This window comes from Nicotiana tomentosiformis, chromosome 2 (genome assembly GCF_000390325.3).
Source record: "Nicotiana tomentosiformis chromosome 2, ASM39032v3, whole genome shotgun sequence".
Lineage (NCBI taxonomy): Eukaryota > Viridiplantae > Streptophyta > Magnoliopsida > Solanales > Solanaceae > Nicotiana > Nicotiana tomentosiformis.
The window spans coordinates 100,831,968-100,976,146 of record NC_090813.1 but is presented as its reverse complement, the minus strand read 5'-3'; the positions used below and the strand labels follow the sequence as shown (position 1 = coordinate 100,976,146).

Genomic DNA, 144,179 nt, shown 5'->3' with positions numbered 1-144,179 from the left:
TGCATTCTCGCGGATGCCATTCGGGTTATGCAATGCATTTATAACTTTTCAGTGGTGTATGATGTCCATCTTCACTGATATGGTGGAGGAATTTCTCGAGGTTTTCATGGATGATTTCTCTGTCGTGGGGAATTCTTTTGAAGAGTGCTTGGATAACTTGGATAAGGTATTGGCACGTTGTAAAGAAACTAACTTGGTACTGAATTGGGAGAAATGTCACTTTATGGTCAAGAAGGGCATTGTCCTCGGTCACATGATTTCCAAGAATGGTATTGAGGTTGATAAAGAAAAAATTGAAGTGATATCCAAACTCCCTCCGCCTACTTCCGTAAAGGGAGTGAGAAGCTTTCTAGGTCATGCGAGGTTTTACCGCTGATTCATCAAGGATTTTTCTAATGTGGTAAACCCCTTGTGCAAACTCTTGGAGAAAGATGCCAAGTCCCTTTTCAATGAAGATTGTATGAAGGCATTTGAACTACTCAAGTATAAGTTGACTACCACTCCTATTATCACCGCGCCAAATTGGAGATTACCATTTGAGCTCATGTGTGATGCAAGCGATGTGGCGGTTGGTGCGGTATTGGGGCAACGAATTAATAAGATCTTTCATCCGGTCTACTATGCTAGCAAGACCATGAACAAGGCCCAAGTCAACTATATGGTGACCGAGAAAGAACTCCTAGCCATTGTCTTTGCTTTGGAGAAGTTTCGCCCGTACCTAATGGGTACAAAGGTGATTGTTCACACCGATCATGCGGCACTTCATTATTTGATGAGCAAGAAAGACTCTAAGGCAAGGTTTATGTGGTGGGTTCTTCTATTGCAAGAGTTTGATCTAGAGATTCAAGACTGAAATGGTAGTGAGAATCAAGTGGCATACCACTTGTCCCGATTGGAGGAGGAGGGGAGGCCACATGATGGCCTTGAGATCAATGATTCATTTCCTAACGAACAACTCCTTTCCATTTCTATGATTGGGATGCCATGGTTTGCCGATGTGGCCAACTATCTTGTGAGTAGCATTATTCTGAATGAGTTCTCCTCAAACCAAAGGAAGAAGCTCAGACGGGATTGCCTGAACTACTATTGGGATGAGCCATATCTCTTCAAAATTTGTACCGATGGTATTATCCGAAAATGTGTACCAGAAGAAGAACAATTGGGTATTCTTGAAGCTTGCCACTATTCGTCATATGGTGGTCACCATGGTGGAGCGAGAACTGCTACAAAGGTGCTAAGTTGTGGATTCTATTGGCCTACCCTGTACAAGGACAGTAGCTATCTCGTTAAGCATTGCAATGAATGTCAAAGGGCCGGTGGGATCTCCAAGAAAAATGAGATGCCTCTCACCACCATCCTGGAGATTGATATTTTTGATGTTTGGGGCATTGATTTTATGGATCCATTTGTAAGCTCATGTGGGAATACCTATATATTGGTAGCTGTGGATACGTGTCCAAATGGGTTGAAGTCGTGGGTTTGCCCAACAATGAAGCTCGGAGTGTGTTAGCTTTCTTGAAGAAGAATATATTCACAAGGTTTGGTACTCCAAGGGCCATCATTAGTGATGGGGGATCACATTTTTGCAACAAAGCTTTTGATACTTTACTCTCCAAGTATGGTGTCACTCACAAAGTGTCGACCTCCTATCATCCTCAAGCAAGTGGACAGGTTGAAGTCTTCAACCGGAAGATCAAGAGTATTCTATCAAAGACTGTGAATGCCAACCGGACAAATTCGTCGAAAATACTTGACGATGCTCTTTAGGCTTATAGAACAGCTTACAAAACACTAATTGGTATGTCTCTGTATTGGTTAGTGTTCGGGAAAGCTTGTCACCTCCTGGTAGAACTTGAGCATAAGGCTATGTGGGCATCGAAGAAGCTTAACCTTGAGTGGGATGTAGCTGCAAATCTTAGGGTGGAGCAATTGAATAAACTTGATGAGTTTCGGTTCCATGCATACTCCAGTTCGTCCTTGTATAAGGACAAGATGAAGTACCTTCATGACAAGTATATCCGGAATAAAGAATTCAAAGAAGGTGAACTTGTTCTTTTATTCAACTCTCGGTTACGGATGTTTCCGGGAAAGTTTAAATCAAAGTGGAGCGGTCCTTTTGAAGTGGTACATGTGACTCCTTTTGGTGCTCTTGATTTGAAAATAAGAATGGTGAGATCTTTAGAGTCAATGGGAACCAGGTGAAGCACTACCTTGGTAAGGTTGATGATGGCCACGTTGTGGCATTGCTCTATTTCAAATGAATGATGGTAAAATGCGTCGTGCCGCGATGTTAAATCAGGCGCTTCTTGGGAGGCAACCCATGTGTTTTTCTTTCTTTTGATTTTCTTGTTAGATTAGGCATTGTTTTGGACTAACTGGTTGTGAAGTGTATGCAGGAATTGGGTGTGTAGTGCAGAAAATTGACAAGACAAAAATTGGCCAAGTGGTGAAATTGTGCGGACCGCGCCAGCATTATGCGGACCGCACAAGCCCTTTGCGGCCGCACAATTCCGTGTGTGGTCGCACAACAGAAAGATGGAAAATTCCAACTCTCTGAAGTTTGGCCTGACAAAATCCCTTAAGGATTCGCGGCCGCGATCAAAATTTTGCGGACCTCACAGATTGTGTGGCCGCAGCCATTTTTATGCGGACCGCATCACTGAATCAGCTACTAGTTAGAAAAGGTAAAGAGTGCGGACCGCACCAAAATTGTGCAGCCGCACTCAGGTAAGTCGGTGGGCCAACATGGTCAGAGTATAAATAAGACTTTTTGAGACTATTCACACTTTACACACTCTGACCTCTCTAGCTAGATTAAAGCACAGTGCACTCTTTCTTGTTTTCAATCTCATCCAATATTCATCAAGTGTTGATTTCCTACTACATTTCATTAATGGTATGTTGATTTCAATGAATTAATTTCATCTTTTTTTTTCTTTTCTCTTTTTTTTTAGTTTTCTTTTTATCTAGGGTTAGATTCATGCCAAAAATGTCAAATTGATGCTTAATTCTTGCTTAGAAGCATGTGGGTAGTGTTTGAATGCATAATGGGGGTCGGGGTTAGTAGCTTTTATTGTTTAATTTCTACAAATCATGCCTAATTAGCGAAAACCCTAGTATTAATCGTACTTCAGTGCCACTCTAATTTGAATTTCGCGGTCGCACACATTTTGAGCGGTCCGCGCTAGGGTATGCAGCCGCATATAAAATTGTGCGGTCCGCGATACCCTAGGTTGAAGGCACTTGTCATTGCTAAGTTTGTGTGGACGCACTCAATTTTGTGCAGTCCGCGGTTGGTTTTTGCGGCGGCACTCAATTTTCTGCGGTCCGCACAATTAAACTTCAGAGACCCAACAAATCGATTATGCGGCTGCACTCAATCTTGTACGGTCCGCGATGGGTTTTCGAGGCCGCACTCAAAAGTATGCGGTCCGCACTGAGGTAACTTCAGAGAACCAGTAGTCTGAACCTGGGATCTCCGAAACCGCACTCAATTTTTTGTGGTCCGTGATGGGTATTATGCAGCCGCACTCATTTTTGTGCGGTCCGTGATGGGCAGTCTGCGGCCACACTCACTTTTGTGCGGTCTGTGCTGCCCTGTTCTGAGAAGCAGTGTCTTTATTTTCAAATGTAATTCAATAACACATGTTGAACCCCAATTCTAACTAACTTTCACTACTTGTGTGTTGCAGACAATGATGCGTTCTCGTGGTCGAGGTGATACTTCCGAAGGGAGGGCAGAATCCTCCTGAGGCCGGGGTAGAGGAAAACCTAACATGCCACTATCAGTCCAGAAAGTCTTGGGCAAAAAGACTACTCTCAGTAGACCACCTCTGGACTCCTCAAACACCAGTGAATACCTCCCATCCCAGGAAACTTCTGAGGGGGATTCTATACAACCACAACCGGGGGCACAATCACAACAATTCCCCGATATACTTCATTTAGTCAATGAACCTACCTCCTCCTCTAGTTCTTGTGATGGCTCAGAGGGAGGTAGTCAGGCATCTGAACCATCTTCCTCACCTGCTACAACACCTGCCACAACAGCTACCTAAATTAATTTAGATGATGATGATGAGGTTCCGGATGACGGGAGAGGGAGTGACACAATTGTGGGAGGACTGACTAGATCAAGGAAGCCAGAGGTGTGGGATGATAGATTTGTAAGTGAGAAGGCGTATGCAAAATTTCGGGAATGGTGGCCCCAAAGGTCGCTCACTCTTAAGCGACAATTCATAACCAAAGACCTAAGCTAGCACAATCTGAATGTCCTAAAGAAATTTATGGAGAGAAAGGGATGAAAATGGTTCACCGGCCGGTTGCAAGATGCCAATGAATACCTCGTCAAGGAATTTTATGCCAATGTTGCCCACATCAAAAAGGGTACAAAGGTGACGAAGGTCCGAAACTTGAAAATTCGGTTTGATGGCCATGCACTGAACATATATGTGGGGTTTGAGGAGGTCGAGGCAGTGAAATACCTGGAGAAGCTAGCCTTGGGTGATGCAGTTCGCCCATGGCTAGCTGAGATACTTTCTATTCCGGGGACAAAACCTGCATGGCTCATAAAAGGAGTTCAAATTGCCAGAGCTACCCTTAACTTTGAAGCAAAAGGGTGGCAAACATTCGTGTGCAGCCGTCTTGACCCGTGCCAGCATGAAAATGTCCTTCCACTCCCTGGGGCAGTATTGGTAGCTTCCATCATGGCAGTCTATCCTATTAATGTAGGAAACTTGATGTCCTACAACATCTCCAATGTAGTCCAGAAAGAAGAAAGATTGTTTCCCTACCCCAACTTCCTCACAGAGTATTTCCAAGACCAAGGGGTAGAGACGAGACATTTTGATGTGGAGGTGAAGGCTAAAAAGCTTTTCTCATGATACCACCTCCAGGGAGCGGACAACCCTAAATTTAAGGGTAAAGCCACTACCTCCACTAGCCAGTCTGAAGAGCCAGGGGTAGTGGCCACCGGGTCAGTTGCCGAGCCCTCCACAGCAACCACTACTTCTGCTGGAGCAGCTGCCATGCCTCCTCCTTCCTCCGGACCATTCCTCTCAATGCCACTGTCAGTGCACACATATTCTACCTACCCTCAGACTGCACTGCGGGTTTCACAAACACTATTCAGTCTCAACAAATGGATGCAGGCAACTATCACAAAGTTGACTGCCATATCTAGTGCAGTGGCAGCACAGTCTTCAGCCCCATCAGAGCTTCAGGTACCTCCATCAGTGGAGGACTCTTTGAAGAAGATTCTGGACAACTAGAAGAAGATTCTGGATGAAAATAAGAAGATCCGGGAGACTCTTGATACACATGGGGTCTTATCAAGGATTTGGGGAAGCAGGTGAAGAAGATGCGGAAGACTCAGGCATCTAAGGAGTCGGTGGAGAAGTTGAGCAAAGAGGTTGAGAAGATTGCTTCTGCTAGTGATATTTCACTGGATCTGCTCATGGAGGAGACAGTCCCAGCAGCACATGCAGCAGTGCCCGAGGCATCAGAGGCAGCAGCCAGCCAGTCTAAGGAGCCGGCTGCCACTTCACACACAGCTGAGGAGCTGATTCAGATGCTCAGCAACCCCGTAATCCCCCAGTCAGAGGATGTAGAGATCCAGTTAGAGGATACGGATGGTGTTGATGAGCCTATGCATGTTGAGGACCCCGTCCATATTGAGGACCCGATGCAGACAGAGACCACATAGGGATTTTTCTCTACTCTCTACCCCTTTTCCCTGTTATTAATTTTTATGAGCATTGAGGACAATGCTATTTTTTATTTGGGGGTGGTCCATTTTGATTTGATGACATTTGGTATGTAATAACCATTATACTATTTTTCTTTATCTTTATTTATCTTTATTTTCACTTTTGGTATGTATATATTCTTACCATTCGATGTATATATTCATTTACATTATGTATATATTCGCTTTACTTCATTTTGTACATATTCAGTCTACTTTCTGTAGTTTACTTCATAACCTCTTTCGTTGTTTTTCCTTAGTAGCATAGCTTCTTATTTACTTTAATAGCTTCTTTTTAAGTTGTTAGCTTCTCTTTACATTTTGTGTGAACAATAAGCCTTTGGTTTTCTTAATGCCACGGTTCTTTCCAAAGTTGGATGTTGTGTGAACCGGGTGGCTCTTCCCAACAATGGATGGCATGACAACCTTCTTAAGGGATTAAGTCCGTTTTCTTTATGTTTTTGTATATATAGTAGTAATGAATACAAGTGTCTCAAGCAAGCTTCACTTGGTACTAACACATTTACTTTCGACCTTATGGTTAGAAACAAGTTGATTGGCAAAGAATAGCTCTAGTTGTGACCTTTAGACTCTTGTGTTGACTAAAACAATCATCGAGTGGTTTCTTTGAGCCATTTGTGATCTTCAATCTTAGCTAGGGTTATTGTGGGCCCTCGACTCTGTTCTCTTTAACAATCCTGCAGCTTGAGAGGTGAGGTATTGAATTGCAAGTCCAAGTTCTGTGCCACTAAGTCTAGAACTTGCCATGAATGTTTGTCTAGGCGAAATTCTAAGTGTAGCTCGACTTGAGAAATGAGGCTCTTCTTGATCCAATTTGAAACTTGAAAGCTTCCGTAGCCTACCAATGTGATATCCCTAGTCAACCCCTTTGAGCCGAAGCCCTTTTTCATTCAATAGCCATGTTACAACCCTTTATCCGTTTTATAATGATCTTCTCTTGGCACCCGATCTTTCCTTAGCATTCTTGATACAATTGGCAAAAGCAAAAGTTTGGGGGAGAGACGAGGAATGTGAAAGTGATAAAAGGTACAAAGAACAAAAAAAAAGAAATGAAGAAAAGGGAAGGCAAAGAAAAGGAAGAAAGGCCAAAAAGAAATATATCAAAAAGAAAGTGAATAAAGTAGAAAGTTGAAGTAATTCAAAGAAAGCAATGATGAAAGGCATGAAGTGATTAGAAAATGAGAAAAATGATTGTCATGAGCAAGAAAGAGTTACATTACGTCTCTCTAGTTCCTCTAAGGAAGAAGAAAATGACTCAAAGAGTCAAGAAAGTATGAGCCAAAAAGAGAAAATGGAGTGCTTAAGGAAAGATAAAACCATCATATGCCGATAAGTCCTACCTTGATCCAAAAGCCTTCGTTACATTCACGCAAAAACCCTATATGATTTCAAGTTGAGTGAGCTTACATTAGTGGTGATTTACATAAGGGGCAAGCTTATGGTACTTAGAGCCGGACTTGTGACATTCTTTTAAGAGAGACGAGTGCACTTCTTCACAATCCTTGTTTTGAGTGTTACATTCTAAAGTGAGATTTGCTCATGGAGAGTAGATGAGGAGGAGTTTGGGTTCCACAATGACCCAAGTGATAGAGCAAGCTTCCTTGGTGAATTAAGTCAACTCTTGATGCTCTAGTGTCATATTAGAACTGTGGTACTCAAAAGGTCAAAACATGGTGTTGTTGATAATTCATTTGTGTTGAGGGTAATTGTTAGTCCCAATTGATGCATGATTGATTCACCTTAGGCCAGCTGAAATATCCTTTTTTTCTAGTAGAGGTGGGAATTACCTTATTTGCTTGAGGACAAGCAAAAGCTTAAGTTTGGGGGAGTTAATAAGTAGGGATTCTAACCTATTATTTGCTCTCTTTTACTTGTGTTTTAGGCCAAAAATGCTTGAAGGTATTCCCGGAAACTAATGAAATATGCTTGCTTGCAAGAATTGTTCAAAATGAGCCAAAGGAATCAAAATCAACTCACAAAGGAGTCAAAAGTTGAACAAAAACCAAGGCTGGGCAAAGAGGTCTGAAGTGTGGACCGCACAAATATTGTGCGACCGCGAAAGCCATGATGCGGCCGCGATCATAATTATACGGTCCGCAAAACTAAGATTTAGAGAGCTCACAACTTGAGCAAAAGGGAGAAGTGCGGACCACACCAGAATTGTGCGGCCGCGATCGAAATTATGCGGTCTGCAAGATGAAGAATCAAATAGTTGATTTCAAGCCAAACTCAAGCAAGTGCGGACCGCATCACTTTTATGTGGCCGCATAATCTGGAGCGCGTCCGCACTTAGAATTATGCGGTCAGCGAAAGTTTTGCTCAACCCAGATCCAAAAGAGAATAACGCGGATCGCATCAGAATTATGCGGCCACGAAAGTAAGAGTGCGGCCGCACTCAGAATTACGCGGTCGCACAACCTCTGTAGGGTCATTTTTGTTAGATATTTTCAGGTTAGTATAAATAGAACTTTTTGTCATTTTTAGGGGATGTTATGTTTTGTATGAGTACCTGAGACGACTAACTTTTCTATTTTCGAAAATTTTGCACTAGATTCACTTCTTAACATTAGATTTTTATTCCATAAATTAATATTATGGATTTTATCTTCATTTCATCTTTAATTTCTGTTATTTTCATGAGTAGCTAAACCCATATCTAGGGTTGTGACCCAACTCTAGTGTGGGTATTTAATAGAAATTTGATTTTAGGGCTTGAATATGAATGGGTTAGTGATATTTAGCCTAGTTCTTGCTAGAACTCAAGAATTAATGGATGCAAACATTAATTCATGCCTTTATGACTTAGTCTCTACTTGAGAAAGAGGGACTAAGTCTAGGAAAACTAGGTTAACAAGGAATTAGGGGGAACTCAAGAAATTGATAACTCAAATTAAAGGGTTAAACCTAGAGATAGTAATACCCAACTTGAGCTAATATCACTTGATTTGCATGAATACTCATTTTGACTTGAGAAAGCTAAATTGGGCAAAATCACTAAAACTACCGAGAGGTATAGAGTGAGTACCCCGGGTGTGATAGCTATATTACAATCCCAACTAATCAAGCTTGTCCTAGAATTTGCTACCCATTAGATATCCACCTAGGTAGAAGTCACTACCCTAGTCTCTTTAAACATTTAAAAAACAACAAGAAAAAATATTGTCCTTAGTTTCAATTATTGCAATCTATAGAGTTAAGTTAGAAGTAGAAATCAAACCCAAACTTGTGGAAGTGTAATTAGATTCAAAACCCCCATCTAGCTTAGATATAAACCTAATTCCCAATATTAACTCCTTGTGGATTCGATCCCGACCTAGTTGGGTTAAAACTGCATCGACCATCCTCGCTACTCATTAGTAGTGTAGGCTTAGACACGATCACGCGCTACAAGTAATAATATCAGCATGACTGCACAATAGAAACCTCGTGCCATAACAAAAATAATGTTATAATAATCTCATAGTAGAAACATCGTACCATTTTCAAATGAATTCTCTCAATACGTCCAAATGTGCCATAATCATAGCAATTAGAATGCCATTTCACCTTTAAAAATGCATATGCTCATAAATAATCAATAAGGTGCACAAAGACATAATAATAAAGGTGTGAATATGTGCATAAGATGTGAAGCATGACTACGGCTAAATCAAGTATAATAACATTTTTGCAAATAGCCCATCTTAGCCAATTAAGAGATAATAATCCTAAACATGGTTACTAGCATGGAAGGATAAGCTAACATAGTCATACAATTGATTAAACCATACATCATGGAAGGCACACGATCAAACTAGGCCAACTAAAAGCCTAAAGTCTAGTCTTGTCATGAATCATACGTAGCACCCATGCATATAAGTTGCTTCCCACAAATTTCAATTAAGCAAACAATGTCATGTCCTAAGAATTATTGCCTCAAACCAATATTAGGCAAGAAACTCACTTTAACAAGTCAAATCAACCCTCCAAAATCACCTTTCCTTTAGAAATTACCTCACACCGGCTCAAATCTAGCCAAATAATACTTAATAATTTCAAATAACATTATAAGAATCAATTCCAAACAATAAATCTTCAATCTTTAATTAATTTTTAAAAAGTCAACAAAAGTCAACCCGCGCCCACATGGTCAAAACCCGAGTTTAGGGGCAGATCCCTTCTACGTATAACCCTAAAAATCTAAATAAGTACTTAGTTTTCAAATTCAAGTCCAAATCGTTGCTCAAAATTCAATTTACATTCTCTTAAGTTTTAATCAAAAACCTCAAATTTCGCTTCAAAAATTGTATATTTTAGGTGTAGAAATCAATGGGGAATCAAGATATATGACTAAATCCAAGTAAAAATTACTACCTTCAAGATTCTAGTGAAATCCCTATTAGAAATCACCTCCTCCCGTTCTCCAAAATTTAATGTGGTAAAAAATAAGCTAAGTCCCAAAATTAGAACTTAAAATACCCCCTGCTAGCAATACCTTTTGCGAATGTGGACCAACCCCGGCGTTCGCGAAGCACAATGCTACCGCCGAGAAAATTTCCTTTGTGAATACGACAGAGCTCACCACTGTTACACCCCATATTTTCGTACGTAAAAGTACTCCATAAGTAAATTGATGAAAGCTCAGAAATTAGATATTACATCCCGTATTTTCGTACGTTAAAGTTTCGTCGTAAGTTAATCGACATAAACTCGAGAATGATATTATTTTGAGACTATAAATATTATGCTAGTTTAACAAGTGATGAGTAAATTCGTGAGGGTTAAAGTGTAAACGAATCAAAGAAAGTGAGTTTCGTCGAAGGTTGTCGATTTGGGATAAAATACGGTCTGAGCCATAATACCCGGGTTTTATGGACTAGTACCATACAAGGTACCACATGGCCATGATAGTAAGGTGTATAAAGTGTATTAAAAGTGAGTATCATTTTATGTAATTTGAGATAATTTTTAATTATGTGAATAATTCGTTAATTATTGGACTAGAGGGGGATTAATGAAGTGATTAAGGAATTAAATGGATGACTTTTTGATAAGTCTTATGACCAATTACGTGGAAGCCCCCTCCATCCCCATGTATGACTCTTAACTCATCAAAATACGTGGCAAGACTAGAATGTGAGAATTGGACAAGTCTTATAAAGTGAGTCATATATCACTTTGGAAAAAGAGAACCACTATATGTCTTAAAGACATAAGAATCACATCTCCATTTTTAATTGACGTGAGATTTCAAAAATCTTAAGGAATTCAAAATATGATGTCCCATAATGTCTCCAACACTTCAAAACCCGAGATTTCAGAGCACCTTAATTAACGTGAGATTTTGCAATATTAAAGGAGTACGGTGTAATCTTTCTCAAGAACATCATACGGATTTTTTCCTACTTCGATCTACCGTTAGGTGTTGTCAAAATTGATGTGTGTTAGAAGCATTGTCAAGGGAATCGACTCAGGTATGTTAAAAGTTATTCCTTCTTTCTTTTGGCATGATCTATACGACACGAACGAAACGAGCAAATGCACAATTTCTATAAATGACTATATTCATAGAAATATTAGGGGTGTCAATATTCTTGATTCCCCATGTGAATTATTATTATATCTTCTGTTCATGGGTCTTAGAAAAATACGCATTTGAAAAAATATATCCGACATGCATATTATTTTTATGACATTCTGAGAAAATCTTATTAACGTATTTCTTATGCATTTCATGCATTTATACATGTACATTGACCCATGACCAGATGGCGTTATATATGCATATATTATATGTATATGTGATATGGGAAAAGGTTATGGCGTTATATACGCACCACCACCTGATCAGCTGGTATACGTTGATGATTTTCCCACAAGTCCCGATAGACAGGTCGAGAGTCCTCCAAGTAGGCTATCAGCTCAACGGAAGATGTTGGTGCGCTCTATTTGATTCGAAGTTGCTTGTTTGGTCAGTATGATTTAGACGTGTATTGTTTGGTATGGCGAGACTCTGTCCCGACCTTTATGACAAATATGTATTCTTAGAGACTTGTAGACAGATGTCATGTACGTAAAAGATTGTATGGCCTTGTCGGCCTATGTTCAGTGTACAAGTGATTATTTTGGTCTTATAGGCCCGTATGTCTTATGCATAAGTTGATATTTCATGTTGTATTCTATTTATCTCACGGCAGCCTCTCCGGCTCAGTTATCTATGATAAAATGATACGAAAGATACGTTATGTTGGTACTCGGCTGAGTAAGGTACCGGGTGCCCGTCGCGGCCCATCGGTTTGGGTCGTGACAAAAGTGGTATCAGAGCAGTTCTATCATAGGGAGTCTACAAGCCGTGTCTAGTAGAGTCTTGTTTATGGGTGTGTTGTGCATCACACTTATAAGCAGGAGGCTACAGAGCATTTAGGACTGTCACTCTTTCTTCTTACTCTAGATCGTGTGGTAGAGCTCAGTTATAAGAACTCAATTTCCTAAACTCTATCTTATTCAGAATACGACGATGCCTACATCTAGAAAGATGGTTGGTAAGAGATTGAATGTGGCTATGGAAGAGTTGAGTCAGAGGAACTCAATTTTTGCATCATGCTTATGATGGATAAATATGAGGTATTCCGCAGATCATGTGTGTACTAAGATGTGTAAACTTCTTGATAAGGATCCCTAAGGCAAGAATGTCTATCCACTCTTATGGTAAAAAGGAATAAGAAAATCGAAAGGTAGATACAAGTTTCGGCAAGTAAAAGAAGCAAGATGGAAAAGGGTACGAGTTACCGAGCTAATAAAGATTATCGCAGAGGAATATAAGCCTTTTGAGTAGTATAAGAGAAGGCGGGATATCAGGATCTAGCTGGGGTTAGGATAACCCAAAATGGTGGATGGATTGTTAGCGTTAGTTGACATTTCCGAAGGATATTGTGTATGTCCTAATAGATCTCCTTGTGAGACACCCATATGGTGCACTCTAAAATAGTACAGCTAGATATGAGTACTACAAAGATAGGCACTGGAATACTGGAAGGAATAAATATTACCTTAGTGTAGCTCCCTTCCCTAGTAAAGAAAGAATGTTAGGCAACTCGAAGAGCCAACAAATGAAGCAAGGGGAGCTAAAAGCAAAAGAATGTCTTGTTAAAGTTTTCAGAATAAAGTGATAGATAGAAATATTAGCAGGGAAATAAGAAGAGAGATAATAAAGCATTATGAGTAAGATGTGATGCATGTATGACAACGGTAGGAAAAAAAATGACAGTATTAAAGAGTCTATAGTCAAGTGAAGGAAAAGACGAGAGGTGATAGGCCTTGAGACAACAAAAGAGTATAGGCCATAAAGTCATACCCTCATTTCGAGAAATAAGTTCGTGACTCCAACGTGATTACCAAAAGGAAAAGTTAGACCCCAGAGTAATAAGAAATCAGCATGGACTGATGAACAAGATAAGCTAAACATGAATTAGGGACCGAGTGATTTGATAATAGTCGCCATTATGAGAATTTCAGATTTGCGTTCCGGCGATAATAGAATGGACGACAGAAGAATAATCTTTGAAGGTCATTTAGGAAGACGCTTCCCTAAAGTAAGCAGGGTGAGCAAAGTTAAGCGTATAGGACTGTATGTGCCAGTTACACTAAGTGTCACCCTCGCGAGTAAGGATCATCGATGATGTGAAAAGATGCCAAAGATGAGAAGGAAAAAACATCTATACGTAGATCATCGTAGCACTAAATCTTAGCGCTCCCTTAAAGGGAAGGGGGAATATGGAGTGAGGTGGAATTAAGTCAGAATTAAGTGGTTCTAGTAACTATGCAATGGTAAAGGAAGAATGTGAAAAACAAATATGAAAGAAATGAGATTGCACTTATCCAAATCCTACAGATATGCTACGATTTCGGAATATTATGCAAACACGACGTCAAGGAGATGAAGTAAGGGTTCCTGCTAGAGATAAAAATGATAAATGAGTAGCCAGTGCGAGACGTAAGTTAAGATAAAGAAAATAACCCAAGAAAGATTATAGGGAATATTGATATGAGAGTGGGCCAACGAGTGGTTAGTAGATGATTCACAAAGAGCCTAGTCATGGCTAGACAAGAGGTTACAGGCAAATCAACAGATCGTGCAAGATAAATATAGTGAACCCCTAACATAGTGAATCCAGTCTCGCAGATGATGATATCGTGAACCTTGAGATATATTCAGATAGGAGTTGGGGTAGTTCATTGTCACGCCCCAAACTAGGGGAGGCACGACTGGCACTCGATACTGTATTTGATCGAGTTAGCCACTAAACATACTAGCTAACTAGACTGGGGGCCCAACAGATCGGGCAGCACAACATCTGAAATACTAAGCCTGGACCGTAAGGTTATGACATGAATAACAATAAGCCATATAAACATAGGTAGACAAGCCAAAATAATAAAATACTAGCTGGCCGACGAGGCCGCGACTGAAGACATACATGCCTACATACCTATATATATATATGCCAAGCCTATGGGTTGGAGACTGAAAGCAGCAAAAAAGAAACCCAGAATATTGTGTCCATAATAGCCTCTAAGAGTGTCATAAGCACTGTCGGGATAAGGCCCCAACTATACCCAAACTGTACAACAAAAGTAACCATCCTATGAAAGCTCGAGGAAGAGGTGGAGCTTACCAACTCACAGCTGAACCCCGAAATCCTAGCGGAGGGGTCGATCAGAGTCCCTACCTGGACCTGCACGCACGAAACAAAAATGCAGTATCCCCAGGCAACGGGACATCAGTACGAATAAAAATGTACTGGTATGTAAGGCAGAAAGTAGAATCATACATAGCTGATGTAAAAAGGTAATAAAGATACCACCTGACACTGAAACTCTGATAGCCTCCATGGCCGACATCCGACCTCATAGTAATAAAATATGCATGGTATGCTCGTGTAATCGTATGTCATGAATACATATATATTGATGTAAATGTCGTGAATACATATATATTGATGCAAATGCATGACATACCCAACCAAATGCTAGCAATGGCGGTCTCTCCCGGTAGCTAACCGGTATCATATTGCCAACATGTGGCCATCTGTATAATATATATATAGTCTTTCGGGCAAATAGGCCCCTTACCTCCGATTATAGCTCGAAGTCCATGCATAATATGTCATGTATGATATGAACTTTGAATGCACATAATAGGCCATAACAAGAACTTAGCCAACCTTGGCTCATTGGTACTCTTATTCTCATAATCTCATAATCACCTTCGTATCGCATACAAATGTCTCGTGGAACCTCATATCTTTTTTAATAAGTTTGAAAACTTAACTCGACTTTTAGAAAGATAACTTAGCTCTGAATATGTTCATAAAAAGCTTAAGGTGCTTCACTTAGTCCTTATACCTGATTTCTTGATAATTAGTAAAAGAAAGTATTTCAAAAAAAATCAAATGTTTTAGTAGTTTAAACATAAAAATTATATTTGAGAATTTTGAAATCGACGTGTCACTTTAGAGATTTTAAAATACACTTTAAAAAGGAAGAAGGACTGATCGCAAATACTAAATGCCTTTATTTTTAAGTCACACAACCCAAAGACGAATAAGAATTCATATATATGGACATATATTTAAGAAAGCCGACAAAATGACATATATAGATGTCGAATACCCTTTTTAACCGAACGAGTGGAATATCAACCTAATAGCATCATGAAAATACTTCAGCTACGATACCAATGCCTTTCACAGAAGGTCTTTCTAGCAACAGAATAGTAAAATATCACATTTGGCGTCTTAGGAATTTCCCAAAATTCGTGCTAAAAGGAAGGACGAAGCTTAGCCTTAACATACCTCTCCAACGAACGTCTGAATGCCTGTAGTTCCTTCACAAAAGTTGTTCCTTACATCCTAAGCTTCGAAACCACTATATATATGCAGCTTATACGTACCTATAAACAGTTCATAAATGAGTTTAAATTGGCAGATTTGTCATATGACCCTAACTTGACGAAACGCCCGTAGAACTTTGTAAAAACGATCATAAAAGAGTCCCAAGATGATTACCTTGGCAAACCAAGTATAAATCTTGAAGAACTAGCAAGAAAAACAATTTCCTATCTTCCAAAAATAGCTCCAAACACAGCTAATAGAAGGGGAAAACGATTGCAAAGCGTAGAGATTGCGCTTCTAGGCACGGGGGCAAACTTTAACGATAGAAATCGTTAAAAATGCACCTTAATCACTCAAGAACACCATGAAACCCTCTCTTAAGATTTCTCACTGTTTTGGGACGAATATGAAATGTTTTGGGGTCTTAAAAGTCGGATTTTCCGACTTATACCACTTGTTTGACCCGACCCGGTTCGCGACCCGATTTCAGCCCGGATAGTCTGCGGTAAAACAGTCATAACCTTTTACTGCAATGTCAGTTTGATGTGAGATTTCTTTGGTTGCAAACTAGACTCGTAGACCTTCGATTTGGTAGGTTGTGGGTCCCATAACTCTTTATATATTGGGAGAAATGATCTGATACATTTGACCCAAAGTTTAGAAAATTTATTAGAGAAATTTACGATAACTTTTACCGACCTTTATTTCGCAACTTGCTTGACTCCAAAACTTAACATGTGACCAGTGTGATATTATAATACCTCATAACACATTATTCTTAGCATATTATACACTCTTAGTCTTATCCCACAGGTGCAAGTTAACTTAAACCTTCCGAACGCGCGGGGTGCTACCCGAGCCATTTCTTTAACCATGAACCTTTGTTTAAGGGATTCCTTTGACTTAAAGCTTTAGTTTAGTTCCTTGATATTACCACACATTTTCAGTCTTATTCTCCCAATGTGCTATACCCAATCATATATACCTAATATAACCACGCCACGTTACGTATATTACGTAAGAGAAGAGAGAAACACCTGGGGTCTCACATTCATGAGCAACCCTACAAGTACAAGGATGTGGAAATAAGTAACTACGGATAATTATAGGCAAGGAAGAACATCAAAAATTCCGTCAATTATACGATGTGATAAGCTCGCAGCTTTACAAGAGTCAGAAGGTCTTCCCTAAGAACTACAATGAAAGACTAGCTGAGGAAATAAGGAAGAAGACTTCAAACTAAGCACAGTGACCTAAAGAGGAAATGGTCATGTAAAAAAAAGTCTCCCTACAACATTGTATGCACTCCATAAGAAAGTGGCACCTACCGTGGCTAATGAACGGGAAGTAAAAGCAACAGTAGGATTCGAGATCATATGAGTTGCACGAAAAGAATTATTCGATCAATGATCCAGAGTTAGTTACATTATGAACGCACTTAAGATTTTAGAGTATTATCCATGCAGCATATATGTTGACAATCATACAGCCGTAGAAGATTCTAGTATAAGTTAAGAGAAAGAATTGAGCCCGGGTCATAGACAAAGGATTGAATTGTTAGAAGATTGTATCATGGACATTCCATAGCGTCCATGAAAGGCTAAAGTAATTGCTAATACCAGAAGCCGCAGATCGGAAGATAACTTAAGCCTACATAAAGGCTGATCAAAAGGAAAAGGAAACTAAAGAGTTACATCAACAAAGTAAATCAGGAGTCTGATCATTGGACCCAGAAAATTGTAGAAATAGTGATTGAGAACATTGCAGAATCACTCTTAATATCATAAGTACAAGAGTACAACAACCATATTCTATAACGGCTCTACGAGAAAGCCAGTTAGAAGAGTACCAGCCTCATAAGAAGTTAGTATGAAGCTCTCACCGGATTAAGTATGCACCAGAGGTGCAAGTATTATAATAGAACTTCAAATTATGGATGTAAATGATACCTATGTGTAAAGGAGGTCATGAAAGAGATAGAAGATGTGATGCGAGACTTTAAGGTAAAGTAAGGTAAAGGTAGACAGCGTACAAGATACTTAAACCTAGAAGGTTGTGGATAGTCCATACTTCGAATAGAAGGCCAAAAGCACTGGGATTCAGTATCCAGGAATGATAGTGGCATCGTCAGCGGCATATCTTCCAACCTATGGTTTCTAAGTATCGAGAGGTCTAATTAAGAGAGTAAAGAAGAGTTAGAGACGATGTGATATCTCGCTTGATGTTCCAGGATGACATAAGGAAATCTATGGTGCAAGCAAGTTGAAGGAAGGTTACGAGTAGTCTAAATAGATACGTATAGGTCGCAAGCTAAAGTATAGTAAAGCGACAAGGATTTATGACACGAATAAGGATAAGAAAGGGCGAGTGAGAAGGTGATGAGAATGTATAAGTCCTCAGGATTAAGCCCATGAAAACAAGAGAGTTGATGATTTCTCTAAGTTATAGGAAGCTCAGTAGAGCCTGAATGAACTCAAAGAAGTCTAAGACTAATGGCATTTAGAAGAGATGGAATGCCACCTTGATAGTACAATGAGGGTGTAATTGTGATAGATAAAGGATGACGATTAGGCCTTCGATTGAGTAATGATTTGAAGAGGATTTCATGAATTGTACGTGATTAAAATACCCACGTAAGTGAATCATATTGGGATGCTATAAAATACGGTTATTGAAGTACAGTATCGCCGCTAAGTGGATCAGGAAAATCACTTCAAATATTCCTCGATGCAGCGTAAGCCTTAGTGGCAAGGTATTACGTAAGAAGTTTCAAGTTATCAGTGGTATATTGTAAATCAATATTGAGTTAAATCGACAATGGATGGACAAAAGTCACAAAGTATGAGATGAGATTAGGTCGTCATTCTTAAGATGAACAGTAATGAGAAAGCATTAAAGGACCTAGATTTATACATATGGGATAAGCAATGAAAGTAACCTGAAGTTTGGTAGCACACCTCAGTAACGATAAATTAAAGTAAGAGTTATGGTATAGTATGACCTACCTAGATGTAGTAAAGTCATACGAATGGATAATCGGGTCTATAAAATAAGATATAGCAATATTCGTAAGTTTAACAAAGTATCTGTAACGACCCGAATTATCGTTTCAAGAATTTAAGTCTCGTTTGGAGTCATAAGACCCTGAAAACCTTCATATTACGTGTATTAACTTGCGTGCGTGGTTGAATTCAGTTACCGGATGATTCGGAGTGATTTGGGATGCTTGGTCCCTAAAACGGAAGCTTAAATCTTAGGATTCTGACCGTAGTCGGACTTGTGTGAAGACGACTCAGGAATGGAGTTCCGTCGGTTTCGTTAGCTCCGTTGGGTGATTTTTAGACTTAGGAGTGTGTCCGAACTGTGAATCTGAGGTATGTAGCTGATTTAGGCTTGAAATGGCGAAAGTCAAATTTTTGGAGATTTGGACCGGAAGTGGACTTTTTGATATCGGGGTCGGAATCCGATTCCGAAAGTTGGAGTAGGTCCGTAATGTCAATTATGACTTGTGTGCAAAATTTGAGGACAATCGGACGTGATTTGATAGGTTTCGGCATCAATTGTAGAAATTGAAGTTTCAAAGTTCATTAAATTTGAATTGGGGTGCGATTCATGATTTCGATGTTGTTTGATGTGATTTGAGGTCTCGAACAAGTTTGTCTTATGTTATGCGACTAGTTGGTATGATTGGACGGGGTCCCGGGGGCCTCGGGTGTGTTTCGGATGGGCTACGGGCCATTTTCTTCTATTTTTGAACTGTTGAATCTGTCATCTGGTTTCCTTCATCGCGATCACGTCATCTCCTTCGCGTTTGCAAAGTGTTATTGTGTAGGAGGAATTATTTGTTATATGCATTCGCGAGCCTCCATTCGCAATCGTGAAGGTCTGCCTTTCCCTTCTTCGCGTTCGCAGCTCCACATTCGCATTCGCATAGTAGAAACTGTGAGCTGGGGACTGGTGATCATTTCCTCTACGCGTTCGCATTCTTCTGTTCGCGAACGCGAACGTATGTCTTTCCCTCTTTCGCATTCGCCTACTTCTTTACGCGTTCGTGTAGCTCAGTTTGTGGGCACCAGATTTTCCTTCTTCGCGATCGCACAACTCTGTCAGCGATCGCGTAACACCTTTTGGGCAGTATCCACTTTCCTTCGATGCGATCGTGATGCTTTGACTCCTGGGCAGAATTAAAAGTCCCAAAACTGGGGTTTGAGCTCATAACACAAAATCAAATTGGGAGCTCGGTGGGAGGCAATTTTTGGATAGATTCTTGCGTAGGTGTTTGGGGTTAGTGATTCTTATCCATTTTTGATTAATTTTCATGATTATGCCTTTGAATCCATCATTTAATTCGGATTTGATGGAGGAAAATCAAGATTTTTGTTAAATTTTCCAAAAACAAAAATTTAAGATTTGGAGGTCGAGTTGTTATTGAAATTCGATAAAATTGGTATGGTTGAACTCGTATCGGAATGGGTGTTCGAATTTCATAAAAATTATGTCGGGTTCCGAGGGGCGGGTCCCGTGTTGACTTTTGTTGACTTTTTGGTATAAAATTTTAAGTCGACGTATTATTATCCGGAATTATTTTTGATAAATTTTAATGAAGTTATACAATTGATTTGGATAGATTTGAGCTGTCCAGAGGTCAATTAAAGCAAGAAGACTATTTTGGATTATCGCCCTAACTTCAAAAAGGTAAGTATCTTGATTAACCTCGAGTGGGGGAATTACCCCTTAGGCATCGAGTCTTATGTGCCATTTGTGAAATGTGAAAAGCCGTGTACGCGAGGTGACGAGTACGTACTGGGCTTATATGTGCAAATTTTTATTGGATTAATGCCTTAGGAATTATTGTGTAGTAAATTGGGTAATCGTGGATAAGTATTAAATCATCTGTTTGCCATACCTAAATCCTTGTTGTTGTTGAATCTGTTGTTATATGACAATTTGATGTGCTTGTTACTTGATTATTTATGTAATTCCGTAAATTTATTGGTTTGATAGTTATTGTAATTTAATTTCATTATGGATTTTTCCTCTGCAAATAATTAATTAAATGAGCTTAAGAAGAGGTGTATATATAATTATTGAAAATTTGAATTTAATGAAGACTTTGCTTTATGTTGAGTAATTTTTATCTCTATTGGTTGTTTTTGGGTATTGTACACATTGTGTGAAGCTTTTGGCTATTTGTTGTGAAATTAATTAATTTTGTTATATCCTTGAAATTTGTTGTGGCCATTGGGCAAACTATAATGTGAATTGATTTGGTTATGTTGCCGTGCAAATTGTTGTGTTGTGTGAATTATTATTTTGAGGAAATAAGGGTGGCATTTCACCATTGATATTATGTGGGTATAAGGGTGGCATTTCATTGTTGTTGTATTGTTGGAATATTATCTGGGCGGAGCGATAAGGGTGGCTATAGGAGCGATAAGGGTAGCAATAGGAGCGATAAGGGTGGCTATAGGAGCGATAAGGGTGGCAATAGGAGCGATAAGAGTGGCTATTGTCAGGGACGACATGTGATGATGTGGGGTTGTGGCGTTGATAATTTTCATGTGATGTGATTTTTTTGTGTTTATTTTTATACCTTGTGCAATTATTCTTGTTGTTGGTAAATTGATAACAATCTGATTTATATTGAAATTGAGAGCATGTGGCTATTGCCAGGCAGATTATAAAATGAAATATGGGCATGAGGTACCGTGAGTAAATAATGAGGATATTTGGCAAGTGAATTGTCCGTGCAGTTGTGATATAAAATATGGGCACGAGGTGCTGTGATGAAATGATAATGATATTTGGCACGTGTATTATCCGTGCAGTTGTGATATGAAATGAGGGCACGAGTGTCACGACCTATTTTCTCCTAAAGGTCGTGCGCCCAACACTACAGCTAGGCAAGCCAACTTAATAAATTAAGTATTCATTGACAAAATTTAAAATCAATAGAAATAATAAAACCCAAATTCTACCAATGTGTATGTCAAGACCTGTTGTCACAAGTGTATGAGCATCTAGTAGATTATACAAAACCTCAAATATTGTTTGAAATAAAAATAAACAGAATGAAAAATATAAAGAAAGACACTAGTTGCTGCAGAACGGATCAGAGAAACAGCTCACCACTATGCCCCTGGATAATGTAGGTGTAAGACGATAGGTCCCCCACTAGTACTTGCCTCAGTTCCTGCACAAAAAGTGTAGCAAGTGTAGTATGAGTATGTAAATAACGTGTACCCAGTAAGTATCAAGCCTAATCTCGAAGTGGTAGAGACGAGATGACCGACTTTGACACTCACTATGGGTCAATAATAACAATTGAAATACAACTAGGATATTTAAATCAGCATGATTTACAGAATTTAAACTAATTTATTTAATCAGCGGAAATAATCAAATTTCTTCAAATGCAACAATTCTCAATATATTAATTAAATTCCTTCAATTCAAATAATTTCCAATTTATCAATTAAATATCATTTACAGGAATAACAATTAATTCTTTAACAAGCAAGAATAATAATTCATTAAATTCCAAGGATTTTCCAATTTATCAATTAGCTTCGCAAGCCGAAATAAGCTATTAAAGCATCGTATAATTATTATTATTATTAAGTACGATTTCTGCCGAGGATGTACGGCCTGATCCAGAGTGTCGTGTACACTGTCGAGGGACGTGCGGCGCGATCCATAGATGCATCTATCCTGCCGAGGCGTTCGGCCCGCTCCACAAGAAAGGAAGATATTTTCTTATGTACCTCCGGAAGAAGAGTATATTTATTATAGGATAAATTCAGGAGGAAAAATAATTTCTTTTAACAATTAATTAATTTAAACAGAAAATCAAGCATATGAGATTTCCATCCTTTAATATATTTATCTAACAATTCACAATATATTCATATATATCAAATAATATTAATTAAACAAAGAATACAATTTACACAAGTAATTCATGTTTTGAGTCCTAAACTACCCGAACTTTAGCATTAATAGTAGCTACGCACGGACTCTCGTCACCTCGTACATACGTAGCCCCCACAATTAGCAATAATTATTTAATTTTAATCACCTATGAGGTAATTTCCCCCTCACAAGATTAGACAAGAGACTTACCTCGTCTTCCTCCAATTTAATCCACTAGAAGGCCTTTTCCACGATTATCCAACTCTGTCTGGCTCGAATCTAGCCAAAATAATTCGATACAATCACTAAAAATTATAGGAATCAATTCTATAAGAAAATACTACATTTTCAAAAAAAAAATCCGAAATTAATTAAAAATTCATCCGTGGGACCCACATATCGGAATTCGGCAAAAGTTACGAAATATGAACACTCACTCAACCACGAGTCTACCCATACCAAAATAACTAATTCCGATAACAATTCGACCCTCAAATCCTCAAATCTATCCAAGAGGGTTTTCAAATTTTTCCAACTCAATTCACCAATTAAATGATAAAAATAGTGATGGATTCGGGTAATTTAACCAATATTGAGTTAAGAACACTTACCTCGTTGTTTTCTCTAAAAATCTCCCAAAAATTGCCTAAATCCGAGCTCCAAATCGTTAAAAATGGAAAATGGGACGAAGTCCCTTTTTCAGAACTTAAACTCTCTGCCCAGTGATTTCTTCTACGCGATCGCGAACTTCCTCACGCGATCGCGTAGCACAAATTTTACTGCCCAAATATTAACCTTACGCGATCGCGGAAAGTCCCACGCGATCACGAAGTACAGTCTCCGCAAGCCTACGCGATCGCGAGCCTCCTCACGCGATCGCAAAGCATTAAGCACGTGGCCCAGCTCCTCCCCAGTTTCCCCTACGTGATCGCAAATAACTACACGAGATCGCGATGCACAAGCTAGCCTAACATACGCGATCGCAAACGTGCCCCACGCGATCGCATAGAACGAATTTCCAGTTGTCCAAAATAAGCCTACGCGATCGCAACCCTATTCACGCGATCGCGTAGAACAAATCCACCTCTGTCCATATTACTCTACGCGATCGCAGATCAACTTATGCGATCGCGTATAAGGATACCAGAAGAAAAATACCAACAGTTATCAGCAGTGTTTCAAAGGCCAAAAGTGATCCGTTAGTCATCCGAAACTCACCCGAGCCCCTCGGGACCTCAACCAATTATAACAAGTCCTAAAATATCATAAGAACTTAGTCGAAACCTCAAATCACATTAAACAACGCTAAAACCACGAATCATCCTCCAATTCAAGCTTAATGAAACTTAAAATTTTCAACTTCTTCATTCGGTACCAAAACCTATCAAATCAAGTCCGATTGACCTCAAATGTTGCACACAAGTCATAAATGACATAAAAGGAGCTATGAAAATTTTCAAAACTGGATTCTGACTCCGATATCAAAAAGTCAACTCCCCGGTCAAACTTCCAAACTTAAATTTCCTATTTTAGCCATTTCAAGCCTAATTTAAATACGGACTTCCAAATAAAATTCCGAACACGCTCCTAAGTCAAAAATCACCATACGGAGCTGTTGGAAACGTTAAAATTCTATTCCTGAGTCATTTTTTCAAAATGTTGACCGAAGTCAAACTTAGCATTTTAAGGCCAACTTAAAGAACCAAGTGTTCCGGTTTCAACCCAAACACTTCCAAATCCCGAACCAACCATCCCCGCAAGTCATAAATCATTAAAAGCACATACGAGAAGTTTTATTTTAGGGAAGGGGATTTTAAAGGTTAAAATGACCGGTTGGGTCATTTACAACGAGGTGCCGGAAAAATATGATGATTTAATTATGGGCACGAGGTGCCATGGAAATATGAAAAATGGGTTGAGACCCTTGTTTACAAAAAATATGAAAATGGGCTGAGACCCATGTTTTTATGATTTTGAAATGAGGTGTCACATTGTGACTCTTTAATCGAAAGAATTATATTCAAAATATTTATTTGAAAAAGAGTTTTATTCCTAAGAATTATATGTGAAAGATATTTAATTGAAGAACTTGATTTAACTGGGTGTAATTGTATTTATTAATTGTTGAGCGATATTAAATGGTGATTTTATTGTCTTACTGTGCATATCATTGGTTGTTTTATGTTGCCTTGATGTTATTTGTTTCCTATTATTTTGTATATTATATTGCACAGGTTATTAGACTAGTGAGTGTCTTGATTGTACCTCGTATCTACTCTATTGAGGTTAATCTAGATACTTACTGGGTATCGACCGTGGTGTACTCATACTACACTTCTGCACATTTTTGTGCAGAGCCAGGTATTGGAGATATCGGACTTGAGCAGAGCTAAAGCGGGATCGTAAGGATTCAAGGTAGAGCTGCTTGGTCATCGCAATATCTTGGAGTCTTTTCATTTCATTGTACTGTTAATTTTTAATCAAACAATATTATATATCTGGTCATCGTGATCATCCCATGTATTCAGTTAGAGTTTGTGACTCTTACCTAGTCGTAGAGACTAGGTGTCATCACGACGCTTGTGGGGGAATTTTGGGTCGTGACAAGTTGGTATCAGAGCTCTAGGTTCATAGGTTATACGAGTCACGAACGAGTCTAGTAGAGTCTTGCAGATCGGTATGGAGACGTTTGTACTTATCTTCGAGAGGCTACAGAACTGTTAGAAAATTTTCACTTCTTTCATTCCTGTCGTGCGGAATTTGTTGAATTTGGAATTTGAGCCTTTGTATCTCTATTCTCTCACAGATGGTGAGGACACATGCTATCGGGTTAGCTGAGAAGGCATCCACACATACTGCTAGGGCTGCAAGAGGTCGGGGCCGAGGTAGAGGTCGAGGAAGGGCACGTGCTGTGACTAGAGCACCTATCAGAACAACAGTTGAGGAGCCACCAGTAGCTCCAGTTGGGGGACAGGTACCAGAAACACTTGTTGTTACCCCTGGACTTCAGGGGACTTTAGCACAGTTCCTTTGTATATTTGGTACATTAACTCAGGCGGGATTGATATCTGTTGCACCAAATATTTTGCAGATTGGGGGAGTAGATCAGACTCCTACCACAACTACAGAGCAGCAGGTTCACGTTGGTCAGGTTCCGGGTGCAATACCGGTATAACATGTTATTCCGATTCGGCCAAAGGTCAGGCCAGAGGCATCAGAAGAAGAACAAAAGAGGCTTGAAAGGTTTAAGAGGTATAGTCCACCTACTTTCGTGGCACAGCTACAGAGGATGCCCAGTATTTCTAGAAAATTGTCACTGTATTCTCCGTACCATGGGTATTGTGGAGGTGAGAGGAGTTGCCTTTACTATATTTCAACTGTCAGGCGCAACATATCGGTGGTGGCAAATATATGAAGAAGGTAGACCACCCTATGCAACACCACCAACTTGGGCTCAATTTTCGGAAATATTCTTGAAGGAATTTGTTCCCCAGACTCTCCAAGATGTGTGGCGCACAGAGTTTGAACGGTTGCATCAGGGCACCATGACAGTGTCAGAATATGCTATCAGGTTCAGTGAGTTAGCCCGTCATGCACCTATCTTGGTTCCTACAATCAGAGAGCGTGTCCGCAGATTCATTGAGGGGCTCGATTATGATATTAAAATATGCATGGCTAGAGAGTTGCAAACGGATGCTCCATTTCAACAAGTAGTGGAGATTACAAGGAAGATTGAGGGTGTTTTAGGCGAGGAAAGGGAGTATAAGGAGGCCAAAAGGTCTCGAAGATCTGGAGTATTCAGTGGATTTTACTCTTCAGCTAGAACCCATTATAGCGGAGGCTCGAGCAGTCAGTCAGCTCAGTCCGCACATCAAATTACTCGGGGTGCTCCAGTTTATAGTGCACCACCGACACGAGATTCTTACAGTGGTTATTCCAGTTATCCGGCACAGACTCAGTACGAGCAGCCGTGACCTCAGAGGGGTCGTTATGAGTGTGGTGATACTAGTCATATCATGACAGATCGTCCCAGACTTGGGAGGGGTGGATTTCATCAGAACACTCCAGCTACAAGCTTTATTCCAATTGATACTCCACGTGCACAATCAGCTAGAGGTGGAGGACAGGCGGGTAGTGGGCGCCTAAGAGGTGGAGGCCCGACCCGTTGATATAATCTCTATGATTTGACTAAGGCCAATACACCAGATGGTGTCGTTACATATACGATCCTGATTTTGTTATAAAAGGATATTTTCCCTTAATTTGATTTGGTTCTGAATGTTGAGGTGAGTCCTCCTATTATGCTCCGCTTATGGGTAAGCTTCGTAATTTTGTGACCCACTTATATGTTATCCATGTTGGGAGAATTGAGGATGTGAGCCCGTGTCTGTCATTTTTTATTTTGTGCACCATTGAGGGCTATAAGTCCAAAAGTAAAATTTTTATTATTCATTACAGTGGGTTTAATGTGTTTCAGAATAATTGATTCTAATTTTTATGAATTATATGCCCTACTGTAATGAGGGTTCATTATGTGTTGTGAAAACTGCTTACGAAATTTATTGAAAAGAAGAAAGAAAGGAAATTGAAATTTCAGTTTGCACAATGTGTAAAATACTTGTGATTCGGAGTTGAGGACGAGATCCTCGCATTTTTATATGATGTGAAATATTTAAACCGGCTGCAAGCTGCGATGGAAGCTATATAAGGACGAGGTCCTTGTGGTAAAATATTTATGAGTTTAAAATTCTCCCTTGTGAAATTTAATTTGTACAATAATATTAATATGGAGTCAAGACTGTTAGGCTTATCTAATAATTCTTGTGTATTTTCTGTGCATATTCAGCCATTTTCGTGCTGTAAATATTGAGTTTTAACCTATGAGATGAGTGTCCAGGTGGCGTTAAATGTGACTCATTAATCTAAGTAGGTAATCATGAGGTCTTCATGCCTCACATTCTATTGTCAGTGTTGTGAAAATTCGAAATGAGGTGGTGGTTAATATGAGATTAATTGATGATGCTGGAATTAATTATGAACAACCTTTAAGATCAAATATGTGGTGATGAGCATACATATGATGTGATTCATGTCCTGATATCATTATGATAATGCAATGCTTGTAATGCTGAGATTGATGTTATTGATATATACCTTGTGGTATTTTGTTGGATTGTGGATGTGTTGTTAGGAGCTGTTTTGGTGTTACTCTGGCAGGTGGATAAGCCTGTTTACAGGAGAGACGCTACCAAAATTTTTGAAAAATTTGGGAGTTAGTAAAATTTGGAGGATTGAGATTTGCAAAAGAAGAGATAAATTATGTTATGTGTTTGAGGGCGAATGATCCTAAGCGGGTGGAGAATGTAACACCCCAGAAAAATTTTGAAGCACTTCAACACTACCAAGAAAGTTGATGTGTGCGTAGGCACGAGTTGCTATAGCCAGCTGAGACTAACACCGTGCGTGGTTGTGAAAATCAGGCCTTTGAAAATATTGGAGTTTAAGAAATTGATCTTAAAGTTTACAAATATGGATAAAAGAAATAATCTCAAATGAGATGGTGTTGTCGGGCTTATCTCCAATGCAGTAACGTAGGATCAACTGTGAGTATATGTGTAAAAGTAAAAATCATCAATTTGGTAACCTCAGAATAATTCTTAGTACGTTCGAGGACGAACGTTTGTTTAAGAGGTAGAGAATGTAACGACCCGACTTGTCGTTTCAAGAATTTAAGTCCCGTTCAGTAGCATAAGGCCCTGAGTAGCTTCGTATTACATGTATTGACTTGCATGCGTGGTTGAATTCAGTTACCAGATAATTCAAAGTGATTTGGGACACTTGGTCCCTAAAACGGAAGCTTAAGTCTTAGGATTTTAACCGTAGTCGGAACTGTGTGAAGACGACTCCGGAATGGAGTTCTGTCAGTTCCGTTAGCTCTGTTGGGTGATTTTTAGACTTAAGAGTGTGTCCGGACTGTGAATCTGAGGTCTGTAGCTGATTTAGGCTTAAAATGGCGAAAGTTGAATTTTTGGAGATTTGGACCGAAAGTGGACCTTTTGATATCGGGGTCGGAATCCGATTCCGAAAGTTGGAGTAGGTTCGTAATGTCAATTATGACTTGTGTGCAAAATTTGAGGACAATCAGACGTGATTTGATAGGTTTCGGCATAGATTGTAGAAGTTGAAGTTTCAAAGTTCATTAAGTTTGAATTGGGGTACGATTCATAATTTCGATGTTGTTTGATGTGATTTGAGGTCTCGAACAAGTTTGTGTTATATTATAAGACTAGTTGGTATGATTGGACGGGGTCCCGGGGGCCTCGGGTGTGTTTCGGATGGGCTACGGGCCATTTTCTTCTATTTTTTGAACTGCTGAATCTGTCATCTGGTTTCCTTCATCGCGATCGCGTCATCTCCTTCGCGTTCGCGAAGTCTTATTGTGTAGGAGGAATTATTTGTTCTATGCGTTAGCGATCCTCCATCCGCGATCGCGAAGCTCTACCTTTCCCTTCTTCGCATTCGCAGTTCCACATTCGCATTTGCGTAGTAGAAACTGTGAGCTGGGGATTGATGATCATTTCCTCTACGCGTTCGCATTCTTCTGTTCGCGAACGCGTACGTATGCCTTTCCCTCTTTCTCGTTCGCCTGCTTCTTTACGCGTCCGCGTAGCTCAGTTTGTGGGCACCAGATTTTCCTTCTTCGCGATCGCACAACTATGTCCGCGATCGCGTAACACCTTTTGGGTAGTAGCCACTTTCCTTCTATGCAATCGCATTCATTCTTCCGCGATCGCGATGCTTTGACTCCTGGGTAGAATTAAAAGTCCCAAAAAATGGGGGTTTGAGCTCATAACACAAAATCAAATTGGGAGCTCGGTGGAAGGCAATTTTTGGAGAGATTCTTGCGTGGGTGTTTGGGGTAAGTGATTCTTATCCAATTTTTTATTAATTTTCATGATTATGCCTTTGAATCCATCATTTAATTCAGATTTGATGGAGGAAAATCAAGATTTTTGTAAAATCTTCCAAAAACGAAAATTTAAGATTTGGAAGTCGAGTTGTTATTGGAATTCGATAAAATTGGTATGGTTGAACTCGTATCGGAATGGGTGTTCGGATTTCATGAAAATTATGTCGGGTTCCGAGGGGCGAGTCCCGTGTTGACTTTTGTTGACTTTTTGGAATAAATTTTTAAGTCGACGTATTATTATCAGATATTGTTTTCGATGAATTTTAATGAAGTTATGCAATTAATTTGGATAGATTTGAGCTGTCGGGGGTCAATTCAAGCAAGAAGGCTATTTTGGAATATCGGCCTAACTTCAAAAAGGTAAGTGTCTTGCTTAACCTCGAGTGGGGGAATTACCCCTTAGGCATCGAGTCTTATGTGCCATTTGTGAAATGTGAAAAGTTGTGTACGCGAGATGACGAGTACGTACTCGGGCTTATATGTGCAAATTTTTATTGGATTAAAGTCTTAGGCATTATTGTGTAGTAAATTGGGTAATCGTGGATAAATATTAAATCATCTGTTTGTCATGCCTAAATCCTTGTTGTTGTTGAATCTGTTGTTATATGACAATTTGATGTGATTGTTACTTGATTATTTATGCAATTCCATGAATTTGTTGGTTTGATAATCATTGTAATTTAATTTCATTATGGATTTTTCCTCTGCAAATAATTAATTAAATGAGCTTAAGAAGAGGTGTTTATATAATTATTGAAAATTTGAATTTAATAAAGATTTTGCTTTATGTTGAGTAATTTTTATCTCTATTGGTTATTTTTGGGTGTTGTGCACATTGTGTGGAGCTTTTGTTGTGAAATTAATTAATTTTGTTATATCCTTGAAATTTATTGTGGCCATTGGGCAAACTGTAATGTGAATTGATTTTGTTATGTTGCCGTGTAAATTGTTGTGTTGTGTGAATTATTATTTTGAGGAGATAAGGGTGGCATTTCACCGTTGATATTATGTGGGTATAAGGGTGGCATTTCATTATTGTTGTGTTGTTGGAATATTATCTGGGCGGAGCGATAAGGGTGGCAATAAGAGCGATAAAGGTGGCTATTGATATTGTCTGGGCGGAGCGATAAGGGTGGCTATAGGAGTGATAAGGGTGGCAATAGGAGCGATAAGGGTGGCTATTGTCAGGGACGATATGTGATGATGTGGGGTTGAGGCGTTGATGATTTTCATGTGATATTGTGATTTTCTTGTGTTTATTTTTATACCTTGTGCAATTATTCTTGTTGTTGGTAAATTGATAACAATCTGATTTATGTTGAAATTGAGAGCCTGTGGCTATTGCCAGGTGGATTATAAAATAAAATGTGGGCACGAGGTGCCGTGAGTAAATAATGAGGATATTTGGCACGTGAATTGTCCGTACAGTTGTGATATGAAATGTGGGCACGAGGTGCTGTGATGAAATGATAATGATATTTGGCACTCGAATTGTCCGTGCAACTGTGATATGAAATGAGGGCACGAGGTGTCGGGAAAATATGATGATTTAATTATGGGCACGAGGTGCCGTGAAAATATGAAAAATGGGTTGAGACCCGTGTTTACGAAAAATATGAAAACGGACTGAGACCCGTATTTTTATGATTTTGAAATGAAGTGTCACACGGTGACTCTTTAATCGAAAGAATTATATTCAAAATATTTATTTGAAAAGGAGTTTTATTCGTAAGAATTATATGTGAAAGATATTTAATTGAAGAACTTGATTTAACTGGGTGTAATTGTATTTATTAATTGTTGAGTGATATTAAATGGTGATTTTATTGTCTTACTGTACATATCATTGGTTGTTTTATGTTGCCTTTATGTTATTTGTTTTCTATTATTTTGTATATTATATTGCACAGGTTATTAGACTAGTGAGTGTCTTGATTGTACCTCGTCTCTACTCCATTGAGGTTAGTCTTGATACTTACTAGGTACCGACCGTGGTGTACTCATACTACACTTCTGGACATTTTTGTGCAGAGCTAGGTATTGGAGATATCGGACTTGAGCAGAGTTAAAGTGGGATCGTAAGGATTCAAGGTAGAGTTGCTTGGTCGTCGCAGTGCCTTGGAGTCTTTTCATTTCATTGTAGTGTTGATTTTTAATCAAACAGTATTGTATATTCGGTACTCTTGATCATTCCATGTATTCAGTTAGAGTTCGTGACTCAGTACAACCAGTCTTGGGAAGGTCGTATATTTATATTTGTTCCGCTATTAGTTTTGATTACTTATAAAAAAAATGGCTTCAAAATGTAATTAAAATCGGCTTACCTAGTCTTAGAGACTATGTGCCATCACGACGCCTGTGGTGGGATTTTGGGTCGTGACAGTATCGAGCAAAGAAATTCAAGTATAACTATAGATGCCCAGAGGGACATCTTGTCAAGCTCTATATATGTTTACAAATTGAGGCCTAGATATTGGCTAAACGCTGGAGGGAAAAAGAAGAGAAGAGTCTCATAGGTGCACTTACAGGGTCAGAGTCATACAGACTGCAGGGTAGAAGGTAGCAAGAGTTACGAGACTAGAAGAATTCCGACCATAGACCGTGGTGTGAGAAAGAGGCCTAAAGGGGTGAACGCCCTGACCTTTGGATTTATTCAAAGAACAGTTGCCTAAATGGCAAGAAAAGTATTAAAGTATTCGCAAGAGCTATGGATTATGAGAATGATAAGTGCATTAGTCAACATTCGAGGACGAATATTCCAAAGCGGGGAATGATGTTACACCCCATATTTTCGTACGTAAAAGTACGCCATAAGTAAATTGATGAAAGCTCGAAAATGAGATATTACATCCCGCATTTTCGTACGTTAAAGTTTCGTCGTAAGTTAATCGACATAAACTCGGGAATGAGATTATTTTGAGACTATAAATATTATGCTAGTTTAACAAGTGATGAGTAAATTCGTGAGGGTTAAAGGGTAAACGAATCAAAGAAAGTGAGTTTCGTCGAAGGTTGTCGATTTGGGATAAAATACGGTCTGAGCCATAATACCCGGGTTTTATGGACTAGTACCATACAAGGTACCACATGGCCATGATAGTAAGGTGTATAAAGTGTATTAAAAGTGAGTATCATTTTATGTAATTTGAGATAATTTTTAATTATGTGAATAATTCATTAATTATTGGACTAGAGGGGGATTAATGAAGTGATTAAGGAATTAAATGGATGACTTTTTGATAAGTCTTATGACCAATTACGTGGAAGCCCCCTCCATCCCCATGTATGACTCTTAACTCATCAAAATACTGGCAAGACTAGAATGTGAGAATTGGACAAGTCTTATAAAGTGAGTCATATATCACTTTGGAAAAAGAGAACCACTATATGTCTTAAAGACATAAGAATCACATCTCCATTTTTAATTGACGTGAGATTTCAAAAATCTTAAGGAATTCAAAATATGATGTCCCATAATGTCTCCAACACTTCAAAACCCGAGATTTCAGAGCACCTTAATTAACGTGAGATTTTGCAATATTAAGGGAGTACGGTGTAATCTTTCTCAAGAACATCATACGGATTTTCCCCTACTTCGATCCACCGTTACGTGTTGTCAAAATTGGCGTGTGTTAGAAGGATTGTCAAGAGAATCGGATCAGGTATGTTAAAGTTATTCCTTCTTTCTTTTGGCATGATCTATATGACACGAACGAAACGAACAAATGCACAATTTCCATAAATGACTATATTCATAGAAATATTAGGGGTGTCTATATTCTTGATTCCCCATGTGAATTATTATTATATCTTCTGTTCACGGGTCTTACAAAAATACGTATTTGAAAATATTTATCCGACAAGCATATTATTTTTATGACATTGTGAGAAAATCTTATTAACGTATTTCTTATGCATTTCATGCATTTATACATGTACATTGACTCATGACCAGATGTCGTTATATACGCGTATATTATATGTATATGGGATATGAGAAAAGGTTATGGCGTTATATACATACCACCGCCTGATCATCTGGTATGCGTTGATGATTTGCCCACAGTGGCCGAAATGATATGATGGGATGTCCTCAGAGGCTTGATGATGTTATGAACGCATATACCTATGCATGGTATGACATTTATACGCATATGCATGGCATTATAAAAAAATGAAATGATTCACATAGCACAAACGTACATATCGAGTCTTTTACTCCATATTTCTCTCATGTCTATTATTAACTGATTTTTATTCCTTACATACTCGGTACATTATTTGTACTGACATCCCTTTGCTGGGGGACATTGCATTTCATGCCCGCAGGTCCCGATAGATAGGTCGAGAGTCCTCCAAGTAGGCTATCAGTTTAGCGAAAGATGTTGGTGCGCTCCATTTGATTCGGAGTTACTTGTTTGGTCAGTATGATTTAGACGTGTATTGTTTGGTATGGCGGGACTCTGTCCCGACCTTTATGATAAATATGTATTCTTAGAGGCTTGTAGACATATGTCATGTACGTAAAAGATTGTATGGCTTTGTCGGCCTATGTACAGTGTACGAGTGATTATTTTGGTCTTATAGGCCCGTATGTCTTATGCATAAGTTAATATTTCATGTTGTATTCTACTTATCTCATGGCAGCCTCTCCGGCTCAGTTATCTATGATAAAATGATACGAAAGATACGTTATGTTAGTAATCGGTTGAGTAAGGTACCGGGTGCCCGTCGCAGCCCATCGGTTTGGGTCGTGAGAATCGCGAACTCGAAGGCCACTGATCAGCCTCCCTCCGCGAACACGAGACGCCTCTCACTAACGCAAAGGCCAAACCTCAGGACCAACTTTCTTTTTTCGCGAATATGGTCCAACTAGTGCGAACGCGATGCCCTACGACCTCTAGCCTTCGCGGACGCGACTCCCTCTTTGCGAACGCAAAGAGAAATAACTCATATCCCAAAACCTTCATCGCAAATTCGATGCACCCTCGCAAACGCGATGCACTCCTCGCGAACACGGTGGACACGAGGCACCAGAAAATCTGCTAACACCAAACATGCTCCGGGTTATCCAAAACTCACTCGAGTCCCCCGAAACTTCATCTAGTTATATAAAAAAGTCCATCAATACTACTCAGACCTATACAAAGCCTTCAAACACATACAAAATCATAACATCTAAGGATCAAAGGTCAAACCACACATTAAGCTCTCTTACGTTCATAAATTCCAGACTTCCAACCAAGCATCCGATTCATGCTTAAACACTTCAGATCACAACCAAACTTTGCATATAAGTTCCATTCAACAAAACGAGCTTATCCTTAGTCCCGAAATAACATTTAGGTCCCAATATCCTCAAAATCAAACATCGATCAAGCTTAATAACTCTCAAATTCTTTAAATTGATAACTTTTGGCAAATAGAGTCAAAATCTTAAACCAAATTCGAACATACGTCCAAGTCCAAAATCATTATATGAACCTATTGGGACCCTCGAATTACCAATCCAGTACCGTTTACACAAAAGTCAAACCTTGGTCAGCTCTTCAAACTTAATGCTTCCAAAATAAAACTAACTGTTCCAAAGTACTCCTGAACCCCATAAAAATCAAATCACCCATCCCCGCAAGTCATAAAATATTAAACAAACATAAGAGAAGTATCAAATAGTGGAACATGGTTCTAACACTCAAAACGATCGATTAGGTCATTAGAGGACTAGGGCAAAAGCTATTGGATTCCTAAAAATCCACATCTAATACTATAGATCCGCCCCTAATTCTTTAGGTAGCATTTGCTTCAATTAAAGTAGAGTTTTCGCAAAATAAATAATAAATAAATAAAAATAAAGAAAAAATTTGTTTGCAAAATTTTGTTCTCAACCAAACACCAAGTAAGAATTTAGTTTTTACACTTTTTAACAAGCGCTACCTTAGTCATTTCTAGCCTTCGCGGACACGACTCCCTCTTTGCGAACGCAAAGAGAAATAACTCATATCCCAAAACCTTCATCGCGAATTCGATGCACCCTCGCAAACGCGATGCACTCCTCGCGAACACGGTGGACACGAGGCACCAGAAAATCTGCCAACACTAAACATGCTCCGGGTTATCCAAAACTCACTCGAGTCCCCCGAAACTTCGTCTAGTTATATAAAAAAGTCCATCAATACTACTCAGACCTATACAAAGCCTTCAAACACATACAAAATCATAACATCTAAGGATCAAAGGTCAAACCACACATTAAGCTCTTACGTTCATAAATTCCAGACTTCCAACCAAGCATCCGATTCATGCTTAAACACTTCAGATCACAACCAAACTTTGCATATAAGTTCCATTCAACAAAACGAGCTTATCCTTAGTCCCGAAATAACATTCAGGTCCCAATATCCTCAAAATCAAACATCGATCAAGCTTAATAACTCTCAAATTCTTTAAATTGACAACTTTTGGCAAATAGAGTCAAAATCTTAAACCAAATCCGAACATACATCCAAGTCCAAAATCATTATATGAACCTATTGGGACCCTCGAATTACCAATCCAGTACCGTTTACACAAAAGTCAAACCTTGGTCAGCTCTTCAAACTTAATGCTTCCAAAATAAAACTAACTATTCCAAAGTACTCCTGAACCCCATAAAAATCAAATCACCCATCCCCGCAAATCATAAAATATTAAACAAACATAAGAGAAGTATCAAATAGTAGAACATGGTTCTAACACTCTAAACGATCGATCAGGTCATTAGAGGACTAGGGCAAAAGCTATTGGATTCCTAAAAATCCACATCTAATACTATAGATCCGCCCCTAATTCTTTAGGTAGCATTTGCTTCAATTAAAGTAGAGTTTTCGCAAAATAAATAATAAATAAATAAAAATAAAGAAAAAATTTGTTTGCAAAATTTTGTTCTCAACCAAACACCAAGTAAGAATTTAGTTTTTACACTTTTTAACAAGCGCTACCTTAGTCATTTCTAGCCTTCGCGGACACGACTCCCTCTTTGCGAACGCAAAGAGAAATAACTCATATCCCAAAACCTTCATCGCGAATTCGATGCACCCTCGCAAACGCGATGCACTCCTCGCAAACACGGTGGACACGAGGCACCAGAAAATCTGCCAACACTAAACATGCTCCGGGTTATCCAAAACTCACTCGAGTCCCCCGAAACTTCGTCTAGTTATATAAAAAAGTCCATCAATACTACTCAGACCTATACAAAGCCTTCAAACACATACAAAATCATAACATCTAAGGATCAAAGGTCAAACCACACATTAAGCTCTCTTACGTTCATAAATTCCAGACTTCCAACCAAGCATCCGATTCATGCTTAAACACTTCAGATCACAACCAAACTTTGCATATAAGTTCCATTCAACAAAACGAGCTTATCCTTAGTCCCGAAATAACATTCAGGTCCCAATATCCTCAAAATCAAACATCGATCAAGCTTAATAACTCTCAAATTCTTTAAATTGATAACTTTTGGCAAATAGAGTCAAAATCTTAAACCAAATCCGAACATACATCCAAGTCCAAAATCATTATATGAACCTATTGGGACCCTCGAATTACCAATCCAGTACCGTTTACACAAAAGTCAAACCTTGGTCAGCTCTTCAAACTTAATGCTTCCAAAATAAAACTAACTATTCCAAAGTACTCCTGAACCCCATAAAAATCAAATCACCCATCCCCGCAAATCATAAAATATTAAACAAACATAAGAGAAGTATCAAATAGTAGAACATGGTTCTAACACTCTAAACGATCGATCAGGTCATTAGAGGACTAGGGCAAAAGCTATTGGATTCCTAAAAATCCACATCTAATACTGTAGATCCGCCCCTAATTCTTTAGGTAGCATTTGCTTCCATTAAAGTAGAGTTTTCGCAAAATAAATAATAAATAAATAAAAATAAAGAAAAATTTTGTTGGCAAAATTTTGTTCTCAACCAAACACCAAGTAAGAATTTAGTTTTTACACTTTTTAACAAACGCTACCTTAGTCATTTCTAGCCTTCGCGGATGCGACTCCCTCTTTGCGAACGCAAAGAGAAATAACTCATATCCCAAAACCTTCATCGCGAATTCGATGCACCCTCGCAAATGCGATGCACTCCTCGTGAACACGGTGGACACGAGGCACCAGAAAATCTTCCAACACCAAACATGCTCCGGGTTATCCAAAACTCACTCGAGTCCCCCAAAACTTCATCTAGTTATATAAGAAAGTCCATCAATACTTCTCAGACCTATCAAAGCCTTCAAACACATACAAAATCATAACATCTAAGGATCAAAGGTCAAACCACATATTAAGCTCTCTTACGTTCATAAATTTCCAGACTTCCAACCAAGCATCCGATTCATGCTTAAACACTTCAGATCACAACCAAACTTTGCATATAAGTTCCATTCAACAAAATGAGCTTATCCTTAGTCCCGAAATAACATTCAGGGCCCAATATCCTCAAAATCAAACATCGATCAAGCTTAATAACTCTCAAATTCTTTAAATTGACAACTTTTGGCAAATAGAGTCAAAATCTTAAACCAAATCCGAACATAAGCCCAAGTCCAAAATCATCATATGAACCTATTGGGACCCTCGAATTACCAATCCAGTACCGTTTACACAAAAGTCAAACCTTAGTCAACTCTTCAAACTTAATGTTTCCAAAATAAAACTAAGTGTTCCAAAGTACTCCTGAACCCCATAAAAATTAAATCACCCATCCCCGCAAATCATAAAATATTAAACAAACATAAGAGAAGTATCAAATAGTGGAACATGGTTCTAACACTCAAAACGATCGATCAGGTCATTAGAGGACTGGGGCAAAGCTATTGGATTCCTAAAAATCCACATCTAATTCTGTAGATTCGCTCCTAATTCTTTAGGTAGCATTTGCTTCCATTAAAGTAGAGTTTTTGCATAATAAATAATAAATAAATAAAAATAAAGAAAAAAATTGTTTGCAAAATTTTGTTCTCAACCAAACACCAAGTAATAATTTAGTTTTTACACTTTTTAACAAACGCTACCTTAGTCATTTGTACTCTTGATTTTTCTTGATTGACTTGGACTTGTATTTATTGTCCTTGGTAAGTCACTTAAAAAATAAATTATGATATCATACACCAATAATATGAAGAATAACTTGCAATATTACAAAGAAAAAGTAAGGTATAATAATTATGAAAAAAAGTAAGATAAATGATAAAATAGAATTATTTAATAATAAAGAAGGGAAAGTTGAGAAGAAAAAATAAGGTAATAATGAGACGAGGGGCGTATCAAGCCTTTTGCCTATGGGTTCAACTGAACCCATAATTTAGGATATGAATATCAATTTATATATAAAAATCTGCTAAAATCTTAATTAACAAATATTATATTTGAACGCATAATTTTTTTTATGAGTTTAACGCTAAAAATATTAAAAATATTAACCCATTAAAAAATAAGGGCACAGCGCGATACTTGAAATGGGTTTTGGGCTTCCGAGACTTGTGACCCTGTTAGGTATCGTTCTGTCGCCGTTGGTTTTTGATGATTGAGTCATGTCCGTTGCTTTCTTAGAGTTGGAGACGAAGACAAATGGAGCTGCAAATGAAGGTCGCGCAAGCTGTTCACGTGCTAAATCACGATAGCCAATCGTGCAACCGTGTTGCTGCTAATCAATGGCTAGTACAGTTTCAGCAGACCGATGCTGCTTGGGAAGTCGCCACGTCCATCCTGACATCTAATTATCATCAACAATTTGTTTCTGACTTTGAAGTCGAATTTTTTGCCGCTCAGATTCTCAAGCGAAAGGTCAGAGGCCAATAGATTCTTCTACTCCCCCTTCACTTTCTATTTTGCATATGAACCCTTCTCCTCATTTATATGCATTAAGGTTGGTGTTTCCCAATTGGACAGCAAGCGGGGCGAAATCTTATCCGGACGGGGTAGGGAAACACTTCAAAAGGGGCACACCTTATTGTTTGTAAAGTTGTAATGGGGCGGATACCCAGTACACTCGATAGTATCTCCTTTTCTGTATCTTCATTGATGGTCATGTAATTCTTCTGATAGCAGAGAGGGAATGTAATGGTTGTGAAACAATTGCATTTTGATTTTGAGTATCTCGGTTAAGTTATCAAATTTTCCTTGTTCTTCTTCCTTTTATTTTTGGCAGGGAGATAATGCGATTGCGATTATCTCAAACTTGCAGATTGTTGATGTCTGTCGTAGTGTTGTTTGATGCATTTTAATTATTGTCTTTGAATTCTATGCTTAACATTTGGTGACAAACTTGGGTTTGTCTATCATTTTTCGTACATTGCAAGGTCACGATGTGTGATTATATCAGGTTTATTGAGATTATTGCAAGAATTACACTACTTAGGGTTCAGGGCAATGAAATCATTCTCTGACACTATTCAAGACCTGTGCATCATTGATCTTCCTCTTCAAGGAGCTCGTTACACATGGGGAAGACTCCATGTGATATGCAGTAGAAAAGAAGAAGCTTAGAAGGTTGTACGGTGGGCTTGCGGAGTTGTAACTAGCTGTTAAAATTAGTTAAACAGATGGGAGGTTATAAGTTTTGGGGTGCGACACCTTAGTCCCTCTTCCAGTTTATTTTATACCTTTATGTATTTACAATTGGACCCATGTAATTAGTCCTTGACATTTACTTTTAGTCCTATCGAGTTAGTTATCCGGTTTTGTCCTTTAGTGAAGAGTGGAGCATATAGGTCCTTGTATCTGCAGAGTTGGCATCATCAATTAAAATTATTTTCTTTGCCCTAATTTTGTTTTCTTACCTTAGCTTTCTATCCCTTTCTTTTACTGTTTTATCGGCTGCTGCAACAGTGGTATCAGAGCAAGTCCTCGGCTCTGTGGATTAATGGCGGAATTAAATGAAGTGATGAATATGCTACACAAAATCTCTGCAGAGATGACGCGTTTTACAGCTAGACAAGACGAGCTTGAAGCTGGCCATGAACAAGCATGCAGAAATCAAGAGGAAGCCTTGAGTGAAATCAGAGAGGTGCTAAACGAGGTCATCCATGGCGTAAAGAGACCTGAGAGAGACAAGGACCTCAACCAGAGTGGAGGGGAGCTATATTCGTCAAGTGATAAGCCACTCGACCTAGGTGAGGTAGCTACTCCTTCTGTTTGTGTTAACAATTCAGTCTCTATAGGAACAAGTAGTAACACTGTTCCATTGACTGCGAGCAACCAAATCCCTAACTCTCAGTTGCCTCCACCTATTATTCCTGCTAATCTTAACCTTCTCCTACTTCCTGTAAGCACCTTCTCTCAACCCCAAGCTCCTATAACACTGGGTCGAGCCTCCATAGCTCAGTTCAACCAGTTCCAAAACCAACCAATGCAGCAAAGCTTCTCCCTTCAACCCAGATTCAACCCAGATTTACCACCTTCCAGCACCAACCTTTTCTTACTCCTCATGGTGCCAATAGACCCTACTACTCTGCCCAGAACATGGCAGTGTCATATGGCTCTTATAATCATGGCATGTCTTATCCACCAACATATTACCCACAACCTACACACATTTCACCACCCCTGTATCACCAAACACCATATATCCAGACACCTCTTCATCCTACCCCTGCACATATACCTTATCAAAACAACCCCATAAACACAAACCAACCAAACACACAAAATGTAGCCTATCCTAACCTGCCTTTTACCAAGTACACCAAAGTTGAATTTCATAAGTTTGATGGTGAAGATTTGAGAACTTGGTTGTATAAGGTGGAGCAATTCTTTGCTGAGGAGGATGTCACCATTCAACAGAAAATGAAGCTGGTCTCTCTTCATTTTGAGGGTGATGCCCTTCAGTGACACTTAGGCTATATGAGGAGCAGGGGACAATTACCACTTCCTACTTGGGAGGAGTATATCTGGGCTTTGTGTGACACTTTTGGGGCTGAATATACTGTTCCAATGACTGAGATCATGAATATCAAACACACAGGGACAATGAAGGATTACCAAAGAACCTTTGTCAATGTCATGACTAGGTTCACTATATCAGTAGAACATGCTATTAGCATATTTTTAAACAACCTCAAGCCAGAACTTAGCCATGCAGTGAGAATTGGAAATCCTTGTACATTACCCCATGCTTTCTATTTAGCCCGGCTGCATGAATCCAGTTTTGCAGCTCAGAGTAAGGCCATAAAAATTGGCAACTCTGTCATTTGTGAATAGAGGAAACATGAGTCATGGTCATAACAATTGGCCTAGGAGCAACTTGAATACACTCAAGAAGCTAGTCACAACTAAATTTGATAACAATAGAAGAAGAAGGTTGAGTCCAGCAGAAATGGAAGAGAAGAGGGCTCAAGGATTGTGTTTCTTTTGTGATGAGAAGTTTGTGCATGGCCACAAGTGCCAGGCTAAGAGGCAATTGTTTTCCTTAGAAATGGAGGCAGGTGAGGTACCAGTAGAGGAGGTTGAAGAGATCCAAATGGAAGAAGAAGGAGAAGATATAGCCAAGGAATTCCCTGAGAACTGTGCCATTTCCCTACAAACTTTAAATGGAACCTTAGGTTATCAGACCTTGAGGTTGAGAGGGTTCACAAAGCAAAGACCATTGGAAATTTTCATTGATTGTGGCTCTACACACAACTTCATAAATGAAGAAACAACAAAAAAGGTTGGGGTGCCAAATAAGTAAAACTAAACCTCAGTTGGTACAAGTTGTTAATGGTAGGGAAGTGCCAACAAACAGTATCTGTAAGGGATTCCAGTGGTTAATGCAAGGGGCTGTATTTCAGGACGATTTTCTTGTATTCCCAATTGGCAAAAATGACATAGTGCTGGGAATACAGTGACTCTACCCCTTAGAAGATATCAAGTTCAATTTCAAGAAGCTCATGATTGAATTTGAGTATAAGTGGGAGCTGCTCACATTGCAAGGAATCCAGCCTAAATTTAAAACAATCCAAGCAAAATCAATGAACAAAATGGCCATTGAAGGATCCCAGTTCTTCATGGTCAAGGTAAGAGAGGCAGAATGCAAAGAGGTGGAAGTAACAGAACCTGAAGGAGTTGAAGAGCCCGTGGAGCTAAAGCAGGTTCTTGATGAGTATGCAAGGATATTTGGTGAGCCTACACAGTTACTCCCCTCAAGAGGGGTGTTTGATCACCATATTCCTTTGATGGAGGGCAGTCTACCAGTTAACTCAAGACCTTATAGATACTCACCGGTGCAGAAGGATGTCATTGAGACAATGGTTAGGGAAATGATGAACCAAGGCATCATACAATATAGTTCTAGTTCCTATGCCTCTCCAGTAGTGCTAGTGAGCAAGAATGATGGATCTTGGAGGCTGTGTGTTGACTACAGAGCTCTCAACAAGGTGACCATCAAGGACAAATTTCCCATACCCATCATTGAAGAACTCCTAGATGAACTGGGTGGATCACAGATTTACTCCAAGATAGACCTAAGGGCAGGGTACCATCAGATCAGAATGGCACCAGATGATGTTCATAAGACATCATTCAAAACTCATTCTGGGCACTATGAGTACCTGGTCATGCCCTTTGGGTTGACCAATGCACCCTCCAGCTTTCAGAGTTTGATGAACCACATTTTCCAAGAACATCTCAGGAAATTCATTCTAGTTTTCTTTGATGATATCCTAGTTTATAGCAGGAGCTTGGAAGAACATTTGCAGCACTTAAGAAGAGTCTTTGACTTACTACTCCAACACCAGTTATTGGCAAAGAGAAGTAAGTGTGTTTTTGCTGCAAAGAGGGTGGAATACTTAGGTCATTACATTTCATCTCAAGGGGTATCTAAAGATCCTAAGAAGGTTGAGGCTGTACAATCCTGGCCTAAGCCTCAATCTGTGACACAATTAAGAGGTTTTCTGGGGCTAGCAGGGTATTATAGGAGGTTCATAAAAGGCTATGGGGTGATCAGTAAACCTCTTACTAATATGCTTAAAAAAGATGGTTTCACATGGACTGAAGCCTTCAGCCAACTTAAAGTTCCCCTCACCACAACACCTATATTAGCCCTTCCTGACTTCTCCTTAGCTTTTGTGGTTGAGACTGATGCTTGTAATGTAGGCATTGGAGCTGTGTTGATGCAGAAAGGGCAGCCTATTGCCTTTCTCAGCAAGGGATTGTTGGCATTAGTGATGGCAACAGACCAGAGAGCCCTAAAATTCCTCTTAGAACAGAAACTACACACTGGAACTCAACTCAAATGGATCACTAAGCTGATGCAATATGACTTTGAAATTGAGTATAAGAAGGGAAAGGAAAACAAGGCAGCAGATGCCTTGTCTAGAATTCCATTGATCCAACTTGTTGCAATGACACTATCCACTGTGAGAACTGATTTGCTAGAAATGATTATGCAAAGCTGGGAGCTAGATGAAGAACTGAGGGCAGTCATTCAATCAATACAACAGGGAGAAACTGATACAAAAGGGTACACCTTTATCCATGGCCAACTCAGAAAGAAAGGGAAGTTAGTGGTAGGACATAATCTTCAACTTAGAAAAGATATCCTACAAATGTGGCATAGTTCAACAGTGGGAGGACATTCAGGGATATATAACACTTAGAGGAAAGTAGCTGCTCTTTTCTATTGGAAGAACATGAAGCAGGAAGTCCAAGAACTGGTCAAGGCATGTGATGTTTGCCAGAGGCACAAATATGACAATGCCCCTTACCCTGGGTTGCTGCAACCACTCAAAATACCAGTAGCAGCATGGAGCAGTATTAACATGGATTTCATAGATGGACTGCCTAAATCTAAAGGAAAAACAGTGATTTGGGTGGTGGTGGATCGACTCACCAAATATGCTCATTTCACTGCTGTCTCCCATCCTTATTCTGCCAATGATGTTGCAAAACTCTTTATGGAAAACATCTATAAGTTACATGGGGTACCTGAGGATATCATTAGTGATAGAGATCTAATCTTTACCAGTAAAGTTTGGCAGGAATTGTTCTCCCTAGTGGGAGTAACACTCAATACCTCTACTGCTTATCATCCTCACACATATGGGCAAACATAGATAGTGAACAGGTGCCTAGAGACCTACTTAAGGTGCTTTTGTTCAGACTCACAATCAGATTGGTCCCAATTCTTAGCATCTGCAGAATGGTGGTACAATACAACTTTCCATACCTCTATACAGAGCACACCATATGAAGCCCTCTATGGACAACCACCCCCATTACACTTACCGTACATGGCTGGAGATTCTCAGGTAGAAGAAGTGGACAGAAGCCTATTGACTAGAGAGTTCAAGACACAATTGTTGAAGTATCACCTCAAAAGAGCCCAACAAAGGATGGAAGAACAAGCCAACAAACATAGGTCTGACAGACAATTCAAGGAGGGAGGTTGGGTTTACCTCAAAATCCAACCGTACAGGCAACTTTCCATGTCGGGCAGGCATTTTACTAAGTTATCAGCAAGATACTATGGCCCTTACCACGTGTTACAGAAGATAGGACCAGTGGCATACAAGTTGTCCCTTCCTGCCCAGCTCTTGCTGCACCCAACCTTTCATGTTTCCCAGCTGAAGATCTGTCATGAATTGCCTCCTACTATAACACACCCTCCTGTCATCGAGTTGTCTAGCCCTTACTGCCCACAACCAGAGAAAATAATGGATAAAAGGATGATTCAAAAGGGAAACAAAGCAGTGGCGCAGGTGTTGGTTAAATGGAAGGAGTTACCATCAGAGTTGGCAACATGGGAGGACTATTCAGCTCTAAAGATACGTTTTCCATCTTTCCTTCCTTGAGGACAAGGAAGATTTCAACAGGAGGGAACTGATATGCAGTAGAAAAGAAGAAGCTCAGAAGGTTGTACGTTGGGCTTGCGGAGTTGTACCTAGCCGTTAAAATTAGTTAAACAGATGGGAGGTTATAAGTTTTGGGGTGCGACACCTTAGTCCCTCTTCTAGTTTATTTTATACCTTTATGTATTTACAATTGGACCCATGTAATTAGTCCTTGACATTTACTTTTAGTCCTACAGAGTTAGTTATCCGGTTTTGTCCTTTAGTAAAGATTGGAGCATATAGGTCCTTGTATCTGCAGAGTTGGCATCATCAATTAAAATTATTTTCTTTGCCCTAATTTTGTTTTCTTAGCTTAGCTTAGCTTTCTATCCCTTTCTTTTACTGTTTTATCGGCTGCTGCAACATCTGCAAGCTTCAAGAATAGACAGATTCCTAATATTCCCCGAGTGTAATGACAATTTCCAACCATCAAACCTTTTCAAAATGGGGTGGCAGAGCTACTACACAATTGGGGGCAATCTAGACTTCACTTTAATACAAAAACTGAGAAGTTTGAAAATGGGCATCACTGTTTAGAATAGAGAGACCTTTGGTAATTGGAAGCACAAAAGCATACGTTACTTGAGGATCTTGCATTACTGGAACAAGCAACTGAGAGTAGTTCTTTGACTGAAGCAGAAAAGGAGTAACCAATGCAATTGAAATTTGAATTACAACAAATGGCATTGAGGCAAAAATTCAGGTGCCTCTAGCTCAAAGAAGGAGACAAGACACTAAGTACTTTCAGAAAATGGCCAATTTTTACAGAAGAAACAACTGTATAGATAAATTAAACATAGGTGAAGAAATCAGTGAAGACAAAGATGCCACCAAGACAGAAGTATTGAGGTTCTATCAAGGTCTTTACAATGAGAATGAGGCCTGATGCTAACTTTGAAAATTTGGTTAGCATAACACTAACTGAGAAAGCATGGTTAGAGAGAGCATTTGAGGGGAAGAGGTGCTGGCAACAATCAAATCTTGTGCACTAGATAAAGCACTTTATCGAGTATGCCAACCTATTACTTATCCCTGTTGCAAGCACCGGTGAGCATCACAGAAAAACTGGAGCGACTCCAAAGGAACTTCCTTTGGGATGCGGCGGATGGAACTAGAAAGTTTCATCTAGTGAATTGGCAGACAGTCACTTTCCCAAAGAAGTGGGGTGGACTTGGAGTGAAAGATCTTAGGGTATTTAACAGAGCTTTAATGGGAAAGTGGCTGTGGAGATTCGGGGTAGAAGAGCATGCTCTATGGAGGGAGGTCATAGTAGAAAAGTATGATTCAACGGGAGGGGTTGGAGGACCAAGGCGATCACAACACCTTTCGGGTGTGGCATGTGGAGGAGTATCATGAAGAATTGGGAAGCATTCAGTGGCAAAATCACTTACAGGGTGGGGGATGGAAGGAGAATCAGCTTTTGGAATCATAGGTGGTGTGGAGAGGATCCTTTGAGGGTCTCCTTCCCCCACGTCTTCAGAGTTTCAAACCAGAAGGAACTGATGGTCCAACAGATTTGCAAGGAGCATGAAGGGGGTAGTATGGGACCTCTCATTCAGGAGGAACATGCAAGATTGGGAGATTGCGGAGCTTCAAGTTTTGTTGGCACTGCTATACGGGCAAGACATGCTCCAGCCATCCTGCGATTCTTGGAGATGGGGCTTGCATGGCGATGGTTTGTTCACCGTAAAGTCATTTTACCAGAGTATGTTGGTGAGAGAGGAGACCACTTTTCCATACTCCTCGATCTGGATTCCTAGGGCGCCCACGAAGGTGTGCTTTTTTGCATGGCTAGCGGCAAGAGCAGTGATTTTGACTGCTGAAAATCTCCGAAAGAGGGGAATTACACTTGTTAGTTGGTGCTACATGTGTAAAAGCTCAGGAGAAGAAGTTGATCACCTTATGTTGCATTGCCATGTGTCCTCAGCTTTGTGAAGGGCAATCCTGAATATCTTTGGTGTTCAATGGGTGATGCCAAGCACTGTAAAGGAAATGTTATATAGCTGGGGCGGTTTCCGTAGAAGAAGAAAGCAAAAGGCGTGGAAATTCGCTCCGTTAGCTCTCATGTGGGTAGTATGGGGGGAGAGAAATAGGAGAGCTTTTGAGGAGATTGAGGCTCCTTTTTCACATCTTAAGAATAGCCTTTTATCTTTGATCGCTTTTTGGTGCACTCACTTAGCCCCTACTTGTATAGAAGATTGAGCGTCTTTTGTAGAAAATCATGTTCTGATATAAATTCTCTACGTCTTTGGTATACTTTGTGTACACGAGAGTTCTCTCCCTTTTGATTAATACAATTTACCTTATCAAAAAAAAAATATCTGGGAAACTAGTTTGAGAAGAGCAAATTGCTTTTTTTGAAGAATAGACAGATTACCAACAGTTATAGCAAATGAGATACTAGATGGGAGATTAAAAAGTGGTCTTTCTGGCATCCTTTGCAAGCTGAATATAGAGAAAGCCTTTGATCAAATAAGTTGGTCCTATCTACTGTCATTACTGAGGGAATAGGGTTTGGTGATAGATGGGTCAGATAGATTAAATTCAGCCTCATTACTGTCACTATCATAGTGAACATAACTTCAGTTGGATTTTTTTCCCCACAGAAAGGAATCTGACGAGGAGATCCCCTTTCCCCCTTTTTTATCCTTGCCATGGAAGGTTTGAGCAAATGTTAGACAAGCAAAGCAGACAAAGTGCATTGAATGATTCAAGGTGGGCGGTAACACAGTAAACTCAATTAGTGTCTTATTTACTCTACGCAGATGAGTCTTTAATCTTCTGTGGGGTAGAAAAATTACAGATGTAATATCTGAATCTGACATTACTAATTTTTGAAGTCATCTCAGGAATGGACATTAATATGCAGAAGGGCATGATATATCCTGTGAATATAGTGCCTAACGGCTGAAATCATAGTCTGTAAAATTGGCTCTTTTCCATGCCTTCCGCTGGAAGCCAAGTGCAAAGCATCTAAAGTTTAGAATGGAGTTATTGAGAAGGTGGAGAAAAGATTGGCAACATGGAAAATACACTACCTCTCAATGAGTAGAAGACTGGCATTAATCAATAGTGTCGTGGATAGTTTACCTACATAAATCTTGTTACCCTCCCTTCCCTATGCCAAGCAAGGTCCAAAGGCAACTGGACAAAATTAGAAGATATTTTCTATAGAAAGGAAATAATGCAAACCACAAATTTCTCCTAGTGAAGTTGTTAAGGGTAATTCTTCCTAAGAAGCAAGGTGTGGACTGGGTGTTAGAGACTTGGCCAAACACAATAAGAGTTTGCTCATGAAGTGGTGGTGGAGATATGGCTAGGAAGGAACACGTTTATGGAAGAAAATAATGAATGCTAAATACATGAAGAAAGACCGTTGGTGTACCAAACAGAACAGATTCCCACACGGAGTTGGTCTCTGGAAGCATATCTACCGTTTGAAAGATGAATTTTTTCATGATGTGTCCTTCAGGGTTGGAAATGGCACCCTAGTTAAATTTTGGAAGGACAAGTGACTTCACATTCAGCCCCTAAAAGACTCTGATCCTTCCCTTTATCAGATAGTAGTTGATCTTACTCCCAGATAGCTCAATATAGATCAAGGAACATATGGGGATCTGCACTTCAGGAGAAACATGCAGAAACCAGTGTTATCAAAGGCGAAAAGCGCAAAAAAGCTCTAAGGCCCGTTGGGGCTTTAAGCGCAAAGGGAAAATAAAGCGTGGGCTTTAATGAAAAAAGGCGCAACCGGAGAAAAAAGTAAAAATATGTATATGTCGTCCAAGACCAATAATTATAAGCATGAATAACAAATATATGGACAAAAAAAGTTGAAGAAAAAATAACGATAAAGTGAAATATCAATTGTTCAGTGTCGCATTTCCAGGATTACACTCATGGGCAAGGAAAGTATGCCTTAGAGCCTTGATGAGACATTGAAGCGCCCGCAAAGCGAGGCGAAACGCTCAACATGTTTTGAGCCTCGCTTTAGGTCTTAAGCGCGCCTTTGACAACACTGGCAGAAACGCGAACTTGGTGAACTCTTTGATCTACTCAAAGTTCTGTAAAGCTTCCAAATGAGCACACAAACCTAAGACAACCTAAGGTGGGACAACCTCAGTGGTAGCTCATTTTTTTTGATAGGTAAAATAAATTATTTCTGAGAGGCCTTAGTGGTGGCTCTTATTCAGTGAGGGCAGGATACAACAAACTGTGTGCACTTAATGAAGTAATTGAGCTTTGGCCATGGAAGCTTATAGGGAAGACAAAACTCCCTATAAAGGTCTTGTGCTTCCCATAGACAACCCTCAAATGTGCTATTTTGACCCAAGACAACCTATGTAGAAGGAATTTTCAGGTGGTGAAGAGAGGCTAGCTGTGCCTGGATAGTTCAGAATCAATAGAACAAGTTATTCCTACATTGTAAAGTGGCTTCTGTTCTGCGGCACATGTTCCTTTCAGTTTTTGGCATTTATTTGGACAATCCCCCAAGAGATAAAGGAGCAGTTGAAAGTTGGAGCTATTGGAAAGTTGACAGAACCATCAACAAGATCTAACCGATGTCCCCAGCATGTATATTTTGGTGTTCTTGGACAGAAAAAAATCGTAGATACTTTGATGGCATTTCAACTCCCAGTAGTTCCCTGAAAACCAAATGTCTTAAGAATCTATTTAGTTGGAGTAATCTATCCCCTTTAAATGATGACATCCCATTTCTTTGCAGTAAGTATGGTCATTGGCTTCTATAGAACACGAAACAAAAATTTCATTGCAGTAAGTATGGTCAATTGGCTTCTACAAGCTCCGTATAGTGGTCATTGGGACAAAATAATTCACACCTGAATATGGTCTGACCATGGGCAATTAGATGTTGGGCATTCTGATAATTCTCTATCAGATAGACGTTCTACTTCTTGATACGGTGTGATGATGGAGGAAACCCGAACTCTTAGAAAAGTAAAAAAACAAAGTGTTAGCGCTTTGTAAAACGCAGGACATGGAGCTATGATCTTTGTAACCTGTGAGCTTATCTGGTTAAAACAAGTTCTCCTAGAGTTAATGTGCATTGAAGTTAAATAGATGAAGGTAATATGTGACAATCAAGCTTCCCTATACATAGCCAAGAATGCAGTTTTTCATTCTTTTTTTTGATAAAGTAATATGAATGCAGTTTTTCATGAAAGGATAAACATATGGAGGTGTATTGCTATATTATTAGGTAAACATTAAGTTCATACACATTGCCACAAACTTTACAAACTCAAATAAACTTTAGCAGATGTTCTTATTAAATCCCTTTGAAGACCTCGAGCTGAATACATTTATAACAAACTTGTGTGTGCTACAACTTTATGGGTAGCTTCGAGATTTGAACAAGATTTACATTAATTAGGGTCAATTCGATTTGATTAGGTATGGTTTGGTTTGGAAAGTAGATGAGATCTTGCCTAGAATCAGTAATTTAACAAAGTTGTATACACTCATAATTACTAGAAATTTCCAAGCTCGATAGAATAATCAAGATTTTACTCTTTTCAAGTTATTTTGGTTGCAATTTAAAGGAGCAATAATGAAAAATCACAAAATAATAAATTAAAAAATATAAAGTAAATTGGAGATGATTTTAAATGTATAAAAATGGATAAAAGGATTATTTTTAATTTGTTAAAAAATAAAGAAAACCTGAAAATGTAAATGACGAGATACGTAGGGTGGGGCGGGGTAACACTATGGTGGGGGAAGACTTAACACATGCTGCTTCTAACCCTAGTTTCTGTAACTTAGATTGTGTGATTATGAGTAGAACTGTATCGTTATTCTGCGGATCTCTGACTTGCTATAAGTGACATCAGTACATTAGCCATAAGCTGCTTACATTGTTTCTTCAGTGTTATTTAGCGTCTTGTTAATAAGTTTCATTGTGACGTTGGCTGGTAAAGAATAGCCTCTTAACTTGTCATATTTCAGAATGGCACCTGATCATACTTTCATTATGTTGGTACTGTGCTGGATTTAGGAAAGGAAGAGTCATGTATCTTATTTCTGCTTTTTGAGGTTGCTCATACCTTATTGCTTACAGATACAAAATGAAGGAAGCTACTTGCAAATGGGAGCAAAGGATGCTCTGCTAAATGCTCTTCTATTGGCTGCTAAGAAATTTAGTTTAGGCCCTCCGCAGGTGATTCAACTGTCTGCTTGCTCAAAATTTTATTGTTGTTAAAAATATTAATTATTTGCTTTGGCTAAAATGTTTATTTTGTTGGAAACAGCTGTTGACTCAAATTTGTCTTGCTCTCTCTGCGCTCATGCTTCACGCTGTAGAGCATGGCAAACCAATTGAGAAACTCTTTTGCAGTCTCCAAAGTTTGGAAAACCATGATGAAGGCACCATTGCTGTCTTGGAAATGCTGACAGTCCTTCCAGAAGTTGTGGAAGATCAGAATACTGATCACAGAACTAGTTCGGCTCAGCGACGCGAGTATGGTCGAGAGGTTTAGAACTCTCTTTAGAGCTGCACATTTTTTGGAAAAGTTGATCCTTTGGAATGCACTGGTGCACTTTTTCCAGCTTCTATTACTTACACGTATATTTTTCTGTAAGGAGCAGCTTCTCTCGCATACTTCCGTGGTTCTTGAGTTCCTTCATCGTCAGAGTGATAAGAGTTTTGACAGTAGCATTCAACTCCAGGGCAGGCACAGAAAAATTTTGCGTTGTTTGTTAAGTTGGGTAAGTTCATCTTGACTAAATACATTAACCCAGGTCTTTCGGTGGTCAATCAATAACTAGAAAAGAATAAGCAATGACTGTTTCAAACCCCCAAACAAAGTCGTTTTACGGAAAAGGTTAAGATATGACGACCTGATATACAACTATGACAACAACAACAAATCCAGTTAAAAATGCTAATAATATGATGATAAACACTGGCATGTGGCTCTATTAATCAATAATTGTCATTAACTCTTCAACGGCAACTAGATTCTGCAAATCTTACTTGTTCTTGAGTATTTAATTTATCTTCTCTCTCTCTCTCTCTCTTTTAAAATTTTAAAAGGATTTGATTCACATATATCTGATTAGAGGCATAAAAAAATCTACTTATTGATCCTCCTTCTCTATCTCTTTGCACTGACCTAGATTCAGGTGTAGTCTGTACTCTGTATAGTGGTGCGGAGAAACCCAATATTCTAATTTCCTTGCAAAAGGGAACTCTCGCAACTATGCAAAACCTGATTGTCAACCTAGGTTAATAGAAAACCTGGTGCAGGTAAATCCTGGCCTGAGCAAGGTCTTTCAGTTCATTGAACTACTGGATCACCAAGAGAGTTATCACATTCTGACCGACTCGCAGTATGGTTTGCCTTCTTTGGTTTGAGGGTCATGCTTAACCTTATGCCTGTTCTGAGTTATTTCGACCTCATAAGAACACTTATACTCCATCCGTTTCAATTTATGTGAACCCATTTGACTGGGTACGGAGTTTAAGAAAAGAGAGAAGACTTTTGAACTTGTGGTGTAAAATGAGGCACATATATTTTGTGTGGCTATAAATCATTGCGTAAAGGTAAATTATTTCCAAATAGGGAAAGTGGTCATTCTTTTTGGCACAGACCGAAAAGGAAATAAGTTCACATAAATTGAAACGGATGGAGTATTTGCTTTTGACAAAAATATTTTTTATACAATAATGGAGAAACTGCTTGGAGTTATAAAATTCTGTGGGGTGTCCCATATTAGCTTTTTGTATTGGAATGTCTCTGAGATTGAGGTCATTGTGCCCGACATCACCCAATGTGAACCAAACCAATTAAGGACCATCATCCCTAGTCGTGAAGCCACTCTACAATGCAAAAAGCGATGATCAACGTCTTTACCCGAGCCTTTACAATACACAATACATACACTAATCGACCCCTATTTATAACAATACATAATAAATACATTAATCAACCCCTATTTATAACATACAATACATATACTAATCATATTCCATGTGGGACTATACTTATTTACAATTATATTAACTTTCTAACACTCCCCCTCAAGCTGGTGCATACAAATCATATGTACCGAGCTTGTTACATATGTAACTAATACGAGGATCAGTGAGGGACTTGATGAAAATATCTGCAAGCTGATCATTCGACTTCACAAACGTTATAGCAATATCTCCTGAGAGTATCTTTTCTCTGATGAAGTGACAGTCAATTTGAATATGTTTAGTCCTCTCATGGAACATTGGATTTGATGCAAATATTAAGGGCAGCTTGATTATCACACACACGTTTCATATGGTCGATTTCACCAAATTTCAATTCTTTGAGCAACTGTTTGATCCAAACTAGCTCACAAGTTGCCATAACCATTGCTCGATATTCTGCTTCTGCACTAGACCGAGCAACCAAATTATGTTTCTTGCTTTTCCAAGACACCAAATTACCTCATACTAAAACACAATATCCAAACGTTGAACGTCTACGAAAGTTGATCCTGCCCAATCAACATCTATATAGCCCACGATCTGCTCATGACCTCGATCCTCGATTCTCGAACAATAGTCCTTTGCTTGGGGCTGATTTTATAACTGTATCCCACTAACTATCACAGAGAGAATCCATAAACTGTGAGGTAATTCAACTTACTAATGAGTCGCCTATATCTTGCAGGATCACTAAGAGGCTCCCCTTGTCCTGATAGAAGTTTAGCATTCGGATCCAGAGGAGTGTCAATGGGTCTACAACCTGTCATTCCTGTCTCCTCAAAAATGTCTAATGGATACTTCCGCAGTGAAATAACAATACCTGAGCTTGATTGAGTGACCTTAATACTTAGAAAATACTTCAATGTGCCTAGATCCTTATTCTGGAAGTGCTGAAAGAGATGTTGCTTCAAACTACTGATATTATCGTGATCATTCCCGGTAATAACTATATCGTCAACATAAACCTTCAAATAAATACACAAAGTTTGAGAAGAATGCCGATAAAACGCAGAATGATTAGCTATTTAGCTTTACTACGAGTCATTCCAAATTCCTGAACAATTGTGTTAAAACTTACCATACCATGCTCGAGCAAACTGTTTCAAACCAGAGTGACCAACACAACCAACCTACAAGGCCACTAGACTCCCTGATCAACAAACTAGGTGGTTGTTCCATATAAACTTCATTTTGAAGGTCACCGTGGAGAAAAATATTCTTAATGTCCAACTGATAGAGAGGCCAATGGCGAACAACAACCATGGATAGAAAAAGGCGGACAAATGCTACTTTAGCCACGGGAGATAAAGTATCACTGTAATTAAGCCTAAATATTTGAGTATAACCTTTGGCAATGAGGCGAGCTGTAAGGCGATCAATTTGATCATTTGGACCAACTTTGACTGCATACACCCACCGGCAACCAACAATAGATTTACCTAAAGGTAAAGAAACAAGCTCTCATTTACCATTAGCATGTAAAGAAGTCATCTCTTCGATCATAATCTGTCTCCATCCAGGATGAGATAACGCTTCACTTGTGGACTTAGGGATAAAAATAGAGCACCAAGATGACACAAAGGCATAATGGGGTGATGATAAACGATAATAACTCAAACCAATATAATAGGGATTGAGATTAAGAATGGATCTAATACCTTTCCGAAGTGTGATCGGTAGACTAGAAGGAGACAAGTCCACAGTAGGTGAAGGATCCGATACATGACGTGAATCATTAGGACTTGATGCTAGACGTTGAAGACGATGATAAGTCAGGACTAGATGATGGAACTGGAGCTATAGGTGATAGAACTGGAGCTATAGGTGGTGGAGCTGGAATTAGAGCTGTAAGTGATGGAACTAAAGCTGTAAGTGGTGGAGCTGGAGTTGTGGAGGAAGATGAATGGGAGATAGTGATTGAATCTCCAAAAGATGGAACTGGTAACACCTCAGAAATATCTAAATGATCACCTGGACTGCTGGATATGTGAAATATGGCTGGGTTTCAAAGAAGGTAACATCAGCAAACATAAGACACCGCTGGAGGTCAGGTGAATAGCATCGATATACCTTTTGCGTTCTCGAGTAACCCAGAAATACGCACTTAAGAGCACAAGGAGCCAACTTATCTTTTCCTGGAGTAAGGTTATGAACAAAACATGTACTCCAAAAAACACGGTGGAAAAGAGAACAAAGGTGGGTGGGGAAACAAGACAAATAATGGAATTTGATTCTGTATCGCTGGGGATGACATACGATTAATAAGATAATAAGATGTGAGAACTAATCCCCCCCCCCCCCCCCTAAAATTAAAAAAAAAAACCGCAACGGAACATGACATTATATGAGTAGGGTACGAGCAGTTTCAATGAGATGCCTATTCTTTCTTTCAACTATCCCATTTTGTTGAGATATATATGGACAAAATGTTTGATAAATGATCCGATGAGAGTTCATAAACCGTTGAAATAGGGAAGATAAATACTCTAGGGAAATGGGAGCGAGTATGCTTATCGAGCTGACTTGACTCGCACTCTAGAGTGAATAAGTGAGACAAACCAGGTACCATTTTTTGAAGTTTTGATAAATTGGGATGTCCCAACTGTTTATGTAATAAATCCATGACAAGCTGTTGAAGGGAGACAAGCTTTCCCGCCATGCCCCATGACCCCTTGGACGCACCCCATGGTATCCTAGCAAGCCTTCCAACGCCTAGCGCCATGGACGGGGCCCTGTGGTCTTGGTCGCGCTAAGTGACAAGTGCGCCTGTGCATATGTCGCCCCATAAATAGCTCTCGCCAGCGCCCAACTGCATGCCAACAACGCCTCTCGGCAGGCTGCGCCCTGGCGCGCGCCCGTTATCAGCGCAATCAACCCATGCCCTGTGGCCAAACTCGCGCGCCCAAACCCTGATGCTAAAGCTAATGTTGCAGCCCCTCCAAGTTCCGCAGTGGACTTGCTTTTACCTTGTAGGAATCTAGGTCCCTTTTGTTGTAAATATAGAGTAGTTTTACTTACTGTATTTTCATTATGATTCTCTAGCTTATTTATGTCTAGTCCTGCAACTTTGGTTAATTTTTTTAAGCATTATTAAGGGGATCTAGTAGTCAAACTTTCAAGCAAGTAAACAATTATCTGTATTGGTGTCTCTTCCCCTCGACACCGTGTTGCCTTTCTGTAATAGCTTTCATTAATGCAATCAAGCTTTCTTTCATTCTCATTCTTTTTTCTGTTCTCTCAATTGTTTTTGACATCGATTTTTCCGTACGACACTGACAGTCTCGTCTAGCATACGGAGGGGACCCAGGTTGGTGGAAAGTAACCACACTAACATCAGTTGCTTAGCCTTGCGTTGCCCTTACAAGAAATCTCAGGAATGCGCCGCGTAACAGATTGTATGAGTAGGGTACGAGCAGTTTCAATGAGATGCCTATTATTTCTTTCAGCTACCCCATTTTGTTGAGATGTGTATGGACAAAATGTTTGATAAATGATCCCATGAGAGTTCATAAACCGTTGAAATAGGGAAGACAAATACTCTAGGGAAATGGGAGCGAGCATGCTTACCGAGCTGACTTGACTCACATTTTAGAGTGAACAAGTAAGATAAACCAGGTGCTATTTTTTGAAGTTTTGATAAATTGGGATGTCCCAACCGTTTATGTAATAAATCTGGTGAATCAGTAGCTGTACAAGTTGTTGAGTCCATGTGATTCAGCAATGATAAGGTAATAAAGTCCATTTGATTTATGCCGGTACTAATAATCCGCCTCGTCATGCGTTCCTGTATAAAAACAAGGTTATCAAGAAATAAAACTGAGTATTTAAGTGATTTGGCTAAGCGACTAACGACTATGAGATTAAAAGGACTACCAGGAACATAAAGAACTGAATCCAAAGGTAAGGAAGTAAATGAACTTGCTTGACCTATTCCATTTGCCATGGTTTGAGACCCTTTGGCCATTGTGACGATTGGAAAGATTGAGAATACGAAATATTAATGAAAAAGGATTTGTTACTAGAAATGTGATCAGATGCACCCGAATCAATGAACCAAGAGTCAGATGAAGAAGATTGAGAGACACAAGTCACACCATTACCTGTTTGTACAACGGAAGCTATCTCAGAAGATGTATGCTTACCTGCTTTGTAATGAAGGAACTCAATATAATTCGGTAAAGAAACCATCCAACTATTCAAAGTATTAGTTCCCATTTTGTTACGATCAAATTCAAATTACTTCCGAGTATAGACAAGTACGATGTCCAGAGAGAATGTGGCCAGAAAGCACTTGCAAAAAACTGGAAGATGATTGAACTTGCTGGAATATGTTGCTGGAAAATTCTGATTTTCTTGAAATTCTCAGATCTAACCTGTGAGTCCTAGCTGAATCCCAAAGAATATGAAAAACTATTGTTCACACCGGAAAACACTGTTCAAGCAGCAAGCACTATTGACGTTTGGGAAAAATAAAAAAGCACTGTTCACTAGAAAACATTGTTCACTGTTACCGAGTGAGTAGGCTCGGACAGTGAAGAAAAAATAGTAGTCGCCGGAATCTGGAAATCTCCGCTAGAAAATAAAAAAGTGGTTGAAATTTGGTGTAATCTGGATGGGTAGGGTTGGTGAGGGTAGGCTCGAAATCACCTCCTGAATAAGCTCTCCTAATGAAGTTTTGCCAAAAAGTGACCGGAAAAAGCTTCACGTGCCGGCGCGTGAGTTGGAATCTCGCCGGAAAATATTCTGCCGCGTGAGGGCGCGTGAGAGGGGTTCTGCTGGATAAAATTTACAGTTTAGTCGCCGGAAGCCGATCTACCTCTTGGTAGTGTTGGTTTTTGCACTACTCTGACGGAAATGAACTTTCACGCGGACAGACCTGCGGTCACCGGAATTGACTGCAGAATTTTCCGGTTAACTGATTCATTCTTCCCGGAATCGCTGGTATTAATGCACAACGATGAATCTCTGGCTGCTCTGATAGCATGTGAGAAATAGCACGGAAAATATATATTATTCATGTTTATATACGAAGACGAGAGAGAGGAAGGGCCGGGATTTGGACCAAGTGATATGCATCAAGGACGACGATGGTAGAGTATTGATGGAAGATGCTCAGATTAAGAGGAGATGGCAGACTTACTTTCATGAACTTCTGAATGAAAAATGGGATCGAGATATTGTGCTAGGTGAACTGGAGCATTCCGAGAGTCACCGTGACTTTGGGGACGGCAGGCACATCGAGGTTGAGGAGGTCGTTGGAGTTATGCTTAAGATGAGTAGGGGCAGAGCGATCGGGCCAGACAAAATTCTGATTGAATTTTGGAAGTGTGTGGGCAGAGCAGGCTTGGAGTGGTTGACTGGGCTGTTTAATATTATTTTTAGGACGAAGAGGATGCCGGAAGAGTGGAGGTGGAGTACGGTGGTCCCGTTGTATAAAAACAAAGGTGATATCCAGAGCTTTAGCAATTATAGGGGTATCAAATTATTAAGTCATACCATGAAATTTTGGGAGAGGGTGGTTGAAGCGAGGGTGAGGAGGACAGTGTCTGTATCCGACAACCAGATGGGGTTCATGCCGGGTCGTTCTACTATGGAAGCTATACACCTTATTAGGAGGTTGGTGGAACGGTACAGGGAGAGGAAGAAGGATATGCACATGGTGTTTATTGATTTAGAGAAAGCGTACGACAAGGTTCCTAGAGAAGTTCTCTGGAGATGCTTAGAGGCAAAAGACGTGCCGGCTGCCTACATTGGGCAATTAAGGACATGTATGATGGGGTTAAGACTCGGGTTAGGACGGTAGGAGGCGACCCTGAGCAGTTTCCAGTTGTTATGGGGTTATACCAAGGTTCTGCGCTTAGCCCGTTCTTATTTACCCCGATGATGGACGCGTTAACACACCATATTCAAGGGGAGGTGCCATGATGTATGTTATTCGCTGATGACATAGTTCTGATTGATGAGTCGCGAACCAGTGTTAACGAGAGGTTGGAGGTCCGGAGACAGGCCCTTGAGTCTAAGGGTTTCAAGCTGAGCAGGACGAAGACGGAATACCTGGAGTGTAAGTTCAGCACTGAACCGAGGGAAGTGGGCGTGGAAGTGAGGCTTGAATCACAGGTCATACCAAGTAGTGGCAATTTCAAGTACCTTGGGTCGGTTATCCAGAGGGGAGATTGACGAGGATGTCACACACCGTATTGGGGTGGGGTGGATGAAGTGGAGGTTAGCATCTGGAGTCTTGTGTGATAAGAGAGTGCCACCGATGCTCAAAGGTAAGTTTTACAAAGCGGTGGTTAGACCGGCCATGATGTATGGGGTTGAGTGTTGGCCTGTTAATAACTCACATATCCAGAAGATGAAAGTAGCAGAAATGAGGATGTTGAGGTGGATGTGTGGTCACACTAGGATGGATAAGATTAGGAATGAAGATATTCGGGAGAATGTGTGCATGACTCCCATTGATGACAAGATGCGGGAAGCGAGACTCAGATGGTTCGGACACGTACAAAGGAGAAGCCCAGATGCTCCGGTAAGGAGGTGTGAGCGACTGGCTTTGGAGTACACGAGAAAAGGTAGAGGACGACCTAAGAAGTATTGGGGAGAAGTTATCAGGCAGGACATGGCGAGACTTCAGATTTCTGAGGACATGACTCTTGATAGGAAGTTGTGGAGGTCGAGTATTAGGGTTGTAGGTTAGGAGATAGTTGAGTCTCTCTTCGTACCTTTGTGAGGCTAGGCTGGTAGGGTTTTTGTCGATGTCAGCTAGTGGTAATGTTGTGTCTTACTACTCCTTCGTTTACGATAGTGCCTGGTCTATGTACTGTCTATTGCGTTTGCTTTGCATCTACTTTCTCATTTCCATGATGTTATTTTTTCTATGGTTTCTATTGGTGATACTGATATAGTCTCTTTTCGTCTTCTTGAGCCGAGGGTCTTTCGGAAACAGCCTCTCTACTCCCTCGGGGTAAGAGTAAGGTCTGCGTACACACAACCCTCCCCGGACCCCACTAGTGGGATTTCACTGGGTCGTTGTTGTTATTGTTGTTATGTTTATATACTATAATACAAGGAGTCTATTTATATCTATATTCTAAAAATACATACTACTCCTATTCTAATGTGGGACTAAGCATACTAATATATACATAAACTATCTAACAACATTTTGTCATTGAGTGGGAGTGGTACCAGAATTAGGTACAGAGGTATTTCCTGTATTCTCTTAAATGTCTCTAATGCCTACCTCTGTTTAATAGGTTCGAGCTGGTTGTTTCTCGGAGATTCCCCCTAGCTCTTTGGCTGGACATCCACTTCTGAGTTTTGTTTTCAACTCTTTACAGGTAATATGTATTGCTAAACCTAACATGCATTGGTAATGGTCTAATAGTTTCTTCAAGTTGCTTCAAGTTCAGAAGTTATTAATACCCATTTACCTACTTAAATGGCTAACAGGTTTCGTCTTCATTTGATCTAGCCATTGAAGTTCTCACTGAACTTGTGAGTCGACATGAGGTAAAAGATTCATCTTCTTCTATAGTAAATTATGTGAGATTCTCGACTGGTTTCTTTATTTATTTTAAGAAAACAGAGAAAAGGGATGGGAAAATACATATACTCTCCCCATGAATTGGACATTTGGAGCGTGAAGTAACATATCATGGGTGTTCCAACATTGGATGGACCAATTACGAAGATGAGTCCGGCTCTGACGATGTTAAAAAATATCCAACCCAAATCCTTAAAACTATATGTAAAGTGGCTTATAACTCAGACGTATTTAAGCTAACATCCTCACGTTGTGATTCAATTTCGAGGTTATAGGTGAACTCGGATGTCTCTGTAACTAATTGTTGCAGCAAATAAAAAGATTAAAGTTGCTAGTAGCTAGCTGGAGTCGAATTCCAGCAGCTTAGGTTAAACATTTGGCCCTTTGCGACTGGCGGTGCCCTGAGCGATTCGAAATGTGGGTGCCTCTTTAATATAATTATACTATTTCTTCTATATATCTACATACACATACACTGTCTAGACCGAGGTTTGTGGGTGGCGATGCACCGCTCCTCTCTATGTAGACCGCCCCTGATTGGTACTCTTATGTGTAAGGATGCAGGGAAGATGTGAATCATTTGCTGCTCCATTGCCCGATAGCGTACTGGTTGTGGTGTACCATATGAAACATATTTGGGGTGGAAAAAATAATACCAAAAAGTATTAGATATATGTTTGGAGGGTGTAAGTCCTGGAGAAAGAAATAATGGGAAGAGCGTGGGAGATAGCTCTGTTGGAAATCACGTGAACTATATGGAAGGAAAGAGAAGCGCATTTGAAGAGTTGAAAATATATGTGCATCATTGAATGCTATTAGTAGCGAATCATACTTATTAACCTTTTCTACTTTTGGTATGCATATTGTATGGGGGATTCTCCCTTTCAAACAATAAAATTACTTATTTCATCAAAAAGTAATTAATATGGGATCCATCTGGAAGATTTACACCAAACAAAATTGGCCCAAGTTAGTTCTCTTCTTTGGATTTTAAACGAACCTCTTGTACTTTTGCGTTTGCAGTGTATACCACAAGTTTTGTTATGCAAAGTTGGATTTCTTAGAGATATACTTCTTCTCCCAGCTCTTAGCAGTGGAGACGAGACTGTGATAAGTGGTCTTGCTTGTTTTCTGTCAGAAATTGGTCATGCTGTAAGTATTTTCAAACTTCCGAGCTGGAAAAGGGTCTTTTACTCTATTGATTCTTGCAGCCAAATAGACTAAATGAGTCCTACCTATGCTTCAAAAACTTAGCATCAAGGATCTGCGAAACTAATTAGCTATTTTTTCCTTGTATAATAGGCTCCGTCTTTGATTGCTGAAGCAAGTCCTGAAGCATTTGTATTGACTGATGCACTCTTGAGGTCAGATGCCATTTCTTATATTTGCTTTATGTGTTGCAAGCAACTCATTTACATAGGTTCAAAGTATGAAAGCATAAAATCCTGGTTCTATCATCGTTGGTTGACTCCATTGTAAGCATAGTTGACTGTAAATCTGAAGCTTTCTTTATACTGCCCCTATTGCTGGCTTCTTTCACCAAGAGAGGCGCTTGCATTAATGAATTCAATTGAGATATAAAGTAGAAGAATCTGTATGGTCCCAAGTGAAGTTAATGCTCCTTTATCTAGTTGACACTGTCTATCCTGATATGTTCTCCAGTTGTATTTTGTAAGGAATAGGCTGTTTGAGAATCAATCTTAGAGTAGATTATTGGGGATGCTGTCAACATTGTTTTTGCTATTATCTAGAAGTTGTGAAGCTTCTTTTCTATTTCACTGCCGTTAGCATTTTCTGTGTACTTTTCCCCATTTAAATACAGTTTTAATTTAATTTTGAGATCATGTGGCTTGAAGTTGAAGGTTTTGTGGATCTGAGTGAAAAATGGTGGAACTTCTATAAGGTGCAGGGATCTCTAGAACCCAAGTATTGGCCAGTAAACTGAGAATATTAAAGAATGATATAAAAAAATGTAACTCTGAGGTGTTTGGCAGAATTGAAGTCAAGAAACAGCTATTCTGTAAAAACTATATCAACTGGACAGAGTTACAGTAGAAACATGGTCAATGAGGGTTCATATAACCAACCTCAATCTTGTTTGAGATTGAGGCGTAGTTATTATTTGTTTGACAGAGTTACAGAAGAGAGAAATCTGAAAGAGGAGGAAATAGCTACAAGGAACACACTGGAAAAAGAATTGGAAGTGACTGGTAAAGTTGAAGAGACATCTTGGAGGGAAAAATCCAGACATTTTTTGATAAACTGCTGGTTAATGGAACATAAACTGAGGATCCAGATGCAATAAAAGGGGAAATCTTGAGTTATTACAAAAATATGTTCCATGAAGCAGAAAGTTGGAGCCCAGATTGGATGGACCAAGATTTGAGAAAAATTTCAGAGCCAGACAGGGAATGGCTGCTGAGATCCTTTCCAGAGGAAGAAGTTCTCATGACCTTAAGAAACAGGGCAGGAGATAAAGCTCCTGAAATCTGATGGAAACTTTTGAATATTTACACTTGGAAGAGAATTTTGAAAAGAGTCTAAATGCAACCTTCTGCCACTTGTGGGACTATACTGGGTTTGTTGTTGTTGTTGTTGTTGTAGTCTAAATGCAACCTTCATTGTATTATCTCCAAAAAAGAAAGAGGCTACATAGCATTGGGATTTTAGACAATATGCCTTTTAGGCAGTGTCTAAAAAGATCATAGCTAAAGTCCTCATTGAGAGGCTAAAAAGTGTAATGGGCAGATTGATCTCAGGCACACAGATGCATTTATCCATGGCAGAGGATGCAATTAGTTGACAATGAGTGTTTAGACTCAAGAATGAGGTAAGGAGAAGCTGGAATAGTTTGTAAATTAGACTTGGAAAAGGCCTAAGACCACGTAAACAGGTCTTTTCTGTTGAAATTGTTGGTACACATGGGATTTTGTATGGGTAAATTAAATGAAAGATTGCATTGCCTCTGTGATGTTCTCTATCCCCATTAATGGCAGACCAGTGGGCTACTTCCCATCAAAAAGAGGCATAAGGCAAGGGGATCTCATCTCTCGTTACGGTAAGTATTGGGAGCTTTGAGCAAGATGTTAAAAATCACAGGCAGAAAAGGCTGGATCAAAGAGTTTAGAGTGGGAAATGGGGGTAATAATCAGCTGGAGCTTTCACATTTGCTGTACGCAAATGATACCTTGATACTATTGGTGCTTCCCGTAAATCTGTCCAAGAGCTGCCTGTTTCCAGTGAACATAGTGAATAACATTCAATCCCTGGCTGCAATACTAGTATGTAAATGTAACATTTTCCTGCTACTTACCTTGGTTTACCACCGGGGCCTCAACATAGACAAGGAGTAATCTTGAAAGGATACCGACATATTAGACGGGATTCCGACATATTGCTTGTCTCTACATGTATTACCCTAAAAAATTGCAAATCGGCTTGACAAGCTAAGGAGGGATTTCCTATGGTCAGGGAATTCAGAGAGCCATAAATTTGATCTAGTGAAGTGGTCCACAGTCACCACTCCTAAACAATGTGGTGAAATAGGGCAAGGGACTTGAAACTAAATCACAAAGCTTTTAAATGGTTGTGGAGGTTTAGCAGTGATCAAGATGTTTTATGAAAAAAGTTTTCGCTACAAAATATGGAACGGTAAACTGTTGGTGTACCAAACAAGTGATATGTTCCTATGGGTTTGCACTACGGAAACAAAGAAGAAACTTATGGGGAGAATTTAAATTATTGACAGTGATATCAGCTGGTGATGTGAGGAAGAAATAAATGTGGGAGGAATAGGATCCTTGGCTGGAGGAATCCCCATAATGATTTCCTTCCCAGATTTGCACAGCTTAGTTCCGAAACTACAAGCCATAGTGGCAGATAGACTTGGAGATGGATGGAATTTAGTGCTCAGAAGAAATTGTTTCGACTGGGAAATAGAAAGGCTGGCTCAATCGTTTTTGCAACTTGACAGCTTCCATTTATTAGCACAAGAGCAGGACATTTATTTTGGAAAGCTGATAGCAAATGAAAGTTTACGGTGAAGTCTTGCTAAAATTTTATGCAAACCAGCAGGATTACAGGTGGCCATGGAGGTTGACTTGGAAGATGAAAGCCTCCCTAAGAGCAGCCTGTTTTGGCTGGTTAGCAATGTCAGAAGCATGTTTAACTCAAGACATACAAGAAAAAGGGTGCATTATCTGTACTAGGCGCTACATGTGCACAACGAGATTGAATCTAGTCATCTACTAATCATATTCTCCTTCGTTGTACATACACATTGTAGGCATGGTGCCTTAAATCTATTAATATTTTGGGATTCAGTGAGTGATGCCTCAATTTATTAAAGAAGCTGTGTTGGCATGGAAGGCCATAATGTCAGGAAGCACCTCCGGCAGATCTGGAACACAATTCCTATTTTCATTTTTTGGATAATTTGGACAGAAAGAAGCAGGAGATGCTTTGAAGACAAATACACAACATATGATTGTCTTAGGTCTAGTTTTCACATATAATACCTGATGTAATATGAAGCTACAAGATGATGTTGATGTTTTTGTAAATTTCTTAGAATCCCTTCAATCATGGGGGATAGGGAAGTTCTATTTTGATGTACATAATTTTTGGGACCTTCATGGCCCATCTAATAAAACATCAATAAAACATTAATAAAGCATCTTTTACTTATTTAAAAAAAATGCAGTTCTAATACATCTCAGTATCTGACATGTCCTGTATGATGGCAGTTGTGTTTCATTTCCAAGTGAAGATTGGGAGATTGCAGACTCGACTTTGCAGTTCTGGTGCTTTTACCTTTTCCTGATAAAGTTACTTTTGTACAAACTGGGACCTGTTACTTAGCTATTGACAGGGTCCAGAGCAGATTGCTGAAATGAAATGTGTAGTTCAAACGGTTCCCCTATCCAAGAACACTCTCGCTTTGCAGGTGCAGTCTTGCCAGCTTCATCCTGGGCCTGGATGTAGATAGTGGAGAAAATGTTAAGAGCGTCAAGGTCTTATTTTTTCCTGTTTTCTCGGTGTTGTTGGATGCCCTTCTGTTGCGTTCTCAGGTTAGCTTCTATTTGCATGCATTTGTAGTGCATATTGTTTCTTTATTCTGCTTATGTTTATTTCCATCCCACAAATTGCTCTATTGACCTCTCTTTTCATTAACTAGCATGTGGATTTGTTGGATTTTACAATAATGTTATATGGCAACTTCTATTCTTCACGGGGAGTGTATCTGTGATAATTGAAAGAATATTGTGCTTATAGACTTATCACTCAACAAGGTTTCCTAAGGTATCACATATGGGGATATTTTCCAAATTATTCCTTTTCCCTGGTTTCATCTTTCATTTAGGTGCTACTTTCGTTGTGATCATCTGGAAATTGGAGGGAAAATATGCCCCTTGGCTGAGGTATCACGGTTGTTTGCAAGTCGTGTCATTTCTCACTCTTACTCTTAAGCTTTACATCTAAGACTACTAACCTATGTTGGGTGATGGAATAACCTGATAGCCCTTGCATGTACTTTTATCTCCCCTTTTAACCTTTTTTTTCTTGAGCAGTATACCAAAAAGAAGAGAACCTACACCGAATATGATTCTCAACCAAGGAAACCAAATCCTCTATAAAAATAGTTTACCTCAAAGATACACCACAAGGAAACTAGAGAGAACTATTTTGTAACTTTACAAAGTTTTGGTCAATTCTTTCAAAAGCTCTCCTATTTCTCTCTTTCCACATAAACCACATAATAGCTAAAGGAGCACCATTCCAAGCCCTTAGACTTCTCTTTCTCCTCATGAAGGTCCAACTATGCAATGCCTCCTTTTGTGCCTGGCATCACCCATTGCAAACCTAACCAATTAAGAACTGCTGTCCACAATCTTGTAGCCACTTTACAATGTAGAAGGAGATGATCAACATCTTCGCCCGAGCCTTTACACATGAAGCACCAACTAACATGGGTGATCCTCCTCTTCCTTAGATTTTCTGTTATCAAAATTACTCCCTGCGTTGCCAACCACACAAAGAAGGAGATGATCGACATCTTCGCCCGAGCCTTTACACATGAAGCACCAACTAACCTAGGTGATCCTCCTCTTTCTTAGATTTTCTGCTGTCAAAATTACTCCCTTCGTTGCCAACCACACAAAGAAGCAAACCTAGGTGCTCTGGGAACCAAATAGAATGGAATGGAAATGCAGATTCCCCTCTCCCTAATAACCTCTTGTATAAGAATTGATATTGAACAAGCTGTCCCTCTATCATGCAATTTCCATCAAACGTAGACAGCTTGCAGTATGTTCTTCCTGTACAAAAGCTCAACCAAGTTATGATATTCCCCATCTCCTAGTCCTGTAGTTCCTCCTAAATCTCAAATCCCAGTGAACTTCCACCTCATGAACCATATAAATTTGTTGGACTATCAGCTCTTTTTGGCCCGAAACTCTATATATGTTGGGAAAATCTACCCTCAAGTCATCCTCTCCACACCACTTGTGCTCTCAAAACTAACCTTGCTTCCATCCCCCACCGCAAATTTCCAGTAAAATCTTCCCACCCCTTCATAATACCCCTCCATAATCTTCACACAAATGGACTCTGATGTTCCTAGTCCGCCATCCCCCTTCATAGTACCATATTTTTCAGCAACCACCCCCATCCAAAGGGCATTCTTCTCCATCCTAGATCTTCAAATCCACTTCCCTAACAGAGATCTATTGAAAAACTAAAGATCTTTCACTCCAAGTCCCCTTTTTTGAAGATGTGACAACTTTCCAATTCACTAAATGGAATTTTTATACCCTCTATTGTATCCTACAAAAAGTTACGCCGAAGTCTTTCCAATCTTTCCGTCACATTACTAGGAGCATGCAGAAGTGATATGAAATATGTAGGGATGCTAGACAAAGTGCTTTTTATTAAAACTTCCTTCCTTCTTTCGACAAGTACCTCTTTTGCGATCTTGCTAACTGTTTCTCTACTCTTTCAATCACTTGATTCCACACTGCAATATTCTTTTTCTAAAGCTGCCAACGGTAGACCCAAATAGGTTGTGAGAAATATCACGGCAAAAATATATTATTGATGTGTTTAACAATAATACAAGGACCCCTGTTTATAACAAAATACAATACATACACTAATTGACTGAACTTACCAAACCAGGTTCGAGGAGACTGCTTTAGACCATAAAGTAACCGGCGCAAGCGACATTCAAGGCCACTAGACTCCCTATGAGCAACAAAACCAGGTGATATAAACTTCATCCTTAAGGTCACTGTGAAAAAAAAAACATTCTTAATGTCCAACTGATAGAGAGGCCAATGGCGAATAGAAGCTATGGATAGAAAAAGGCGAACTAATGCTATTTTAGCCATGGGAGAGAAAGTATCACTGTAATCGAGCCCAAATATCTGAGTATATCCTTTGGCAACAAGACGAGCCTTAAGTCGATCAACCTGGCCATCCGGACCAACTTTGACTGCATAAACCCAATGACAACCAACAATAGATTTACTTGAAGGAAGAGGAACAAGCTCCCAAGTACCACTCGTATGTAAAACAGCTGTCTTGTCAATCATAGCCTATCGCCATCCTGGATGAGACATTGCTTCACTTGTAGACTTAGGGATAAAAATAAAGGACAAAGAAGATACAAAAACATAATGGGTGATGACGGACAATGACAAGTTAAACTGACATAATAGGGATTAGGATTAATTGTGGTCTGTATACTTTTTCAAAGTGCAATCTGTGGACTAGGAAGAGAAAAGTCCGTAGTAGGAGCAGGGTCAGGTGTAGGGCGTGAATCAACTGGGCGTGGCCGACAGTGATAAGTCAAGAGTGGCTAGGAATCTAGAAGGAGCAATACTAAACTCCTCAACGGTTGGTATCGGTAAGAATTCTGTGGCTGAGGGTGTAGGAGGAGCTATAGTAAACTCCTCAAAAGTCGGTATAGGTAAGACCTCAGATATATCAAGGTGGTCAGAAGAGGTAAAGTAAGCTCTAGACTCAGAAAATGTGACATTAGCTGACATAAGGTACCTACGGAGATCAGGTGAGTAACAACAATATCCTTTAGGACAAAGGCGGAGCTAAGATTTCAACCTTATGGGTTCTGCATTTTAGAGCAATGGCTTCAAGCGCTAATGACTGGGTTCTAAATTTAATATTTGTATATATTTAATAGATTTTTTTAACACAAATATCCTGTTTGAGCAAAAGCTACTGGGTTCGGCCGAACCCGTAGCGTGGCTTCTGCCTCCGCCCCTGCTTTCTGAACACGAGAATAACCAAGGAAGACACACTTTAGAGCACGGGGAGCTAACTTATCTTTCCCATGGGCTAAGTTGGGCTAAGTTATGAATGAAATATGTGCTCCCAAAAATACGAGGAGGAAGAGAGTATAAGGGTGACTGGGGAAATAATACAATGCGGAATCTGATTCTGGATGGAAGATGAAAGCATCCGATTAATCAAATAACAAGCTGTGAGAACTGAATTGCCCAAAAATACAACGGAATATGAGATTCAATGAGAAGTGTGCAAGCAGTCTCAATGAGTTACCTATTCTTTCTCTCTGCAACCCCATTATTTTAAGGGGCATATAAGGACAAAATGTCTGATGAATAATTCTTTGAGAAGTCATAAACAACTGAAACTGAGAGGATAAATGTTCTAAGACATTATCACTGCGAAAAGTGCGAATAGAAACACCAAAGTGATTTTTTAATTTCAGCACAATACAACAACTACGACCCAGTAAAATCCCACTAGTGGGGTTTAGGGAGGGTAGTGTCTACGCAGACCTTACCTCTACCCCGAACGAGTAAAGAGGCTGTTTCCGAAAGACCGTCGGCTCAAGAAGACAAAAGGATACAATATCAATACCACCACAGAGATCATAGGAAAAATAACAACATGAAGCTAGAAGATAGAGGCAAAGCAAAAGCGATAGCCAGTAATTAGACCCGACACTATGAGAAACGAAAGAGTAGTAAGACACAACATTACCACTAGCTATCTTAGACGAAAGTCCTACCAGACTAGTCTCACAAAGGTATGGAGTAAGGCAAGACTCAACTATCTCCTAACCTACAACCGTAATACTCGACCTACACAGCTTCTTATTAAGGGCCATGTCCTCGGAAATCTGAAGCTTAGCCATGTCCTGCCTGATCACCTCTTCCCAATACTTCCTAGGCCACCCTCTACCTCTTCTCGTGCCCTCCACATCCAGCCGCTCACACCTCCTTACCGGAGCATCTGGGCTTCTCCTCTGTACATGCCCGAACCATCTGAGCCTCGCTTCCCGCATCTTGTCATCAATGTGAGCCACGCCCACCATCTCCCGAATATCATCATTCCTAATCTTGTTCATCCTAGTGTGCCCGCACATCCACCTCAACATCTTCATTTCTGCTACTTTCATCTTCTGGATATGTGAGTTCTTAACAGGCCAACACTCAGCCCCATACATCATGGTCGGTCTAACCATCGCTTTATAGAACTTACCTTTGAGTATCAATGACACTCTCTTGTCACACAGGACTCCAGATGCTAACCTCCACTTCATCCATCCCACCCCAATACGGTGTGTGACATCCTAGTCAATCTCCCCTCCCCCCTGGATAACCAACCCGAGGTACTTAAAACTGCCTCTACTTGGAATGACCTGTGATTCAAGCCTCACATCCACGCCCACTTCCCTCGGCTCAACGCTGAACTTACACTCCAGGTATTCCGTCTTCGTCCTGCCCAACTTGAAACCCTTAGACTCAAGAGCCTGTCTCCAAACCTCTAGCCTCTCGTTAACACCGACTCGGGACTCATCAATCAGAACTATGTCATCAGCACAATAACTATGGAATATAAAAAATAACTTAGAACCGTCTTTCATTTAAAAAAAGCCAAGTACATCTTGAAAAATCATCAATCAAACTAAATGTTAGTTTACAGCATGTATATAGTGTAGTATTGTCCCACATTGGTAGAAGAGTAGTATGCCCTTGTATAGTATAGCTATAAATAAGGACCTCTTGTATTGTATTGTTCATCCAATATCAATAACATATTTTCTCCCGTGCCTTCTCACATGGTATCAGAGCAATTGTGAGAGTCTTATCGCTGTGCATAAATTCCAGCGATTCCGGGAAAGAGAAATCAGTATTTTTTAAGGCTATTTTCTATCTGCTTCATTTCTGTCAGTGTTGTGCAAAATCCAACACTACCAAAAGAGTCGTCACTGTCCGGCGACCAAACCCCAGTGAAAAACTCCGGCAGCAGCCTCCTCACGTGCCTCCACACGCCACCAGAAGCTCATGCGCCGGCGCGTACGACCACTTCCGGCCATTTTTTGAAAATCTTCCTTCAGAACAGTTGGGTCGCCTGGTAATTCCGATCCTACCCCTACTGTTTTCATTTCATTCCGACAACTTTGAGTTTTTTCCGGCAGCTACAGTACTATTCCGACAACTACAGTACTATTCCGACAGCTACAGTAGATTCCGGCAGCTACAGTTTTTCAGTATTCTGTTTCTGTGTTTCCGTACACTGTTTTATTGGATTACAGTTGATTCTTTCTCCTATTTGGTAATAATTTGTAACAATGTCTTTGGGATTTGATGCTTTTGGGTCTAGAAACATGAGTTCTGGAAGCTCTAGTGCTATTATTACCTCGGAACCTTTAATGGGAGGTTCAAACTACTTAGCTTGGGCTTCATCTGTCGAGTTATGGTGTAGAGGTCAAGGTGTTCAAGATCATCTAATCAAACAGTCTAGCGATGGAGATGAAAAGTCAATAGCACTTTGGGCAAAAATCGATGCTCGGTTATGTAGCATCTTGTGGCGATCTATTGATTCCAAGTTGATGCCCTTGTTTCGTCCATTCCAGACATGTTATTTGGTTTGGGCAAAGGCACGCACCTTATACACTAATGACATATCTCGTTTCTATGATGTGATATCACGGATGACAAACTTAAAGAAGCAGGAATTGGATGTCTACTTACTTGGGTCAAGTACAGGCAGTCATGGAGGAATTTGAGAAATTGATGCCAGTTTCTGCTAGTGTGGAAAAACAACAAGAGCAGCGACAAAAGATGTTTCTCGTTCTTACCCTCGCTGGACTTCCTAATGATCTTGATTCAGTACGCGACCAGATTTTGGCTAGTCCGTCTGTCCCGACAGTTGATGAATTATTCTCTCGATTACTCCGCCTTGCTGCAGCACCAAGTCCACCAGTGATCTCATCACAGATACTTGATTCCTCTGTTCTTGCATCCCAGACAATGGATGTTCGGGCATCTCAAACTATGGAGCATAGACGAGGAGGAGGTCGTTTTGGAAGATCTAGACCCAAGTGTTCTTATTGTCACAAACTTGGACACACTTGTGAAATGTGCTATTTCTTACATGGTCGTCCACCCAAAAATGCTTACATTGCTCAGACAGAGACTCCAGGTAACCCAGGTAACCAAGGATTTTCTTTATCTAAAGAAGAATATAATGAGCTCCTTCAGTATCGAGCAAGTAAGCAGACATCTCCACAAGTAGCCTCAGTTGCTCAGACTGATACTTCTGTTTCTGGTAATTCTTTTGCTTGTGTTTCCCAGTCTAGCACTCTTGGCCCATGGGTCATGGACTCCGGCGCTTCTGATCACATCTCTGGTAATATATCACTTTTGTCAAATATTGTATATTCACAGTCTCTTCCCACTGTTACTTTAGCCAATGGATGTCAAACTAAGGCAAAAGGAGTTGGACAAGCTAATCCCTTGTCTTCTATCACCCTAGATTCCGTTCTTTATGTCCCTGGCTGTCCTTTTAGTCTTGCATCTGTTAGTCGTTTGACTCGTGCCCTCCATTGTGGTATATATTTTATTGACGATTCTTTTATTATGCAGGACCGCAGTACGGGACAGACAATTGGTACAGGACGTGAATCAGAAGGCCTTTACTACCTTAACTCACTCAGTCCTTCCAAAACATGTCTAGTTACAGATCCTCCAGATCTAATCCACAGACGTTTAGGACATCCGAGTTTATCCAAACTTCAGAAGATGGTGCCTAGTTTATCTAGTTTGTCTACATTAGATTGTGAGTCGTGTCAACTTGGGAAACATACCCGAGCCTCCTTTTCGCGTAGTGTTGAGAGTCATGCAGAGTCTGTCTTCTCCTTAGTTCATTCTGATATATGGGGTCCTAGTAGAGTCAGTTCATCCTTGGGATTTCGTTATTTTGTCAGTTTCATTGATGATTATTCAAGATGTACTTGGCTTTTCTTAATGAAAGATCGTTCTGAGTTATTTTCTATATTCCAGAGTTTCTGTGCTGAAATCAAAAACCAATTTGGTGTTTCTATTCGCATTTTTCGCAGTGATAATGCCTTAGAATATTTATCTTCTCAATTTCAGCAGTTTATGACTTCTCAGGGAATTATTCATCAGACATCTTGTCCTTATACCCCTCAGCAAAATGGGGTTGCTGAGAGAAAGAATAGGCACCTTATTGAGACTGCTCGCACACTTCTAATTGAATCTCGTGTTCCGTTGCGTTTTTGGGGCGATGCAGTTCTCACAGCTTGTTATTTGATTAATCGGATGCCTTCATCTCCCATCAAGAATCAGATTCCGCATTTAGTATTGTTTCCCCAGTCACCCTTATACTCTCTTCCACCTCGTGTTTTTGGGAGCACGTGTTTTGTTCATAACTTAGCCCCTGGGAAAGATAAGTTAGCTCCTCGTGCTCTCAAGTGTGTCTTCCTTGGTTATTCTCGTGTTCAGAAGGGATATCGTTGTTATTCTCCAGATCTTCGTAGTTTCCTTATGTCAGCTGACGTCACGTTTTTTGAGTCTAAACCTTTCTTTACCTCTGCTGACCACCATGATATATCTGAGGTCTTACCTATACCGACCTTTGAGGAGTTTACTATAGCTCCTCCTCCACCTTCGACCACAGAGGTTTCATCCATACTAACCGTTGAGGAGTCTAGTGTTGTTCCCCTAGTTCCCCAGCCACAGGAACACCACTCTTGACTTATCATCGTCGTTTGCGTCTTCCATCAGGCCCAACTGGTTCTTGTCCTGCACCTGACCCTGCTCCTGCCGCGGACCCTGCTCCTAGTACACCGATTGCACTTCGGAAAGATATACGGACCACACTTAACCCTAATCCTCATTATGTCGGTTTGAGCTATCATCGTCTGTCATCTCCCCATTATGCTTTTATATCTTCTTTGTCCTTGGTTTCCGTCCCTAAGTCTACAGGTGAAGCGTTGTCTCATCCAGGATGGCGACAGGCTATGAGTGACGAGATGTCTGCTTTACATACAAGTGGTACTTGGGAGCTTGTTCCTCTTTCCTCAGGTAAATCTACTGTTGGTTGTCGTTGGGTTTATGCAGTCAAAGTTGGTCCCGATGGACAGATTGATCGACTTAAGGCCCGTCTTGTTGCCAAAGGATATACTCAGATATTTGGGCTCGATTACAGTGATACCTTCTCTCCCGTGGCTAAAGTGGCTTCAGTCCGCCTTTTTCTATCCATGGTTGCGGTTCGTCATTGGCCCCTCTATCAGCTGGACATTAAAAATGCCTTTCTTCACGGTGATCTTGAGGATGAGGTTTATATGGAGCAACCACCTGGTTTTGTTGCTCAGGGGGAGTCTCGTGGCCTTGTATGTCGCTTGCGTCGGTCACTTTATGGTCTAAAGCAGTCTCCTCGAGCCTGGTTTGGTAAGTTCAGCACGGTTATCCAGGAGTTTGGCATGATTCGTAGTGAAGCTGATCACTCTGTGTTTTATCGGCACTCTGCTTCAAGTCTCTGTATTTATCTGGTAGTCTATGTTGATGATATTGTTATTACTGGCAATGATCAGGATGATATTACCAATCTGAAGCAGCATCTCTTCCAGCACTTCCAAACTAAGGATCTAGGCAGATTGAAGTACGTTCTAGGTATTGAGGTTGCCCAGTCTAGCTCAGGTATTGTTATTTCTCAAAGAAAATATGCTTTAGACATTCTTGAGGAGACGAGGATGATAGGTTGCAGACCTGTTGACACTCCGATGGATCCGAATTCTAAACTTATGCCAGGACAGGGGGAGCCGCTTAGCGATCCTGCAAGCTATAGGCGGCTAGTTGGAAAATTAAATTATCTCACAGTGACTAGACCCGACATTTCTTATCCTGTGAGTGTTGTAAGTCAGTTTATGAATTCTCCCTGTGATGGTCATTGGGATGCAGTTGTCCGCATTATTCGATATATAAAATCGGCTCCAGGCAAAGGGTTACTCTTTGAGGATCGAGGTCATGAGCAGATCATTGGATACTCAGATGCTGATTGGGCAGGATCACCTTCTGATAGACGTTCTACGTCTGGATATTGTGTTTTAGTAGGAGGAAATTTGGTGTCCTGGAAGAGCAAGAAACAGAATGTAGTTGCTCGGTCTAGTGCAGAAGCAGAATATCGAGCAATGGCTATGGCAACATGTGAGCTAGTCTGGACCAAACAATTGCTCAAGGAGTTGAAATTTGGTGAAATCAGTCGGATGGAACTTGTGTGCGATAATCAAGCTGCCCTTCATATTGCATCAAATCCGGTGTTCCATGAGAGAACTAAACACATTGAGATTGATTGTCACTTCGTCAGAGAAAAGATATTTTCAGGAGAGATTGCTACAAAATTTGTGAGGTCGAATGATCAACTTGCAGATATTTTCACCAAGTCTCTCACTGGTCCTCGTATTGGTTATATATGTAACAAGCTCGGTACATATGATTTGTATGCACCTGCTTGAGGGGGAGTGTTAGTTTACAGCATGTATATAGTGTAGTATTGTCCCACATTGGTAGAAGAGTAGTATGCCCTTGTATAGTATAGCTATAAATAAGGACCTTACAAATGTATATAGTGCGTTTAGATGTACGACATGGTTCCTTACAAATGTATTTCTCATAATATATCAATATACTCTTACATATTATTCGACATAGTGCCATCCGTTCCTTATTTTCTTGAGTTTCCTCTTCTTCATTTTCGTCATTTAACAAGTCATTGTTCCAGCATTCCATTAAACTGAAATGAAACAGACATACAAACTGTTACGAATTAAAAATGACAAATGCTAACTTCAAAGTTGATAGTATAGTCATCTATTAAAATAAAACGCGTAATGTCTAAACAAGAAATAATTAAACCACCATTATGTATAAACAGGAAACAAAACATTAAGAAAATGTAACCTTCTGCACATACTTTAAAGGACAAGTTAAAACGTCTAATGCTAATGTAATATGGGTAAGGCATCATCAACAACTTCTCAGATTGGATTAGATGGATTATTCGGCACGAAGGATCGTCGGTGGTTGTACTCCAATCAAGATTTCCTAGCTTCATCGGTAGACAACTTCAAAAATGCATGTCACATCTCTTTCTGTGTCAACAAGTTCACAGCACAATTAAAAATATCACTCCCTTCAAGAATACCAGGAATATTTTCTAAAATATCCATGCACTTCTCAATGGTGGGCTCTGAAGACTTAGATGTGCTGTTGTTAGATATGAACTCAATAAGGGAGTGTATCTCCTCTTTTAGTGACAATGAATTATTTTTTGTCTTGCGCTTTTTCACTTGACTGCTAATGCCACTGCCATCTATTGACTTTCGCTTTCTAAGCGATGGCTCAGGAAACGTAATTGAATCCATATTCTGCAAGTCATGATTTTCATCGCTTCTTTCATCATTCCATTGTTCTATGTCATTATCATAAACATCATTTGTTCCATCATCATCTTGATCTAACCCAACTTCCGACTCTTGTTCTTGATTTGCTGCACGTGCTCTCTCTCCGGTGGCAATGATATCCGTAAATAAAGCATCGTAACGAAACCATATCAGCGAAAGGTCTTTGTTCCTAAATTTTTTGTATTTAGAATTCTCCTGTAAAAAAGAATTTAAAATTAATCTAAGCAAACAAATGAAACTAACAATTAATAGAGTTATGAAATAATTATAGAAAAGGGCAAGGAATGTACCTTAATTTTTTGCTCCCACCAATCATCATCTGCAATAATTGTTTTTCTTTTGGGATCTCATCCTAGACCTGTCTCACCTCTCATCAACTGCTTAAAAAGAGTCCACTCTGCTTTCATGTGATCCCAATGATTTTTCATTTATTTTCTAGTATATTCTAGTCCCGTCTTCTTATTGAACTCATTTATCATATTCTTCCATCCATCTTTAGACAAGTAAGTGTTTGGCCTATTTCCTTTTCTAACTTCTTGCTCACACAATTCAATGAATTTAATATGTGCATATTCGTCCCACTTAGCATTATGTCGTTCTCTCATAATTGAATGTTAACAATCTGAAGAAATTACAAGATTTAGCTATAAACGTACACATATAATAATATTTATGCACAACTCAAAATAAACAAAGTTCAAAAGAACGCCTTCTTATTTTTGTATGTCACATACTTTTGAAGTATAAATAATATTCAATATTATAATGAGACCAACTGTCTTAAACTTCTAGTGACTAACAAAACAAGAGAAAGCATGTGTTGTTATATTTGAGCTTCAGAGGGTTGTAACTTCCAATAAATTTATGTTCCTACTCGACTCCTTCTTTCTCCTCATGAGTTGTGACCGTGAATAAATTTCACAAACAAGAAACTTTATATATAACTAGGTATCTTTCGTATTACATCCAAAATGTGTTTGCTGGTCTTCATCAATGCATGAAGAAGGGGATACGTGTAGCCTACCTCCTTATAACATTAATAATATACTTAACTCTAAACAAGAAGTCATGAGAAAAAAAAAATATACAAGACAAGAAAATCCGTGCGTAAAAGCGAAAGGCTGGCTTGTTATGTACCGTCACTTTGATTACACGCAGAAAAATACTGCCCGAGAAATATAAATTTGACAAACAACAAATACTCAGTAAAGTTTAAAACATATGGGATGAAAGGGACAAAAGTAGCTTATGATTTGGACCCCAAAACCAAAAATTGGATTCATTTAGCTTTCAATTCTTTTCATCTTAATCACATCTTGTCTTGATAGAAACACATAGGAGGATTTGTACACATATCTTGATAGAGTGTTTAAAACATAAAAAAATTACCTGCAATTTGTCTGATAGTTGCAGAGAAGAACGAAAGAAGCACGTAAAGGAAGCAATGGCACGGCTGGAGAGGCAACAACTGTTTAGGTTTTATGAAGAATCGGGATAGAGTAAAACTATACGAAGAGTTTTGTTTTAAAAAGAAATATTTTAGGGATAGAATAGTAAATATTTTGGTCAAACCTAAAGTGCTTATAAGCTGAAATTTGATAAGTTGGGGGAGACCAACTTATGGCTTATGGCTTATATTTGGCTTATAAGCACTTAACTTATAAGCACTTTTAATTTTACCAAACGCGTAGATAAGCCAAAAAGTGCTTATAAGCCAGTTTGACCAGCTTATAAGCTTAGCCAAACACCCTCTTAGTCGATTCCTCTTCTTTGTATGAATCTGCAAACAAGATGTGTCAACTAATTAGTAGGAGTTGGGACAATTGAGATATAATTTACTTTATCTCAAAACACGAAATAATTCTTTTTATTTCTCACGTGTTCAAAAACGCTCCAGTTCCTTTCATATCCGGATGAGCTACAAGTTAAACTTAGAACTCTGATGGCGAAAGTCTGTAAATCCGGAGTCTCTACACCATATTGGTCCCACCACTCAACCATAGAAGTGAAAAAAAATATTCAAGAGTTAATAAGTATAAAAAATACATTAAAGTTAGAGCTATAAAATATAGAAGCACTTGGCCACCTGGCGACTTCGTCTTTCTTTGTTTAATAGCAAGTCGGAGCTTAAAAAGTCCCTCAGCTGCCTTGTAAATAGCAAGCTGATCTACTATCTTTTCTTGCAAGTCTTCATCTGGGGTCAACTTGATAACAACCTCATGGAATCCTGTCCACACTTCTCTAGCCAATGAATTATTCTCATGCTGATCATAAAAGAGTGACGGGTTCAGAATAAGTCCAGCTGCATGCAAAGGTCTATGAAGTTGCTCACTCCATCTTGCATCAATGATCTGAAAGACCTTTGCATATTTCTGCTCATCAGTGAATGATGCTTGAATAGCCTCCTTGGCCCTATCCATAGCTTCATAGAGGTAGCCCATTGGTGGTTTTTGCTCCCCATCCACCAAACGGAGTACTTTAACCAAAGGGCCACCAATTTTAAGAGCATGAAGGACATTATTCCCAAAAAAAATAAGAAAGAATAATGCGTGCAACATCTTTCCCTGCACTTTCCTTTGCAAATTTACTCTTGCTCCATTCCTCTGAAGTGAACAACTTTCTCAAATTGGATTTTTGCAAGTGGATACTATGTAAAATCAAGAAAGCAGTGGCGAATCTTGTCTTGCCCGGTTTCACCAAATTTTTGTCTGGTGAATCTTCTCATCATATTCAATAACAAGGGCCGCTGAGAAATATAAGAATGTACCCTAACGCCCTGGCCAAAAACTGTAGAGAAGGGTTTTTCCTTGAAAATGTCCCCGAAGATTAAGTTGATACAATGAGCCGCACATGGAGTCCAATAGACATTCTTGTACGCTCCTTCCACCATGCCACCCGCTTTCACATTTTCACTCGCATTATCAGTGACCACTTGAACAACTTTGCTTGGGCCAATCTTTTCAATGGTGTTCTGAAACAAGGTGAACATTTTGATGTGGTCAGTGGATGAGTCGCTAGCATCAATGAACTCAAGAAACAAACTTCCCTTGGGAGAATTCACCAACACGTTAATAATCATTTTCCCAGTTCTTGCCGTCCACTTTTCCATCATAATGGAGCAGCCATACTTGTTCCACGCAACTTTATGTTCCTCCACAATTTTATTAGTCTCCTCCACTTCCTTATTTAGATAAGGACCTCTAATTTCATGATAAGTGGGAGGCTTCATTCCAGGTCCGTATTGACCAACGACCTCAATAAAGTCTCCAAAAGTGTCAGTATAGTTGACACAATTGAAGGGGAGCCCAGCATCATAGACCCATCGTGCAAAAGCTCTAACTGTACGATCCCTCAAAATGTCCTTAGCAATTTTTTGTACATCTTTTCCACCGCTCTTTCCTTCTGGCTTCTTTGGGAAATAGCAATCTATAGGACCTTTAGTCCTACTCGTACCCGTTGATCCATGACTTGAAGAGATTGCATCTCTTCCCCGTTTTGTTGGAAGTGACAATTCTTCAATATCATCATCATCAAGATTTTTCACCAATGGTTGATGACTCATTTTATTTTTTTGCTCCTTCTTCTTCTCAACAAAATTCTTTATTTCATCCCTCACCTCCGGTGGACATTTCGGACAACTTGTGACGTTTCTATCGCCACCAATAAGATGGAATTTAAAGCGATAAATTCCACCCGTTGTAATCTTGTTACAAAACTTGCATACAATATTTGTATTCTTCTCATTAACTCTATCGCCATATCGCCAAGCCGGGTCTTTATCTTTCGATCTTTGAGATATTTTGAAATTCCTATTAAGATATAAGAATATACATAATCAAATAAACTGAAAATACATATAATATATATAATAATTAATTTTATAAACTGAAATACACATTAAAAAAATCAAATAAACTAAAATATAACATATATAATTTTCTAAAATGAAATACATATAAAATTAATCAAATAAACTGAAAACATAACATATATATAATAATTAATTTTATATACTGAAATATACATTAACAAAATCAAATAAACTGAAAAATATAACATATATAAATAATAATTAATTTTATATACTGAAATATACATTAAAAAAATCAAATAAACTAAAATATAACATATATATATATATATATATATATATCTAAAATGAAATACATATAAAATTAATCAAATAAACTGAAAATATAACATATATAATAATTAATTTTATATACTGAAATATACATTAAAAAATCAAATAAACTGAAAAATATAACATATATAAATAATAATTAATTTTATATACTGAAATATACATTAAAAAAGCAAATAAACTAAAATATAACATATATATATAATAATTAGTTTTCTAAAATGAAATACATATAAAATTAATCAAATAAACTGAAAATATAACATATATAAATAATAATTAATATTATATACTGAAATATACTTTAAAAAAAATCAAATAAACTGAAAAATATAACATATAGAAATAATAATTAATTTTATATACTGAAATATACATTAAAAAAATCAAATAAACTAAAATATAACATATATATATAATAATTAATTTTATAAACTAAAATACATATTAAAATTAATAAATAAGAAGAATAAAAGGGGGGAAAAAACAAAATCTGGACGGGTTAGAGATAAAAGGAAGAAGAAGACGCTGAAGTCTGAACAGTGCAAACTGGACTGTCATAGATAAACGAAGAAGAAGAAGGAAGAAAGAAGGAAAAAGAAAGAAAAAAAAGCAGAATCTGACGGGAACAAGAAGAAGAAAGAAAGAAGAAAGAAAAAAAAGAGAAGAAGAAAGGAGAAGAAGAAAATTACCTGGACTGGTCAGCAATGTCGATGAAGTTGAACCCTAGGCTTTGGTCGACGTCGATCGAAGAAGAGAGAAGAAGAAATGGTCAATTTTTGTCGATTTAGGGTCTGTTTTGTATAATAAAAAAACAGACCCAAAGTTTTTTTTTTAAATTTTATAAAGGGCCCTCTGCGCTTTTTTAACAGAAGCGATCGCTTCATCGCTTTACTCGCTTCGTCGCTTCGTCGATTCCTCCATTGAAGCGTGCGCTTCCCTCGGTCGAGTTGCCTCAGGCAGCTAGAAGCGACACTGGGTCACTTCGCGCTTAAAGCGACGAAGCGATCGCTTTTCTAAACACTGATACATCCATGCTGCAAAGGCATTTACGGCGCGGTCTCTCAAAATCTTCTTGGCTTCTATACCTGGACCTTCTTCACCTTTTCCCTTTTCTTGTTGTTTTGCCGAGAAATAAAGATTGAGAGGACCTTTTGTCACTGTACGTGCCGTCGTGGATGACCCACTAGAACTATTTGAAGATATCTTATGAGTTTTTTTTGGGGGGGGGGGGGGAGGTCTCATTTCACCATCTTCATCCATTTCATCATCTTCATCAATTAGATTCACCGATGCTTCAAAATTCATTTGAGTTCTTGTCACTTTTTTCTTATCAACAAACGCTTTTACTTCCTCCCTAACCTCGGGCGGACAAAGGGGACATTGTACTACATTTTTAAATCCACCTATCAAATGTTGCTTGTGACGAGTTATCCCACCATGATATGTTTTTTTCACAAAACACATTTAATTGCGGATCTTGATGAGCCTTGTATAGCATAATTCCAAGCTATATCATTTCATTTATTACTATCGGATGACGCCATTTCAAAGCTGTTTTATAGAAAAAAATTATCAAGTCAATATGCAATTAATTCTACTCTATAGTCATAAGTCAATAATTGAAAAAAAGGCAAACAAAACAGGGCTTGAAAAAAACAGAGCGTTTGTTAAGAGAAGAAGCAACCTCTGTTATTTTGCCAAAACAGAACCAAAAAAAATAGAGCACAAAAACAAACCTCTGTTTCTGTTAAGAGAAGAAGAAAAACCTCTGTTTTTGCTCGAAAAATAGAGCACAAAACAGACCTCTGTTTCTGTTCTTTTCGACAAAAAACAGAGGAAAAAATATAGAAAGAAGAAGAGAAGAAGGAGAAAGAAGAAAGAAGAAGAAGCATACCTGGTCTTTCAATGGCAGGAACCTCAAGCTTCTGAAAGAAGAAGACGATGGCAGAACCCTAATCGCGAGTTCAGAACATCAAGAAGCTCTGTTGTTTTGTTCAAGTTGAAGAAGCTCTGTTGTCAAGCCCTAATCGCGACCCCTTTTGTTAAGTCTTTGCCTTTTTTAAAAAAAAAAAAAAAGGCGACGCTACGGTCGCTTCTCGCGACACTGTCGCCTCTCACCACACAGGCAGAGGCGAGCGCTATTTTGAAACGCATCGCAACAGATGGTCTGTAGCGACACTGTCTCGCCTCGCCTCACGCTATTAGCGCTGAGGCGAGCGCTATTTATAACACTGATTTGACAAATATTATTTATTACCAGAGATATGATCAGAAACGCCGGAGTCCATGACCTACGGTCCAAGAGTACTAAACCGAGAAACACAAGTAAAAGAATTAACAGCAACAAAAGTATTGGACTGAGCATCGAGGCTACTTGTGGAGATGTCTTCTTACTTGCTCGATACTGAAGGAACTCATTATATTTCCCTTCTGGATAAAGAAAATCCCTGGTTGCCTGTAGTCTTGATCGAAGCAACATGAGCATTTCTGGTGGTTGACCATGCAAAGAATAGCACAGTTCACGAGAGTGTACAAGTTTATTACTATAAGAGCTAGGGGTGGGCGTTCGGTATTTCGGTACGGTATTTAATAATTACGGTTCGGTATTTCGGTATTCGGTATATCAATTGTGCATACCAAATACCGTACCAAAGTAGTTCGATACGGTTCGGTATTTTCTTATTTGGTTTGGTGCGGTTTCGGTATGATTTCGGTATTATACCAAAGTCTTTCAAATCTCCCAAGATTATGCTATATGCCTAATTGCCTATTGCCTATTGCCTAACGTCTCTTATGACTTCTGCTGATAATTCAACCACTCAAAGGCAAACTCAAAGCCATTTTTTCAAGAATAATTAGTTCGTTGCCACTGTTTTGATTGCCAAATCAGAGAAGAGAAATGGAATTGATGGTGTATATTCCCTAAAAACAATGATTCTTTAAATGCTCAAATTACTGTCCGTAAGTCTCTAAGCCTAAGGAGGCTGCTAGGCCCGCTAAGGGATTAGGGAATTAGGATTTATGGGACTTGGGGTGTTGGGCTTAGGCTTATTGGGCTGGAAAATAGAAATATAGGTGGGCTTGGACTTAAATATTTCGGTATATCAAAAACTCAATACCGAATACCGTATCGAAATACCGAAATTTCTGTACCGAAATACCGAAAAAAACGAAACCGAAATACCAAATTAATTCGGTTCGGTTCGGAATTCGATTTTTCGGATTTTATGCCCACCCCTAATAAGAGCACTTGGGTCGAGATCTTTCAAAACGACCTCCTCATCGTCTATTCTCCATAGTTTGAGATACCCAATTTTTCATTGTTTCTGATGTGAGAACAGAGGAGTCAACTGTCTGTGTGATTAGTGATGAGATCACTGGGTGACTGGGTGCTGCAGCAAGGCGAAGTATTAGAATAATTCATCAACTGTAGGGATAGTCGGACTAGCCAAAATCTGGTCACATACTGAATCAATCAAGGTCATTAGGAGGTCTAGCAAGTGTAACAACTAGAAACATCTCTTGTTGCTTTTCAATACTAGCCGAAACTGGCATCAATTTCTCAATTTCCTCTATGACTGCTGTACTTGTCCCAAGTAAGTAGGCATATCAAATTAGTTTTTCTTCAAGTTTGTCATTCGCGATATCACATCATAGAAACGAGATATATCATTAGTGTATGAAGTGCGAGTCTTTTCCGAAACTAAATGACATGTCTGGAATGGATGAAACAAAGGCATCAACTTGGAATCAATAGATCGCCATAGGATACTACATAACTAAGCATCGATCTTTTCCCACTGCGCTTTGACCTTTTCATCTCCTTTACTAGCCTTCTTGGATAGGTGATCTTGAATACCTTGACCCTTGCACTACAACTCAACAGAAGAAACCCAGGTTAAGTAGTTTGAACTTCCCATTAAGGATTCCGAAGTAATCATCAAACTTGACTATCCAGAACCCGTGCTTTTAGAACCAAAAACATCTAGGCCCAAAGACATTGTTGGAAAAAATAGCAGAAACAATCAAGAACAATAATAACTCATAGAAACAGTGAGGAAAAGAACACCGTGGTTCGTCAGAAACTGATCAGTCGCCGTAATTTGCACAGGTCTTGTCGAAAAATAAAAAAGGTTGTCGGAATTTGATGAGACTTGAATGGACAGACTTGGAATAATCTCGTGAGTAATCTGTCAAAAAGAAGCTTCGTCGGAAAAATCATTGTAGCCGCCGGAAAAATCTCAAAGTGATCGGAATAAAAAAAAAAGTATGAGTAGGCTCGGAATTAGTGGACTATCAAACTGTCTTGAATGAGCTTTGTCAAAATGTGGCCGGAAAAGTTTGCACTCGCCGGCGCGTGAACTCACGCACTCGCTTGAACCCTAGCTTTTGCCAGCGCGTGAGGGGCCTGCTGCCGGAGAGGTTGACTGGGGTTTGGTCGTTGGTGCTTTCTGAACCTAATGATGGTGTTGGTTTTTGCACAACACTCATCGAATGTGTGTTTACGCAGATCAGATCTGAGGAGTCACCGGAAAGACGCACAGTGACTGATTTTTTTTCTATCCCTGATATTTCTCACTGCCGCTCTGATACCATGTGAGAAATATCACAGTAAAAATATATTGTTGATGCGTTTAACTATAATACAAGGAATCATATTTATAACAATACACAATACATACACTAATCGACCCCTATTTATAACACTACACAATACATACACTAATCTTATTTCATGTGTAACTATACTTATTTACCATTATATTAATTATCTAGCATAGGTAATAGGTAAAATACCCACCTTGCAGTTCATCACCTGTGCAATCTTTTCAATACTGTCCACTGCTCCTACAAGACTGATCTCACACTTACTAGGGGTAATCTTGAGTCTCGAGACAACGTGGAACCAGATAAGAATCTGCCTTAAATATGGTATCTGGGAAACTTCTGCATTACAAAAAACCAGAATGTCGTTTGCAAATAAAAGGTGAGTCATGAGTGACCATCATGTTGCTATGCCCTCTAAACGAAGCTAAGAAACCCCTCAAAAGACTTCAAGAGACCGCCATATCCATCATTTTGCTTTACGCTTCCATCATTAATATAAATAACATGGGAGATAATAGATCTTCCTGTCTCACTCCCTCTCGAACTCCCAAAGAAAAAACATGGACTCCCATTCACCAGAATAGAGAACGTAGTAGTAGAAATGCATAATTTGTTCCATCTCCTCTAGGAGTGGGCGTCGGTTGATTCGGTTCGGTTTTCATGAAGTTCGGTTCGGTTTGTTCGGTTTTCGGTTTTCTATTTGGTGCACCAATAACCGAACCAAAATTAGTTCGGTTTCTTCGGTTTTTGCTAGTTCGGTTCGGTCAATTTTCGATTCAATTCGGTCGGTTTGGTCTTATCTTATTGAGCTTTTAAATCGGACTTTTTCTACTAAAAAATATGACTAATTTCATGTTTTAGTGCAACTAAAACTCGAAAACGCGATACTTTTATAATATGATTAGCCAAATCATTTAGTTGATGTAGGAAATATAAATTTATTTGACAAATATTACTTGCAATATAATTATCTCGTAGACAACATCAGCGACGCACAAGCAAACAAAGATGAAAGATGCATTGACAAACAAAAAGGGATAATTTTTAGAATGTGGGACTTTATTTGGGTTTGGGCTTCAAATTTTATAATGTAAATATGTGAAAAAGTTGGTCTAGACAACTTAAGAGGAGCCCAGAGGCTAGGACCTAAGTTGCTCGGACACGGGTGCGGGTGTCCGACATGGGTGCAGATCTAGAGGGCGGACCTTCGAGATGTAAATTTTAAGATTCGATGACACGGATCCTAGTACGAATACGGGTGCAGGGATCCGACTAAAAATAATTCAAAAAAATAAAAAAAATATCTAAATTATGAGAAATTTTGTGGAATACTTATGTATAGCTTGTAAAGTGTGGATTTATTTTTTATTCTCAACTTGTAGATAAGTAAATGATTGATTTCCTAGATATGTATGCTATTTTCTTCAAATTTACCCTAGTTTTGGTTCTGATTTCGAAAATCAAATTGTATCTCATCTCGAATTTACCCGTCCATCGCGGTCAAAGTACCCATAATTGTTTGACCAAATCCGGTACAGATTCCATACCCACACCCATACTAGTGTCGTGTCGACACGGGTACGATACCTAAACTGCCGTGTCAGAGCAACTTAGGCTAGGACCCATTTTAGAAAACTTCGGTTTTTCGGTTTAACCGAAAATCGAAGTTGCAAAATCGAGCACCGAACCAAACACCAAAATTATGGAATACATAAACCGCAAACCGACCGAATAAGTCGAAAAACCAAAACCGAATGAACCAAAGTTTACAGTTCGGTCGGGTTTTTCGGTTCGGTCGGTATTATTCCCACCCCTAATCTCCTCCATTTGTCCCCTAAACCCATGAATTTACCAGCAATAATGTCATAGGATGGCTGACATAATTTACCATCCAATCTTGAAGACTCTTATCTTATTTTGTCCTGCACTAAGGGATTGTTAGTTGTTTTTGTCTTCTCTCATCTCAATTTTTAATTCTCTCTTTTCTCACAAGCTTGTTTGGTGTTCTATAATCATTTAGTCCTTAGAGGCTGCCTCTAAAATTTGATTGGTAGACAGGTAAAATTTTTGCTCATGCGTTAATATTTCAGTAAATATAAACATATTGTACTACAGTGGTAGCAACAACAACGACAAACCTAATGGAGTCCCACTAGTAGGTCTGGGGAGGGTAGTGTGTATGCAAACCTTACCCCTACCCTTGGGAGGTAGAGAGGCTGTTTCCGATTGACCCTCGGCTCAGGAAGATAAAAGAACAATAGAAACAAGCAATAACAACAACAATGGCCAGAAAGATAATAACATCAATCTAAGAGCCAAAAAAAAGATGGTAGAAAGCAATAAAAAGTAGTAACAACGGCAAGATACTAGGAAATCGAAGTGGAAGATAGTAAGAAAATAGCATGTAATACTAGTAATCTAAGAACAACATACTAGCCCTAAAAAGCCCGATACGGAACAGAAAAACGCTCGACTACTTACTAACCTTTTACCCCAATTTTCGACCTCCACACCTTCCTATCAAGGGTCATATCATCGGTAAGTTGAAGCCGCGTTATCTCCTGCCAGATCACCTCTCCCCAATACTTCTTAGGCCGCCCTCTACCCCGTCTCATACCCACCAAAGCCAACTGCTTACACCTCCTTACTGGGGCATCTAAGCTTCTCATCTTCACATGCCTGAACTATCTAAGTCTCGCTTCCCTCCATGGGGGTCACGCCCACCTTCACCCGGATATCTTTATTCCTGATCTTATCTAACCTAGTATGCCCGTACATCCATCTCAACATCCTCATTTATGCTACTTTCATCTTCTGGATGTGGGAGTTCTTGACTGGTCAGCATTCTATCCCATACAACATAGTCGGTCTAATTACCATTATGTAGAATTGGTGGCACATTCTTGTCACACAAGACACCAGATGTTAATCTCCATTTCATCCACCCCGTCCTTATACGGTGTGTGATATCCTCATTAATCTTCCATTCCCTTGGATGACTGACCCAAGATACGTGAAACTTCCTCTCTTGGGGATGACTTGTGAATCAAGCCTCACGTCCATGTCGTCTTCCCCGTCACGTCGCTGAACTTGCACTCCAAGTATTCTGTCTTGGTCCTGCTCAACTTGAAGTTAAAACCGTTAGGGTCTGTCTCCAAACCTCCAACTTCTCGTTAACATTGCCTCGCGTCTCATCAATCAGTACTTTATCATCACCGAATAATATACACCATGGCACATCCCCTTGAATATGGTGCGTCAGTGCATCCATCGCAAAGGCATATAAGAACGAGCTGAGCGCAGACCCTTGGTGTTACCCCATCACAAGCGGAAAATTATCCGAATCTCCTCCCAATGTCCTCACCTTAGTCTTGTGGTAGACTAATCTTTAATGTAAGCTGTAAATCATTTTGATAAACTAGGTTCGAAATAATTACCTTGGCTAGCTTTTAGTAACCTTCCGTGTACTTACTGTTAATTGTTCTCGTGCATAAAAGTAACCCCAAACTAATTCTATCTTTTTCTTAGTCTTTTACTGTATTATTTATTTATTTTGGGTTATGGGTCTCGATTTAAACAGGTGGATGATTCTACCTTTTATGGTGATGGAGTAATGGTAGACCTGCCTGACAGCCTTGAACAATTCAGGATGAACCTGACAGAGCTTCTAGTGGATGTTTGTCAGCTTTTAGGTTCTACAGCATTTATCCAGAAGGTATCATTTAGCCCAAAAGTTTGGTAATTAATTTTATTTTTTGATAAAGTTATAAGATTTCATTATAAGGGTATAAATACCCTTATGCAACCAGTATACCAGGAAAAAAAAATAGAAGCCTCAGAAAAAGTATGGCTCTTTACGAAAGACACCCAATCTTCTATGAAGTTCTCTAAATAGTTTTTCTGATTTCTACAATACTTTTCAGTAGCAGCCATAGTGTAATCCTGGAAATTCCTACACAGGTTTTTCCTTAGTTTCCATTCTTGACTCAGAAAACTAGACCAGATAATTCCAGACATATGTACTGTAATTTGAGCCTAACCCGAGAAGCAAATGATTTCCTTTCAAGTTCGTCATCTTTCAATGACTGGACATGTTTTTTGCTTCAGATTTTTATTTTCTTGGTTGCTCAAGTTTGTCACCTCTCTTCCTTCTCGTCCTATCAGTACCTGGCACCATCCATTTACCCTCTCATCTTTAACAGAAAGATGCAACCACTATTCATATCTAGTTTCCTAGCCAGTATTTCCTTATCATATTTTGCGGTTACTGCTAAATAATGATCTTATTTGGTTATTTCCCTGTTTAAAATTCTTTTTCTTTTCATCTTTTGACAGTCTTTTAAATACTTCTGGAACTTATTTTTAAGTTAGCAACTTTATTATCTAACTTCTACTATTAGTCAAATGACTTTTGCTTTTGTATTAAATATCAGATCTTCCTTGGAGGTTGGACCAGTAACAGCTTACATATTCCTTGGAAGGAGGTGGAAGCCAAAATGTTTGCACTTAATGCGGTTAGTACTGTGAACCAAAACCTTGGCAGTAACATATGCATTTTTGTGCTCATCTCCTACTTGATGCTGCATTATATACTGAATTCTTGGTGGTCTAGCGTTGGGATAAAGGTCAGAATCTAAAGCAGAAAATGAAAAGAAAAACATAAAGGACAAACAGAAGAGAAAATAAATCATAAAGTTCTTTTTCCAAAAACACAGGAAGAACATCATATTTTACTTTTATAACTGCTGCTGCAGCAATAAACCGTGGATAGTTTTAGCCATCAATTTCTTGGTAGAGGTGGAAGCATGATTCCAATGCGACAATACCCGCTGGATGATTGTCTATACTCCTGTTACTGATATGTGTAGCGTTGTGAGGTAAAAGTGTTTCAGAACAGTGAGAACGTTCAGTACTTAATAGCATAGACCATCGACTCTATTTTAGCTGCACTATGAACTCACGCAGCTGTGTGCGAGAGGCAGAGGCTCAATTGCTGTAGTTAACACCTAGTTTTAATTGCACCAATGCACTTATATCTGGCTATAGAGCTCGTATACTTAAACTGTTGTTAATCAAAATTATGAACCCTTTATTTAGATGTTTGGAAGAGATAAAATAATGTTTTCAAAATCCAAAGCTGAACTAAATAATAATTAGAAGTTGCATTTAAGGTATCCTCACAAATATGTTTGATAGATATAAGGTCATGATCTATTCCTATGGCGTTTTGACAATAAAATTCCACTTATTAAAATCTCTGTCAAAATATTTACTTCATCTTAGGTTAGGTGTTTGAATTTTTCCTTGATAAAACCCCAAGTAAATGTCCAAATGTATTTGGGAATATACTGGGTATGTTGTTGTTGTTGTTGTTGTTGTTGTAATTCGATGTAAGTTTTCCAATTCACCAAATGGTGCCAAAACGTTTATATCATCATGAATGTAAGCTACCCATCTATCTATACAAAAAACAATTCTTTCTTTATGTTAAATTTGTGACCATCTTATCAAAAAGTTTAAGCTATTAGAGAAAGCACACTTTTAATTACTTAGAGCCTGTTTGGTTTAGCTGAATTTAAGTAGCTTTCAAGCACTAAGTGTTGAGGAACAATTATTAAGTGTCGGAGCTGAATTTATGAATAAACAATTACGTGTTTGGATGAAGTGCTAAAACTGAAATAAGTTGTTGATGTGTTTGATAAAAAGGTAATGACAAGCATTTTTTCTGTTAAAATGATTGAAATATCCTTAAAACTGTCAATAGGAAAACTGAGCTTATTTTTGCAATATTTTAAGTTTAAATTAGTTCAAATACAAATTGATTTGTGTCTCAATTAACTTTAAGTTATCAAATGTATATAAATTTATTTTTAATAAATATAATTTATTTATTTAAATAACATATAATCTTTAATATTTAATAATTTGATTAAAATTTGTAAGTGAAAAGCAAAGTTAAATAGTGCAAAATATTCATATAAAAATTCAAAGCATTCAGATAGCCAGAGCCGACAAAATTTAACTAAAACATCATTTTTGTAAAAAGTAATAGTTGAGGATTATATTCCATAAATGATCAATTTGTAAATTTGATTTGCCCCCACAAACGTAATAGATGAGGATGGCTTTCAAATTCGTTTCTTGCTGATATTGTCAAGTTCAGATGCCAAATTCTTTACGGTTTCAGGTACCAGATCCCAGAAGTATTGTTTACACATTAATTGGTACAACCACCTTTCACTTTGTTCAAAATTGGTTATGAGTGAAATTCAAATAAGAGAGAATGGTAGAAGCAAGTAGTAGAAATGTTTGGAGGGCTATTCCCTTATGCATTGCTTGGACTGTTTGGATGGAAAGAATATGAGGTGCTTTGAAGGCAAAAAAGAGTATTTATCCTTGTTCAAGTTCAGATGTCTCCAAAACTTGTACTATTGGCAAAGTGGAAACAGTGTATTAAACTTTTCTGATTTGTTGGACTTGTTAAATGTGATGAGTCTGTAATGTAAAACAAGTCCAGTTTCTTGTAATTCCCTAAGAGTACTATTTGGAGATTGTAAAAGAATGTAAAGAATAATAACTTAAAAGACTTGGTCAAATTTATAAAGCTTTTAAGCTAACAAGCTATAAGCTGGTATGTCCAACTTGTTGCTTTTGACTTATTTTGGCTTAAAACATTGTTGTCAAAGGCGAAAAGCTCTAAAAAATGCTCTAGGTCTATTTGGGCTTTAAGCGCATAGCGCACTTAAAGTGTGGGCTTTAGTTAAAAAAGGCGCAATGAAGAAAAAAAAAAACTTATATGTAATTCAAGAACAAAGTAACAAATTCATTCATAATGTTTCCCTTAGCAGCTAATACACTTATTTCCGATTATCGTTATTGTTAGTGCCGCTTGATTCAAGAGAGAACTCATGGGCAATAAGGGGCATGCCTTAGTACCTTGCCTTACACTGAAGTGCAACTTAAGCGAGGCGAAGCGCCCTCCTTGAGCTTTTCTGAGCTTCAGGACTTAAGCGCACACTGGCTTAAAAGCACTTTTGGTGTTCGACAAACTCCAAAATAAGCCAAACAATGTTTTTAAGCTGGTTTGACCAGCTTTTAAGACAATCCAAACACCCTCTTAAATATGTCTTCGACATGTCTTCTCATGTGCGATCTGATTCTTTTTCATGGGTCAAGCACGTGGAACTTCTTTTGATAATGATCCATTTGCTTAATTATGTCTTCAACACTTTACGATAAAATTGTAAATGAAACAAAAATGAGCTCTTGATGTTTCTTAAATTCATCTCATTGCCATGAAACATCCACCTACTCCTTTCATCAAACTGTCCGTAAAATGACTACCGGCTTGATTTCCATGCCCTCAGTTCCCAAGCTGCTCGACCCTTCAACTTATAGTAGCTTCTGATACTTTCTCTGGAAGAGCCCAGTTGGCCCACTGCCTAATGCCATCTATCCGTTCAACAATGTAAGAATAAGTGCTCCACTACACGAACTTACATAAATAGGTTTCCTTTCTCTAAGATTTCCCAGCTTGGAGATTGCATTGTAAATTTCACTCAATGTGAAACAAGAGACTTTTGTTGGTGCGTCAAACTTCCATATCGCCTTACACAATACATTTGTACTGTAAATATCGCTTAGTATCTCCTTGCCATTCTATCCTGTCATCTCCAATTGCGATGTAACTATATATGTTCTGTACATGCACCAGATGTCATGATCATGTAAATTTGTGTAAACACAATATTCACATCTAGTATATAGATTATGCCATAAAAGGTGGGTTTTTTTTCACCCACATTTGGTAGAATGGAAGATTACGTGTACGGCTCTTCCTAGTATATCTCTTAACTAATGGGATATGAGTCCCTAGAATCTATCCTGCAATATAAGTACCTATAATTACTCTAACTTATTACCACTGCAAAATACATTGATTGATTATATGCGTAATTGGTTGACTTTTTACAACACTGTCAGGTTGGAGCTCTATTCAGATTTTTTGTGAAGATATCACCTAACTTTTCTCCTATCATGATATGCCTTATCGAGATAATCTTCTGTTAAATCTTTTTGTAAACAAAACGACTGATGAAGACATAATTAAGTAAATAAAAGTGTGCTCTATCTAACAACTTAAGCTTTTAGATGAGATGATCACACACTTCAACATGGTATTAGAAAAGGCAAAGGTCCTTGGTTCAAGTCTTACTGTCACCTATTAGCAAAAAGAACTTCCACGTGCTTGGCCCATGAAAAAGAATCATGCCCGCATATGAGGGGGTATGTTCAAGACATCAGTAAATAAAAGTGTGCTCTCTCTAACAACTTAAACTTTTAGATGAGATGGTCACACACTTCAACAACCAATCAATCTTTATATGTTCAGTTCGCTCATGAAATGCTAAGTTAGAAACAATATAAAGAGCATGATGATTATCACACCACAACTTAGCAGGTTGAGTGGTCTTAAGACCAAACCTCATCTATCAACTGCATATCTGCATTACCTCGCACATGGATTGTGCGTAGCTCATTACCTTGGTTCAACACTAGATCGGGGGACTGCCACTACTTTTTACCTTTTCTACTACTCCATCTCCAGCAAGACCTGTATCCTCTTGTCCTCCAGGCAGCTTTAGAACCCCATTCTGCATCTGAAACACGTAAGTGGTTAATATAGAGCAGACTGCGGCAGGTGCTCCTTCCAAGTGACACAAGATTTGGCCCAAAATCACCCAATGATTACTAGTTGGAGTAGACATGAATTTCATACTACACTACCCAAGTAACAGTGTCAGGTCACGTCCTGTAAGATGGTTTTAACTTCCCAGCTTATCTCCTGTGCATCTCAAGATCTTTAAACAATGAACTCCCTCTGTCATAATTTTTATGTTTGTAGTCACTTGTGCACCTCAAGGCTTATCACCTGATTTTTCTATTTCAACCAATAAATTCAGGAGATTATTCCTCTTAAATGAAAAGGTACTTTTCTTGCGCCTTGTGATTTCAATTCCCAAAGATACTTAACAAACCAAATCTTTTGTTTAAATCTAATTTTATGTTCAGCAGTTTGTCATTGTTGGAATCACAGAACTTATTTTTACTTTCTTCCATTTTGTGAAACTAATACAGAGCATGCTAGGTGCGCAAGCTGGCCTGGGTGCCACCGTCATAAAAAAATCGTAAATGTATATTCATAGTTCTTTTCATAGAATATTTCTAACTAATTCGGATTAAAAAGAAAAATTCTAACGAATTAGAGATACAAATCCATACAATCACTATTTGCTTGAGATGCTACTGCCATGCTCTCTTCTCTCCTGCTCTGCATCAGATCTCTGCAAGTGCCAGGCTTCCAGCCATTAAATTCCCCAACATTGAACAATCTTGCAATGTAATAGTAAGTGATTGAAGTCACTCCTTCCTTTTACGCTCTTTTGTGATCACATTGCTTCTTCGAGATATCTCTAACAGTGTTTTAAAAGGCGTTTTTGGGGGGCGAGGTACACCAAAAACTCCCCGAGGTGATGGTGTGGGGTGAAAGTCTCAAGAGGCGTACGCCCAACAATTCGGGGCGTACGCCCAGGCGTTCGGGGCGCGTTTTTTTAGTGAGGCGTAAGCCCCAGAGACTTTTTTCAAATTAAAACAAAATCTGTTGAATAAGTCCTTCATATAATACCCACATTCTCAAAAGTCAACTTGGTAATTACTCAAAAGTTTTAAAACGGAATTGAAATGTATTAAATTTAAAAGTCAAAGACCTTTTTTATTGATTGAAGCCCTAATTCATGGTCTTTCCCAATTCTTTATCTTGTCCACTAGTTTGCTAATATCTCCTAAAAGCAACGAATATTCAATTAATTTTTTTACAAATACAAAGAGAACTCCATTCTCCTTCATAGCAGCAAGTTCAAACTTCAAATTGCAGCCTTGCAGGTTAGTCATCCTTTTTGTTCCTCCATGTAGAAAACTTTATTCTTTTAGACTCAAGTTACTTGTGCTTGTAAGTAGCGTATAATAGATTATTTTGACTAGTTTTTTGTGGGGATGGAGCACATATATATATTTCACATATTTATAGTTTTCTTCAATTTTTATGCAATTTTACCTGTTTATAAATATTTACTGTAATTGTATTATTTTATGAAATATTAAAAATTAAATACCTATGGGGCTTACGCCTCGCTGAGGCATATGTAAAACGCGTCGCCTTACGCCCACGCCTTTTAAAACACTGATCTCTAAGCAAATCCTTCTTTACATTCTTTTGTTTTGTTTGAGTACATACATGATTTTTCAGCCATAGTTTGTGATCATGTACTCATATTTTCTGTAGAGACCTTCTTTCTTTTTTCGAGCTCTTGCTGTTTTCAGCAATTCTCTTTAACTGTCCTGCATGATTTGATTGTAAAAGAGCTGGTAATTTGACATCAGTGTGTCATGCCTTCTGCGCTCTTTTTTGGCTTCACATATGGTTTGCATTCTCAAATCATGTTGTTTCTCTGTTAATGGTCACTTTACGGATTATGTTTTTGCTTACGGTTCATTTATGAGAATGATACAAACTTGATTATTCTAGGAAGTTCACTGTGTGATTTCTTTTCTGTTTCAGATAGCTGAAGTTAATATCACGGAAGCCCAAGAGATTGATTTCTCTTTTGTTATTCACTTGGTCACAATTTTATCTAGTAGGCCACGTGACGATGCTAAGGGCTTCATGAGACTTGTATGTGTTATCTTATCGATTTTTCTTGTTTCACTTATCCTTGTAAAGACAAAAGGGGATTGCAAGAACTGATGAAATTGTTAGGAAGAAAGATAAACATACTGAAAATTTTGTAGACAATGATTCTGGGCTAACTATTTGCTTCATTAGGTTTGAGTTATGGCAATGTTTAGTACCTTTTGATTGACCTCCTCCTTTCTTTAATTATGTTCCCTTTTTTTCTTGTTTGCTGTTCCAGGTATACAAATCAGCTGCAGAGGTTGTTGCTTCGTATTCAAAGTGGATATCTTCTTGTCAAACTAATACCAGATCTTTGCTGTAAGAATTCTCTTTCCATGTTCTTTCAAATAAGATAGAAACCAAAACATATGCTGATACAGTGCGGAAGCAGGCCATGTCTTATCAGTTTAGGTTTTGTTTTAGTTTCTGATGTATTTTTAAGCTGTAGGGTTGGTTTTGAACCTTTTTGCATTACTCTAATTGCAAAACTGTTTAAAACTAATAGTAAGGGTAATTTGGAAACTTCAGCTATAGTTTTTGGTAGGGTCCTATATTGAGGTCTTATCGTTTTTAATTAGCTTTTTGGAGATTTCTCTCGAAAAACAATTGCTGGTGGCTTTCTTTCTGGAGTTTTGCTTTGTTTAAACCAGCTTGATTCTGCTTCACTTTCTTTTTTTCTTCCTTTGGGATAGTTTTACATGCAAATTGCACCAAGTCATCATCATGCCACTCCCCATACTTTTCTTTTTTCTCCTAGATTTCCAGCTCAAAATGAAGTCTCTAATAGTCCATGGCATCCATCACCCATGAATTCTAAGCAGGTCAACCAATGTCCCTTGTTTGTGGCTGAGTGCAGCAATGGATGGTCCACATCCTCCCTCAAACTTTAACACGTTTATTCTCACAGTTGCTTGCTACGACTCTTCCCCAAGTGTTTGGTTCTCCAAATACACTTCCTAGTACAACCTTATTAGAGACTCTTAGCTCTTTAAACCCTTAGATATGCAACAAGTAGCATTAATTCAAATTCTTCTACATGAGCCTAGAATGTCTATGCGTGATAAAAACTCAAACTTTACATCAATCCGATACCCTCCAAGTGTCCAACAACCAGCTAACAAGTCCTATGCATGTGTAAAATGCATGAATATGCATATGTAGATGATATGCATGGATGTTTCTACATGAGTCTAGAATGTCCATGCATGATAAAGACTCAAATTCTACATCAATTGACACCTCCTCGGTGGCCAATAACACTGCGCACACACGACCCAAGGTAAAATGGGTGATCATGTATACATGAGTCTAGAATGTCCAATGCATAATAAAGACTCAAAACTCAACATCAACAGATACCTTCCATGTGTCTGACACCTCCCTGATGTCCAATAACACTGCGCAACACACGACCCAAGGTGAAATGGATGATCACTTGACCCCATAGGGATGTATCCAAATCCATGTGCCTGATCATTTTAACTCCACAATCAATCATCAATCCATGTCCCATTGTGCCAAAATCATATTTAACCGAACAGACCGTACAAGAGTCATAATCATATCAACCGCACGAAATGAACCATCGTGCCATAAGCATATTAACCGGCATGACACAAACCATCGTGCCATAACCTCAGTCCATATAACCATATGCAAAGATATATACATATGAACAACAACAACAACCCAGTATAAACATATGAACAAAAGAGATAAATATCTATGATCCATATGGACCAGAGAAATAAACATTTAGGGATGTATGCATGTGCACAAGAGATAATCACTATGCATGATGTATACATATGTATAATGTATGACTATGGATCCAACATGTAATCCAACATACAAATAGCCATCATGTCCAAATAAAGCATCAAAAGCCTAGACATGATCTTTAACACGAATAAGAAGCTCTAAGTAGTTATACCAACAATTAAAGCCTATCACAAGTAGAGCATGTACCAAAACAAGGCATAAAGAAGCCTAAATTCTGCTCCAAGCATGGAAAACCTTGTATCAGCATATACGCTCGTCACCTTGTATATGTTACCCCCAAACACATAGCATGTAGCACATAAGCCATTCGGTTGGAATATTCTCTCAAGTCGAGGTTAAGCAAGATACTTACCTTTATCCCGGGCGAGCTTTATTCTTCAAAATTCGCCTTTTGTCGATCTAAATCTGTCAAACGAGCCCAATGTAGCTCAAAGAATACTTAGGGAAGTCAAATCAATTCCAATTGTCAAAGCTTCTATCTTTAACAAAATCGCAAAAGTCAACAAAAAGTCAGCCCATGCTCATATGGTCAAATTCCAAAATAAAAGTCAGATACCTAACCCATAACCTTACGAGTCCAAATATGTGATTAATTTCCAAATCGAGTACAAATCGGTGATCAAAACCCCAAAATACACTTTCTTAACTTTCCATTCGAAAATCCTCTTTTTCTCTTTTGAATCCCTGATTCGAAGGCAAAACCAATGATAGATTCATGTTATAATCTTAGATTTGAGTGAGAATCACTCGCCCCATCGTCTTAGGTGAAAATCGCTTCGAAAATCGCCTCAGTTCATGCTCACTAGCTTCAAAGTGATAAAATAAAGTCCAAGTACGAAACGGGGTTATATACACAAGTGCTGAAATTTTCAATATAGATTTTTAGAATAACAGTCAAAACTTTTTGTACAGATGTCGGAATGACGAACGATTTAAATTTCTGAAAATTAGATTCAAAGGGCTACAACTCTCATCGAGGTATCTTCACCAAATTCTTTATACATTAGGAGCAGTTCTCTTCTGAAGTCAAGTCAAGTGCAGAAAACCACGTTTCAACACTTCAAATCTATAAAAACTTACTCCAAACGCGCTGAAACCCACTCGAGCCCTGCGGGTCCCCTCCAAACCATCCCGAGTCTAAGCTTGTTTACTCAAAATGTTGACTTTGGTATCTCTCTTAACTTAAAGCCTCTAATTAGGAACTAAGTACTCCAAATTACTTCTGAACCTCTCGGGACCCGAACCAATCATACATGCAAGTCATAAAACATCATATGAACCTATTCAAGGTCTCAAATCGCACAACGGGACGCTAGGACTCAAAACGACTGGTTGGGTCGTTACATTATTAGAATACAATGTTGAAACATAATGAATCTAGATACATTTTACTACAAAACTACATTTTTTGTTATTTTTCTATAGAACTTACAGGTCAAATGCTCTAATGGAGAATCCCCTTCTTTCTTTGTTATAATTGCAAAGCAAAACAATATTGTTGCTCTTATCAACTTCTTAAGGGATATAAAATGAATGAAGTGAGTACTATGTAATTTGTCTTTACTGTGCTCCTACCTGCTAGAAGAAAGCTTCACCGAATGGGGCTGGGGATTTATCCTTTCCCCACAGCATAAGTTTTGCCTGCTCCCAAACTTTCTCTTTTGAGAACCACCTCTCCTATTTGGTTAAAATTGATTCCCCGCATCCTGTTTTTCACAACGTACTTTTTCTACAGTTGTTTGTATAATACCATGAATTGCCTTCTCCTCCTCCTACACTTCCTCAAACACTATCCTCCCGACTCATTGCTTCTGCAAAGTTTTCATTCTATTTCTGAAGGTGAAAACTAATTCTTTTGCCCACTATCAACCACATCTCTCTTTTTTCCCCTTGTTTTTGGGTGGTTTATTGTACCTTGTCCATGAATATCTATATGTTATTTTCAGATTATTTCTTGCAACGGGCATCTCAGAACCTTTATGTTCGGCTGCTTGTGCCAGTGCTTTGCTCAAGTTATGTGAAGATGCCACTGCACCTATGCATGAGCATTCAAGTTTGGAGATCTTACTTTGGATTGCAGAGGTTTGTCCTATATAAACCATATGGTGTCTCAAAATCTTTTTTACCTGAAGGTGTTAGGTCTTTGTTTTTTGAGTATATGCTGCTGCGTCAGTTTTGTATTGCAGTATCATTCTCAGGTGAAAAAACCCAGCTTTGGTTATTAAGTCAATGGTTTGAAATGATGGTCCAATATTATTAACTGGACGTCACGTACTTGTAGTGTATATATGTTCATAGTTTATTGAAATTTAATGAAAATTTAAAATGGAAATAGAAAAAAGAGCATAAGATAGTTGATATAGAAAGTGAGTGGAGTTGAAAATATAACTATCCATTTTAACAATCAAAAAGAAAATAACTATTCATTTCAATATTATGATCTTATCACCCTTTTTCTTTTTCTTGATAGTAGGGGTGATTGGAGGGATATTTTAGGACAAAAAGTTGATAAACATAATAATTCAGTTGCACTGTCTTGCTCACCTTTTAGTAATAAGTATAGATATTTCTCTTGTTTCTTTGATCGGTAAGTTTTGGTTTATCTTTTATTGGAGTGATAATTAAAGTGTAATTGTTTTGTTTCTCTTGTTCCTTGTGTTTGACATACTTTTCTTAGAGTTTGGATGAGAGGCATTTGCCTCTAGAGGATGAAGAAAAAGTAGTCAGCGCGATCGCTTTATTACTTGGTTCCCTACCTAACAAGGAGCTGAAGAATAATTTGTTAGCTAGATTGGTCTCCCCTTGCTATGAAGCTATTGGCAAACTAGTAAGTTCATCTTCTTTCCCTTCTTGTGTCTCTTGTCATGTCATGAACTTATAATATTATATAACTATATTGTGGTTCTACAAAGACTGTTCTCTCTCTTTTCCCGAATGCTTTTCTGAAATTCTTTCAACATTTCGTATTAGATAATCTTTTTTGAGCTGTGTCACATAGTCAGATAGTCTCCTTAAATGCCACCTAAAATTGCGTCTTATTGCTGTGAATGCTATGTATGGACCAATTATCAGCTCTAATATTTTATAAAATGAATTTTATAGTTTTATAAAATGAAAGGGAAGTAGTTCCTTCTCAGAAAATAAAATGAAAGGGAAATAGTCCCTGCATAATCAAAGAGTATACAAGATCTTAAAATAACATAGAAAAACATGATTCTACAGGAAAAAAACACTCATTCTTTTATTTAACTGGTATTTCACAGGTGCTTCTAACATTTGCGAAAATAATTGTGTTGTATTGTTTCAGTTTCTTTCTTTTCGAATAGTGCACATTAGCACCAAGAGTGCTACGCCTCATGCTCTATGCTCTGTGCTCTATTTCAGTATTTCTACACTCTTCTCTTTTGAATTTTCACCACATGAGCATTTCTTTAACACTGGCAAGCACAAACCATTCAACTCATACATGTTCCATACTGTGCCCTATAATCGATATTCAATCAGGCAGTGAATTATTAGTTGATTAAGGTCTTTCCCTCTCCCCCTTCACATAAAATGACAAATTATGTATTTGTTCTTTCCCTCGAGCTCTACACGTTAAGTAGCTTTTCTAGCTGCGAAACGTGGAAACAAACTTTTCTTTTGCGCTCTAGAGATTCACAGCGGTGAGGAAAATTCCTGGTCTCCCTTCTAAGCAAAATGTTGATAACATGGTTTTACTCTAAAGGAGTCCATTTCCGTGTATCCTTACGTGTGAATGCAATCTTCTGCTTGTAGAGGAGTTCAAGCAAGCTATGAGGTTCTTCATCATTCTGTGTGTTGTTACTGTTCCTTTTTCCTCTTCTAAATAAAGTGTTATTGCAATTATTTTGTTTGTTGTGTAGTCCATGGTTTAGAGTTCAAGGTTCAGCTGGACCACCTCCGCACGCCATCGAGTTCTGCTCTCTACATTCATTCTCTGAGCTCGGTCCCCCTTGTTCCCTATCCCTTTAGTTTCACCTTTCTCCAGAATCAGCGTCAGTGGTGGAAATGGATCATTTCGAAAGCACATGATGCATAGTACTGAAAATTGTTTATTAACTGTCCTCTAAGCTTACCTAACTGGGAATTAAATTCTTTGTTTCAGATTGATGAAAATCAAGACCACTCTTTAAGGCATAATCCTGCTTCTTATTCTCAGTTTGTGAATGGCGCAAGAAGGGGTTTACATAGGTTTGAACCAATTGCTACTGGGCAATATTATTGTTTGCATCTGCATTTTAAATATTTTTCCATTCTTAATATTTTTTATTAGTAAGGTTTGCATGCCGTTGCTGGTGAGAGTAATTGACATGTAACATTTACAAAATTCTTGTTCTATGTTATTCTGCTCTCTAGTTTCTGTGCAAGACTATCACCGGATAGCACATTGCCAATTTTGAAAATTTCTGCCGTTGTTGGACCAATACCTCATCTGAGAATTTCCTGGTAGTATGCCATTCGTAAAAGGAGGGAGATAAAACCTTACCTTCTTTTCTTCCCGAAAGCACAAAACCTAGCACAAAATTGAGTCATTACATAGCATTTACTTTGAAAGTGAACCAATACCCTCCACATGACTGATTCAAAAGAAAGATATCAGAAGTGATATTATGATTTCCGTTGTGTTCCCTAATCCCTAAAGATGAATAATGTTTTTGTTGAGAACCCTTCTGTAGAATAACAACTTAATTTTTCAGTTTTATTTTTATTTTTTTCGAATGTATTCTGCATTATTTGTATCATCACGTGTACTATTTGCTGCTATACGTTTTTCCATTTTGTTCTCTGTGAAGTCTGTCTTAATTACCACAAAGAGTCTAAAAGAAGGTGTTTGGTGTACATTCTGCAAAACCACTTTTTCTATGAAGGTCAGTAGGAGTCTGAATTTTTGTTTTTCCCCTTCTGTAAAGGACTTCTATGAATAACCTGCTGGTCAATACTTTTCATTCATATACCTTTCTAAGCGAAGCCGTTGGCTAATTGGTCAGGTTGGGAACTGTATTCAGCCATCTGGTAACAGAGTCTTCTACTGGTTCGGATTTGGATGATCCTCTTATTCCGCTTCTAGGAGTGTTCTGGCAAATGTTAGAAAAACTTTTTCAGTCGGAACACATTGGAAATGCTGTTCTATCTATGGCAGCATGCAGAGCTCTTTCGCAAGCAATTCAGTCATCGGGTACTTCTTTTCTGATTTTTTTTTTTAAATTCTTTAAAACCTTTGATACAACAAACAATAACATACCCAGTATAATCCCACATAGTAGGGTCTAGAGAGGGTAGTGGGTACGCAGACCTTACCCCTACCTTGTGGAGATAGAGAGGTTGTTTCCAATAGAGACCTTCGGCTTAGAAAGCATAAGCACAACAGTAATGAAAAGAAAAACGGCAAGAAACAACAGTAAGAAGCCATGGAAAAGAAGCATTAATAAGAACAAGATAGTAAGATGACTGAAATGAAAGAAACAACAGGTAGTAATAGAAACCCAAGACCAATAAAATACGAGAATACTACTGGTATGAACAAGGAAAACACTAGGCTACCTAACCTTCTACTCTAATCCTCGACCTTCACACTTTTCTATCAAGAATCATGTCGTCGGTAAGTTAGAGCATCTCCATGTCTTGCCTAATCACCTCTTTCCAATACTTCTTCGGCCTACCTCTATCCCTCCTTAGGCCTCCAACGCCAACCTCTCACACCTCTACCTCTCCTTTGATGAAATTGAAAATTTTCCAAGATATAGGAGGCTTACCAATTGTTACCTATCCTTTTCTATATTTATACAAGTAATTTTTGTCACCTTCTGCACCACAACATAGTTTTTAGATGTTGCTCTAGTGGTGAGCACCCTCCACTTCCAACCAAGAGGTTGTGAGTTCGAATCACCCCAAGAGCAAGGTGGGGAGTTCTTGGAGGGAGGGAGCCGAGAGTCTATCGGAAACAGCCTCTCTACCTTAGGGTCGGGGTAAGGTCTACGTACACACTACCCTCCCCAGACCCCACTAGTGGGATTATACTAGGTTGTTGTTGTTGTTGTATCTAAAAATTTTCATTTTCATGTGTCATTGAAAAAATGGCATCTTTTCATGCTAAGTAGTATATAACGAAGTAAAGGACAAGAAATCAAAACCAGAAGGAAAAGGAACAGATTTTGTCATGATCCAAATCGAGGTCATGATCCGCGCCTAGGGATTTGTCCCAAGCATGACCTTCCCAAGTTTTGCTGTAAGTAGAACCGAGTCTACCCTATTCTCGGAGCCATCCTAGTCCCTGTATCAACTAGTAGGCCTAATTCGATTGTAAACCTAAGTATACATCTCCAATATTGTTGCATAAGCAAGGGACTATGCAATATTGTTATCCGACGGATTTCGCGAAAGACATGTCAAAACCAGTTGTTAATTATCAATTCAACAGTAACCCAATTCAACGTATGTAAAATATAACAAGAGGGGTGAGTCTACTGATTCAATAAATGGTTACTCCATCCAAGGAGGATAGGCGACACACAGGTTCGAAAATACTAAAGCACATAGTTCCATAGATAAACAAATATAATTACGAGTACGGTACTTTCGGTACGCATTGTCTATAACGTAGCAATAGGGTCCATTAAAAGTTTTTTAACTAGTAACTGCTTTCCTAATCCCCTTCTAGCTAGGGACGCTTATACGCTACCGACTCCAACTTCTAGAACGATTGGATAGGAGTAAGCTCCACCACACACGAGCGATTAATCTGTCTATGTATTAATTCAAGTAGTAGCCTCACGGTTTTGCTAGTACAGGTGACCCATTTCTTTTTATTTTATTTTATATAAAGTAATAAAAATTTATTATTAAAGGGCATGGAAACACCCATATACAAGGACTAAACCAAAAAGTAGAAAACCTTACAAAAACATATGTTTTTTAATATAGAGTGATAAATTTTATTATTGGAGGGCATAGAATCACCAGCTCAAGCCTTAACCATGACAGTATTTCCAACCACTAGCGAGGCGCTATTAGGCAATGTAAAAGGAGGCGATTCACGTCTTCTCCAAGCTTTTACACATGAAGCACCAACTGGCACATGTAATCTTCCTCTTCCTCAAATTCGTAAGTCATCGGATCACCCCCTTCCCGTCGCACCTAGTCAAGTTAGAGAGCACATTGTTCACGTTACCCTCGGAATCCATCGAGAGATGGAAAAACTGACTCCTTTTTGCCCAAAAGCTTTTCGTTTAAGAGATATAAAGATTATGATAACGCCGGAGAATGCTCTCAGGCACTTAGGCCAAGACTTTTCTCTTTCATGAATCCTAGGATTGTACCACCACCCTCCAAGAGACAAGCCTACCGCGACCAAAACCTAGCTAGAATCTCCGGCGTACGACAACTCACGCGCCCTCACGCGCGGCCCAGTTCTGGCGACCTCTCAGCCACGCGCCAGTGCGCGAGGGTTATCTCGGCCAGATCTCAACTTTTCTTCTTCAGACAGCCTCGCCGCGAAGCTGTTCCGAGCCTTCCCATTCAAAAATCTCCAAAATCCGACGACTTTCACTATTTTCCGGCGAGGTGTGAGGCTTCTTTCCGACTAGGTCTCAATACTTCTTCAGCCTGCCTCTTTGCGAGGCTTTTCCGAGCCTACCCATCCCAGTTCCTCCAAAAACAGAAGATATTTTCTATTTTCCGGCGAAAATCTTCAGATTCCGGCGACCTTCAATGATTTTTCTGGCATCATGCAGCACCGGAGCTACAAATAGTATTTTGGGACAACCGAATTTAGATATGATGGACTCTAGAGAGAGAAGCTCCTACTTCTCCCTAGAATCTAGAAAGCTGGAAAGCATGTCTTTTAGTAAAGCTGCATCTTGGCCAGCCCTCGAACTTGGGGGAAGATGCCAGCGAAAGCTTGACGTAGGGCAGGAGCCACACTTCTCGTTGTCCGAGGAGCACACTCTCAGGCGTAAAGGTTTCTTGGACTCTTGTTTGATTGGGTCTTTCTCCAAATGGGTTGGTTCTCCAGAAGCTGTTAGGAACTGGGCAGCAGAGGCATGGAACGTCAAAGACGGGCTGAAAATATCGCAACTAAGGAACACGCAATATCTCTTTCGATTTGTCGACGAGTCTCAAGCTTCAGAAATTCTTGTCAGAGGAAATATGTGGTTCGACGGGAACTTCTTAAAGCTAGATAGATGGGTGGAGCACGATGGGTGTCTCGACCCTCACTTCTCTGGCGAAACATTGATGGTCAATATGGTGGGTCTCCCGGTGCATCTTTTGGTGTCTTGACCTATTCAAGAAGATTGGGAAAATCTGTGAGGGTTTTATTGATGTCACTTGCAGCCTACACGATCTCTCGTGAGTGAGGATAGTGGTGAGGAAAGGGGGCAGAATCCCTGTCTCCACTGTGGTTGAAGATGGCTACTTGAACTAGAGGGTTTGATTAAGCCCTAAATTTCGCTCTATCTTTATGCCTGTGGTAGTGGCGAAAGAAAAGGAAAGGTCAAATAGAAGGGAGAGGAGGGGAAATCAGTCTCTAAAGGGAGGGGAGGACTCTCCGGGTCAGTGGATTAAGTCGGAATCAGACGTTAGATCGAGAAGAGACGGGGGGTTTGAATTTGGGAGAAGAAGACAAAATTTTATCAGGAGGAAAAGACGTGAATGCCCCTGGATTACTGATGCGTGCTGGAAAGGCAGAATGGGCCGGTCCTCTTATCATAGGTCCGACAAAGTTTTCAGCAAGTATAGGCCTGGGCCTCCACACATGGGCCCAACAACATTTCCCAATTCTATTAGAATTGATCCTAAGGGGCCCAGATTATTTCAAGTTGCGTCTGATAAGGCTCCTAAGCACATGGGAACAGTCGCTCCTTCTTCTTCTGACAACGGTGTTTCACACAGTGGTATTTCTTCACCAAGGTGCCTCTCAAGGAAATGGTGAAATCCTTCTGGCACCTAAAGTCTCTATTGCTAGCAATGCTATGGTCTTGTATTCCTCCAGTAGGAGCAAGAAAAAGGTACATATAGAAGACGCCAGTCCAATTTCGTCGCGGATTGGAGGAGGGGATATGTCCTTTTGGATGGAGGAAAAACTATTAAACTTTGGAAAGTTTTTAGGTGTTTCTTTTGAAGGGAAGGAAGATAGTGTGTTAGAACTGTTGAGGGAGATTGAGCAACACTCTTTTCATGATGGTGCAGAGAGTGAGTTGGGACAAGGTGATAAGCAAAAAAATTTAGGGGATGTAGTGGTGTACCAGAGAAGGGGTCGGGTGTGTGACAGGGTGGAAGGGAGCTCGGCTAGGGGGGATGGGGAAAAGGGGGTTATTGTTACTTATGGAAGTTAAGATTCTTTCATGGAATGTGAGGGGATGAATGACCCAAACAAAAGGGCCATCATCAAAGTGGGGAGTTAGAGAGTGGGTTGCCAACCTAGTTTGTTTTTTCAGGAGACCAAAATGGAAGTTTTGTCGGATGCGATTGTGAGGAGTGTCCGGGGAGGTAGTTGGGTGAAATATGACTGGGTCCCAGCAGCGGGAAGTGTCGGGGGCATTCTTCTTATGTTGGATGATAGAAGCTTGGAGGTAAATGAGATCAAGAAGGGAGTTTTTTCTTTAGCAGCTCTTGTCAAAGATAGAATGAGTGGGGTGGAGTGGGGATTTGGGGGAGTGTACGGACCGGTAGGAGAAGGGTCCAAGGTGGCTTTCTGGGAGGAACTGGCCAATGTTATGGGGGAATGGGTCATTCCATGGGTTCTAGGGGAGATTTTATCACTATTAGATTCCCGGAGGAGAGATTAGGGTGTAGCCTGATTTCGAGGGCCATGGAGGAGTTCTCTGACTTCATCAACGATCACTTTCGCATTGACCTTCCTCTGTCAGGGGAAAGGTTTACTTAGGCCAGAGCGAAGGATTCCAACTCAAGGTCTAGACTTGATAGATTTCTTATATCGCCTTCCTGTGATGAGCGGGTGCCGAATGTGCTGCAAATTCCTTTACCTAGGCTGACTTCGGATCATTTACCTATCTTGCTAGATGGAAGCAGAGGGAGGGGGGTGCGTGCTCCTTTCCGATTCGAGAACATGTGGTTGAAAGTGCCAGGATTTGGTGACAAAGTGAAAGAATGGTGGACAAGTTACGGGGTATCAGGGACACCTTCATTCCGCCTTTCGAAGAAACTTAAATTGCTCAATGGAGATATTATTAGGTGGAATAAGGAGGTTTTTGGGAGGGTAGAAGTTAAAATGAGGGAGCTTATGCATGAATTGGGGGAATTAGAGAGAGGGTAAGGGGCGAGAGAGCTAGATGAATCCGAGAAAGCGAGATTGGGAGAGGTTAAGAGGGAAATAGTCAGGTTAGCAATAGCTTAGGAGACTAGTTGGCGGCAAAAATCGAGGGCGCTCTGGTTAAAGGAGGGGGATTCGAATACCAAATTTTCCACAAGGTTGCGGTTGCAAATCGAAGGAGAAGCTTTATAGAGTCCTTAGTTGTGGATGGGGTGAGGATTGAGGGAGAACAGGAGGTAAAAAGGGCGATAGTGGGTTTTATGAGAACTTATACAAAGAGGAAGTTAGTTGGAGGCTTACTTTGGAGGGAATAGAGTTCAACCACATAGGGGAGGGAGACAGTGAGTGGCTAGAAAGGGCTTTCTAAGAGGAGGAGGTGCATGAGGCTGTGTCGAGTTGTGCTGGTGATAAGGCCCCTGGGACGGATGGTTTCTCCTTGGCCTTCTTCGAGCTCTGTTGGGACACCATTAAGGGAAAGTTGATGGAAGCTATTGAATACTTCCACGTGAATGGTGTTTTCGAGAGAAGTATCAATGCTTCTTTTATTACTATTGTGCCTAAGAAAGAAGGTGCATCTTCTATCAGAGACTACACAGCTATTAGTCTCGTGGGGAGCATTTACAAGATCATTTCTAAAGTGCTCTCCATTAGACTCAAGAAGGTTCTTGACGTGTCTATTTCGTCCTCCCAGAATGCGTTTGTGGAAGGTAGGCAAATCCTGGACGCTGCTTTGGTGGCAAATGAACTTGTAGACTCCAGAAGAAAAAATAGGGAATCTGGCTTACTATGCAAGTTGGACCTTGCGAAGGCTTTCGACTATGTAAATTGGGAGTTCCTGGATTTCATTATGATGCGGATGGGGTTTGGGGTAAGATGGAGGGGGTGGATCAAGTTCTATATTTCCTCAGTCAGATTCTCTGTCCTGGTTAATGGTAGCTCGTGTGGTTTCTTTGGCAGCTCCAGGGGTCTCAGGCAAGGTGACCCCCTATCCCCCATGCTATTCATTCTAGTGATGGATGCTCTAAGTTGTGAGAAGGCACGGAAGAAAATATGTTATTGATATTAGATAATAAATACAATACAAGATGTCCCTATTTATAGCTATACACTACAAGGAGATATTACTCCTCTTCCAATGTGGGACAAGACTACACTATACATATCTGTAAACTAACACTTCCCCTCAAGCCGGTACATACAGATCATATATACCGAGCTTGTTACACATGTAGCTAATACGAGAACCAGTAAGAGACTTAGTGAAAATATCTGCTAGTTGATCATTCGACTTTACAAACTTTGTAACAATATCTCCTGAAAGTATTTTTTCTCTGACAAAGTGACAGTCGATCTCAATGTGTTTAGTCCTCTCATGGAACACCGAATTTGACGCAATATAAAGAGCAGCTTGGTTATCACACACTAGTTCCATCTTACTGATTTCTCCGAACGTTAACTCCTTGAGCAACTGCTTGACCCAAACTAACTCACACGTCGCCATAGCCATGGCCCGATATTCGGCTTTGGCGCTAGATCGAGCAACTACATTCTGTTTCTTGCTCTTCCACGAGACCAAGTTACCTCCTACTAGAACACAATATCCAGACGTAGAACGTCTATCAAAAGGAGATCCTGCCCAATCAGCATCTGTGTACCCAACAATCAGCTCGTGGCCTTGATACTCGAATAGTAATCCTTTGCCTGGAGTTGACTTTATATACCGAAGAATGCGAACAACTGCATCCCAGTGACTATCACGGGGAGAATACATAAACTGACTTACAACTCTCACCGGAAAAGAAATGTCAGGTCTAGTCACTGTGAAGTAATTCAATTTGCCAACCAACCTCCTATATCTCGTAGGGTCTCTAAGAGGCTCCCCCTGTCCAGGCAGAAGCTTAGCATTCAGATCCATAGGAGAGTCAATAGGTCTGCAACCCATCATTCCAGTCTCCTCAAGAATGTCTAAGGCATACTTCCGCTGTGAAATAACAATACTTGAGCTAGACTGAGCGACCTTAATACCTAGATAATACTTCAATCTGCCCAGATCCTTAGTCTGAAAGTGCTGAAAGAGATGTTGCTTCAGATTAGTAATATCATCTTGATCATTGCCAGTAATAACAATATCATCAACATAAACCACTAGATAAATACACATATTAGGAGCAGAATGCCAATAAGACACAGAGTGATCAGCCTCACTATGAGTCATGCCGAACTCCTGAATAATTGTGCTGAACTTACCAAACCAAGCTCGAGGGGACTGTTTCAAACCATATAGTGACCTGCGCAATCTGCACACACAACCATTAAACTCCCCCTCAGCAACAAAACCAGGTGGTTGCTCCATATAAACTTCTTCCTCAAGATCACCGTGGAGAAAAACATTCTTAATGTCTAACTGATAAAGAGGCCAATGACGTACAACAGCCATGGACAAAAAGAGACGAACAGATGCTACTTTAGCCACGGGAGAGAAAGTATCACTATAATCAAGCCCAAAAATCTGAGTATATCCTTTTGCAACAAGACGAGCCTTAAGCCGATCAACCTGGCCATCCGGGCCGACTTTGACTGCATAAACCCAACGACAACCAACAGTAGACTTACCTGCAGGAAGAGGAACAAGCTCCCAAGTGCCACTCGCATGTAAAGCAGACATCTCGTCAATCATAGCATGTCGCCATCCTGGATGAGATAGTGCCTCACCTGTAGACTTAGGGATAGAAACAGTAGACAAAGAAGATATAAAAGCATAATGAGGTGACGGCAGGCGATGATAACTTAAACCGACATAGTGGGGATTAGGATTAAGTGTGGATCGTACACCTTTGCGGAGTGCAATTTGTTGACTAAGAGGAGACAAGTCCGCAGTAGGTGCAAAATCTGATGCGGGGCGTGAATCACCTGGGCCTGATGCTGGATGTGGACGACGATGATAAGTCAAGAGTAGTGGAGCTGCAGAAGGTTGAACTGGATTATGTGGAGGAACTGGAGCCATAGGTGGTGGAGCTGCAACTGGAGCTGTAGGTGGTGGAGCTACAACTGGAGCTATAAGTGGTGGAGCTGGAGTGACTGAATCTCCAAAAGATGAAACTGGTAGTACCTTAGAAATATCTAAGTGATGACCTGAACATGTGAAGTATGATTGGGTTTCAAAGAAGGTAACATCAGCGGACATAAGGTACCGCTGGAGGTCAGGAGAGTAGCATCGATACCCCTTTTGTGTTCTCGAGAAACCCAGAAATACGCACTTAAGAGCACGAGGAGCGAACTTATCTGTTCCTGGAATAAGGTTATGGACAAAACAAGTGCTTCCAAAGATACAAGGTGGAAGAGAGAACAAAGGTAAGTGGGGAAACATGACAGAGAATGGAACTTGGTTCTGGATAGCTGAAGATGGCATACGATTAATAAGATAGCAAGATGTAAGAACTGCATCCCCCCAAAAACGCAACGGAGCATGAGATTGTATGAGTAGGGTACGAGCAGTTTCAATAAGATGTCTATTCTTTCTTTCAGCTATCCCATTTTGTTGAGATGTGTACGGACAAGATGTTTGATGAATAATCCCATGAGATTTCATAAACTGATGAAATGGGGAAGACAAATACTCCCGGGCATTATCACTACGAAATGTGCGAATAGAAACCCCAAATTGATTTTGAATTTCAGCGTGGAAAGTCTTGAAAATAGAAAACAACTCAGATCGATTTTTTATCAAAAATATCCAAGTGCACCTGGAATAATCATCAATGAAACTGACAAAGTAGCGGAATCCCAAGGTGGAACTGACCCGACTAAGAACCCAAACATCTGAATGGACTAAAGTAAAAGGTGACTCTGCTCGATTATCAAGACGCCGAGGGAAATGGGAGCGGGTATACTTACCAAGCTGACATGACTCACACTCTAGAGCTGACAAGTGAGATAAACCGAATATCATTTTCTTAAGTTTTGACAAACTGGGATGTCCCAACCGTTTATGTAATAAATCTGGTGAATCAGTAACAGGACAAGTTGTAGAAGGAAGACAAGATGTGAGTCCATGTGATTTAGCAAGGATAAGGTAATAAAGTCCGTTTGATTCACACCCGGTACCAATGATCCGCCCCGTACTGCGTTCCTGTATAAAAACATGGTCATCAAGAAATAAAACAGCGCATTTAAATGATTTGACTAAGCGACTAACAACTATGAGATTAAAAGGACTATTGGGAACATAAAGGACTGAATCTAAAGGTAAGGAAGGAAGTGGGCTTGCTTGACCTATTGCAGTTGCCATGGTTTGAGACCCATTGGCCATTGTAACTTTTGGAAGAGATTGAGAATACGAAATAGTAGTGAAAAAAGATTTGTTACCAAAAATATGATCTGATATACCTGAATCAATGACCCAAGACTCAGAGGATGAAGATTGGGAGAAGCAAGTCACGCTATTACCTGTTTGAACAACAGAAGCTATCTCAGAAGATGTCTGCTTACATGCTTTGTACTGAAGGAACTTAATATAATCTGCTAAAAAAACCATCCGACTATTCAAAGCATCGGTTCCCATGTCGCTATAATTTGTAGTAGTAGGTTTAGCTTGAAATAGTGAAAATAAGTAACTTCGGTGAGAAAACTGAAGAAATACCTTGAAAAACACTGTTTACAGCAGGAAAACAGAACATTGTTCTGCGCCGGAATTACTGTAGTTGACGGAAAAAACTCAAAGTGGTCGGAATGAAACAAAACCAGTGAGGGTAGGATCGGAATTACCGGGCGATCCTACTGTTCAACTGGAACGTTTTCAAAATCTGGCCGGAACAGTGCTCACGCGCCGGCGCATTGGTCATATCCCGCCGGAAATTTTTTTCTTTTCCAGGCCCGTGAGGGCGTGTGGACGTATGTTTTCCGGTGGGGTTGACTGGGGTTTGGTCGCTGGAGCCTGAGGAGTCTTGTGGTGGTGTTGGTTTTTGCACAACACCAACAAAAAGTGATTTGCTTACGGACAGCCTTCTAAGTCGCCAGAAAATTGCACGGCGAAGAGTTCTTTCTTCCCGGAAGTCGCTGGAATGATGCACAGCGACGGGTATCTCACTATTGCTCTGATACCATGTGAGATGGCACGGGAAAAAATATGTTATTGATATTAGATAATAAATATAATACAAAAGGTCCCTATTTATAGCTATACACTACAAGGAGATATTACTCCCCTTCCAATGTGGGACAAGACTACACTATACATATATGTAAACTAACAGTAAAATGATGGATCGTGCGGCGGGCGGAGGCTTCTTGAGAGGATTCGCAGCTCCGATCGGAGTGTTCAGTGCCCAAAGAGTCTCATTTGCTATTTGCGGATGACACCCTAGTTTTCTGTGATGCCGATATGGATCAGTTGACCTACCTGAAGCAGGTCATGCAGTGGTTTAAGATAATATCAGGGCTCAAAATCAACCTCGGCAAGTGTGAGGTTTTCCCGGTGGGTGAGGTTGCTAACATTGATGATTTGTCTTATGTTCTCAGATGTAAGACGGGCTCTCTTCCCACTACTTACCTGGGTCTCCCATTGGGCGCGTCGCATAAGGATACTACGGTTTGGAACCCAGTGATCGAAAGGGTTGAAAAACGATTAGCAGGCTGGCAGAAACGGTACTTGTCAAAAGGCGGCAAGGAAGTGCTTATTAAAAGCACTTTATTGAGTATGCCCACCTATTACATGTCCCTGTTGCAAGCTCCCGTGATCATCACAGAAAAACTGGAGCGGCTACAAAGGAATTTCCTTTGGGATGCGGTGGATGGAACTAGAAAGTTTCATCTAGTGAATTGACACACAATCACTTCCCCAAAGAAGTGGGGTGGACTTGGAGTAAAAGCTCTTAGGGTATTCAACAGAGCGTTGTTGGGGAAGTGGCTATGGAGATTCGGGGTAGAAGAGCATACTGTATGGAGGGAGGTCATAGTAGAAAAGTACGATTCCACAGGAGGGGGTTGGAGGACTAAGGCAATAACAGCTCCTTTTGGGTGTGGCATGTGGAGGAGCATCATGAAGAATTGGGAAGCCTTCAATGGCAACATCACTTACAGGGTGGGAGATGGACGGAGAATCAGCTTCTGGAATTACAGGTGGTGTGGAGAGGTTACTCTGAGAGTCTCTTTCCCTACGTCTTCAGAGTTTCAAATCAGAAGGAACTGATGGTCCAACAGATTCGCAAGGAGCACGAAGGGGGGGTAGTATTGGACCTCTCATTTAGAAGGAACATGCAAGATTGGGAGATTGCGAAGCTCCAAGATTTGTTGCTACTGCTATATGGGCAAGACAAGCCCCAGCCACCTTGTGATTCTTGGAGATGGGGGCTACGTGGCGATGGTTTGTTCACCGTAAAGTCCTTTTACCAGAGTATGTTGGTGAGAGAGGAGGCCACTTTTCCATACTCCTCGATCTGGATTCCTAAAGCGCCCGCGATGGTGCGTTTCTTTGCATGGTTAGCGGCGAGGGGAGTGATCTTTAACTGCGGAAAATCTGCGAAAGCGAGGAATTACACTTGTTAGTTGGTGCTACATGTGTAAAAGCTCAGGGGAAGAAGTTAATCATCTTTTGTTGTATTGCCCTGTGTCCTCGGGCTTGTGGAGGGCAATCCTGAATCTTTTTGGTGTTCAATGGGTGATGCCAAGCACTGTAAAGGAAATGTTACATAGCTGGGCCGGTTCTCGCAGAAGAAGAAAGCAAAAGGCGTGGAAGTTCGCCCCGCTAGCTCTCATGTGGATAGTTTGGGGGGAGAGAAATAGGAGAGCTTTTGATGGGATTGAGTCTCCTTTTTCACATCTTAAGAATAGGCTTTTATCTTTGATCGCTTTTTAGTGCACTCATATAGCCCCTAGTTGTTTAGAAGATTGGGCGTCTTTTGTAGAGAATCATGTTTTGATGTAAATTCTCTACTTTTTGGTATACTTCTTGTATACGGGAGTTTTTTTCTCCCTTTTGATTAATACAATTTACCTTATAAAAAAAAATAATAATAGAAAAGCCTCTATTATTCCCACCCATAGCCTTATTCAATACAAGATACTTGCTTGTACATTTATGTCATCTACAAGAACGTCTTTCATCATTTATAGGGTGTATCAAGTAAGTACAAGTACAACATGTTTTACAACAAGTAATTGGTGATATAATTACCACATATGTTTAGTCTCATGTACATTTAAAACTAGTCAAATGCATATACAAGCATGTCCCCACACAACAAATAGGATCATATTTAGATATAGCACAATTAATCCCAGAAAAACAACCCAAAGAGAGGGTTCCCACTCACCTTAAACCTCAGTTACGGCATCAAAACGTCAAGTGTCGTCACCCACGGTAGTATCTTGTCAATTTAACATCAGTACGAGATAACCAATTAATTCTAGTCAAGAAATATAAGATCCAACCACCAAAACCTCAAAAATCCCCCACCCCCACTCTATCACACATCCGCACATATTAACAAGTACACATATAAGCAATTTAAATTTGGGGGGGGGGGGGGGGTGTATTATAGGTTTCCGAACCTATACAAGGACAAGTTATTTACTGAAGTATTCTCTTGTAGGTAGTACTTTTCTAGAGAACTTTGAGACCTTGATCACATAATTCCTTACTGCTTGAGTGCATTACATTTGCAGGTCAGCACTTCACGTTTGTTTTGCCAAGAGTGCTAAATTGTTTGTCGACTAACTTTGTATCATTCCAAAGTCATGATTGCTACATAAGAGCAGGTAGAGTGTTATTAATTGCTTCAAAGCTTTGACATGTACAATTCTTCGTTCTTAGATGTATTTACTTCCCTTGTGCCCTTCTGCAGAAGCAGTATCATTGTATCTCGGAAATTTTCTTAAAACAAGTCTCAATTTCAATAATGAAGCAATGGCTTTAACTAGTCTTTTTGCTGCGGAAATTTATACCAGGAAATGGTTTTAGGTCATTGTGGCTTTGTCTGCTTGAATCTGTTTTTCTTCTTTTGATAGTCGTAAGAGTTGCCAACTGGCAACTTAGCTGAGTTCCAATACAACTACCTTTGTTTCAGCTGATCAATAACTTTTGCAGCTTCTGTTCTCATTGAGGAATTTGGCAGTAGAGAAGAATACAGACATCTTTTTGTCAGCATCTTTGAAAGATTTTCCAAGTCGACATCAATTATGGCTCTTACTTCCTCATATATATGTGATCAAGAGCCTGATATGGTCGAGGCCTTTGCTAATTTCACATCTATTTTTGTCCGCTGCTCTCCAAAGGTTTTGGTTACCTCTTTCCTATGTTTGTATAGATATGATAACAAAATTAATGAAAAAATCATATTTGTTCAAGGTTTAAACATATATAGGAAAAATGCTTAAATCAGGAACATAATGAAACCAGACATGCTCTTTGAAAAATCTAGGTTTAATTAAAAAGTTAGTTCTCACATAACACTGAAATATGAGAAAAATCATTCCTTCGGGTTAAAAGATCCCAACCACCTGCATGTTTTTGTTACATGTTAATATCTGATGATTTAACATTTTAGTGTTTTAGTTTTTTATTCTTATATCACCCTTATACTTTTATTAATGGGTAAAGAGTCAAAAGTGTCCCTCGACTATGCAAAATGGAACAAGTTTGTCCTCGGTTAAGTGTCTCGTTCCGACCCTGTCTTTACCAAAGTGACTCGTTTTTGCCTTTATGGGCTTACTGCAGCAGCTAAAGAACAAACTTAGACTTCAGTCACAAAGTGCAAGGGAAATTCGACCCATTTTTACCTTTGCCCATGATCTTTTTCAAACAAGTCATTTAACCTTAACTGTAGGTCCGTTGCTTGTTTTGTGCTTCGTGTTTCTCGCCTCCCAAAAATGTCTTCCTTTCTCATCATTGCTTACATTTATTTTTGTTCTATGTCCTACAGTACCTCAATAACTCTTTCCGCAAACCTATGAAAGACACTCTAAAAAGTAATACAAATTCGAGAATTTCCTTCCTCGTCCACTTTGACATTCCTCCAATTTCCAGTCTCTAACACCTTGTAAAAGCAAATTTCCACTTCCCAACTTCCTCCCCGCAAACAGAAACTATTTCCCAAGACTCCATCTAATTCAGACTCTTTCTGGCTTTGAGAACAACCTTCCCACGTGATTAAAGCTCCCTACTGGACCCTTCTAGGTAGTTCCAGGTAACTCCAGTTTGCTTATCAATATAGATTAAGATTAAACATATGGACCATTTCCCACTTATTTGACCTGGTACATGCAGTTTCATATTCGAGACATTGCATAATTCTGTTTACTGGGGTTTCATTTTCTTCAATCTCGAGTTTTGCACTTCATGCATATGCTCCAGATCGTTTTCCTCTTCATCCGCCCCTTTCTTTCTCGTCAAATGATCGTGCTTCCTGTTATATTGAGGCAAAGCAACTACCATTGTTCTTGCTGGAATTGTTCCCCCTTGATCAGATGCTTCAACTTCATATTCGCCATCGATAAAAGTGTCAAAAGTTACTGGATAATTCAGGGGAGGAGCCTGGACCTTTGATATCAAACTGTGTTATTAAAAGCAATCTCGCTGTTGTATACAGCTATTCTGCAAATAAGAGCAACGGGTCCTCGCTTCACATAGGTGTCAACGGAACAGCTTCAGAGCAGCGTCTGTTTCGTTCAGTAAAGGCTCAAAGCGCTCCGAGTAAGCAGCAGTCACTTTTAAATTTGACTTAAAAGCTGAATAAAGGAGAAAAACAAGGATAAAACTGGGCCTTAAGTGAAGAAGCAAAGTGCACACTTCAAATTGAACCGCACTCGATTATATCCGTGTTCTCTTCTACTAGGGTATTCCCAATCTAGGTATAACGTTAGTCAAATTAGTACGTCTTTGTAGGTGGAACATTGTATCCTTTCTCTCTATGCCCCATGTCACCTCCTTCACCTGATGGATATTGAGTATGATTATCAGCCATTTAGGAATCTAGGCAGCTTTTACGGTGCAGTTGTGTTATCCATTTGACGGATATAATTCCTGTAGATGTAGGCAAACCAGCGTGTTCCAACTCCTTGGCTAGTCTCCAGACCCAATTATTTTTCCTGGAATCCGCAGGATCTTGTATTATGTCTAGTTATGATTGCAATGCTAATGTCTTGGTTTTTTATGAAAGTCCTTTTTCCTTCTTCCACTTGTTTACCCAGCTGTGCTGCTTCCTTACCATGGCAAACCAAAGTAAACTTTATTTGTCCAAATTGATCAAGCACAAGACGTACTAGCTTAGAGAAAACCACAAATTTTGATTAAACCTAATGATTACTAGCTATTTGAAAATTCTTCGTCTATCTTATCTGTTTTTCTTCTCTTCCTATTCATGCCAATATGGCAGCAATATTTGTGGTCTTTCCATTATTGTTTACCTGCATGCAGGTGCTTATTTCAAAAAAATTAAAATTAAAAAGATGAGAGAGCACGAACTTTGTTATTTTGTTTTCGTAATTGAAAAAACAACTTGTGAATTTGACACCTTCTTTCTGGATGTGCTCAGGAAGTGTTAGTAGTTTCTGGCTCCATCCTCGAATTATCATTTCAAAAGGCAGCTATATGTTGCACTGCTATGCATCGTGGCGCAGCACTAGCAGCAATGTCTTTTATGTCATGTAAGTCAGGAAAATGAGTTGACGCCCCCCACCCATCAGATATCCTGCTTTAACTTTGTCTCACAATTCATTAACTTTTTGCATTTTGTGGCACCCGATTTTCTACATGCTATTGATGTTTGTTAGAATATCAAGAGAATATGTGCTTAGATTCATATATGTCTAGATTTGTTGTACTTGAATAAGAAAAAGTTTATAGAATATTTTATAGGATATCTTGGGCAGTATTGCTGAAATCTATCACTTTGTCACTTAAAGCAATAAAGGAATGCGAAGCGAAGAATTATTGCTTCATGGGTAAAGCCATGTGCTATAGAGAAGTTTGTACCTCAAACAATGGTGCACAAAGTTACTCTAATGAGAACTTGTCGCTTCTTTGAATTTCAACTTTGAGGGTTGGATATCGCGATTATGGTATATTGGATGTTAAAATTAGTTATTTTATTACAATTTCATTTTAATTGTACTAAATCATGGATGTTTAATATTCTTTAGTTCTAGTAAATGGTGCACTTCACTTCTTGCTTTTTGCTTTAAGCCCCATGGACCTTGTTTTTTTTCTTCCAATTTTTGCTTTTAAAAACATTGATCTTGGGAAACCCTGGGCTTTGGTCCAGTAGTAAGAGCATAGCTTGTGATGTGTGGGTTAGACACATCTCACTGGTTTATAAGCGGACACGTTAGAGGACGGGCTATTATCCACCGAGTTTCGAACCGTGCGTCATTGACCCTTGAGGACTTTTACCTTAAGTAAACATTTATATTCGAATAATTTTATTTAATTATAGAGTGTTAACTTACCTTATTAGCGTAGAATCTATTTTCACAAATTAGCTTTCACTACCAGTAGGCGATGGCGACCAGTGTATGTTGCCGCCTAGCTAATATGTTATTTTCTTTTTTACTCATCTCTTCAGCAATACTCATAGCGACCGTTCCTGCTTATTTTAGTTTATCATATTATTGTGATATAATATCATGGGATGACCCTTCCTCAAGATAGATGAACCTCTTTCTGACAAAGTAATAATTTTGTTAATATTGTCAAAACATCTCAGTATAAAAATGTCATAAAAAGTAGAGAACTTATACAAACATAATGCCTTTTTTTAATAAAGTAATAATTTTGATATGGGTTACTTAATGTTATTTTTAGAACGAAGAACATGCCCGAAGAGTGGAGGTGGAGCACGATGGTTCCTGTATACAAGAACAAGGGTGATATCCAAAATTGCAATAACTATCGGGGTATCAAGTTGCTTAGCCATTCTATGAAAGTCTGGGAGAGAGTGCTAGAGCTTAGGGTGAGGAGTATATTTTTGAGAACCAGTTTGGGTTTATGCCGGGGCGTTTGACTACAGAAGCCATCCACCTTGTTAGGAGATTGATGGAGCAGTATAGGGAGAGAAAGAAGGGCTTGCATATGGTGTTCATCGACTTAGAAAAGACGTACGATAAAGTTCCGCTGGAGGTTTTGTGGAGATGTTTGAAGGCTAGAGGTGTACTTGTTGCCTACGTTAGGTTGATTAAGGACATATATGATGGGGTAAAGACCCGAGTGAGGACGTTGGGTGGGGACTCGGACCATTTTCCGGTTATGATGGGGTTGCATCAGGGGCCGGCACTCAGCCCTTTTTGTTTGCTCTGGTGATGGACGTACTGACGCTCCACATCCAAGGGGAGGTGTCGTGGTGCATGCTATGATTGACGAGACGCAAGACGGGGTGAATGTGCAATTAGAGGTATGGAGGCAGACCCTGGAATCTAAAGGTTTCAAGTTGAGCAGGACCACGACAGAATACTTGGAGTGTAAGTTCAGTGGCGAGACTCAAGGAGGGGAAGCGGAGGTGAGGCTGGACTCGCAGGTCATCCCTAGGAGAGGGAGTTTTAAGTACCTATTATTCAGGGGATGGAGAGATTGATGAAGATGTCACACATCGTATTGGGGTGGAATGGATGAAATGAAGACTCGCTTCCGGTGTTTTGTGTGACAAGAAGGTGCCACCGAAACTTAAGGGTAAGTTCTATAGAGTGGTAGTCAGACCAACGATCTTGTATGGGGTTGAGTGTTGGCCAGTCAAGATCGCTCATGTCCAGAAAATGAAGGTAGCAGAGATAGGATGTTGAGATGGATGTACGGGCACACCAGGTTAGATAGGATCAGAAATGCGGTTATTCGCGACAAAGTGGGTGTGGCCCCTATTGAGGACAAGATGCGGGAAGCGCGGCTTAGGTGATTTGGTCATGTGAAGTGGAGGAGCACAGACGCCCTGGTGAGGAGGTGTGAGAGGTTGACATTGAAGGGCTTACGGAGAGGTAGAGGTAGGCCAAAGAAAGGTGAGGAGAGGTGATTAGGCAAGACATGGCGCAGCTTTAGCTGACCGAGGACATGACCCTTGATAGGAAGGTATGGAGGTCGAGGATTAGGGTAGTAGAGTAGGTAGTCTATAGTGTTCATAATAGTAGTATTGGCATGCAGTCTCGCTTTCTGTTGGTAGTAGGTTTTTATGACTAGCCGTTGTTTTCTTTCATTGTTGATCACCTTATTGTCTTGTTGTTTCTATTCTGCTTTTATATGGCTTTTGGTATTGCCCCTTCTTTTCTATATTTTCATTAATGTGGTGCTTATGCTTTCCTGAACCGAGGGTTTATTGAAAACGGCCTCTCTATCCTCACAAGGTAGGGGTAAGATCTGCGTACACACTACCCTCCCCAGACTCCACGGTGTGGGATAATACTCTTGTTGTGGTTGTGGGAAAATCTCAGTATACAATTGTCATAAAAAGTAGAGAACTTAACAATAAACTTTAAAAAATGAAAAAGAAAATAATATAAAATGCTCCCGGGCACTTTTCCTGAGAACTCTCTTTCCTACTTCTTAGGATTGTAGAACTACCTTTTCCGGTGTCTCCTTACCGGAATTCCTTCCTTTCGTTCTGAAACCCAGTTTTCACCCACTGTGATTACTGATTAAATCATCTTCTCTTTCACTACTTAGCCAAGCTGCTACTATAGATCCCATGGAGGAAAATAGAATTTACTTCAATGTGGGTTTTATACTTTTGACGTCACCAGGTGGGCTTTCAACAAAGACGTATGGTATGACTGGGTGAAAAGAAGCTGCAATATGATAAGACGCTCAACATTAAGCAGAAAGATTATGGAATGGATCTGCAACATCCTTAAAGAGGCCTCGAAAAATCAGAGGAATATGGTTAGGGGATGGAAAACCAAGAAGCACCTAACAGAATATTTCTGCTCTAGGAAGGACAACAATCATGGAAGAAAAATGAGTATTTTGTCACTTCTGGGAGATGAGAGGTTGGTTATAATAATTCCTGAATTAGCTTTAAATGCGGGGTGGAGTGACATAGCCTTTAAGATAAAAAGGTTCATTAAATGCTATTCACAACAGAGCATTGCAGAGCCTCCCAGGATTACTGATGAGAACTACCCCTATGCCAAAGCATTACGAGAGAGTAAATCTGTAAATGGCAGTCAAACTTTCTCAGAGAATCAGCTACCACTACAGTCAAAGGAGATATTGTTATCTCGGAGCTAGCTGGCATGAAGGATACTGGTCTGCTAAAAAGGTGCATAGTTGGGTACTTTGGGCAACAAGTAGCAGAAAGACCCACTCTATCAGACATCAGGAGATGGACCTTTGTTACTTGAAAAGCTGTTTTTGGGGGTGAACATGTATGAGATGGCCGGAAATATGTTTTTATTCTAGATCCGTTTAGGTGTATGGCGGAGCAGATATTGCAAAAAGAATGTAGATGGAAGAACTTCTCAGATTTTTGGTTGTTTCCTCTATTCCAATTGATTCCTATCGGCATCAAAAAATACTAGTGTGTCATTCGTGAATAAAAGGTGAGTTATGATGCCTTGACTTATAAACATAGCCGAGAAGCCGCTCAAATGTACCTGCATCACTGCTTAATACATCATTCTGCTTGTTGCTTCCATTACTAATGTGAACAACATCGGCGATAATGAATTTCCGTCTCAACCCCCTTGAGTAACCAAAAAATCTACTAGGCCTGTCATTCACAAATATCAAGCATATGACTGTAGATATGCAAAATCTTATCCATTTCTCCTTTGTCCTCGAAGCCCATACTCAGCATAATGAAGTCCAGGAATCCCAGTTGATATGATCATATGCTTTCTTAACATCTAGCTTGCACAACAAACCCAGTTCTACTAGCTTCCTTCTTGGAGTCCACTGCATCATTTGCCACCAAAGCTACATCTAGAATATGTCCTACACAAAAGCTTTCTATGAAGTAGACACTGTCTCATCCAAGACCTTTTTTAGTCTACTGGAAAGCATCTTAGAAATGATCTTATAAATGCTTCCCACTAGACTACTAGGTCTATAATACTCGTACCTCCTCGTTTTTCGGGGTGATGGCTATGAAAGATGCATTAAGATTTCTCTCAAAATCTTCGGCCTCTTAGAATACCGTCGCATTCTCCAACACCTCCCCCTTGGCCGTGCTCCAAAACTGTTGGAAGAAAGCCAATGTGAAACTATCTGGACCTAGGGCTTTATCACCTGCATAACTCTCTACTGCCCCCCACACCTCCTCCTTCCACTTTCCCTCTCCAGCCACTCCCTTTTCTTATCCCAAATTTTCTTAAACTGTATTCCTCTTGGCTTTGGTCTCCAACCTATCTCTTTAAATAAACTTAGGTAGAACCCTGCTATAGCCTTTTTTTACTGTCTCTCCTGTTCACACCACCCACTCTACCTCCGTCGTCTCCATAAAATTTCTCCTATTATTTCACCTCTATCCTATGAAAGAAATAGTATTAAGGTCCCCCTCCTCCAACCATAACGCCCTCAATTTTGTCTCCAACTAGTTTCTTGGGCTATGCCAAAGTAGCTAACACCCTCTTTAATTCCTTTTCTCTCTCTTCCTCTCTTACCTCCAACTCTTCCCGCCCTCCAACCGTCTCCGAATCCCTTAGTTCATTCAGGATCTCCCGCATTTTCACCTCAACCGTCCTAAACACTTTCTTATTCCACACACTTACCTCCCCTTTCAACAATTTCAATATCTTGGCGAGGAGCTCTTTATACTTGCTCATAACCGGATAATCATTCCACCATCCCGTCATCTCTCTCCAAAGTATGTTGCTCTCTGTTAGTTTACAGATATGTATAGTGTAGTCTTGTCCCACATTGGAAGAGGAGTAATATCTACTTGTAGTGTATAGCTATAAATAGGGACCTCTTGTATTGTATTTATCATCCAATATCAATAACATATTTTCTCCCGTGCCTTCTCACATGGTATCAGAGCATTAGTGAGAAAAGATCGTTGTGTGTCATTCCAGCGTTAACCGGGAAGAAAGAACTTAGTCATCGTGCAATTTTTCCGGTGACCTAAGGCTTGTCTAAGTGAAGGTCACTTTCTGTCGGTGTTGTGCTAAAACCAACACCATCACGAGGTAAATCACCCTCCGACGACCAACCCCTGAAATTTAATCCGGCAGAAAAGCCGCCACGTTCCTCCACGCGCCGGCAACAACTTTTCCTGCGAGGGTTCCGGCCACTTTCCGGCCATTTTTTGGCGAAACTTCTTCAAGACAGTGTGTTCTCAAAATTTCGAGCCTGCCCATCTAATTCAAATCAAATTCCGACCACTTTTGTATTTTTCCGGCGTGAACAGTGACCTTTCCGGCCATTTTTTGAAAATATTTCTTCAGGACAGCTTGTTCGCAAGGGAATTTTGAGTCTATCCATCCTGGTTACGACAAATTCCGACAACTCTGGAATTTTCCGGCAAGCTATAGTGTTTCCGGCGTGAACAGTGTTGTATTTCCCTGCTGTAAACAGTGTTTTTCAAGCTATTTTTTTAGTTTTCTCACAGGAGTTATTTCCACTATTTCAAGTTAACCCTACTACTACAAATTGTAGCGACATAGGAACCGATGCTTTGAATAGTCGGATGATTTCTTTAGCAGATTATATTGAGTTCCTTCAGTACAAAGCATGTAAGCAGACATCTTCTGAGATAGCTTCTGTTGTTGACACAGGTAATAGCGTGACTTGTTTCTCCCAATCTTCATCCTCTGAGTCTTGGATCATTGATTCAGGTGCATCAGATTATATTTCTGGGAACAAATCTCTTTTCACTACTATTTCGTATTCTCAATCTCTTCCAAAAGTCACAATGGCCAATGGGTCTCAAACCATGGCAACTGCAATTGGTCAAGCAAGCCCACTTCCTTCCTTACCTTTAGATTCAGTCCTTTATGTTCCCAATAGTCCTTTTAATCTCATAGTTGTTAGTCGCTTAGCGAAATCACTTAAATGCGCTGTTTTATTTCTTGATGATCATGTTTTTTATACAGAAACGCAGTACGGGGCGGATCATTGGTACCGGGTGTGAATCAAACGGACTTTATTACCTTATCCTTGCTAAATCACATGGACTCAAATCTTGTCTTCCTTCTACAACTTGTCCTGTTACTGATTCACCAGATTTATTACATAAACAGTTGGGACATCCCAGTTTGTCAAAACTTCAGAAAATGGTATCTGATTTATCTCACTTGTCAGCTCTAGAGTGTGAGTCATGTCAGCTCGGTAAGCATACTCGCTCCCATTTCCCTCGGCGTCTTGATAATCGAGCAGAGTCACTTTTTACTTTAGTCCATTCAGATGTTTGGGGTCCTAGTCGGGTCAGTTCCACCTTGGGATTCCGCTACTTTATCAGTTTCATTGATGATTATTCCAGGTGCACTTGGATATTTTTGATAAAAAATCGATCTGAGCTGTTTTCTATTTTCCAGACCTTCCACGCTGAAATTCAAAATCAATTTGGGGTTTCTATTCGCACATTTCGTAGTGATAATGCCCGAGAGTATTTGTCTTCCCCATTTCAGCAGTTTATGAAATCTCATGGGATCATTCATCAAACATCTTGTCCGTACACATCTCAACAAAATGGGATAACTGAAAGAAAGAATAGACATCTTATTGAAACTGCTCGTACCCTACTCATACAATCTCATGCTCCGTTGCGTTTTTGGGGGGATGCAGTTCTTACATCTTGCTATCTTATTAATCGTATGCCATCTTCAGCTATCCAGAACCAAGTTCGATTCTCTGTCATGTTTCCCCACTTACCTTTGTTCTCTCTTCCACCTTGTATCTTTGGAAGCACTTGTTTTGTCCATAACCTTACTCCAGGAACAGATAAGTTAGCTCCTCGTGCTCTTAAGTGCGTATTTCTGGGTTTCTCGAGAACACAAAAGGGGTATCGATGCTACTCTCATGACCTCCAGCGGTACCTTATGTCCGTTGATGTTACCTTCTTTGAAACCCAATCATACTTCACAGGTTCAGGTCATCACTTAGATATTTCTGAGGTACTACCAGTTTCATCTTTTGGAGATTCAGTCACTCCAGCTCCACCACCTACAGCTCCACCACCTATAGCTCCAGTGCCACCACCTACAGCTCCAGTTGTAGCTCCACCACCTATAGCTCCAGTACCACCACCTACAGCTCCAGTTGTAGCTCCACCACATATAGCTCCAGTTCCTCCGCATAATCCAGTTCAACCTTTTGCAGCTCCACCACTCTTGACTTTATCATCGTCGTCCACATCCAGTATCAGGACCAGGTGATTCACGCCCCACATCAGCTTCTGCACCTACTGCGGACTTGTCTCCTCTTAGTCAACCAATTGCACTCCGCAAAGGTGTACGATCCACACTTAATCCTAATCCCCACTATGTCGGTTTAAGTTATCATCGTCTGTCGTCACCTCACTTTGCTTTTATATCTTCTTTGTCCACTGTTTCTATCCCTAAGTCTACAGGTGAGGCACTATCTCATCCAGGATGGAGACATGCTATGATTGACGAAATGTCTCATTTACATGCAAGTGGCACTTGGGAGCTTGTTCCTCTTCCTGCAGGTAAGTCTATTGTTGGTTGTCGTTGGGTTTATGCAGTTAAAGTCGGCCCGAATGGCCAGGTTGATCGGCTTAAGGCTCGTCTTGTTGCAAAAGGATATACTTTCTCTCCCGTGGCTAAAGTAGCATCTGTTCGTCTCTTTTTATCCATGGTTGTTGTACGTCATTGGCCTCTTTATCAGTTAGACATTAAGAATGCTTTTCTCCACGGTGATCTTGAGGAAGAAGTTTATATGGAGCAACCACCTGATTTTTTTGCTCACAGGAAGTTTAATGGTTGTGTGTGCAGATTGCGCAGGTCACTATATGGTTTTAAACAATTCCCTCGAGCTTGGTTTGGTAAGTTCAGGAATTCGGCATGACTCGTAGCGAGGCTGATCACTCTGTGTTTTGCACAACACCAACAGAAAGTGATTTGCAAAATAAAACACTGGTCTGTGCCGGAAACACTGTAGCTCGTCGAAAAATTCCAAAGTTGTTGTAATTTGTCGTAACCAGGATGGATAGACTCGGAATTTCTTTGCGAGCAAGCTGTCCTGAAGAAATGTTTTCAAACAATGGCCGGAAAGGTCACTGTTCACGCCGGAAAAATATATAAGTGGTCAGAATTTGATTTGAATTAGATGGTTAGGCTCGAAATTTTGAGGAGAGCACACTGTCCTGAAGAAACTTCGCCAAAAAATGGCCGGAAAGTGCCGGAACCCTCGCCGGAAAAGTTTTTGTTGCCGATGCGTGGAGGAGCGTGGCGGCTTTTCTGCCGGATAACATTTCAGGGGTTGGTCGTCGGAGGGTGATCTACCTCGTGGTGTTGTTGATTTTAGCACAACACCGACATAAAGTGACTTTCACTTAGACAAGCCTAGGTCACCGGAAAAATTGCACGATGACTAAGTTATTTCTTCCCGGTTAACGTTGGAATGACGCACAGTGATCTTTTCTCACTAATGCTCTGATACCATGTGAGACGGCACGGGAGAAAATATGTTATTGATATTAGATGATAAATACAATACAAGAGGTCCCTATTTATAGCTATACACTATAAGGAGATATTACTCCTCTTCCAATGTGGGACAAGACTACACTATACATATCTGTAAACCCACAATCTTAAATGTTGAAACTTACCGATCCAAAAAAATACCTTAAATGTTGAAACTTGCTACTGTTAGATAGTTATGTATAAATAATCTTAGTCCCATATGTAGAAGGAGTAGAATATGTCCTAGTCTCATATGGAGTGGGAGTAGAATATGTCCTAGTCCCATATGTAGTAGGAGTAGAATATGTATTATATATAGGGCTCATTATATCATTGTTAATAAAATTATATTTTTCTCCCGTGCATTCTCACATGGTATCAAAGCTTCAGTGAGAAAATTATTGTTGTGCGTTATTCCAGCGACATCTGGGATGAAAGATCTCATTGCCGTGCAATTTTCCGACAACTTTGTCTTGTTCCCGGGGTTCATCACTGCTACAGTATTACTGTGCATATACCAGTACCACCATGAGATCCGAAACCCTAGAAATTCCAGTCCCATCTGAATAGAAAAGTCAGTCACCGTGCGTCTTTCTGGTTGACGACTCAAGAACTCAAGATTGATTTGCGTTATCTCCTCATCCGTAAGTATTGTGCGAAAACCAACACTACCATTTTGTTCAGGCGACAAAACCCTAGTCAATCGCTCCGGCAGAAAGTCATGCGCATCCACGCACCGCCAGAAGTAGGGTTTCGGCGAGCTACAGTAACCTTTCCTGCCACTTTTTTGACAACTTCTTCGGGACAACTTACTCGTTCAGTGATTCCGAGCCTACCCATATAAATTACATAAAATTTTGACTAACTTTTATTTTTTCCAGTGAATTTTTTTTTTCTGACGTGAACAGTGATTTCCAGAAAAGCTTCTATTTTCTGGTGGTGTTTTAGAACCTATTTTGTAGTGTGGAATTCAGCTTAGTCTCACTATTTTCAAATTTTTCCGGCGACTTTTCGGCCAACTTCTGTTTATCAGCAACAACCTGGTTTGTTGCTCAGCAGGAGTCTAGCGGCCTTGTATATCGCTTGCGTTGGTCACTTTATGGTCTAGAGCAGTCTCCCCGAGTCTGATTTGGTAAGTTCAGCACAGTTATTCAGTTGTTTGGCATGACTCGTAGTGAATTGAATGATCAGCTTGCAGATATTTTCACCAAGACCCTCACTGATCCTCGTATTAGTTACATATGTAACAAGCTCGGTACATATGATTTGTATGCACCGGCTTGAGGGGGAGTGTTAGATAGTTATGTATAAATAATCCTAGTCCCATATATTGTAGGAGTAGAATATGTCCTAGTCCCTTATATAGTAGGAGTAGAATATGTCTTATACATAATGCTCATTGTATCATTGTAAATAAAAATAGATTTTTCTCTCGTGCATTCTCACAGCTACATTAAGTATGTCCAATACAATCTGCTATGAATGAGAACCGCAAGCCATAACAGAACATGGCAATAGCTTGATCAGATCCTTATGTGTAATCCAAATCTTGTGCAGTCCATTTAATAGTGCACCTTAATGAAGATTAGGGTAGAAGGCTAGTAGGTAGTCGAGCGTTTCTCTGTCTTACTCAGTTCGCTAGCATTAGTGTTAGTATGATATCCTTTTATTCATAGATTGTTATTACTACCTAGAGTTTAAATGTTTTCTTGGCTTCGGTTTTATTTTTATCTTGTTGTTATTCCTACTTATTGCTATTACGTTTTTCATCCGTTCTCCAACCGAGGATCTATCGGAAACAGCCTCTAAGGGTAGGGGTAAGGCTGCGTACATCTTACCCTCCCCAAATCCCACTTGTGGGAAATTACTGGGTTTGTTGTTGTTTTACATGAAATATGTACTACTTGTGCAACTATAATTTGTTACGGCTGTTGAAGACTATTTTTTAAGTCCTTGGTCTGTTCATGATATCGAAGTTCTCTTCTGATTCTGACCTTAGTAAAGTACGGTTTACATCTGATGATGTGTTATTTAACTCTAAATGAGAAACTCTTAACTTGATATTGTGCTTCAGGTTTCCTGGAGACAGGCTTAAATGCTTTGGTTGAATCCCTTGCACATGGTTCTGAACTGGAAAGCATAGTTGGTATTTCTGATAGTTCAATTGATGCTATGGCAATACAAGTCATATCTCACAGTGGTGACGGCCTCGTGTCAAACCTAATGTATGCTTTACTTGGCGTTTCTGCGATGTCAAGGGTAAATTGAAACAGCTCATGTCTTTTCCTCGAGATACTATAGAAAGAAGTGCTAGCAATCAAGTTTGGTGCAGTTTGCTTTGTATCTAAAGCATTTATTTTGCAAGTATGTCGTAGGCTGCTAGAGTCTTATCTTTGAATTAATCTTTAGCTGTCATATACGCAAGTGAAACTTTATATTTATTAGTATTGAAACAATTTTGCTAGAATCGGATCCTTTCTTAATTCTTACTAGGAAATATTATCATGACGATCGAGTAGCTCAGTATTATTGGTGAAGCATCCCAAGCCATTTTGAAAGGAAAGCAGGAGTGATGAACAACTTTCCTTCGAACACTACAGTAGGATGATTCTGGAGATCTTTATGGTCTTTTTTGCTGACGCTATTGTTTCCCTCAACAGGTTCACAAGTCTGCAACCATTTTGCAGCAATTGGCTGCTATGTGCAGTTTAAGTGAAAGAACCACCTGGAAGGCTCATCTTTGCTGGGATTCCTTACATGGATGGCTCCATTCTGCAGTCAGTCCTCTCTCTCTCTCTCTCCCTCTCCCTCCCCCTTCCCCTCGCACTCCCTCCCCCCCCCCCACCCCCTCGAAGTGCCTTCTCATTTATTTTGTCAAAACTGATCCTGCTGTTAATCACTCAATAAATTGTTTCTTCTACAATAATTGAGACATTGATCTTCTGCACACTTCCTTGAAGGAAGGAAGCTTATTATTCTGGCAGCACTTATATGAGCTAATGAAATGGTCCACTTTTGCTACTTTTATAATTTATGCATATTCTACATGTTAGCTTTATTCTGTTTGCTAGTCTGTTACTTAAAACTGATCCTGCTGTTCATGCACTCAATAAATTATTTCTTCTACAATAATTGAGCATTGATCTTCAATAAAATTTCTTGAAGGAAGCAACAACAACAACAACAACAAACCAAGTATAATCTCACGAGTGGGGTTTGGGGAAGGTAGTGTGTACGCAGACCTTACCCATACCTTGAGGGTAGAGAGGTTGTTTTCGATAAACCACCGACTCAAAGAAAGAAAAAGAAAGCAGTAACAACCTGCAATACCAACAACAAAATAATAAGAATGTCATGCCCCAAAACCGAGGAGCGCGACCGGCGCTCAACCGAGTGAACCCGGCCGAGCAAGCCTATTAGATTTCCTACTACCCAAATTCATTCATGAATAAAGAGAATATATATGTTTTCGTTAATCAACCAATATAGTGATCATGTTGCAACACCAATTTCTTACCATCAGTTACTTTATTTTAAAGTCTCAATTCCAAACACATTTTTCATAATCTGAAGTGGAAATAGTAATTCAAGCACAACACACGAGTTTAACTTCACCAGCACCATTATACAACCTACACTATGTCTACGGAGCCTCTATAGATAAGGAAGAGTACAATGATAATGCCGGCAACAAGGCTCCGGCTATATCCCCCGGCAAAAGGGACGTTAGTACCGTCGAATAGTATGAAAACCAAACACCAATTTAAGAATTTAGAAATACAATATGAATATGATGAATCAGGGCGACAATAGCATGATATAGCTAACCGTTTAAACCAGAGCAAGCTATCATTTATATGATTTAAGATGAGATCCTCTGTAACCATCTTCACACAAAGCGGCCCCGCCGCCTCACCCGATGTATGCAGGTGGAGGTGTAAGTACAATACCACAACTCTACTCAAGCGGCCCCGCCGCCTCACCTCAATGTATGCGGGTGGATGTATAACCACAGTACCAAGAACCTACACAAAGCGGCTATACCGCCTCACCCCCAATGTATGCGGGTGGAAATGAATCGCATATACCAATACCAACACAAAGCGGCTATGCCGCCTCACCCCAATATATATGTATGGGTGGTGGTGCCACAACAATACCAAAACTATACACAAAGCGGTCGTACCGCCTCACCCCAATGTATGCGGGTGGAGGTGCAGTCCCACAATACCATAATCCCTACACAAAGCGGTCATGCCGCCTCACCCCAATATATGCGGGTGGAGATGTATCACAATTACAATCTCTGTACCATAATCCCCACACAAAGCGGTCATGCCGCCTCACCCCAATATATGCGGGTGGAGATGTATCACAATTACAATCTCTGTACCATAATCCCCACACAAAGCGGTCATGCCGCCTCACCCCAATATATGCGGGTGGAGGTGTACCACAATCTCTACACAACTTGGCATAATAACTTTCACATAAATCATGACTTGAAATTATAACATGTGGATACACAATCCATAGTTTGGAACACATCCTCAATTTATAATGCAATATGATAAAGAGCATTTGAAACACGAATTGAACATATATCTTTATCACAAAACTTATCGGAATACTCGATTTGTAATCAACATCTTGGAACTTACAAGGACAATGGGAATTCCAATTCTAAAAGAAGAGTTTAGCCAACATACCTCCCTTGAACTTCCTTACACTTGAAATATTCCAGAATTCTTAGCAACTTCAATCTATTTTAGAAATATGACAAATAGTACCAAAATTAGGAAGATGATCATGGTTCTAGCTCATTTGAGCATTTTATCAAACACTAAGTGTGCATTAAGGTTCCAAGGTCCTATTATGAAGTATTCCATCATCCCACAACCCAATATTTACCATGCTTAGTTCAACAATCTTCCTACACCCCTTGATATCACATGCATGTAAAATAAACAACTCTCATGCCCAACAATTTTCTTGCTAATTACCCATTTCTAGACAAAATTCGAAATTGAGAGTTAGGGTGTAGAATCTTACCTCTAGGATGAAGACCTAGTGAGTTTCCCTTCTTAATCTTCCAAAACTTGAGCAAGAATTGAATAATCAATTATTGAGGAACACCTTCTCACTCTAGGGCACTCTCTCTCACTCTAAAATATCAAATTATAGCTCAAAAATGGCCCAAAGAGTGTATTTAACGAAATAGGGTCGGGTTTTAAAAACCCAAAAAATGGAGCTCCGGAACGATTCTGCGGTTGCATATGCGACCGCATAATGGATATGCGGACTGCATATGGTCGCATAATCGCTGACAAAAATGATCAAAAATCTGTCTGTGTATGCGGTCCGCATAACTGTTATGCGGTCGCATAGTCGACCGCATAGCTGCTTCCAGAATGGCCCTCTCCTGCTCACTTCTGCGGCCATTATGCGGCCCGCAGAGTGATTATGCGGTCGCATAAAGGACCGCATAAACGCGTTTTTCCGCCAAAATTTTTCCTTTACTTTCCGGTGCATTGTTCAACCCAAAACGTCCGAGCCGCTACAATCCTCAAACACTTAAACTTAGTTCGGCACCATGAAACATTATTTTTTTTATAAATTTTACCGGGCTTTACACTTAAGTACTTCGAAATTTTTCGGAGTGTTACTAAGAAAACAAGCACCAACAACATCAAGATAATAAGGGAACAAGCAGTATCAACAGCAAGATAATAAGAAAATGTATAGTAATAAAGATTGTCAATAACCGAATATAAGGCTAATTACTAATACTACCGGTATGAGGAAGACACACTCGACTACCTAGTGCCTACTAACTTATACCCTAATTCTCGACATCCACACCTTCCTATCAAGGGTCATGTCCTCGGTGAGTTGGAGCAACGCCAAGTCCTGCCTAATTACCTCTCCACAGTACTTATTTGGCCTACCTCTAACCCTCTTCAGACCAACCAAGGTCGACCTCTCATACCTCCCCACCGGAGCATCTGTGTTTCTCCTCTTCGTATGCCCAAACCATCTTGAAGGGAGGAAGTAGGGGTGGACGTCGGCCGGTTCGGTTCGGTTTTTATGAAGTTCGGTTCGGTTTGTTCGATTTTTGGTTTTCTATTTGGTGCACCAATAACCGAACCAAAATTAGTTCGGTTTCTTCGGTTTTTGCTAATTCGGTTTGGTCGATTTTCGGTTCAATTCGGTCGGTTTTGAACAATGAATAATGATTCCTATTCCACTTCACGTGATGCCTTGCTGAACACACTTAGTCAATTCAATGACTTGCTGTTCAGAGGTTGAACAACAAAAGGCTCCAAAAATTCCATTTACAGTGTACAGCACAGCTTTGAAAGTTCTTAACTGAGCTCTGGATTCTGAGTCCTGCTCTTCCTCTATCTCTAAACTTTGCGACGACAATAAACCGGCACGAAGTAGTACCTTTTCTAAAGCGAAAAAATAAAGAATGAATAATCTCTTTCAAACTTGGATGTAATGGGACCAAATTTGATCCAGCCTGCCGGCAACCAGTTGCAACTAAAACCTTCGAATGAGAGTACAAGAAAAGATTACATCTAATGAGTATTTGGAGTCTGAGGAAATTGAGGAACAGACCTTTAGTTAAAAGTCACATCTGAATAACAATTGTACTCCCCTCCATTCCATAATTTAAGCCCCCTATGCGGTTTACAATTTAGAGCTCTGGATTCTGAGTCCTGCTCTTCCTCTATCTCTAAAATCTAACTCATAATGTCTTGACTCCTTATTGTAATGAGGAATCTTTGAAAGCAGCTGATTCACTTTGTCCATATGCTCCTCCCAATCTGTGGGTAGCCCGTCGAGAAAACTATGTCCTCTATGAAAACTTCGGTTTTTCGGTTTAACCGAAAATCGAAGTTGTAAAACCGAGCACCGAACCGAACACCGAAATTATAGAAAACATTAACCGCAAACCGACCGAATAAGCCGGAAAATCGAAACCGAAAAAAATATGTCCTCTATAATTTATGCTTCTTTTTTTTGAGATGGTAATATTTGTGTGTATTAATATATAACAGTACATAGGTTGTACTGAAACCATACTTACAAGAAAACAAAAGGAAAGACTAACTGATCTACAATCCTAGCAGTATTCTAAAACTTCTATGATTGATACAGTATCTTCTGGCCACTTCTGTTTACACCAAAAATAAAATAGAACACAATTCAGTTTGATCTTCTGCACTGAATTGCTATCGCCTTCAAAACACCTAGAGTTCCTCTCCTTCCAGATTGTCCACCATATACATGCAGGGACAATCCTCCATCTATCTCTGTTTCCAGCTCTAGTTTCAACTTCATCCCAACTAGTAATCACTTCTGTAATCTTAGATCTCCATAAGCTTTTCTTGGTTTCCTTGCCAAAAAAAAAAGATCTTATGAGTCTATTCGGTCTCTGAATTACACTTTCAGGGATGGGAAAAAGTGACACCATATATGTAGGAAGTGAGTCAAGTACTGAATTGATCAAAATCAGTCTTCCTCCCATAGATAGATATTGTGCTTTCCATCTGGATAACTTCTTCTCACATTTTTCAATGACATCCATATCTCCTTGGACTTAGACTTAGCACCTAGAGGCATGCCAAGATAGATAGCAGGAAGGGATCCTACTACACCTCCCAGTATTAGTGACAGTTGCTCCATCTCAGGTACTACATTAATTGGAAAAAGGTGGCTCTTTTTCCAATTGATGTGGAGTCCTGAGATACCTTCAAACAAAACCAGGATAATTCTCAAATATCTCAACTGCTCCTCTTTTGCGTCATAAAAAATTAGGGTCTATCCAGCATATTGAAGATGTGTAATCTCCAGGTTGTTGTTTCCAGACTAAGCACACAGAATAAAGCTAATATGTAAGCTCCAGGTTGTTGTTTCCAATTCTTGATACCTCAAAGCCTTTAATCCATCCATTGATTTTTGCAGTTTTGACCATATTGTTCAGACCTTCCATAACTATTATGATATTTTACATATTAGCTTTATTATGTGTGCTTAGTGTGGACCTGGTGCGGTTTCAGATTCCCGAGGACATACCCTTTTATAGGAAGTTGTGGAGGGCGAGCATTAAGGTTGTAGGTTAGGAGGTAGGAGGCATGAATGTGTTTTGTCTTACGCTGCTAGTGGCTTTTCAATTGCGTCCATATTACTTCATTAGGGTTGCAGGCTAGGTCGTAGTAGGCTAGTCCGATAGTGTAGTGTCTTAGGATGTTAGTGGCTCTTGTTGTATCCATATTACTCCATTGTGTTCTGTAGTACTGTGTTATTGTTACTGCTTATTGTTATTACTTCTCTCTATTTTCTGGTTATTGCGTTGCTGGTGTTATCTTTCTTGCTTCCTCTGCTATTACTGCTACACTGTCTCTTTTCATCTTCTTGAACCGAGGGTCTATCAGAAACAGCCTCTCTACTCCTCCGGAGTAAGGGTAATGTCTGCCTACACACTACCCTCCCCAAACCCCACATGTGGAATTCCACTAGGTTGCTGTTGTTGATATGTGTGTGCTTGGTCTGTCACTTATTTTGACTCCATTAGTAGGTTAATTCTTTTTCCTTCTCCAGATATATTGTATTATTTCCAGCTACTTCAGTAAGTTCGGAGAATTGCATTGAGATATTCGTTTTTTGAAAAGTTGTATCAAGACATTCTTTTGTGTGATCATAATCGTTTTCCAGGTACAGAGTTTACCAGCTGAGTACCTAAAGCAGGGGGAACTAGAGTCTTTGGTTCCTCTTTGGATGAAGGCACTTGCTGCTGCTGCTTCAGACTATATCGAGAGCAGACGTAATGTTGGGGGAACAAGTGATTATGGGCATATGCAAGGTAAAGGGGGGAGAATTCTGAAGCGTTTAGTCAGAGAATTTGCTGATGGACATCGCAATTCACCAAATTTTACTTGAAAGTTGAGCAATTGCGTCAAAGATATTGAAACTGCGGCACCTTCATTCTATATAAGTTGAGTTTTGTCCTGGAATGCAGCCATCTTCCTTCTCAACGAGTCTCAAGTCCTTGGAAAATTTATGAATTCTTTGTACCAATGTACAGTATCCCCAATTTTGAACTATAGAGATTAATTTTGTAATATATAACATATCAACAAGGCACTGATGGCCCATTTATGGTAATTGGATAGTAGGGTAAAAGAATCATAAAAAGAGATAAAATGGAGGATAACAATTATTCCACAAATTTTACTTTCCAAGGTCAACTATTTGGTTTTAAGACTTTCTTATCTAATGTCTGAATTTGCACTAAAGGATCCACCTTTTTAAGGGTGTATTGGTGGGAGGAGAGAGTAAAGGGGTGACTTAGGGTAAAATTTTGTCCAGTTTAATTTTACTGTCTAGAACAATTGGTATGCATTAAGAAATCCTTTTTTCTTGGTTATAATTCATAATCTAGCCAGCAGGTGTTAATGTTGTCGACTTTGGCACAACTATAATTGGTTCTTCGGATGACACTAATGCATTTTGCGCCAGTCACTAATATTGTATATGCCAATGTACTGGACAGCTAATGATTTCTGCATCTGTAAATTTTTTGCTATGACTTCCCCTTTTTTACTTGTTCAATTTTTATTAAATCAAACTCTAGAAAGCCAATGAATGTGAAGATAATCCACTACGCAAAAGTTAACAATGTAGAGAGTTTATGATTTTCTCCGACTGTTAGCGATTTGACAAAAGAAAATGAACTGCAACCAACAATTTATGAGAAAGTTACCCTGGCCCCTCAAAATTTTGATAGTCCATGTTTTTCCCCATTGACACGAAATAACCCTCCGGCCCAAACATATTACATCTAATAGCCCGAAATGTCTATTTTATATATTTTTTATATAATGACAGTTTATTTTGTATATTTTTTGTGTAGTGACAAACTGACAGTCTATTTTGTATATTTTTTGTATAGTTACAGACTATTTAGTATATTTTTTGTATAGTGACAGACTATTGTATATAAATTATACAGTGATAGTCTATTTTGTATATATTTTGTATAGTGTCAGTCTATTGTATATAAATTATATAGTGACAGTCTATTTCGTATATATTTTGCATAGTGACAATCTATTTTGTATATATTTTGTATAGTGACGGTCTATTTTGTATATATATTGTATAGTAACAGTCTATTTTATATAAATTATATAGTGACAGTCTATTTTGTATATATTTTGTATAGTGACAGTCTATTTTGTATATATTTCAATGTTATGCATAGTTATGTAAGAAAGAACAATCATAAAACTGTTATTTCCCGTGACTTCAAACTCCCAACTCAAAACCCTACAACTCCATTGAAACACAACACTAAAAGATTCTTGCTTTCCCATTTCTTCCTGTTACTTATCAATGCACCGTTAATTTGCTAAAAGATAAAGAAAAAAGAAAAGAAAAAGATGATGAGTTTCTATTTTCTTTTTGAAAAAAACCCTTTAAATTTCAATTCCCTTTTTTCCTAGTATTTGGAAATTTTTATTTGTTCAGAATTATGTGTACAGTTTATATAATAGGACTTGGCAAAGAGTGTTTTGTTGTCTAATTAGATTGAGATGCATATACTGAATTACAAGATGAAAATTTGAAAAAGTTTTAATTTTGTAAAGAAAAAGGTGCAGTCTTTGGTATTAGATTAGGAACTCTTTGTTCCTTTAGCTTTTTTTGTGGCCTGATCATCATTTTTCTGGAACAAAAGACTAATCCCAAAAGGGAAACGGAAGAAAAAGATCCTTTTTTTGTTGTGTGCATCTTTCTTGGAGTACTAGATAAGATTTTGTTGCCTGCATATAACTATGAAGTCTCTCAATCTGTCATTGTTTCTTGAATATAGTGATACGTCGTCGCCGTCACAGTTTCACTCACAGTGTCCGTACACAAGCTCCGGCGTTTCAACATTTTGATTATCGTCTTCCGATTTGCTTCCTTCTCCTTCTCTCTTGCCTCTATTATCTTTATGTTTAATAATTCTCGCCGCGGCGGCTCCAATTTTCCTCAGTGGCACCACTTTCAGGTTTTTCAGTTGCTAGCCGTTGTTATTGTTTTTAGGCTATAACTTGTATGGGTCATTTTGTAGCTACCAGGTGATATAAATTTAGCTCGAGTGGCTATAAATAAATTTTGCTCTACAATTTATCAGCCCTATAACATTTTGGTTTGTTAGTACATAATTAGATAAGGTAAGCTTTGAAGCTGGTCGTTCTGCTTAGTGGTGGAAAATGGATTAAAAAAATAGTTATTCCATGTTATCTATTAAAAAATGGGTTGAATAATGAAATTTTTAAAAATGGAAAAAATATGGATAACCAATGGGTTTAACTTTTACATTTGCAAAGACTTAAATTGAGGATTCCTAAAGTTTGAGAGACTAAAAATTCTCCCAAAAGTGAATAATATGAATATCCATATTCAAGAAGTGAATAATATGAATATCCATATTATTAGTCAGTTAATACATTTTCTATCCGTACTAAATATGAGTCAGGCCGAATATTTTATCCGTTTTTACATTATCCATTTTTGACTCACCTATATCTGACCTAACCCGACTGTCACGCCCCAACCTGGGGAGGCGAGGCTGGCACCCGGTGCCATACTAACCCGAGTGAACCACTCTGTAACTCATTTGTTTTTTTCTTCTGTAACTATCAAGGGCCAACATGGCCACAACTCATAATGTATAACTATAAGTGGGCAAACGATGTATCAATGAATCATCTTTCATAAAATATGAATACATATGGGCCGTCAAGGCCTCTGACATACTGTACAAAATGAACCTCTGTCTACAAAGCCTCTAATATTATTTGACATCAAATGGGATAGGGTACCGACCTACCATAAGTCTGTAGAAAAACTTTAACACGATGACTCATAGACTCGGCTGCACTCAGAATGAGGTGGAATCTTACCGATCCTTTACTGAATGCCAATCTCGTCTACTATGAGGGCTCGTCAAACTGATTATATATACCTGCATGCATGAATGCAGCGTCCCCAACAAAAGGACGTCAGTACGAATAATGTACTAAGTATGTAAGGCAGAACTGAAACATAACAATAAGTCAACATTAATTAAAGACATATAAGAATCAACCTGAATCTCTGAAGTGCCACGGTATATACATACTTAGTATACTCATATATATACAATACTTCTTTTTGAGACTATTATCCATATCGTATGATACGTGACTGCCCAACTGATTAGTGGTAACTGCCCGACCGGTCGTAGCTCGCTGGTAAATGCATAACTGCCCAACTGGTGGTAACTGCCTGACCGGCCGTAGCTCGGTGGTAGATGTATAACTGCCCAACCGGCCGTAGCTCGGTGGTAAATACGTAACTTCCCTACCGGTCGTAGCTCGGTGGTAAATGAATATGCATGTCTGCCCAACCGGTGGTAAATAATGATACATAACTGCCCGACCGGTGGTAATTGCCCGACCGGCCATAGCACGATGGTAAATGAATATGCATGAAGATGCGTGTATCACTATATTATAAATATTAACATCTCTATCATATACCTCAATAGGGACTTAGGAACATACTTAGACATGCTTGAATATCCTTTTACAGGAATAACTAACATAGACGTCCTTAACTGCTAAGAGTAGAAACACTTATGAAATAGCATTTCGTTTACGTATCGTTACTTGGATATAACTTTACAGGAATGAATAACATAGACATTATTTAACTGTTAAGAGTAAAACCACTTATGGAATAGCATTACGTTTACGTGTCGTTACTTGGACCATGCCAAAAGAAAGAAGGGATAGCCTTAACATACCTGGAGTAGGGAAAAATTTCGTATGATATTCTTAGAAAATATTGCACCGTACTCCTTTAGAACCGCAAAATTTTACGTTGCTAAGGTTCTAATAATTCTTGTTGGAATCGATTTGATCGCAAGAATTTTGTTTGTAGGAAATCTCTAACGTTCTGGTTGTAGGAACTTTGTAGGAATTTTGTAAGAACTTTCGTTGCTAAAGTACCAAACCTCCCATCTGATTGTAGTATTGAAAATGTTAGAAATGAAATAGTGATCCCATCTGATTGTAGTATTGAAATTGTTAGAAATGAAGTACTGTAACTAACACATTAGTTGAAAATTGACTAAAAGTCACTTCTCCAAGAGGTGGCTTGCTGCCACGTGGGGGTGGGGTGGGAATTTAATCTTTATCCATTTATTAGGTAGTTAGGTAATGTTCTGATACCCAGTAATTAATCAATTACCCGCATAATTAAGAATTGTCTCAAATTACTTAAAATACTACCCATTTTTAATACACTCTATATATACCCTACTATCGTGGTCATGTGGTACCATATAAAATCAATACATACACTATTATTTTATTAAAACATTCATGTAACAATACATATATTTTTTCAACTTCTAATTTTTCTAATCTCATATAAAGAGTACAAATTTGCGTACGCTTAATTCTTAAAATGGTAAAAATATAACTTTCTTTTGTGAGAAAATAACTTCTATTTTTACAATAAAGAAAATCTCATTTATAAACTTTTTCATATTATGTGTATAATTTACCATATTCGAAAATAGTAATAATGGTAACTATCCAAAATTATACTTATAAAACTCTTACTAAAATACTCCACTTGAAAGAAAATACCACACTAACATAATATCTAACGGTATCAACGTTGTAAACTTACAGGGTCTCATAATAAAAATGTCTTAAACCCTCTATAACCTCCTAATAGACATAATCCCTTCGAACTCATGTGGATTTACTACGGCATATCCTAATGCTAAGGTACGGGATGTAACATCCTTCCCCCCTTTAGAAACATTCGTCCTCGAATGTTAACTCTTTGAGATTTTGAAAACTTTCGCGTAGCGTCTCCTCTGTATACTAAACTAAAAACCCAACCTCTATCTGAGCTCTGGACTATTCACAACCTTTTGTACTTGTGTATCTCGTATCTTCTTCACCTTTACCTTAATTACCTTTTAATCTTGTATCGTATCTTCTGTTTCTTTCATAACTTCCCTTCCACATAAGTAGAAATTACATCTACGCCTTAAAGCTCTATTGTGATAGCACCTCTAGTGCATACAAAATTCGGTGGAAACTTTATACTGACTTCTTACAACTTAGCTCTATGGCATGATCTGGAAACAGAAGAAGGATAACATTTCCTAAATGCCCTATAGCCTCTCAGTTATAAATGTGGCGCGCAACACACCCGTAAGTGAGACTCTACTAGGCACGACTTTGTAGACTCCCTAGGACACGACTTGCTCTGATACCACTTTGTCACGCCCCAATTTGGGAAGGCGTGGCTGGCACCCGGTGCCGTACTAGCCCGAGCAAACCACTCTGTAACTCATTTGTTTTTTTCTTCTGTAACTATCAAGGGCCAGCATGGCCACAACTCATAATGTATAACTATAAGTGGGCAAACGATGTATCAATGAATCATCTTTCATAAAATATGAATACATATGGGCCGTCAAGGCCTCTGACATACTGTACAAAATGAACCTGTGTTTTCAAAGCCTCTAAGATTATTTGACATCAAATGGGACAGGTTACCGGCCTACCCATAAGTCTGTAGAAAAACTCTGACACGATGACTCATAGACTCGGCTGCACTCCGAATGAGGTGAAGTCTTACTGATCCTTTGCTGAATGCCAATCTCGTCTACTATGAGGGCTCGTCAAACTGATTATCTATACCTGCAGGCATGAATGCAGCGTCCCCAACAAAAGGACGCCAGTACGAATAATGTACTAAGTATGTAAGGAAGAACTGAAACATAACAATAAGTCAATATTAATTAAAGATATATAAGAATCAACCTGAATCTCTGAAGTGCCACCGTGTATACATACTTAGTATACTCATATATATACAATGCTTCTTTTTTAGACTATTATCCATATCGTATGATGCATGACTGCCCAACTGATTAGTGATAACTGCCCGACCGGCCATAGCTCGGTGGTAAATGCATAACTTCCCAATCGGTGGTAAATAATAATACATAACTGCCCAACCGGTGGTAACTGCCTGACCAACCGCAGCTCGATGGTAGATGTATAACTGCCCAACCGGCTGTAACTCGGTGGTAAATGCGTAACTGCCCTACCGGCCGTAGCTCGGTGGCAAATGAATATGCATATCTTCCCAACCGAAGGTAAATAATGATACATAACTGCCCGACTGATGATAATTGTCCGACCGACCGTAGTACGGTGGTAAATAAATATGCATGAAAATGTGTGTATCGCTATATTATAAACATTAACATCTCTATCATATGCCTCAATAGGGACTTAGGAACATACTTAGACATACTTGAATATCATTTTACAGGAATAACTAACATAGACATCCTTAACTGCTAAGAGTAGAAACACTTATGAAATAGCATTTCGTTTACGTATCGTTACTTGGATATAACTTTAGAGGAATGAATAACATAGACATTATTAACTGTTAAGAGTAGAACCACTTATGGAATAGCATTACGTTTACGTATCGTTACTTGGACCATGCCAAAAGAAAGAAGGATAGCCTTAACATGCCTGGAGTAGGAAAAAATTCCGTATGATATTTTAGGAAAAGGTTGCACCGTACTCCTTTAGAACCGCAAAATTTTACGTTGCTAAGGTTCTAATAATTCTTGTTGGAATCGATTTGATCGCAAGAATTTTGTTTGTAGGAAATCTCTAACGTTCTGGTTGTAGGAATTTTGTAAGAACTTTCGTTGCTAAGGTACCAAACCTCCCATCTGATTGTAGTATTGAAAATGTTAGAAATGAAGTAGTGATCCCATCTGATTGTAGTATTGAAATTATTAGAAATGAAGTAGTGTGTAACTAACACATTAGTTGTCACCTAATGAAAATTGACTAAGTGTCACTTCCCCCAAGAGGTGGCTTGCTACCACGTAGGGGTGGGGGTGGGAAATTTAAACTTTATCCACTTATTAGGTAGTTAGGTAATATCCCGATACCCGGTAATTAACCAATTTTCCGCATAGTTAAGAATTGTCTCAAATTACTTAAAATACTACCCACTTTTAATACACTTTATATATACCCTACTATCGTGGTCATGTGGTACCATATAAAATCAATACATACGCTATTATTTTATTAAAACATCCATATAACAATACATATATTTTCTCAACTTCTAATTTTCCTAATCTCATATAAAGAGAACAAATTTGCGTACGCTTAATTCTTAAAATGGTAAAAACATAACCTTCTTTTGTGAGAAAATAACTTTTATTTTTACAATAAAGAAAATCTCATTTATAAACTTTCTCATATTATGTGTATAATTTACCATATTCGAAAAT

General features: G+C 39.3%; 1 protein-coding gene and 1 long non-coding RNA gene across 7 annotated transcripts; both read left to right on the top strand.

Annotated features, from left to right (window-relative positions):
• Positions 1-39,003: 39,003 nt before the first annotated feature.
• LOC104121621 (transportin MOS14) lies at positions 39,004-137,018 on the top strand. 6 transcript variants are annotated; one of them, XM_070195931.1, is made up of 26 exons: positions 39,225-39,359; positions 39,442-39,675; positions 51,462-51,560; positions 51,652-51,873; positions 51,983-52,108; positions 60,620-60,703; positions 60,816-60,875; positions 61,933-62,061; positions 62,212-62,273; positions 65,655-65,711; positions 65,855-65,978; positions 88,999-89,133; positions 89,852-89,932; positions 94,759-94,824; positions 96,037-96,150; positions 96,389-96,468; positions 99,879-100,014; positions 100,610-100,759; positions 102,059-102,144; positions 102,942-103,129; positions 115,886-115,978; positions 116,307-116,494; positions 118,753-118,864; positions 129,858-130,042; positions 130,444-130,560; positions 136,505-137,018. In XM_070195931.1, exons 3-26 carry the CDS (start codon positions 51,489-51,491, stop codon positions 136,727-136,729), a joined length of 2,892 nt encoding a protein of 963 aa, XP_070052032.1. In that variant the 5' UTR covers positions 39,225-39,359; positions 39,442-39,675; positions 51,462-51,488; the 3' UTR covers positions 136,730-137,018. The 6 variants fall into 6 exon arrangements, with proteins under 6 accessions (XP_070052029.1, XP_070052028.1, XP_070052027.1 ...); XM_070195928.1 differs by lacking the exon at positions 39,442-39,675 and having other exon boundaries at positions 39,004-39,359; positions 65,655-65,705; XM_070195927.1 differs by lacking the exon at positions 39,442-39,675 and having other exon boundaries at positions 39,005-39,359; positions 51,989-52,108.
• Positions 130,569-135,793, top strand: LOC108946487 (uncharacterized). Its single transcript, XR_001970798.3, has 2 exons — positions 130,569-135,643; positions 135,696-135,793. It is a non-coding gene; the product is annotated as an uncharacterized lncRNA (long non-coding RNA).
• Positions 137,019-144,179: the final 7,161 nt, after the last annotated feature.

Excerpts from the sequence above, each read along its gene's own strand:
- LOC104121621 (XM_070195926.1), top strand. The coding sequence starts at position 39,144 with ATGGAGCTGCAAATGAAGGTCGCGCAAGCTGTTCACGTGCTAAATCAC. Across the intron at positions 39,360-51,461 it reads CTCAGATTCTCAAGCGAAAG|ATACAAAATGAAGGAAGCTA; the intron begins GTCAGAGGCCAA and ends TATTGCTTACAG. Across the intron at positions 130,561-136,504 it reads ATGGATGGCTCCATTCTGCA|GTACAGAGTTTACCAGCTGA; the intron begins GTCAGTCCTCTC and ends ATCGTTTTCCAG.